Source organism: Mustelus asterias, chromosome 1 (assembly GCF_964213995.1).
Source record: "Mustelus asterias chromosome 1, sMusAst1.hap1.1, whole genome shotgun sequence".
Lineage (NCBI taxonomy): Eukaryota > Metazoa > Chordata > Chondrichthyes > Carcharhiniformes > Triakidae > Mustelus > Mustelus asterias.
Window position 1 is genome coordinate 28,866,210 of NC_135801.1, and position 144,179 is coordinate 29,010,388.

Consider the following 144,179-nt stretch of genomic DNA (forward strand, 5'->3'; position numbering starts at 1 on the left):
CAAATCTGACTGATAAGATGAAAAGAAATCTTAGCTGTAGCTGACATTTGAACTTGCATATCCCTCACATAGTTACATGGTGGGATGGATGTAGCAAGGTAATTTCCTAATGAGAATTTTCCTAATGAGAGTGGAAGTGGACAGGGGTTCAGACTTAGCCACCATTTTTCTGATCCATTTTGACTGGCTACATAAGAGCACTTGAGGAGATGGGAGATCTCTTGCTTCAGGATCTGGAAATTCTATGTTGAGAAGCATACAAATGTCTTTGCTTACTGAGTTATTCGAGTCATAGGGAGTGTTGTTAAGAAAGGTGGAAGCAGTTTGAGAGGGTTACAGTGGATGTTAAGTCAACCAGCCCTCCAAGCTCAAGACTTGTGAAAAAAGTTACATGCTTGGTGGGCAGAAGTGGGATTTCAGATGGCAGTGGGCTACCATTGATGGACGAATTGAATGGTCCCATGCGCTGGTTAGAAAACAGGGACATGGTGGTGGAGTTGCACATTTGGAGAGGGGCGAAAGCCTGGGACAGAGGATGACCAAGATTTGTGCGTGAGGGCTGCTGGAGTTCCTGCACCCCCTGGCCTACAAGGAAATAAAACAAAAAAAGTTTTCAAAAAACCTCCCATTCAGGGCATTTTCTGGTCCTGGTTCCCATTCCAGCCAGATTTGAACTGGCAGAAATCGCAAGGTAACCAGGTGATTTTGACAGCTGCAATTTGAAAATTGAGCAAACTAGAGGCCAGTACCTAACAGTACCAAAACATCCATTCTATGCCAGTAATTTTGATTTTTTTTTTCAGTTTATGAAGCGTGTAAAGCATTACTGGAAGAGACAATGCACTGCATAATCGATTTAAAGTAAACCTGTGAATCATTTTGGTTCAATTATTGTGTGTCTTTCACAGAATAAATGGCGAGTTGAGTTGATGCTGCCGTTGACCAGGAAAAGCATCTGAGAAATTTAAATGCAGGCCCTGCCATCATGTTGACTTGCAGTTCACGAAGGCATTTCCTGATCAAGTTACTTAACAATCCAATGCAAAACCATCTTTTATGCACTTTGCTTGACAGTTGGTGCTTATGCAGCATTTTCAGTATATATTTGCATATTATTGCTCTGTTAGCACTATAGATCACGTACAGAGGCAAGCATCTGGCAACACGGCATTATAAAGTAAAACTATTGATTGTTGGTTACATTAGCACATAATTGATGCAACTTAATGGAGTTCTGTGAAGGAGGGAAGGGATGAAATTCAATACTGAATAGAAAGAATGGTCCAGTAATCATAATAATGTGATTTTTCAAAACAGGTCATACAGTTTGGACAGACTTGGAAGAAGCTATATGTTTATTCCCTAGAAATATGTTCTCTTTTGCACAGAATTAGCAGCGACAAGAGGCTTCAAATGATTCCAGTGTGGAAAATAATTATAGGCCTGAAATCAGCCTAGTCTTCCAGCTCATTTCTGTTCAATGGAAAATGTTATCTCAAAAACCAGTGAACCGTGGCTATAAACAAAGTTATAGCACCAATAGAAAATATTCATTTCAACCTGTGCTTTAATTATGGCGTGTCTCAGAAGGCAGCATAAAAGGCCAACCAGTTTAATTACAGAAGGTGGTGTAAAATGAAACATGGCTGCTGTGCTGAAAGAGAAGAATGTTTGTGCAGATCTCTCCCAGACAATCGGCAAAGTACCAATTTCAAAGTCAGTGAGTCAGTGTTGCAGCTCCAAGTTAATAATGTCTGTAAAGTTAAGGGATGGCAGGGCAGCTAGGCCATGTGGAATGTCCATCCTGTAACATGTGAGAAGTCTTGAATGCTTTCAATGGCTTAGATGGTCATTTGTGGAGAAGTGGCATCAGCTGCAAAAACCTGAGCTCTGGGTTTCAAACTTGAGTGATGGCTGGAGTCACAATGGCTGAGAACTATGTGGATAGCATGTTTAGGGAGGTGGTCACAGCACAGGTTAAGACACTACAGGCAGACGAGGAAGAGGTCACAGCTGGCCAGGTTGGGAGAATCTGGTAGGTAGTGCAGGAGTTCCCTTTGTCCATCTCGTCCATTAACCTGTTTCCTATTTTGGATACCAGCGAGGCCTTTGGTTCCTCAGAAGAATGCAGCCAGAATGAATTTTGTGGCACCAAAAGTAGCTCAGGAGGAGAGGAAGTGGCAGGGAATTCAATAGTTAGGGGAACGAACAGACCTTTTTTGATATGTAGACATGAGTTCTGAATAGTATGTTGCCACCTGGTACCAGGGTCAAGGACATCACTCGGCAGCTGCATCACATTCTTATGGGGTAGAAGGCCAGAAGTTATGGCTGACATTGGTACCGATGACATAAGCAGAAAAAGGGACAAGGTCCTAAAGCAGATTTGAGAGAGTTTTGAAGGGATTAAAAAGCAGGACTTTAAAGGCAGTAATCTTGAGATTACTCCCAGTGTCACATGCTAGTGAGTACAGAAACAGGAAGATAGAGCAAATTAACGTGTGGTTGGAGAGAGTGCAAGAGGGAGGACTTTAGGTTTTACAGTGCCTCAGAAATCTAAACAAGTGACTGGGATACACCTTAACAGGACCTGGACCAACATCCCCACCAGAGATTTACTAGTACTGTTGCAGAGGGTTTAAACTAGTTTGGCGGGGGGGGGGGGGGGGGGGGGGGGTAGATGGGAAACAGAGGGAATTCAGTTAGGAGAGAAACAAAGCTGGTAGTGGTAAGTAGCAAGTCTAATTGAAAGTCAGCAGAAACAAAGGCCAGCATCAAATAGGGCCAAAATTCAGAAAAATGGTAAAAGGCAAAATTAAAGGCACTCTATCTGGATGCACGCAGTGTACACAATGAGGTAGATGAATCAACGACACAAATAGATGTAAAAGGCTATGATCTAATTGCCATTACAGAAGCATGGCTGTAGAGTGACCAAGGCTAGGAACGGAATGTTCAACAGTATTCAACATTTAGGACGGAGAGGCAAAAAAAAGAAAAGGGATGTGGATAGCACTTTTAATAAAGGGTGAGTTCAGTACATTAGTTAGAGAGGATCTTAGACCAGAAGATCAAGACATTGAATCAAGAAACAGGAAGGGGCAGCAAACATTGTTGGAAGTTATTTATAGGCCAGACAGAAGTGGTAATGTAGGGCATAGTAGAAACTAGAAGTGGATATAACAAGGGTAATACAGTAATCATGGGGCACTTCAATCTACATATTGACTGTTCAATCACATTAGCACTTAGGCGGAGAATGAATCCCTGGAATGTATATAAAATGATCCTAGAACAGTTATGTTAAGGAACGAACCAGGAAACAGGCTATTTTAGATCTAGTATTATGAATGAGAAAGGGCTAATTAATCATCTAGTTGTAAAGGAACCTTTTGGGAAGAGTGACCATAATATAGTAAAATTTTACATTAAATTTGTAACTGATACAGTTCAATCCAAAACTAGGGTCTTGAAAGTAAATAAAGGAAATGACAAAGGTTGACAAAGGCAAGTTGGTGGTGGTAGATTGGAAAACATTAAAAGATGTGACAGTAAACGGGCAATAGCCAGCATTTAAATAATTAATACATGGTTTACAACATATTTACATTCGACTCACAAAAACCCAACAGGAAAAGTGATTTAAACATGGTTAACAAGTTAAAGATTGTATTAGATCACAGGAAGTGGCTTATAAAGTTACCAAAAAAGTAGCAAGCCTGAGGATAGGGAACTTTTAAAATTCAGCAAAGGAGCACCAAAAAACTGATACAGAAAGAAAGAGTAAATTAATGAGAAATATAAAAACAGGCTGTAAAGGTTTCTATAGTATGTCAAAAGAAAAACAAATATAAAATGTGTGTTCATTACAGAGATAGGAGAATGTATATTGGGAAATAAGGAAATGGCAGCAAAACTAAACAAATATTGACTGTCTATGGAGGAAGACACCAAAAATCCTCCCAGAAATACTAGAAAATCAAGAGATTAGCACAAAAGGAGAATTAAAAATAAAGTAAAAAATAAGTCCTGGAGAAATTAATGGGGCTGAAAGTTGATAAATCCCCTGGACCTGGCTGATCTCCATCCCAGAGATTGTGGAAGCATTGGTGGTCATCTTCCTAAACTCAAAAGATCTTGGAATGTAATTCCACCATTCAAGGAGGGAGACTGCTAGAGTCTATTATAAAGAATGTGTAACTGAACACTTAGAAAATAATGGTAGGTTTGGGCAGATGGATTTATGAAAGGGAAATAATTTTTGACAAACTTTTTTTTAAAAAAAATGATGTAACTGGTAGATAGATAAGGGGGGAAACCAGAGGATGTGGTGTATCCGGATTTTCAGAAGGCTTTCACTAAGGTACCACACACAAGGTTCGTAAACAAAATTAGAGCACATGGGATTGGGGACATTATGCTGGCATGGATTCAGAATCGGTTAATGGAGGAAAAACGAAGAATAGGAATAAATCGGTCATTATCAGATTGGTAGGCTGTAACTAGTGGGTTACCACAAAGGTCAGAGGTTGGGCCCCTGCTTTTCACAATTTTTAATCAATTAATTTCAAAGCTTCCTGATGATACAAAACTAGGTGGGAATGTGAGTTGTGAGGAGAATGCAATGAATCTTCATAAGGACGTAGACAAGCTGAGTGAGTGTGCAAGAACATGGCAGATGGAATATAATGTGAAAAAATGTGAAGTTGTCCACTTGATAGGAAAAACAAATTCAGAGATTTTTTAAATGGTTAGAGTTTGTAAAGTGTTGATATCCAAAGGAGCCTGGGTGTCCTTGTTCATGAGTCACTGAAAGCTAACAAGCAGGTACAGCAAGCAATTAGGAAGGCGGTTATATGTTGGCCTTTATTTCAACAGGATTTGAGTACAAGAGTAAGGATGTCTTGCTGCAACTGGCGCCTTGGTGAGACTGTACATGGAGTAGAGCATACAATTTTGATCTCCTTACCCAAGGAACGATATACTCGCCATAGAGGAGCTCAACGAATGTTCAACCAGACAGATGTTTCCTCCGGGTGCTCCGGTTTCCTCCCACAGTCTGAAAGACGTGCTGGTTAGGTGCATTGGCCATGCTAAATTCTCCCTCAGTGTACCCGAACAAGCGCCAGAGTATGGTGACTAGGGGACTTTCACAATAACTTCATTGCGGTGTTCATGTAAGACGACTTGTGACTAATAAATAAACTTTTAAAAAAACTTTTCCGGGATAGCAGAATTGTTCCATGAGGAAAGATTGAGCAGACAGGATCTGTATTCTCTAGAGTTTGGAAGAATGAGGGGCAATCTTATTGAGACATGCAAAATTCTTACAGGGCTCAACAGGGTAGATGCAGAAAGGATGGTCTCTAGAACCAGGGGGGACAGAATCAGAATAAGAGATAGGCCATTTAAGACTGAGATGAGGAAGAATTTCTTCAGTGAGAGTGGTGAACCATTGGAATTCTCTATTCTGGAAGGTTGTGTAGGTTCATTCATCAAGCATTGTTCAAGACAGAGATTGATAGATTTCTAGATAGTAATGATATCAAGTGATATGGGCATAGTGTGAGAAAATGGTATTGATGTAGAAGATTAGCCATAATCTCAATTAAATGACGGAACAGGCTGGAGGGGCCGAAAGGCCTACTCCTGCTCCTATTTCCTATGTTCCTGTCATCCCTGTCGTAAGATGGGCTACAATACTCACTGAATTGTTCCAAAAAAATAGAAACTCTGCATTGTAAATGTGTTTTTTCTTTCAGTAGAGTGGATGATTGCGTGCAGTTTTCTCCTTCTGTCCAGTGTATGCTAGTCTCTCTCTAGGCCCATCTGCTCCACATTTACTGATTGCCCTTTTCTCTGACAGGTATATAACTTGTGGTTTCCCCTTCTCTTTGTTCCAGGATGTACTGATGGTTTCCTATCTCTAAAATTCTTTGTCTGTAATTTGTTTCCTGGTTTAAAAATTAACCAGGAAACACGTTAAAGGCAAAGCATTATAGAGGTAACCATTGCTAAATGGCATACAATCATCCACCCTATTGGAAGAAAACGCATGCAATGAAGAGTTAAACTAATATGTTCCCTATGATTAAACCTAATGAAAACAAAGCATCAACAAATTAACCAGCCCTACACAGTACTTTTACCTGGTGTTTTAATTTTTCTATACATTGCTCCTTTCATTTTGAAGGTCAAGCCAATATCCCCACAAATCCTTTCAAAAAAAGGGAAAAATCCAATTTAAAACAGCAACTTCGGTTCAGAAACAAAATGTAGAAGTTGTATTAGTACTGTATCTAGTATAAAAATGAAATTTCCAGGAATGGTTTCAGTAACAAAGAGACATTGGTTAACATATAAAGTTACAAGGAATCACTGGTTACAAATGATTAACAAACATAATTGAACTGGTTTATAAAGCAGCATGGAATCAAAGTGCAGATGCTCTAGTTTTCTAGGCAGTTTGTTTTAAATTAAATCTTAAGTTCAATAATATACAATGAAACATGGGGTTAAGGAGGGTGCAATTTTACCTAAATATTACTTATAATTTACAATACAAGGAGATACAGTACATTGGACAATTCTTCTGAAACTACTGTACACTCAGTTGACTAAACATTATATTGGTCTATATGGTAGGTTTATAGGAGATTACATCATGTAATCTGTTGACTAAACAAAGCAACTTCCTCATCCTGAGATTGAACAGATCTCATAGTCATTTGCTGAGGTGATTGGCTTTCCCATCATTCTGATATTCTTAGCATTTGTAATCCTGGGCATCACTACCCCACTTTTCTCAAAGTACCTCACCAAAGCATTCTCAGTTAGAAAGGAGGCCAAAAACTGCTCAAAGGTGATAGCCCAAACTTTGTCTGTGCTACTACTCCTGGGAAGAGGGGTCTCATTGTTGTTACGCACAAGCACTGTATCTTCTGTGATGTCCTCGCACTGCAGTTTATCATCATCATTAGAGCCAGCACTCAGAACAGAGTACGAGGACATTGACGTATCGTCTTTAGTTTCATCATCTGAAATCAACATTGCTGAAGACATCACATTGTCTTTTGGTGAACTGTCATCCAGTTTAATATCATGCAGCTCACTGGAAGCTAGTTTCTCGTCATCCATTCCATCAGGGATCGGACAGAAAGAATCCCCCTGTCCATAATGCAATGGTTGGTTCTCCTTTTTTGAATGCACTCTGCTGTTACTGTCATGACTTCTGCCTGGTTCCTGTATTGCTTGACTGATGAATTGTTTTCCTACTTCACCAATTTCCAAAAGTAAGCTGGTTACAGCTGCAGTGGAATGGTACAACTCTTGCTCATTCACATCTTCACTGAACATGTTGTACAGGGTTCTGCATAGTTCAATAAATTGCTCCTGCAAAGGGTTAGGAATAAACATTAATTTTTCATCAGTAATTTGGAAAATATTGGCACATTGGCTAGTACTGGTTTTGGTAACAAAGAATTGATACTTACTTGGTTCAGTTTAGGCAGATCTTTAATACTCTCTAACTTAGATTCTCTTTCTTGTGCCCACATCCTGATATAATGCCGATAATCATGTGGGTTTGGTCGCTTTTCAACTGCAGCAAGTAAAATCCAAGTTAATAAAACATATGGTTATAAAATTATTTTTAAAAAACAAGCATTCACCACAATAACTTAGCAATTAAATTTATATCCTTGAGCACATTATATTTTAAAATATATTAACACATCAATATTATTTCAGCTATTTAAAATCAGCTTGTGAAGCATTAAGTTATATAATTTGTCTACCTCTTTCATTCCTCAGGTTTACAGTGACAAAGCCATCTTCTGTTTCATGTTTTGCCTTTGACTCAACATCTATAACAAGAATAAGTCAAGTTACTATAATTGTTACCAATTCAGTTAATCAGATTTGGTTGAAACTGTGATTTAGCGTTTAAAGTTATGGGGTCAAACCTTTTTGGAAAAATAACAGCATGTTAATGACCCATGCCATTAGCAGTGCACAAGTTTTAGAATATCTTCTTATTGTTCCCTTTTTCTCCCCTCACTCTTAAACCAATGTTTCATTCCCTCTCCTCATTTTCTGTTTTATGCCTGACTTGGTCCCACTCTAAGTGTCAGATGCCCTGCTGTCCTCTCTTTGCTGCTCCCAGTTTGCACTTCCAGCAAGTTACAGCACAAAGTATTTGAGCTGAAGGATGCAGGCAAATGTCTACCTAATGGTATAAGCTTCATCCGACGAAGGCGCAGCGTTCCAAAAGCTTGTGATTTCAAATAAACCTGTCGGACTATACCTGGTGCTGTGTGACCTCTCATAATGGTATAAGCTGCAAGATGCCCTGCTCCAGCAAAATTTGATCCATTATGTTCCACAAGGTTCCACTGTCAAATTATAAATTTGAATACTATACATTTGATAAAGGAATTGTAACCTTTTTGTAATCTTCTGTTCTCTAGCGGAATCAACACCTCTCATACATCTTTGGTTACTAAGTATCAATTTCTGCAATCCCTCCCATCAGAAAGCCAGAACTCAGTGTAGAAATAATGGGCAGAATTTCCCCAAAATTGCACCACGTGCTGGATCAGGCATGAAAAGCAGTGTGAAACTTGCTGGTTTCACAGCTGCCTTTTTTAGTCAGATGAAACAACACTCTATGTAATTTCAAAGTGTAGGTGAGGATTACACAGCAAGTTTGTGGTGGTGGTGGTGGGGGGAGATGGGGCTAAGCCTGCCAGCAAAACTGGGATTGAGAGATCAGGACACCATTTCTAAAGCGCGTCTCAATCTCAAAGTGAAGATAACCCCGTCCAGGACATCACGACCCTCAGCAGACAGGGGCAACACCTCCAATCCTCGAACACAACTGTCATGGTCCCACTCCACACAGGTATTATGGTGACTCAACTACCACTCTCCACCCCCCCTCCCCCCGCCAACTGCCCCACCCCATTTTAATTGGCACTGGGGCACCCCCCCCCCCAATTCTCTGTGTCCGCCCTCATAACCGCCATGCAGACACAACAACTCCACAGGGGGCTATGCCAGCATGAAGTGCCATGTCCCTCACCACCCAGGGGCAAGCCTCACCTTCACGCTCCTGGTGTGGCCATCATTCCTGGTTTCCATTTTTGGAAACCAGTAGTGATTCCCACTGCAGTGACATCATGTTGGCGGAGGGGAGCATTCAACACTCCTGGAAGCAGAGATGTTAACTCATATAGTAATACATAAATATAATCAATTTTATGGTAATCAAATTCATGCCCTTTTTGGATGTGAAAGATCTCAAACCGAGATCTTGTCACCTCAAATTCCCTTATAGCCCTCTTGCGAGAGTTAGCGACCATAATGGGATTTGCTCCTGCGGTATACAGGCCCGGAGAATCTCACCCAATATAAGTGCAAGCTACTTTCTCTTATGAACCTTTCTCTTATAAACGCCTAGTCTACCCAATCTCTCCTCAGAGGACTACTTCCTAATTTATGGATTAAGTCTAGTGATCCTTAGTTGCAGTCTCTCTCTAAAGCAAGCATAGTCTTCCTTCAGTAAGGAAACCAAAGTTGTGCACAGGACTCTTGGGCATATATTCCCCAAAGCCCCATAAAATTGCAGTGAGACTGTATTTCCCTTATACACCATTGTCTTTGTCATAAAGGCTGTCATGGCATTTGTTTTCACAATTGTTTGTTTTCTGTACCTGCCATGCTAAGTTTCTGTGATTTTTCAAGGACCCTCTGACTACGAACATTTCCAGTCCTTCACCTTTTAAAAAAATACTCTGTTTTGATATTTTTTTCTTTTACATTTCCCCACATGATACACCATCTGTCACCTTTTACGCTCACTTAACCTACCCATATCCTTTTACAAACTCTGTGTCTTCTTCACAGCTTATTTTCCCAGTTAACTTTGTACTGGCAGCAAACCTAGGGACTTATTCTCAGTCCCTCCATCTAAGACATCAATATAGACTGCAAATATCTGAAACTCAAGCACTCTTCCTGGTCTCACTAATCACTAATAAGACTGCCAACATGAAAATGACTTGTTTATCCAACTGTGTTTTTGGTTATTAATCAATGTTCTAACCATACTAACATATTACCCCAACCTGAGTGTTATGCAACAGTTTAGTGCGGCACCATAGTGAATGCCACTTGAAAATCTAAATATACTTCCCATCCACTCTGTGAGTTACATTCTCAAAGAAAAAAACTCAGATTTGTTGAACATGATTTCCCTTTCATAAAACCAGGCTGACCGCTTAATCATTATTACGATTAAGTACCCTGTTACCATCCCCTTTAAAGGATTTCAGCATTTTTCTGCTGAAATGTCAACTGGCCTGAGGTATTCTGGTTCCCCTCTTCCTCCTTTCTTGGATAGTGGGATTACATTTGCTATCTTCCAATCTATTTGGGACTGTTCCCACTGAGAACATTCCATTGGGAATTTTGGATGATCATACTTGTGCATCCACTATTGCTTTAGCCACCACTTGCAGAATGTAGGATGGATGTCATCAGGTCAATGGAATGACAGTTTTTAATTCCACTATTTTCTCCAGCGCATTTTACTATCTAAGCTTAATTACTTCAAGTTCCTCATTCTCATTACAGCCTTGGTTCCCCTTGTACATTCAACTATAAAGACAAACTAAAAATGTTTATCATTTCTGCCATTTCCTTATATCCATTATAACTTCTCCTGGGTCAGTATGTAAGGGACGCTTGTTCATTTTCATTATGCTCTTCCTTCTTAAATTCTGTTCTCTTCTCTTGTGATGACTTTGGTTTGTTTTTACTTTTCGTTTACTAGGTTAGCTTCACAACTGTGCTCAACAGAAATGGGATTAAAGTATTAGAAAATAGGGGTTGGTTAGATCAGGAACTACTTCAGTCTCTCAGATGCATGGAGTTGGGTTACAGACTTGAAGTTCCCGCAAACATTTATATTTTATTGAATGGCTTAAAAATATCCATAAACAATTGAGATCAATGTCTTATCCTCTTTGATTCTTACACATTGTCCTTAGCCCATTCTCGATGGAAGAGAATCAATTGCACAGATCTGTTTCAGCAACAAGGTGTACTCTAAAACTCTAAAAGACTCCATCTTGCCTAATGTCCAATATCAGGTGGACATTTGTCAGTCAAAACATATACTCCACGGACTACATCTGAAACAGAGGGGTGTGGAATTTCTTCCCAAGCACAACCTTCACTTGTGTTTTATCCACCAGCTTTGTCACATTGTCCTAACCACAAAGCCAAGTCTTCAGGACCATGTTACTCACCTCCAGTAAATAATATTGCTCACCCTATAAATAGGGTGAGCAATAAATAAGTCTCTCCATTTTGCAATCCTGTTCATATAACAATTATATGGCCCTTAATATGTAATCTTTCATCTTGATTTATAAACCTTAGAAATATTTCAATAAAAATGAACACAAAATAAGCATAAAACTTACCATGTACATTTTCAGGCGTTATATCTTCAAAAAAGTACTGTGTAGCTTCAAATGCAGAATCAGGGTCCTCTTGCTCATTGAAAAATGGTTCTAAGGACATAAATGAATAAATAGAATAATCATTTGCATTTGTTCTCAAAAATATTTAAAAGAAAACTTTTGAATCTAAATGTTTCCTTTGTAACAAGTAGAATACTGATAGCCCTCTGACTTATGGTTTTACCTTATTGAAACCTCTTGTCTTGAAAATGTACGTTGTGTAAAAAAAAGTTTTAAAAGGCAATAGGACTGTTTGTATTGGAAAATAGGGTTATAATGACTGGGAAATGGTGTGGAGGTCTATTTCCATATAGATTAAGAGAGCCAGTTTTCCTGTGCGCAGACACCGAAAGATTGTTGCACAGATTCCCTTTTACTGCAGGTAGGAGCTTCCTTTCATTTTACAAGGGGGCAGATAGAGTGCTAAACCATTTTCTGGCTCTCGTCAAATTCTCAATGTGTCTGGAAGTCTATCAGAAAGAAGGCTTCAAATTGTCTGGTCACAGGTAGACCTGTATATTTCTCTAACATGTATTTTTTTATTTTTTTTAAATTTACTGATGGCATTTCTGCTTCCAAGTGCTTTTATGTAGATGTTATTTTTCTCCAAAAGTTAACTTATCGGGATGAGAGTTTGCAACAAAAGATATTCATGCTGATACATTGAGGGAAACTTCCTGCTGGCAACCACATCACTGCACCTGCAGTGTGGATCAACATATCTCACTTTGCTGGACACGGTAGGGGGCCCTCTTCCCAAAGAAGCTCTGCTAATAGATTCCTGATGTAATGACTGTCACAAATGAATGCCTAATGAGCCTTTGTGCTCAACAGTTTGAGAAGCACCCAAATGATACCATTTTATGTGTTACATGGCACTATGTAAAAGAAGCAACGCCGGGATGATCAACAGCCGGCATTGCATTTGACTCTACCAGCTGTGATGTTCCCAGCCATTTCTCAGTGCTTGAGAAACCTATCTGTAAAATGAATGCTGGGTTAGGTTGGTATCAAGTTTTCTCATGTGTCTACCATGCAGTATAGTTACTGCACATTCAAAGACAATAAGGATCAGCCAAAACTTTGCTGAACCTGCTTCAAACATTTGGTAGTGACCTCCGGAACTGCTTTCCAGTTGCACAGAGGCACTTTTATTTACTTGGACATCAGCAGCCACAGAAGAGGCTGAGTATCACTGCAACTTGTCTGCCGACTCAAGCCTGAAATTTTGATTCTAAGTGTAAGTAAATTCAGTGATAATGGAAATAGGAGAAGCAAATTATAAAATGGCCAAAACATTAATATACACAAGCCCATCGTGCAAATTAAAGATTATTGCTACGGTAATTTGAAATTTTCTTCCTCATTGAAGTTTCCTGCCTTGCAGGATGCATCCCTAATTTTATGGTGTTTTCTTCATTGTGGAAACTTTCCATTCTGAAACCACAAACCCAGGTGATATCAGGTAAAAGACTAGTCAGTAATAATTTCCCAATGGAGTATAGAAGATTAGCATTTTATGCACACGGTAGTAAAACAACTTCATTTATTCAATTCACCAAGGGAAAATTATCTTAATATGGTTGTTTAAGAATGAACAGCTTTCTACTCAAACTGTATTCAAGTAACTACTTCAATGGAACGTGATTCCAAAACAAGAAATTCAGGTTCTTACCAGGAAGTACGTGTATTTTATACAGCAGTTTCAGTTTTTCTACAAGATCTGCGTGGCACATTGTACCTATGAAAAAGAATTACAGAACCTGCTTTAAAAGGTCTGAAAAGATTATATACCTTGAAAAAAACAAACACAATAACCACTGTCCAGCTCAGTTTTTGGATTTTCCCCATTCTGATTTGAGGCCTTTTTGTAGTCATAAACTTTTACAATAAGAACATAAGAAGAACATAAGAAATAGGAGCAGGAGTAGGCCATTTAGCCCCTCGAGCCTGCCCCGCCATTCAATAAGATCATGGCTGATCTGACGTGGATCAGTACCACTTACCCGCCTGATCCCCATAACCCTTAATTCCCTTACCGATCAGGAATCCATCCATCCGCGCTTTAAACATATAGAAATAGTTAATTTAAGAAACTCAGGTCTTTAATAAAACATGGCGGTTAAATGAAAATATGAATGATGTACTATTATCCATGAATCATTGGAAGAAATCACTTTGAATCAAACACATGAATAACAGCAGGTATAATAATTGACCTTGGGAGCATAGGATAAATCTATTTGGCAGAACAAGATATAAAAGTCATAATCAATTGGTTTGTGTGTGTTTTAAAAAACTTTAGTGCATTTCAGTTGGACTGCAGCGATATGCTACTCCCAGCTCTATGACAGTAGGAATGCAAGTCAGAATGATCAATTAACAGAAATGCTCACCATGTCAAAGTCCATAGCCATTCCACAGCATCATAAGAGGCTAACCTCCCTCAAGGTGTTAATAGAATCCCTACAGTGCAGAAGGAGGCCATTCGGCCCATTCAAGCCTGCACTGACAACAATCTCACCCAGGCCCTATCCCCGTGTATTTACCCTACTAATTAATCCCCCTGATGCTAAGGGGCAATTTAGCATGGCCAATTAACCTAACCCGCACATCTTTGGAGTGCAAGTAGAAACCAGAACACCTGGAGGAAACCCATGCAGACATGAGGAGAATGTGCAAACTCAACACAGACAGTGGCCTGAGGCCGGAATTGAAACCCGGTCCCTGGCACTGTGAGGCAGCAGTGCTAACCACTGTGCACCATTCTGCCCATGATGTTCTACTACATTGCATATTGTAGCAAGTTGGCATATGAAATAATCATAGATATATGTTCACTTACTGATTTGATTATTTAAAATTTAAATTGTTAATGTGAAAATGTCAACAGGATCCTCTCATTTCTTTTTTGAATTGTTTGATCAATAAGTTGAATGCTACTATATTAAAAAACTTTCCCATTTGCCTATTAATGACAGAAACATAGAAGATAGGAGCAGGAGGAGACCATTTGGCCCTTCGAGCCTGCTCCGCCATTCATTATGATCATGGTTGATTGTCCAACTCAATAGCCTAATCTTGCTTTTTCCCCATAACCTTTGATTCCATTCACCCCAAGCGCTATATCCAGTCGCCTCTTGAATACATTCAATGTTTTGGCATCAACTACTTCTTGTGATAATGAATTCCACAGGCTCACCACTCTTTGGGTGAAGAAATGTCTCCTCACCTCTGTCCTAAATGGTCTACCCTGAATCCTCAGACTGTGACCCCTGATTCTGGACTCCCCCAATCATCTGGAATATCCTACCTGCATCTACCCTGTCTAGTCCTGATAGAATTTTTGTAAGTTTTGTAAGGATGAATGATTCCCCCCTCATTTGTCTGAACTCCAGTGAAAACAATCCTAACCTACTCAATCTCTCCTCATACATCAGTCTCGCCATCCCCGGAATCAGCCTGGTAAACCTTTGCTGCACTCCCTCGAGAGCAAGAACATCCTTCCTCAGAAAAGGAGACCAAAACTGCACACAATACTCTAGATGTGACCTCACCAAGGCCCTGTATAATTGCAACAACACATCCCTGCTCCTGTACTCGAAACCTCTCACAATGAAGTCCGACATGCCATTTGCCTTCTTTACCGCCTGCTGCAGCTGCATGCTTACCTTCAGTGCCTGGTGCACAAGGACACCAGGTCCCGCTGGACACTCCCCTCTCCAATTTACAGCCATTCAGGTAGTAATTTGCCTTCTTGTTTTTGCTTCCAAAATGAATAACCTCACATTTATCCAAATTATACTGCATCTGCCATTGATTTGCCCACTCACCCAACCTGTCCAGATCATTCTGAAGGATCTCTGCAGCCTCGTCACAACTTGGTATCATCTGCAGACTTTAGAGATGTGAGATGATCTGACACAATGTGCCAAATAAAACAAAATTGTGAATGGAAAATAAATTTTTACTTACTTAATCCAGTGACAAATTCTTTGAAGTTTATTAAGGAGTCTCCATTCTGATCGAGTAGTCGGAATAAGCGTGCAGCTAATATATCTGAATGTGCACCACATGACCAGGGGAAAAGAAGTGTAAACAATCCTTTGAACTGTTCAAAGTCAATACGATACTGTTCAAGGTAAGGTAGACTAGGGTCATGGCGTTCTGTAGCATTACTATTTCCACCCCAGTAACAACTGGTGAGATGTTCAGCCTAAATGTGACAAATTTTTAAAAAATTAGCACGTTGACAATTGTCAGGTGGTGAATATAAAAGAAATGAAGTAGTATTTACTTTGCATTATGACAATTATTCAAAATTTCAAAAGAACATGTTTCAAAAGAAAAGTTTTAGTGGCTAACAAAAAGCCAAGTATCACAGAAAAGGCTGGAAATATGCAGCAGGTCAGGCAGCATCTACAGAGAAAGAAGCAGAGTTAACATTTCAAGTTAGTGATCCTTCGTCAGAATTGATGCTGCCAGATGTGGTGAGATTTTCAGGTTCATTTCAAATTTCCAGCATCCACAGTATTTTGTACTTATTTTATTGCTTCCCTTCTCCAAGACTCTACTGCCTGTGTCTTGCAACATGTCCCACTCACCCTTTACCCCTGCACTCGCTCACCAGGGTTCCTGGTTAAGCAATATCTCAATTTCAAATCTTATCCTTATTTCCAAACCCCTCATGGCCTCCCCCTCCTCTATCTCTGCAACTCTCTTCAGCTCTGCAATCCCCTGAGATCTCTGCACTCATCAATCCTGGCCATTTGAGCATTCCTGATTTTAATTGCTCCATCAATGGTAGTTCTACCACTGGAAGTGCTAGGTATTGGATTTGAAACATTGGGTGGGATCTTCTGACCAGTAGGATCATCCAGCCTCACCAATGTCATCCCTATTGTGGGTTTCCTGGTGGCAGGACTGACAAGCCACGCAAAAAACGTCATAGACTTCAGCAGGACCAGATGACTCCACCAATGGCAAGCCATCTCCGCCGCGAGGCTAGAAAATTCCAACCATTAACTCTGTTTTTCTCTCTCCATTGGTGCTGCCAGACCTGCTGAGTGTTTCCATCATTTTTTTTTGTTTTTATTTCATCTGAATACATTGCATTTACATTATGTGTAGAACTATTTATATTACGAGAGCATTTTCATCTGTAAATTTGCTGGTGGTTAAGGAATAATTTCTAGTCAAATCACTCAAAAGCATTTTCTCAATGTAGGAGAGGAGGACAAAGTATTTGATATCAATATGGGGGGAGGGTGTGTGTGTGTGTGAAGAGAACTGGAAGTTTGGTACATAACACTTGGTCAATAACTGCTGCAATTCTAGCAGTCTCTAAAGCAGCCAATCAAGATAGCAATGGGTGGGATCAGGGATTAGCCGAGCAACATGAGCAAAAATCACCAGACATCAGAAACCTGTTTACCTTAAAAAGGACATATAGTTCTTCCAGTTCATCTATAGTGAATGATGTGTCTGTTACAATAGCTCGAACCTAGATATAATAAAGACATTTTTAAAAAGGATATATTTAGAGTAAAAAGCAAATACATTTTGTAGTCTATTTGGAATTCAAATGTGAAACAATCCGAACATGTTCATAACTGCACTCACAACATTACGCTTCGTGGTGTCTTCAAGAGTCTGGATCACTCGTAGTCGCTGCTTAAAACGCATCTGCTCAATCACATCTGCTCTGATGCTACCAAATTTCTGAAAAGATTAAATATGCACTGAATATGCTGTATACTATTAATAAATCTAAAATAACCCTATGTTCTATGGAACTACAAAAAAAATCAAATCTATTTAATCCACTTTCTAAAGTACAGGAAATGGGATCGTTTGCAATCAATCAGTTGTGAGCATTTCAACAGTTGTGATGGAATGACAATTTCTATAAAGAAAATGGAGCAACACAAAGGTTTGATGGATAGAAATCTCTATTTGTCTAAATTTCTATTAACCTACAAAAGATCAGTATAACATCTTACATTCTAAAGAAAATTCTTAAGTCTTAAGACCTTAGTTTATGTTGCAAAGCACCAAGATTTTTGGTGGAGATAGAGTTTATGGACTTCGTACATTCCCTTGTGCTGCATGAAAATCATTTCACCAACTCATGACTTAAGAAAATAAAGTTCAATATAGCTCTCGGCTTTTGGGAGTTTTGAGCTGTCACACATTTTCATTTATATTCTCTGAAGCTCACCTCCAAGTCTTTCAGCAGAGAAATGATTTCTGATTATAGAATCATAGAATCCCTATAGTGCAGAAGGAGGCCATTTGGCCCATCAAGTCTGCACTGACCACAATCCCAACCAGGCCCTATTCCCGTAACCCTACATATTTACCCTGCGAATCCCCTGACACTAGGGTCAATTGAGCATGGCCAATCAACCTAACCCGCACATCTTTGGATTGTGGGAAACTGGAGCACCCAGCAGAAACCCATGCAGATTTGGGGAGAATGTGCAAACTCCACACAGACAGTGACTCAAGGTTGGATTTGAACCCGGGTCCCTCGTGCTGTGAGGCAGCAGTGCTAACCACTGTGCCACCATGCTGCCACGTCATCTCTTCACAAATGTAGTGCACAACAATGTAAGACATACTATTTGTATTCTGCTCACTTTCTCTGCATTTGTTACAGTTTGGTCAGACAGAAAACATTAGAACAGGCTTGCCCAAAGTATGGCCTGGAGCCAGAGATTAAGCCTCTCTGGGGGCAGCACGGTGGCAGAGTGGTTAGCACTGCTTCTCAAGGGTAACTAGGGATGGGCAATAGATGCTGGCCGAGCCAGAACTCCTCATATCCAATGAATACATTTTTAATAAATGATTGTTGGATATCATTTGCAGGCAACATTGGCAATGCTTAACATTGTTTTACAGAGATTTACATTTATGGAGGCTTTTCCAGATCACATGCGACATGAGCTGAAATGCTGCGCATGAAAAATACATACACGGACAGCCTGTTAATCTTTAAAAATTAATGGATGAAAAATTGCATGTGTCGATAACTGGGGTGCACTATCCTCCCTGCTCAATATTTTGATATACACTTCAAGCATTTAATTTTCTGAATTAAGTGCATAAAAATGTAAAATGACATCTTAAATGTTAAAAGGTGCAAGATTATATAAATCCACAGTAGTGGATACTTCACAGCTCATAAGAGGCATTGTTGTCAGATATAGGGAAGTTTAACTCTGAAAATTTAAAGACAAGTTGCTGTTACAATAGAATGCAACCCTTGCAGGTTACCAAAATTATTTTGTTGATAGATTTTACAGCACATCTTTGAGAATGTCTGGACTTTAGGCAAAAAGATTTTCAATTTAATAAACTAAAGTCAGCACTCCCAACCCCACTGGTAAAATACCAGAAATGGCAGGAGGAGGCCCATAAGTGTGCATTAATTGGCTCTTCTGGATCTTAATTAGTCCTGAAGCTGGTGGCCCACCTGATGTTCCTGTTGAAGGCAAAATCTCAGTGGAGATGGGGGCCACGTTTTCCAGCCATTCACACCCTGCAGCCACTGGCAGAGAGAACACAGAATTTGGCACGCAACCAAATTTCCGTTCACTGTAGTGGGATGAGAGAGTCCCGCTAGTGTGAATGACCAGAGAATCTGCCTGGGCAGTCAACAGGCACAGTGCCCCTGCCATGCCACCCAGATTTACGCTCCTAACAGTTCAACCAGGGATGGAATGGGACTACAATTCCACCCAATGCTTCCACAGTATTCTTTTGCATTACATGAATTTTTGCACCAACGTTTTCAAAGCAACCTGCTTATTTTAACATCTTGGACATTGAACAAATGATAAAAGTAAAATGCAGAATATCAGTAGTGGACAAGATAAAATGGCATGCCAAAATTCAATATTTTAGGCCCAGATTCAGGAATCTGGAAAATTACATAAAGACATACATGACAGCATGCAAAACTAAAGTCTGCAGGTAAACAAAGTTACATGACGTGCATTGCATTTTTCTTTCTGCAGTGACTAACTGTATGAAAATGGAAATGACAGATTTGCGCAAGAGAACAATTACTCTCTAAATTCAAATAGTACTGAAATGATTAGCATCAAATGATGAAACTGGCTGCAATTTCAGGATTGTCCAAAATGTTACAATTTTGAATCACTGTAGTCTCCTATATTTCAATAACAGTCATGAGGAATTCCAGGCATACATAAAATACTATGTCATTCAACCCTCAGCAACAGCTATATATAGACTGCAATATCTATTACCTCAGCAAAATGAGGCATGTACAAAGTCATGTAAAGGGACTGAGCTTCCAAAATGGATTCTAAATATGTTACATATTTCAGAATATAAATGTTTTAATAAACTTTTCATCACATCCTTCTTGTAATTATCTCTGACCAATCTTGTAATTTTAATTGTGGGAAAAATGTGAAAAGTCCTTCTGGTGTCTGGTTTGAATATGGTTATTAAATTATCCCACTAATTCAAGCACATCTCACTTAACATTTCTCAGTAAAGGGAAGCAGTGAGGGAGTTAGAACACCAATTCTCGTAAATGTAGCAGGGTTCGATTCCCAGCTTGGGTCACTGTTTGTGTGGAGTTTACATATTCTCCCTTTGTCTACATGGGTTTCCTCCGGTTTCCTCCCACAGTCTGAGGGATGTGCTGGTTAGGTGCATTGGCCATGCTAAATTCTCCCTCAGTATACCCAAACAGGCATTGGAGTGTGGCGACTACAGTGATTCAAAATTGTAACATTTTGGACAATCCTGTAATTGCAGCCAGTTTCATCATTTGATGCAAATCATTTCAGTACTATTTGAATTTAGAGAGTAATTGTTCTCTTGCGCAACTTCATTGCAGTGTTAATGTAAGCCTACTGTGACTAATAAATAAACTTTACAGTCATCAATAATGAGATTGTTTGAAAACCCCTTTCCATATCAAAAAATGATTGTGTAATGATTGGGTTATGGCACAGAATAAGTTTTAAGTGACTTAAACAACAGTTCCTTACATGGCTGAACATCTACATAGACAATACTATCAGAATGGAGTCAAGCTGCTTAATGACCCATCTCCTGAACCATTGACAAAACATCCAGAAATAACCTGTGTACTCAGTAGGGTATGGATCAAACCGTCAGTCTCGATCACTTTGGACAATGGACCCTGGTTGCTAAGGGCTGCCCTAGTCATGTAATCTCATCACTTCAAACAATAGATCTGGAATAAGGGGTCCCCATCTTGCTGTGACTATGGTTGACTCCTAAATTCCTCTGAAATGGCCTAGCAAATCACTCAGTTCAATTAGGGATGGGCAATAAATGCTGGCCAGCCAGCGGACGCCCACATCCCGTGAATGAAAAAAAAGAGGCAGATGCTTCAACATCTCATCTGAAAAGATTGCACTTTCACCATTCAGTCCTTCAGTACTGCAATCGAGTTGATTAAACTCGTGCAGTACTTACATGCAAACGTCATTCCTTGCATCTTAAATCTGCCAATCTGTATTTAGACACTCTGAACTCAGGTTAGCAGTATGTATCCCCGTGGTAAGAGAGAAAGCATGCTGCATCTGGCATTTGGGAAATTTTTATTCTGTGAATTTTCAGAAGCTTGGTTTGGAGATTGTTAAATATGGCTTGCCACACAGTCAGATATTCAGCAATCAAAAATCAATGATGACACATCTGGGGTGGCTGGGAGTTAAAATCCCATTTAATGGACTGATTTAGCATGAACAGAAATCTAGACATTACAACCTCTTAATTAACTCTGATTATCTTCAATTTTTTGTGCGCCACAAAATTAGTAGTGAAATATGGTCATAACAGAAGCAACAGGGAATTAGGCTTTTACATCAAAAGCATCTGATTCTAGTACACCTTGGGTAGGGACTCATCAATTTTTAGTTATGTGAGCCAACGCAGTACAGCTGAGATGAGGATAGAATTTTCATTATATTGCTTCTGGCAATATTTCATTCCTGTCGCATCAAGCTGTCCAAATCATAGGTTCATGGCTTTCACAAGAAATGGTCAAGGCCAAAGCACTGTGTCTCTTAGGCAAAACACAAACATTTGAAGCTTCAGGACTTGGGACAAAAATAAAGAAGTGGGATTAGTTTTGGGTTACTTTAGTAAATAGAACAGATCCTAGTGGGCTGGATGGCTTCCTTTTATGCTATAAACCTCTATGTTAAAGGTTTACATTTCTCTTAGTGTCAGGCGTAGGTTTCCGGTATGCTGCCATTTAATGTGGTGTGGAGATGCCGGCGTTGGACTGGGCTAGGCACAGTACGAAGTCTCACAATACCAGGTTAAAGGAGCAGCACTCCGAAAGCTCGTGACTCCAAATAAACCTGTTGGACTTTAACTTGGTGTTGTGAGATTTAATTTGATGACATTGTTGTGATGATTTTTATCATAAGGATCGTAAAGAATTTTGCAACACACCATCAACTGTCTGCTGGTGATGGTAAAGGATTTTGCAACACCCCATCAACTGTCTGTTAGCTAAAAACACAACCGAGACAGCATATTTTCAGTATGTTGCAATAAAATTTCACTTCACTGTAACACACAATCACATGACTTGACTGAAATGAATTGTAGCACACACGGGCTTACTCCTGATGTTTATTTTAAATTGGCACCAAGGACAACAATAAGGGAATGTCATGGGGGCAATTGCTTGTTTTCTATACTTACTTCCATCCATAAATCAAGAATGGAGTGAAAGGATTGAAGTTAAAAATCTGAGCCAGCTGAATGATTAAAGAACATGATCCATGATCAATTGACGTTACTGAATTATCTAGCCTATCCTCGATTCAGTGTATGTATGATCATAAAACCTTTCTAAAGGTTTTCATTATTTTCTCTTTTTTCTGAACTTGGATTCTCTTAGTTAGACATCAATAACATACAACAAATGTTCTCAACCACCACAGACTGATTTACCCAAATCAGATTTCACATTAGGTATGACTGCATACACAGTGACTCACATCATAGGAGCTCCTGATTAATTTGAAGATGTCAACTTCAGGGTAAGGATCTCCATCGTCACTTAGAAGAGAATGAAGATGAGGGATGGGTGGCAATGTGCTATCCTTGTTCGTCACACTGTCCAAATATCTAGGACCAAAAGAGTTCATGCTGTGAAACTTTTCATCTCATTAAATAACAAAATTAAAGTTCATGTCAGGGGAGATGGACTTCTGCTTCCATAACAATTAACCATCACAGGTCATCTAATAAGGACAGTTTCCTGAAGTTTCAATTTCTTGCAGCCTACTCATATTTAGATACCAATTAACTTTTCTTGTGATATTTGTGCCGTAATTTCTCCCCATATTATTATGAGCAGCTTAACTCTATATAACCTAGGTTAACCAATGCATGTCACATTAGTATTAACGTAGGTAGAAATTACAATAACAGAGCCTAAACAAGTACTACTTTTGCTACCATTAAGAATGATTTGGTACAATCCTTTATTTTGTCAGGTCAAATTGAGCCACAGGAATTAATATGATTATTAGACATGGGGATTAAAGATTACTGAAAATATATCCAATTTGTAACCTAACCCACATAAATCTGCTGGAATCAAATTTTTCAAATGTCATTTACCTACTTTATTGCAGAATTGTTACAACAAATTGATAATAACCAAGAAAGAGCAAATAAAATTAACTCACTTTCCAAGTATAGTCATGGCCTCTCCATCATCCTTACAATTCAACAACTTGCCAATATTAGCATCCAGCACCGCAAGAGCAAGTTGAAAGATCACTTTAATTCCCTCAAAGAAGAAGCAGTCCACAACAACAACTGCACTTTCAAAAGGCATTACACTGAGGAAGAGAGTAAGGAACCAGGAAAGCGAGATGGTGGATATAACACCCAAATACTGCATACAGTCATAAAGCTGTGGCACATAATCCCTGGTAAGCTCCTCAAACACACCTTGATCCACCAATGCTCCTACAGAAAGCAGCAACAGAAGAAATAACATTAAATGTCAGAATAACTGGTTTAAGTTCACATTACAAAGACAAATATTTACAATATATTTTCCAGATATTTTGCATTAATATAACTAGGTTTTTAAATCTAGCTTACTGCCTCTCCCAGGAGAGTACATGCTTCAGGGTGAATAATGAATATAAATATCATCATGCAAAGGTTACCAAAACTATATTGGATAGACTAGATGAGTATTTTCCTGTCCTGATATAAAGTAAAAGGATAAACAACAAAAATATATCTAAAAATAAGCATTGTTCTTCTTGATTATCTCATTCAATTAGCACATTTGTAAATACGACAGACATATGAACAAGCAGCAGGAGTAGGCCATTCAGCCCCTCAAACTTGTTCTGCCATTTAAAGATGATTAACAGGAAAAAATTGGTAAAAGCCAGTAAATGAAAAATTATGCTTGAATATTTTACAAACATTGGAAATTGGCATATCTTAGCAGATAATTCATTCTACTTTTTTTTTTAAACAAATGCTAATCTCAACGTTTTACAATGTGGATCTGATCTTGCAGTATAAAAACACTGCAATTAGGCAGAATTCATCAACAGTAGTGGTTTTCAACTAACAGCAACCAGTTTTCACCCTGAAACGGGTGCTTAAATGTACAAAGCAAAACCATTGTTTTCAGGTCGAAATTGGAAGAGTGTCTGCCACACACACTCTGCCTATTAATACCCAATGATATGCAGCCTTTAAAATTAATTGCTGGAGGCCACTCTGGAATATCGCTAGAAATTTTTTGAAGGATTTTTTGTGGGTCCAGGATTGCTCCTGTTGCAGCCTGAAGTCAGTGGTTGGATAGCCCACAAACCTTTACCTCATGACTCAGTCAGCAACTCACCCATAAAGTTGCTAGACACCTAATAACTTGCCCAAATTATGCCAAAACTGAAAATGTATAGTTCCAGCACTTTCGAAGAAGTCCAATTTAGTTCAAAATACACATCCAAAATTGTGATAAATTAAAAATGACCCTTATATAGAGCTCCTTAGTCTTGCAGCAGCTTCGAGGAGCGGTCCCTCGAGCTGGCCAGAGAGGAGGAAGAGCATGCTTGCGCTGCTAGTGAAGTGTGAGTAGCAGAGAAACAGGAGAACCCTCAACACAAATGGTGTCATTTCTCAAGTCTCAAGAGAGTAAACAATGTTCCCTCCGTGTTCCATGTAATGCACTGATGCCACATGCCTTCTAATGCCATGACCAGAACATCTTTGCACCCCATGAACCATCGAACTCCAGCAGTTCAGAGGGGTCTTCTCCAACCCTACTGTGGAAGATGCATCACAGTTGTCACCCACACCCGGCACCAGCGTATATACTCACACATCGGTGAGTCCAATAAGTAGGCAGGCTTCTCGGTCACTCACTGATGAGAACCTCACAGCTGACGATCCACAGCAGGCAGAGACAGGGATGCCCCAGGGAAGAGTTGCTGGAGCCCAGGACTCTGCTGAGCTCAGGCTGATGATGTGCCCCTGGGCCAGATCAACCCACAGTTACTAGAGCTGCAAAGGCAGAGTCTCGAGTCTCAGGAAAGGATGCAGCAGCCCTCCTTGGACTGCAAGGCCGATTGGAGGAGTCCCATCACCTTCTATCCGAGGAGATGGTGATGACACTGCAGTGCACCGAGGCCAACACTGCAAGGTTGGCATCTGCATTGGAGACCTTGGCGCAGGGCATGCACTCCATGGCAGGAGATGCCCGTACCATGATGCAAGGTTTCAACTGGATGGTGCAGGCAATAGTGGGAATCCACGAGTGTCAGTGCCAGAGGATAGCAAGGCTTATGGATTTCACTCCAGCTGCCCCTCCATTCTATGGAGGAGCACAGAGACCCTGGGAATCCAAAGGGAAGAGGATCAGCAGGACTACAGCCCGGGTTCTCCAGCCAGGGGACCTTGGGTGTCTCCAGCCCATCTGACACCACCTTCCCTGTGAGCAACACATTCCAGCCCCTGACACTGAGGAGGGCAGCAGTCCAACCTCCGCACTGCTCGGAAGCAGGCCTGGACCCTCAAGGTCCTGGCACGCCCAGACTCTCAGACAAAAGGGCGTGGAAGTCAGCAGGCCGCCTCAACTTCAGCTCTATCCTAGGGACACAACGAGACGTGGTGGGAGGATGAGTAAGATTAGGAATCCATAGTGGACACGGATGAATATCAGTACTATTGCAGTAAGGTCACCATTTTGTTTTGAGTGCTTGCCAATAAATTTCACAATTTCATAGAGCCTCCATCCTGTCTTTTCATGTCACCAAGCTTGGGGTACCACCGCGCTCACCCAGCAACTCATCCCTGTGAAGTGTGAGAATGGCAGTGCTATGTCCTTCCAACCCTCTTACCAGCCCCTACTAAGAAAGGGCACTCTCTCAGCTGTGATATGGATATGAACCCAGGAGGGAGGAAACAGGAAACGTTGCCTACGTACTAGCCTTCCAACCACATTAGACAAGGGGTGCTCCCATATGAAGGGTAGAGAAAGCCTGCAAGTAACCCCGCCCGACCCCTCTCCCTAAAATGACAATAACATGGCATCATGCCAGCACCGGCTGAAAATTCTGTGGGGGCTCAGTGTCTGGAGAGAATACTCACTAATGACATACTAATATATCGCAATGAACTTTCTGTGGTCCCGCAGCCTGTTTCAGGCCACTCCATCGGTGAGGTGCCGGAAGATCGGAACTCGGAAACTCGACGGCGTGAATCCCGCCCTCCGAACTTTGAGCACATGCCACCATTTCCACAGACGGAGATTGTGGGCTCAAAATCTCCCCCACTGCTACTGAACTTCAATGAGCCTTCAATGCTAAATTTAGATCTTTTAGTATAACTTTACTTGTGACATAAAGAAAAGGATAAAATGAGAACTGAAAACTGAATCGACAAATATTGCTGTGCTTCTGGGTGTTAACACTTATTTCTACTAGAAAAAAAACTGCATTGTATTTAGCTGTCTATTTAACCCAGAGAATAGGTTCTTTCCCAATGATAGTATAGCCCAAAATGCAGAACCAAACTCAACATAACAAACTGAACTACTGTGGGATTGCACACTGGGAGTCAGTAGGTTAGAGAGCAGAGGACTGCTCTGACGAAGGGTCATCTAGACTCGAAACATTGGCTTTATTCTCTCCCCACAGATGCTGTTAGCCCTGCTGAGATTTTCCAGCATTTTCTGATTTTATTTCAGATTCCAGCATTCACAGTAATTTGCTTTTATATTATATAATAGAGCAGAGGATAATTGGAGATGATGCACATACTTAATCCATGTACAAACATAATCATTTTAAAGTCATTAATTCTGCCCTTATGATTTGTTTATATAATACATACATTGAAAGCTCATATTATTTAGATAGCTTGAGAAGCAGAGAAATAGAACTGGTTGGAGTGTAGTCAGCCCTTCTGCAATATGGGCTGAGGAGCTTGGAAATGCAGAATTGAGGAGCTACAGGGTATAACGACAGTATGAAAAGCTACATATATAGTTTCCATTATAAATGCGGACACAGATTCTTAGAATAGAAAGAATAGATTGAAGAAAATATGTAAAATGTTTAACATATTAACAAATACCAGAAATACTTAATTTGCAACTTAAGGGGAACAATAATTGTTCAGTTCTCTATGAAGCAGATATATTTTGCTCATTTTTGCAACATTATACTGAAACAGTATCAGTCATAAGTGATGTAAATTTTTCAGATTCTCTCTCTAGGCTGGGTGTTGATAAACATTGCTTAAAAAGATCCACAGGAACAATTTTACAGAAACAAATCGCTCCTTAATTTACAAATCAGTTCTAATTTAATATTAACAATTGCGTTATGTGCCATCAAGATTCAAGTTTTACACTTTCAATAACTGAGCAACACTTACCAACCACTCTAGTGTTATAGTAGTCCGGCAGCATCCGTTCACAGAGTGCAACTAGCAACCAGAAAGCTTCTTCCTCTTTTGCATATAATAACAGTACTGATGTGACAATGTTCATTGCCTGTATTTGTAGATAGATACATAATTCAGCAACGAGTTGTACAATCTATCCTGTATTAAAATCTAATCAAGATACTTTGTTATATTAATGGTGAAAATAAACACAAAAAATACTCAACACTGCATTTCTGAGCGCTTTAAAATTAATTTAACAAAATGAGTTACCAATGAATATCATAACAGCAGAGAAGGAAGCCATCATTCAGGCTCTAATAAAACAGCTATCCCCATAGTTCTGACTTGTCCTTTACTTTCAAATTTACCCACTTTACTTCTTAAGGATTCTGCTCCCATCAGTGTTTCTTATTGGGCTTTAAATAATCTACAAACCTTTGCATAAAGAAAAATCTCCTAACCTCTCTCTCCTATATTTAAGAATGTTAAATAGTTTTCCCATTCTGCCTTACTGAAATTTTCATAATTCAGTGCCTTTATCAAATGTCCTTTCAAAAGTTCTTTATTCCAAGAAAAGAGTCCCAGTTTCTCTAGTTGTTTCTCAACCTGTAATCCTCCCATCCCTTGTATTATTCAGTGAGTCTCTTCAACATCAGCTCTGACCTTGACACCCTGTCTACAATAAGGTGGCTTCACCAATAATTTGCAAAGGTTTAACATTACTAATATGCTTTGTGTCATCCACACCTATGTATAAAACTTAGGATTCCTTACTTTTTTTTGTCAGCAGATTTACTAGCCAGTTGTTCTTTCAAGATTCTAAGTGCCCAATGGGTCGGAAAAGGGGAGGTTTTCCTGCCCATTGTTTGGACAAGTTTAGTGAAATGAATTTACGGCACTCTGTGCAGCTTAGAGGCCATCAGGAGATTCACGCCGGTAGGGGGTGGACGGGGCCTACCCGCTCAAGAGGCCGACTGCTGAGGGACTACTGTGTATGTGCCAATCTCCCAGTATATTGGGGACGATAGGTGATACCCGCTGGTGTGGACCTTCACCAGTGGGCTCGGAAACATAAGTGAGCCCAAACGATTGCATCCCGGGTTTACTAAACAGATGGAAATGAGTATTGTAATCAGTCTCGCACCCTTTCCCAATGCGAGGCTGATTGCATCATAAAAAATGGCCTGGGAAGATTACAACCGGCCAGATGCAGGTCATGATTCCTTTTTTTGGCCTCACTCTTAATTTTGCCACCCCGCTATGCTACCTCGACCAGCGTTGTGGGGTGGGAAAAATCGCACCCCTGATCTTTACTCCAGCCCAAAATTTTCTATATCAGGTTTAACTTTTTTGTATTATTAGCCATAGATTTGTCAGATGCTTCCTTAGGTCCCATTGAAAATAAGAAGCCAGGGAGAAAGTAAATGTTAAGGTAAGTCAATGAGACGTGGGAGTTCAGACATGGACAGTGTCGCCCCATGCAGGGATTGGTCTGGGTCTTTAAAATGGTTACGCTGAAATTAGGTGCTTTTATTTCTTCTAACTCTTTTAGAGTAACTATTAGCATATCACAGGCACAACCACCCGAAGTTAGCAATTTAAATTGTTTTGTCGGAAGGTTCCCAGCATAGCACAATTGTCCAGAAGAAGTTAGCACTTCTGCAGAATTGCCAGGTAAACCCTTACCTGGGAACTTCGCAGACGAAGTCCACAGTGCATCTCTGGGGTACCCCACAAATCTGACACTGGGGAGTCAGGAAGTTGCAGGCCATTAATCTCCACATACTGCCTTGATTCAATACCATTTAATTCCTTTGCATTACATAAATCTCAGTTTTGAAATTTTCAACTGATCCAAATTCAAAAGCTTTTTGGTCAATAGCGCAGGGTGGAAGACAAACAAAAATTCCAGATTCCCTCTGCCCTTTTTCCGATTAGCTTCCTGACATTACCCCTGAACACACAAACTCGATGCTTTCTAGTTTTGGACTCCCAACGATGGGAAGTTGTTTCTTGTTTACCATATCAAATAATTTAATCATCTTCAACATCTGAATTAGATTGATCCATCTTCTAGACCAAAATGAACACAAGCCTAATCCATGAAATATATCACAATTTTAATTTTAAGATGAGGTGAATTTAGTCCAGGAGAACATATCTTTTAATATTATGAGCCATTTGATTACAATAATGCATTCCAAGTAAAGAAAATATCTTTTCCTTTTTAATATTATGGCATACCTTTACTGTTTGTACTTCAAGCATACAAACTAATACCACTAGCATGCACAAGCACTTCACTGAGGCAATGTATTTGACAACAACTCCCTGCCTCCAATTAATTAACTGTAACTAAGTACTTATTTAGCAATTGCCACTGAAGCTCACTGAGACATTTTTGTACAAAACGTTGCCTTAATAACTGGAAATCGACCTCACGGAGATTAATCCCAGCAGTTCTGGAAGGACTTCAGATAAAATCTGAACAAATTAGACAACATTTTGGACAGCGAGTTCCCAAAATGATGACATGCCCTTGAACTATTAAGGGAATATTTATTTTGTCCCAATTCATCCAACAAGCTATTATTTTCTCTAAGCTTATTATACCTCATGACAAAAAGTGTTTAAGCACCAGGATTCTATATAAATTGAACACCATCACTGTTTTTCAAGTTCAAGTACATCACTACTGCACTGCAATATATTTACCTGGCAATATCCTATGTTAGGATTTCGGAAAGCATACGCAGTGAGTACCCTACGCAGAGCACCAATTCCCATCTCATTCTGAAATGCTGGATGCTCTGGAAGTGAGCGGTGTAAATCCCGCTCTATTTCTTCCGTGGCCAGGTTATACTTTCCAATGGATTTCTCCACCAAATCAGAATAATATCCAGGGTGGGTGGCCATTTCATTAATGGCACCTGAAGGCAAAAGAATAATTTTAAATTTCACAAAATGAGCAACATTCTGTATTATCTCATAATATTTCTAACCTCAATGCTAGGCTCCAATACAATCTCAATGCTAGGCTCCAATACCTCCACTTAATCTGGCCATTAAACAATAAGAATAAACTAAAGTTTATTTATTAGTCACAAGTAAGGCTTACATTAACACTGCAATGAAGTTATTGTGAAATTCCCCTAGTTGCCACACTCCGGCGCCTGTTCGGGTCAATGCACCTAACCAGCATGTCTTTCAGAATGTGGGAGGAAACCCATGCAGACATGGGGTGAACATGCAAACTCCACACAGACAGTGACCCAAGCTGGGAATCGAACCCGGGTCCCTGGCGCTGCGAAGCAGCAGTGCTAACCACTGTGCTACCCTGCCGCCCTATGGAGGAGGAGGATTGAAAAAGGAAAGACAAGAGCACTCAAGACTCTGCACATTTCCAGTTTGAGATACAATGCCCAAATGCTGTCAATTATTTCTTTTTTCAAACATGGCTAAAGTCAATTTTGTCATTGCCATAACCTAAACCACCATCTCTTGATTACTCTCCTTTAAAGTGAAACGGGGCAATGTCTCGCCAAGAATTTCTTCACAATCATCAATTCCACCAAGGTGATGTTGTTAGCCTGTTTCTCTTGGAACTGGCATGACGTGCTATTACACTGGGCTTTATATAGCATCTCATCCACTGAGATAAACCAGATTTGAATCATATCAGACTACTATATGACTTAAATTCAGTCCACTGAATCAAACTCACATTAGATCCATGTAATAACTTTAAAGTAAGACTTTAATCCTAAATGTCTGTGATTTTGAATTCTGTCCTGCCTATGTAATACATGATATTTTTATGAGCATTTCAATGTATTACAGAATTTTAGGCATACTTAGAATATCTAAGTGTTGGAATAAAAAGATAGCAATAAAATAAACACCAACTAAACACCAACTACGACAGTGACAATGCAGACTTTTCTATTTAATGAAAAACTAGTTTGATAAGTAATCTTAATGCTATTTTTTTAAAAAATCATCACAAGTTTAATGCAGATCTAGTCTTCTGCCTTTGCGCACCTGAAAACAGTAGCCAAAGCTCCCCCCTCATGCTTTCAGGAATGCCTTTCAGCACAAGCTCCTGGGTCTTCTCTGTGCGATACATGCATACTCCACGGCCATATTCTGCAAAGTGGATTTGCCAGGACTGTTCCTTCATTAGTTCTTTTGCCTAATTGTCAAATACAATGTAATATATCAATAATGTACCAAATTCTGGATTCTATGATTGAACATGGAATCCCTACAGTGCAGAAGGAGGCTATTCGGCACGTCAAGTCTGCACCAACCACAATCCCACCAGGCCCTATTCCCAGAACCCCACATATTCACCTGCTAATCCCCCGACACTAAGGTCAATTTAGCATGGCCAATCAGCCTAACTCACACACCTTTGGACTGTGGGAGGGAACCGGAGCACCCGGAGGAAACCGGGAGAATGACACGCAGACACAGGGAGAATGTGCAAATTCAACACAGACAGTGACCCGAGGCTGGAATTGAACCTGGATCCCTGGCGCTGAGAGGCAGCAGTGTGAACCATTGTGCCACCGTGCCACCCATATATGCTTTTGAACTTTCTGAAGTGTGGATTTTCATTTATGAATTACATCAATATCAAAAAGAGACAACTAACACTCCATTATCAGAGCTGTATTTTAAAATAATTGAAAGAAATATTGCCGTAAAGCATAAAATTAGTTGTACAACAGGGTCACCTTTAAAATTCCTTTTCATCAGTCATATCCCTCCCCCAGCATTTTCTTTAAAGGCATCTTGCTGTGAATAACCATGCACATGCTTCACTAGCTAAAATGATCAGTGATAACTCTGCAGTCCTATTTCTAAGTTTAAATTTCAATCTTGTAGAAGGCAGCAGTTTTCCAGTGTAGTGCTGTTCCAGTAGGTTGTTGATAATGTGGTAAGATGCAAGGCTCTACCACAATTCACACAAAGAACCCTCGAGTTAGATGCACTGTTATAATTGAGACACAGAATATAGTTGAGGCATGCCTCTCACAGCTAGGTTTTGAGGGGTGAAGGGGCGTCGGCACTTGAGTTGGGATTGTGTAGGGGTATCCGAAATGAAATTAGGGGAAAAAGTTATGTTCTCTCTCTACAGTTAACATGTTTTTCAACCAGGTTTTTGCTTGTGTAATTACTGGTGTACAATGGTCTATTTCTTCACTCATTATTGTGCACCAGATCAAATCATATCAATCAAAAAAGATTTTGGTGAATTATATTGGCAAAGTATGTATCAAATTAAAACTACAACAATATAAATGTTTATGTTAATAAAGGCTAATTAATTACATGAACACAAAATAAGGAATCTGTACCACTTTAGGATTGAACTCTTCAGGTGATCTGCGACGGTACATAGTCATGAGAGTTTGTGTGGCTATTGGAACACTATTTCCATTTAGATTGAACTGTCGCTCTCCATCTGTGTCAGAGGTAGAACTGAGACTTCTCTGTGGACTACCTGAAATCATACTGCTTTGTCTGGAAAATACCTAGAAGACAAATAGTTGGGAAACTATTGAATGATAAATCATGAAGCTTGGGTAAGCCTTTAATGCTATAAACATATCCAATAATCAATGAACATATCCAATAACATGTTATGTTAAGACAAACTTTTTTGAAGAAACAGTGAACTTGAGTGTTCCAATATCGTTTTGTAAACAAGAACTCCTGGAAGATATGGCAAAACCTGGAGATGTCTAGAGAGGAAAATTTCTCTTCGCTTTCTCATATGCTTAAATAAAGCATCAGCCTCAAATTATCATGATCAGAATTATTTTCCTCTATCAGGTAATTCTTTGCACAATCAAAATATTTATCTAATCAGTTTAAATTACCAATATAACTACTGTATTATTCAGAATTTCAAAAGGCATTGGCAGAATGCAGCAGTATGCTGTTTACCTATAATTAATAACATTCAGTTAAACTAGTGAGTGGTCCCTTCATCTTATCCGACAACATAGCCTATGGCCAAATTCAATGGAGCAGCATTTATCCTGAATTTTCCCTTTTCTTGCACTTAGAGATACTTACAGGCCAGAATTTCACATCGAGAATAATGATGAGATGAACAGCATCACCAATACTATGGAGCAAATTGGACAGCAACTTCCAGAATACACAAAAGCACTGCTAAAGCATGGAGGTCTGGAGCAAGGGCTCTGAATTACCTCACTCCTCCAGAGACTGCACTATAACAGTACTTTGCGAAGTGGTAAAATCATGTCCCATACTTTTGTACAAAGAAATAAATTACTTTAAAACACAATGAAAAGTTTGTGGAATTGTGAATAGTTCCAAAATTTATTCAAAATATTCTTGATTTGAAATTATTCCATATTCTCACTATACTTCAGCCAACAAGAAATTCAAATGATTCAGAATTTAGTATTATAATGAACTCTACTAGTTTTTTAAAACCTGGTTTTCAGATGTTTCTGTTCCACATACCTCATCATCAGAATTAAGACTTCCTACAATTTCTTTCTCAAAACAAATTTTTGAGGTTGTTTGCTGTAGAAAGTCAGAAATTCTTTGCACCAGGAAATCTCGGTCCTTAAGATTGGCAAAAAAGAAAGTCATCCTGTTCTTGGTACTGATAGATAATGGGCTTGGAAGCACACTTGAACTGTCTGCTTTCTCCACTATTGTTACCTAAGAAAAAAATAGATACATATCTTTCAAGGTGCAGTTTGATTTTCACTTATCGACAAGTTTAACCCTTAATCATTAATGAAAAACTAAAAAATGTCCACCATGATACCACATAACAGATGAAGCATGTTGCTCCTCAATGAGTATGATCATAATAATCCTGCTGCTCCCACTTATGGCTCCTGTAGACTCACTTTTTGTTTCTCTACTTGTCTCATTACCATCTCCTTTTACCTTACACCATCAATCCTTTCACCATTTCCCCTCTCCTGCCTTCCACCCTAACAGGGCTCCCTTTCCTAAACTTCCATACTTGCTCAAAACCAGTCACGTATCTAACTTTAAATAAAAGCAAAATATTGTGGATGTTGGAATCTGAAACAAATACACGGAATGCTGGAAAACTTCTGCAGGTCTGGCAGCACCTGTAAGGTGAGAAAACTAAGTTAATGTTTTGAGTCTGACTCTTTGTCAGAACTAAAAGAGAGGGAAAATGTGTTGGATATTATACTGTATGAGGAGTGGAACAACTAGAACAGCGCTTAGTGAGAGGTGGGAGAGATCACAACAAAGATGTAGCAATCCTAAGAACAAGGGACAGATGGCCTGGAGGGGGAGAGGAGGATAAGGCAGGGTTTTTGAGTGGAGACAAAAAATGTACGGGATATTAAAAAAAAGGAATAAGATGGAAGAGAAAGGTCACAGTCTAAAGTTGTTGAATTCAAAATTGAGTCCAGAGGGCTGTAACATGCCCAATTGGAAGATGAGATGCTACTCCTTTAACTTATGTCGGGCTTCACTGGAGCACTGCAGCAGGCCAAGGATGAATATGTGGGCATGAGATATGGTACTGAGTTTAAATGGCAAGCAACAGGAAGGTTGAAGTCAAGCTTGCAGGCTGAACGAAAGTGTTTGGGAAAGCAGTCACCCAATCTGCGTTTAGTCTCCCCAATGTCTAACCAACATCTGTAATCTTTTTCAGTTCTGATGGAAAGTCATTGATGTAAAACATTAATTGTTTCTCACAGATGCTGCCAGACCTGCTGAGTATTTCCAGCAATTTTAGCTTTTATTGCAGATTTCCTGTATTCTCAGTATTTTGCTTTTGTTTTACTGTGTTAGTGCTTGGTTTATGTCAGGAGGACAATGCATACCATTGCCGCTTGCAGTTATTCCGTGCATGATGTGATATTTCCAGATGTTCTACTTATATTGACACACCAAGAGCATACAATGTCAACTATGGGTGTGTCCACCCTGTGTATTCTTTTCTAATTTGGTTAATACACCTTCACTGAGAAAATTCCATATTTAAGACTACTGGTGTCTTGCAGAATTATTTTAGGACAGGTGGTCTTGTTTATAAATTACGCTTCAAGCAGGGTTCATAGCATTCACTGTTGACATTCAAAGATTAAGCAAACAGTAATAAAAAATATGGCAATAATTATGCATACACTTGGCAGCAATTACACCTAAAACTTGAGGATTTGTTGCAGAATCAAACATTAAAAACATTGAACTCAAAACTGTAAAGTTAATCAGACCTCAGTGAATTGAGTACCTTTCTCAAATCCAACTTTTATACCCCTTTTCATAATTAATGAGAGACAGTTTGCATATTCCATAATTAATCCCTTTCTCACATTATTGCGAATGCAATTCCCCAACTTTGTTATAGTTTCATCTTGATTAACAGTCAATCAAATTTTCAGAAGGAAGAGGGTTACACAGAAATGTAAAAAAAATTAACACGGTCTTCTAGGGAGGGCTTTCACTTGTCCACATAAATATTAGGCCTCAGGAATCAACTGAAATTAAAACTTCTTGAATTGATAGTCAAAACAGGTCTTTGTTCATTATGCCCTGCTAGGACATTTTAAAGTTATAATGATGGTGTAACCAAATAGCTCCTATTTCTCTTTAAAGCTGAAAGACATTTAGGAATAGAAGAAGCCATTCTGCTCCTCTCTCTCAAGGCTTGAGTAAACAAAGGAAGTTTGTTTGTGCATTGCTGAATCTGTTGTCAACTACAAGTTCTCTGACTGCCTTTGTCTGGTATTTCTTTTAACGTTTACTGTCTACATTTTTAAAAAATTGCTAAAACAATTTGATACAAAATAAAGCAATTAATGTCTTATGATTAAATTTCCATCCCAACAGAAACTCACTTAATAGGGAAAAGCTAAGAATTATATATAGCAGCACCATCTGATTAACCTTTTTGTTACAAAACAAAATAACATGAATGTATACACTCATTGTTCAATGTGAAAAAAAATATAGCCCACTGGCACTTGGCTTGATTTTCTACCCAGTACTGCAATTTTGCATACAAGTCTCAGAAGCAGTGGAAGTGTCAGATTTAAAGTGTAGCAAGCCATAACAAATCACTTTCTCAATTTATAAATCCATAAATGCTTCTACCAAGGGCAAGTGTGGTCCAGAAATCCTTTAAGTTTTCAAACAGAAAACCAGTTTAAGTAGTCTTAGTTGACACATACCTCTCTTAGAGGAATAATAAGACTGCACAGGTTTTCCTCCTTACTGGTGAAGCAGATGTAATTAGTAGATACGAACATCTGACCCATGACGTGCACTTTACTGAATGGTGTCCAAAGGGTGCAGTCAGTATGCCCATCTAGACGCTCATCTTTCGGTAGTCGGAATAAAGCCCTGTATCGCTCACTTTTTGCTCTAGCGTCAAGGTCCCTTTAGTTTCAGAAAAATAATAAGTTTCATTAGAGGGTCCTGACCTTAAAAATGCACTTAATGAAATGAATTCCAATAAAACCAGTTAAACATCTTCACTGACTTAAGAACATAAGAAATAGGAGCAGGAGTAGGCCATCTAGCCCCTCGAGCCTGCCCCGCCATTCAATAAGATCATGGCTGATTTGAAGTGGATCAGTTCCACTTACCCGCCTGATCCCCATAACCCCTAATTCCCTTACCGATCTATCCGTGATTTAAACATATTCAACGAGGTAGCCTCCACCACTTCAGTGGGCAGAGAATTCCAGAGATTCACCACCCTCTGAGAGAAGAAGTTCCTCCTCATCTCTGTCCTAAACTGACCCCCCTTTATTTTGAGGCTGTGCCCTCTAGTTCTAGCTTCCTTTCTAAGTGGAAGGAATCTCTCCACCTCTACCCTATCCAGTCCCTTCATTATCTTATAGGTCTCTATAAGATCCCCCCTCAGCCTTCTAAATTCCAACGAGTACAAACCCAATCTGCTCAGTCTCTCCTCATAATCAACACCCCTCATCTCTGGTATCAACCTGGTGAACCTTCTCTGCACTCCCTCCAAGACCAATATATCCTTCCGCAAATAAGGGGACCAATACTGCACACAGTATTCCAGCTGCGGCCTCACCAATGCCCTGTACAGATGCAGCAAGACATCTCTGCTTTTATATTCTATCCCCCTTGCGATATAGGCCAACATCCCATTTGCCTTATTGATCACCTGTTGCACCTGCAGACTGGGTTTTTACGTCTCATGCACAAGGACCCCCAGGTCCCTTTGCACAGTAGCATGTTGTAATTTTTTTCCATTTAGATAATAATCCAATTTGCTATTATTTCCTCCAAAGTGAATAACCTCACATTTGTCAACGTTATACTCCATCTGCCAGATCCTCGCCCACTCACTCAGCCTGTCCAAATCTCTCTGCAGACCTTCTACGCCCTCCACACGATTCAGTTTTCCACTTATCTTTGTGTCGTTTGCAAACTTTGTTACCCTACACTCAGTCCCCTCCTCCAGATCGTCTATATAAATGGTAAATAGTTGAGGCCCCAGTACCGATCCCTGCGGCACGCCACTAGTTACCATCTGCCAACCAGAAAAGTACCCATTTATTCCGACTCTCTGCTTCCTGTCGGATAGCCAATCCCCAATCCACACTAACACCCTACCCCCAACTCCGTGTGACCCAATCTTCTTCAGCAACCTTTTGTGAGGCACCTTATCAAACGCCTTTTGGAAATCCAAAAACACTGCATCCACCGGTTCCCCTCCGTCAACCGCACTAGTCACATCTTCATAAAAATCCAACAAGTTCGTCAAGCACAACTTTCCCCTCATGAATCCATGCTGCGTCTGCTTAATTAAACCATTCTTATCCAGATGGCCTGCTATTTCTTCTTTAATGATGGATTCCAGCATTTTCCCAACTACAGACGTTAGGCTAACCGGCCTGTAGTTACCCGCCTTTTGTCTATTTCCTTTTTTAAACAGCGGCGTAACATTAGCCGTTTTCCAATTCGCCGACACTACCCCAGAATCCAACGAATTTTGATAAATAACCACTTCAGGCAGAATTCTATAAATGTGAGAGCTCAATGAAATCTTTTTAATATAAACTGCCAAATTACTAACCGTTTTAATACAGAAACCTTTTGAGGAGACTTCTTCTTTAGTTTTGGAAGTGATCGGTCTTCTTCAAAGCCTTCATTGTCAAGAAGCTGTCTCATGGCAATATTGGCTAGTTGTTCCATTAGTTTAAAGGTTTCGCCAATATTGAGGAAAACAGAAAAAATATGTTCACTGCACCGTGTGCTCACTTTGATCATTTCAGGAAAGAGCAATGTAGTATTCTTCTCTAGCTGGGTGATATCTGCCCATCGGATCACTAGCTTAGCTGGAAAAAGGGGAAACTTGAAATTGCTTTTTCTATCAATGCATTCAACAGAACATCAAACAAATTATATTTCCTAATTATCTTCACAGAGATTAAAAGACAGTTCAGCAAAAACATTCAAACACTTGATTTTGTACATATTTGCAAATTAATTGACAGGTTTCCACAGAAGCCTGCAAATGGAAATGTTATTTTCTTAAAATAAACTGTTTTCTTAACAATGATCCTGTTGCTATATTTTCAATAGGACTCTGCTCATCCTGTGTTTTCTGTAGTCAGTTATTCTTTTACTTAGAAGGCAGTCATACGTATCTAATTGAACATATAGGTTTAAAGTTTTTCCTGGATAACTTTTGCTATCAATTCTGTTCTAAAAATAAATAACTATTATAACTTTAATTTAATGACCTCTTGTTCATTTTTATTTGGTTGAATTAAGAGACACAGGAATGAGCATGGAGAGAATAAATTGAGGGAACTATCTGAGCAGTCACTATGGTGCTGTCGCAATAATGGGATAATGACTCTCGAGTATAAAGTCTTGTCATTTTAACTGTTAATTCAGATCACAAACTGTTTAGCTTCTAACTTGTGTCAGTTACCTTTGAAGTTCATCAGAATGCTTATACAAACATAGCAAAGGTGGGGAGGGCATTTGGCAATTAAGATCCCGCACTGTTCAGCCAATAACTTAAATCAGTTTCCTATATAAGGTTAATCAGCATTCAAGACTGGATTGATGGTGGGGGAGGGGGCTGGAGCGACAAAGTAGAGACATCCAAGTAATTTATATATTAAACATTCAGAGTTGCAAAATGATGCAAACCCCAATGATATAAAATGAACTGGCTACTATATTTTCCAAATTGAAAATAAACAGCAAAAGAATACTGTACCTTCTTTTCCCAGCAAAAATGAGTAAAAACAGAGATGGTTGATGCTGAGATACATCCAACCCTGCCGTGGAACCCGACCTTTCCAATAACTGCAAGAGTAGTAGTTAACCAGCTTTTCTTCTTCAGGCATCCCAAATAGCTTACGAAACTTCAAAATAGCTTCCTTAAATTTATCTGTGTCATCATCTTCCTTTATATCATTATTTTTATTGTACTCTGCAATTATACCCTAAAACAAAGAAATATGAACAGTTTGATGAGTAAAACGCATACAAAATTAAATAGCTACAAATTCACAAAAATAAAAAAGTCATTTATCTTTCCATAATGAAAAGTGAATTAAAAAGAGGGGGAATTCTTTTTAATGACTTTATTTTTGTTAATTTGTCCAAAAAATAACTTAATCCCTAAATTGGGATACAGTATAAAGCAACTGTGGTTCTAAAAAACTTGGTACATTCATTCTTACCTGTATTCTGCCTTCATTATTCTGCTATATTATTCAATTATAAATTCTTCATCTGTTTTTATCTTTTAGTTCAGTGTTATTTTGCTTATGGTTACCTGTATTTTACCCTTGACAAATGTAGTGATATCATTTTCATTCTCGAAGATTGAAAGTGTCTGGAGTAGATTGTGCTCCATCCATTCCCAGTGTTCAGTTATGTCTTTTCTTGAGCCACCTAAGAAAGCAATAGCATTCTAAGTATCAAGCAATTAATTTTATAATCTTTCTATAAAAATCAATATACAAATATGTTATCTTAGCCATTCAAGGTTTATCTAAGAACAGCAAATATATAAAACTAACAATATTCTTGCCCTAAAAAGGATTTTTCTAACGGAAATACAAAAACTGCTAAACATCAGCTACAAATACTTCTTAAATAATTTTTAGAAATAGTTTGACACAAGGTTGTTCGTAGAAATAGTCCATTTCAATCATATTTCATTCGAAAAAGCTTTTAGGTCTAACAGTCTAAGTTTGGTGGCTGGGGCCTGCAATCTATGTATACCCAGTGCTGTATTTATACATAACTATTAATATTTGTCTTCCGTTAATCATGTTATAAGTATTTTATTGTAGAATCTACACACTTTTTTAACATGCTAACATTTCTCTCAGTTCTATCTTCCCATTATTTTGGGCTGCACCTCAACAGAACTAGGATCAATGTCCCTGCAGGGAGGTTTACTACTAATGTGGGGAGGGTTTAAACCAGTGGTGGGCAACTTGTGTCCCATCAGGGTTCTCAGTGAAGTCCACAAGACATTTTGAAAACCGTTGCCCACCAGCAGGGTTGCCACATTCCACTAGTCTCCATCCACATAGTTTTTTCCGCTAAAGTGAAAAGCAATGGCACACGAATGAGGTGTGTGCTGATTGCATACAAGACTGTCAGGGCTGAGCGAAGCCTCTGCATCCAATCAAAGTCTAAATATTTATTTTGTTTTTACAATTTGAAGTTGATGGTAGTTCTATTAATATATAGATGAATGATTAAGCAATTTACATAATCCATTATGAAATATTTAGCATGCATAAAATATATTCAATATATCCATGAGGTCATGGTTGGTGAGCATGCCCGATTTCAATCTTGCAGCTTACTGAGGTATGGCAGGGTCACTCATGCGGCCCTTCACCAGCTGGGGTTGCCCATCACTGGCCTCGACACCTTTGTATGGTTTTTACATCGCTATTTATTTTTCACAGGTCAGCAGTCCCCGGAGACAGCTCCATAGCGGCTGTCCCCAAGAGGGCACATTAGAAACACCAGCCCACATGCATTCTTTTTTCAGTGCTCATCCTCTTCAGCAGTGCTCAGCCTTTTGCAAATTGTTAATTGGGCAACCAGCGTGAAATTGCGCTCTGGGCTAGCTGCGGCTTTCGAGCCTGCCGAGTGCACATGTCCATTGGCAAAAAATTTAAGCCCCTGTCTTGGGTGAGCTACAATTTCCTCTTGCTAAGTACTATACAGCAATTTGTTCGGGCCCCACCCCAGCTTTAAACTCTATCCTTGCCACCGATTTCATACTCCTTTCCAGGAACTATTTTAGTCAAGAATTCTGCCCAATTTAATCATCAGCACCTCTCCATCATAAAGCCCACCTATTTTTAACACTGCAAAATCACTTATCTTTGCTCCAGCTTTAGCCCATCTGCAGCTGAAGCTCTCACCCCCATGCCCATATCATCATGTGTTCCACACTTTAATTCCCTCTTCGGCCACACAACCCCACCCCACCACTTGTTGCCTCCCTTGCTTCCTTCAAATTACAAAAGAATATGACTGTAGAAGCATCCTCAGCCTACAGTGGTCGGATAAAAAGGTGGCATCTAATGCTGTGAATAGCAGCCATTTATGTTTACCACCACCAATGCTGTACCCCAGTTCACAAATTTCCCAAAATTTGGCAGAGTGTCAGGTTCAGACTGAAAACAGGTGTATATCGCTCCAGATGCACAGCCAAATTTTCAATCCTGATTATTTGGCACTCAGTGCACAGAGAATCTGGGGGCGTGTTTTGCACCATCATTCTAGCGGGACCAAGGCCCGATAGAGCTGATAAACACCACCCCCCCCAGCCACCACATGAGCATCAGAGCACCCCCCCCTCCCCCCCCCCACCCTACAATCCCCACGCATAAGGGGAACTGTCTCAAAGGGGCTCCCCAGAGGACCCACCTCTGGCACTCTGGAAGTGCCAACTTGGCACTGTTGCCCTGGCACTGCTGCCCCTGATGAAGGGGCAGTGCTCCGAAAGCTTGTGGCAAATAAACCTGTTGGACTTTAACCTGGTGTTGTGAGACTTCTTACACTGCTGCCCCTGCCAGGTTGTCACTATAACTTGAGTAACTTTGAGATAACTTATACTCAATTTTCATAATCAGCATCCAGGTTACAAAATAAATACTGAAGAGCCGGTGTGCAGCTCTTTGAAAGAAATCAAGTTAACTGAAAACTTTGTAGGTTGAGCAGAAAGTCCTAAAATGGAGGAAGATATTCTAAAATGCCCACAACTCAAGTTAATCTGCTAAAAATTGACTAATAAAGCAAGATAACAGACAACATAATTTGAAAATAAATTTTACATTGAGTAATTGTTATTTCCAACATAAAATATATTTTTCCTAAAGAAACAGCTCATAACAAACATTAGAGCGCACCCTATCAAAAGATATCCTGAGATACTCAAAAGAAAACTGCTGTAGCATGTTTTAAAAATTGCTTTTTTACTGCACATCTTGGATGGACTGAATTCAAACTAAGTCCTCAGAGGAGATAGCTTTCCATTAGACATTTAGAACACAGTGTAATACATAAGCACTTTATAAATGATTTATAGATTTAACCCTAGCGTTAGTACTACTAAGGTTTGAAAGTTAAATTATACCAAATATTGTTCCATCTCTGGCTTCAGATCTAGTGAAAAATTGTTACTTTTTTAAAGAAAAAGGATTAAATATTTATAGGGTTTTTAATATCCAAATTACACAAGAATGAACTGTTCTGTTAGAACTTACCACAGGCAATTGTCCAATAGACTAGGGAGTCAGGAGTCTGGTAAAGGATTCTGTATGGTGCAACTCGAGCACTGGAGTCCAACACAACATCAAGTGTCCCCACAAGCAAGCCTGCAATGAAAGTTCCAAAACAAAAATTATTGGAATATTTACAGCTAGGGAAACAGATCCACAATTATAGTAATTATTCTTGATATTTAGAGATTGTCAAAAGTTCACACTTAAACTTTTCAGAATAGATCAGTCATGTTTTCTAAATGTAAAAACAAATTCTTATTATTTATAATTGGCCAATTAGCAAAAATATTATGGATTACTTAAAAGGTTAAAAATATTATCACTGTAATCTTACATGAATTTAAACAAGTAGAATGTGAAATTCTTGACATAGAATATCTAACTTTCATACTGTACTACGCAGATGGATAAAATGTGCTTGCATCGTAATCTGATGGAATTTAATAGCACCTGAATGCAACCATTATTTAAAAAGATATCCGAAAATGAATCTTCTCAACCTCACTTTTTATTCAAACTTTTCACAAGCTTACTAATTTGCACAAAATTTTCCCCTTTTTGCAGAGGGCAGGAAAAGCGGCATTGGAGCCACTGACCCCAACAGCAGCTTTCTCCGCCATATCCTTAGAAGCTTGAGAGATAAAAAAATCCAAGGGGCAGGCAGGTTCCATGGTACGAGGTGGACTCATCAGCAACTTAGTTTTTTTAAAAAAGATTAGGGGGCCATTTTAATGTTTGGCCCAGTACACAAAAGGAAAAATTGAGCCCCCCAGCATTGCCCAGGTGTGATCCTCTCCCCCTAGTGACCTACTCACCCGAGTTCCTCCAGCAGGTCTGCCAGCCAGGTTCATGCACACTGTGGGAGATTGGCCGTAATTCATGTTGGCATGAATGATAATGTAACGGGGGGATTATCGGACGTGGAGGCTTGGCAATTAGATTCAAATTTATGATAATAGGGTTCTTGACATTGAACATCAGGGATCCATATTGCCACTAGCAAGGGATGGAGACAATTGCTTTTACATTAACATGAAATGCAATTTGGGCCTCTTGGGATTTTCTGCTCCTGTCACCATTTACGCCTTACAAGAAAGAGAGTGAAAAATCTCAGCCGTCGTCTCAATGTGATCCAACAATTGGAAGGGGAAGTCATGGGAAATAATTTCTTCAGTTACGAAAGAGTGTCATATATTGGACTCGAAACGGTAACTCTGTTTCCCTCTCCACAGATGCTACCAGACCTGGTGAGATTTTTCCAGCACTTTGTTTTTATTTCAGATCGCCAGCATCTGCAGTATTTTGCTTTTATTACAACAAATCACTACTTTCCAAAACTCAAAACAGCAGATTCTACTGTGTCTGCCAAAAAATGTACTGAGGCAGACAGATTTCTGTCCTTCTGGAACAGAAACGCAATGCACTTTTAATAGACTGGTAGAAAAAATAATGGTTTGAATTCAAAAATCTGATGGTTAGAATTCTAAAGCCAGCAAATGTATGATAAAGCTTTTTCTAAAAAGAGTTCCTGTAATGTAACAAGGGAACTTTGTAAGGATGGAAAAGATTCCTGGTTGGTCATGTGATGGAAAGAAAATTACAGCCTCTTGCATCACCATCCATAGCTCCAGATTACAACATGCATGTAAAAGTGCAAGGTGCCACAGTAACTCTGATTCCCTGGGTGAACATATCACCATATTTTCTGGACAGAAGTGGTACAGTTATGCTGTATCACTCAAGCAGTAGTGCATCCCATATGCTGGGGACAAAGGACCCGGAAAAAAATGTATTAGTACATGCAACTTTTGAAATATCAAAAAACTTCTTAAAAATAGAATTTTTGCTAAATAGATAGACTTAAATGCTGAGGCACAGATTATGCAAGACCATATGAAATAGGAATGGGAGTGGACAGTTTGTCCCCTTGAACCTGCTCCATCATTCAGTATGATCATAGCTGATCCAACATTCCTCACATTCACTTTCCTGCCCTTTCTCTGTAACCTTTACTTCCCTCACTGATCAAAAATCTATCTACCACAACCTGAAATAGACACAAAGACTCTGCCCCCGCAGTTCTTGTGGCAAAGAGTTCCAAAGACTCTCAACTCTCAAAGAAGAAATTCCTCCTCAACAGTCTTCAATTGGCTCCCCTTTCTTCTGAGATTATGCCCTCTGCTCCTAGACTCTACCTTCTCAGCATTTACCCTGCCAAGCCCCAGAAGAATCCTATATGTTTCAATGAGATCACCTCTCATTTTTCTAAATTCCAATGAGTATAGTCCCAACCTGTTTAACCTTTCCTGTTAAGAAAATCCCTCCATACCAAGGATCATTCCAGTGAACCTTCTCTGTACTGCCTCCAATGAAATAATATCTTTCCTTAAATAAGGAGACCTGCACCGACAGCAATCCCACGCAGGCCCAATCGGCGTAACCCCACATATTTACCCTGCTAATCCTCCTGACGCTGAGGGTCAATTCAGCATGGCAATCAACCTAACCCCTGCGAGTTAAGGGCTAACATTCCAGTAGCCTTCCTGATTATCTGTGTGCTAGGTTTCTGTGTTTCTTGCATAAGTACCCCTATGTCACCTTTGTGCTGCAGCTTTCTGCAGTTTTTCTCTATTTAAATATTATTCTATTCTTCTGGCCTCCCTTCCAAAATTAACAATTTCACATATACTGCATTTGCCAACATTTTGCTCACTTACTTAACCTATCACTATCTCTTTGTTTTCATCTCTCTTGCAACTTGCCTTTCCACCTAATCTTGTGTCATTTGCAAATTTGGGTACAGTATATTTGCTTCCTTCCTCCAAGTCAATAAAATACATTGTAAACAGTTGTGGTCCCACTATTGGTCCCTGTGGAAGCCCACTGGTTACAGGTCACCAATCTAAAAAAATTCCCACTCGCTATTCCCTGCCCATTAGCCAATTCTCTATCCATGCCAATATACTACCTCCAACACCATGGGTTCTTATCTTATGACTTAACCTTTTGTGAGGAACCTTGTCAAACGCCTTCTCCAAGTCTAAATACAACACATCCATTGGTTCACTTCTATCCACTCCGGTTGAGACTTCTTAAAAAAAAATCAAGTAAATCAATCAATCAGACATGATTCCCCTTTCATGAAGCCTTGCTGACTCTGCTTGATTAGATTACGGTTGTCCAAACATGCTGCTATTACTTCCTTAATAATTGATTCCAACATTTTCCAACAATAGATGTTAGGCTAATTGGCCTATAGTTACCCGCTTTTTGCCTCCCTCCCTTTTGAATAGGAGTGTCACACTGGCAGTTTCTAATTCTCTGGTGCTTCTCCAAAATCCAAGAATTTTTGGAAAATTACAACCAATGCATTATTACTATATCTGTAGCTACTTCTTTTAGGATCCTATTCTTTCACCCTATACTGCATAAGTGCATTCATATTATCAAGAAAATATAGAAAGCAGAACTTTGTAATGCAAGCTCAATGGAAGGTCTCCAACACAATAAACTGGTTTCATTAAAGTGTGGAATACTGTATAACATACAGCAGATTGAAACCTGTACAAAATATTCACTTTGCTATGATAGTAAAGCAAAGTATTAATTGGAGAAAGTATGTTATTCCTATTTGTTCATTTTTTTCACCAATGCCTTTTTTTAACCACTCATGTTGCTACATGCCAGGAATGTAAACAGTGTTGTTTGATGTTGTTCCCCACCTCGGCATTTACTCCCTACTTAAAGCCAAATCTTTTCTTTATAAGAGCAATCAGTTCAAACTTGTCTGAATTGAAACCATCCTCTGGATGTTAACATGCAATGAGTGAATCAATTTCATCCATTTCCAGAATGCCAAACTTGGCCTCATTCTACAAAATACGCAATGTAACTTTTTGAGACTGTGAAACTAGCCACTGATGCATCTTAAGTTTTCCTCAGCAATCTCAAGGTGTTGAGCAAGTTGTCTTTCCTTTAACATGAGCAAAGACGGAGTGGGAGGAGGGGGGTAGGGTTGTTTCTTCTAATTTGTACTTCTCAAAATTACAGAAACAGAACTTCACTTACTTCATCTATCATTAGCGATATTCTAGAAGATTCTCATTTCATCCTTGAGCAATAAACTCTCTAGAGACTGATTTTTAAAGAGAAAGGAATTCCCACAGTGCCAATGGGAAGAAAACTGCTGGATAAGATTTCATTTTTTTAAACTTCTCCTGTAACAAACCAACTAAGATAAACATAATTCAAACATTAATTAACAGTCAAAGGACATTTCAGACAGAGTTGAAATTTCACATCTTTGAATAGTTGATATAAAGATACACCTCATTGACTACAAGAACTTACAGTACTTTCTGCACAAATGTGGCACCACAGGCAATCTCACAGACTTTCCAACTCAGTCTGTTTTGTAGGATCTCTTTCCCCTATCCAATTGTTTCGACTCGAGTCACATTCACCAGCAGCCATAATCCATCCAAAGTCCCCATATAGTTAACACTCATAAGATGCATATTTACAAACCCCCTCACCCTCAGTACACAGCAGTTCTGATGACAGAATCTCCAGAGACTCCCTTTTCTGACCTCTAGGGGTTTATGGCAATGCTAAAACTGCAGCAAACGGGTCTTGTCCAATTTATAATCACTTGCCCTTCCGATCATCAGCACTCTGCTCTTTTCAACTGTATAACACAAACAGTAACACAGTATCTGCTTTATTCACAGAGACCTGCTTCAACATCAAGATCTGTTTGAAGATTGACAAACAGAAAGCTTCCATTCGGAGAGAACCTTGCTTGCTCCCTCATTACACAAATTTCCAGTGTGTACTAAACCCACCCAATAAAAAAATGCAGACTGGCCCAACCTCACTACAATTAGCTTTCTATTAACCTTTTGCTTTTTAGCTGTTCACCCCTTGGCAAACTCAAGTCACATAGGCATTTCTTGGAAACTAGTTATGTTATAATCAGGAAACCAATTAACCCTCTTTCAGAATATTATCCAGTTTACCCTGGGCTTAAAGGGAATATTGCACAAAAAAGAAATGCATACTTTCCCCAAAGCACATGGATCATTACAATACGAAGTCCTTTGGTGGTACACTATTTTCACGGCAATTTCAATTTTTGTCCTGATAGCACTGTAACTATTATCTTAATTTCTTTCATTTTCCTCAAACTCAGTGCAATGTCAAAGCATGCCCTTTTACCTCCTCTCTTTTCATCTGTCTAAGGCCCCAAACATGCCTTCCAATTGACAACTATTTGCTTGTACTTCTGTCAATTTAGTATATTATATTTGCTGCTCACAATTTGGTCCCCTCCACATTAGGGAGATGAAACAAATACACCTCCATTCAGTCTTCAGGCAAGACCCAAGCTTCCGGTTGTTTGTCATTTTAATTCACACTCATTTCTGTCTTCAGGCTGCTGCAATGGTCTAATGAAGCTCAACAGAAGCTTGAGATAGAGTACCTCATCTTCTGATTATGCATTTTACAGCCTTCTGGACTCAACAGGCGGGATCGTTCTACCCCGCTGTGCTGGTCGAGTAGCATAGAAGAATGGAAATATGAGGGAGACACGAGAAATCAGGCACTTGTTCTGCTGGCATAATCAGCCTTGCACCTATTTAAATAAATATTAACTCATTTTAAGATCATTAGTGAACCCAGGCTCACTTACCTTTCCGACCACGCTGGTGGAGAACGGGGACCAGATGTGATGACCTTGCTAATGGGACCAGAGGTCATTGAAGCCCCCCCCCCCCCCCCGGTGGTCGGGGACAGGGCAGGCAGTGCCAGCCTGGCACCATGACACTGCCCACTCGACACCAGACAGTGCCAAGGGGGCAGGAGGGGAAGTCCCGTCTATACACAGTATACTGGGAAATCAGGGTGCCTGCATAATAGTGCTCCTAGCAATCTGCAGCCAGCTTCCCGCCTACTCCCCCAACTGGCGTGAATCAGATTAAACCTCGGTATTGCACAGAGTGCTGTAAACTCTCATAATTTAACTCACTGGAAAAACGGGCAAGAAAACTTCCCGTTTTCTTAGCATTAGAATTTCACTTCGCATTTTTCTGAGAAAATTCCACCCAACATTATATTTTAGCAATTTCAGACTATGAACACTGTCCTCCATTTTGATTTTGTTTTTGTCATGTGCCAGTTCGTTTTTCACATTTTTAATTTCAGGCAGTGTTGTTTTTCTGTTCAATCTGCACAGTGCTTTGTCTCTTTATTATAATTATTACTCCATTTGCTTTCTGTTCCATAACATTTTGGGGATTTAATCTCTCCCACCCTCTAACCTATCCCAGACTTTCTCTTAAATTCTCTCTCTCCCTCCCCTTCGATAGCATACAATTCATCACATTTTTCCTCTTCTTCAGTCCTGAAGAGCCATATTTGACTCAAAATATTAACTCTTACAATCCACAGATGGTGGGGGAAGAGAAACAAAATTAAATCTATCTATAAACACGGCCAGTCTTGTTGATTATTTCCAGCACTTTGTGTACACACTTAAGAATAGATAAGACAAATCATATATGGACTAGTCTGTTAACTGTTATTGACAGGATTTGCAGTAATATCCTGAAAAAAAATAAAATGGCACAAAATACCACATCCAGCCAAAAACAGTGACAAGTCAATAAAATAAGGTCAAAGTGATGCAGTCAAACAAATCTCGTACATCAACATGTTAAAGTTAAATCCAAATAATTTGATACGCAAGGTATGCTAAAATATGTTAATATTTTTAATACAAATAAGATTGATAGAAAACTGTCTTAGATTCTTTCAATGACTAACTGATTTGCATGCTTAAGAAGCATATTTCTTATTTCCCAAAAGATGTTAGTTTTTTTTAAAGTTTATTTATTAGTCATGAGTAGGCTTACATTAACACTGCAACAAAGTTACTGTGAAAATCCCCTAGTCGCCACACTCTGACATCTGTTCAGGTAAACTGAGGGAGAAATTTCAGAGAACACATGTTACAAGTAATTTGAACCACTGATGGACTCCCGAGTGGCCCAGGCAGCTGAACTATTGTTTCAGAACACCAGTGATTTGCCCCATAACATTCCTGGTGGCAGCATGGCTTGCATTTCAGGCTTGCTGGATACACATGGTCAGGTGATGGGGGGGGGAAATCATGAGCCAGATAGAGAACGGAGAGCTCCCATTTGAACTTCAGGCTTTCATAGTGCCAATACCAGCAAGCCTAGAGAACCAACTTTTTCAGCCATAATATCATAACAGGCAACTCCATAGCATTCTTAGTGTATTATACCAAGAACATGCAATGCAAGGTTCTTATCCTGGTCTTTAAGAACATAAGAACAAGAGTTACCCGTTAAGTCTCAAATCTATTTCACCATTCAATGAAATCATGTTGAACTTCATTTTAACTTTATTCACAAGCTTTGGCTTCATATCTCCTACTATCCCTGGCTAGCAAAATCTATGGATCTCAGATTTAATCGAGTGAATGTGTCATGGAAAAGAGTTCCACACTTCAATCACCCTTTATCTGAAGAAATGGTTCTAAGATTCTCTCCTAAATGGCCTGGCTCAATTTTAAGGTTAGGCCCCCTTTCCCCATCAACAGAAAAAGTTTCTATTGATCCCATTAATTCCTTTCAAACTCCGAAAAAATTCAATCAAATCATGCATTAACCTTCCAAATGCCTGGGAATACAAGGCTAATTTATTCAAACAGTTCTCATAATCTAAGCCTTGAAGCCCTGGTAACATTCTGATGAATCTGTGCTGCACTAGAGTAAATTGTACTCCAAATATGCCAAAATAACATTCATGAATTTCCACATTGGAATGATTTCAAGAGACAAAAGACAGTAAAACCTTTCCCACTGTCATTGCAGAATATTGATCCTGCCAAATAGTCAATTGACTTGGCCATACAGCTTTTCTATCAAGGAATCCCTTAGAAATAGATCACATCCAATCTCAGTTTCCAGCACATGGCTTCAGACAATTCCATACCATTTCTTTTTAACCAAATCAAGAATGTTTTGAATGGCAAATTGTGTATGCTGCAGCAGTCTTCAATCTCTGCTGGATAAATATTTTACTGAAGGAACAATTCCAAAAGATCTAGCACAAGACGTTAGCTTCATTTCAGGGCAATTGAAGACTTGCAATATAAATTTTGAAACTTAGCATAAAAATATGTCCCAAAGGCTTCTGGTACAGCAGAGCACAAGGTGATGATTCTGGGAATAGGCTTTAAGATGAAGAATGCAATAGAGATAATGCAATGTCAAACATTCTGTGGTTAAGATGCACTCACTCATACATGCACTGTTCTTAACTGAAGAAATGCTACCTCCGTGTACAAATCAAAAAGCATATGGATAAGTTGTCCAACTCCATAGGCACTGTTATAAAAATCTTACACTCTGTACACCTGCATAATTTGGACCCGAGGGTAAAAGTGAACAGGTGATCTGAAAGAATACGAGTGCAATATGCAGGCATAACATTAGCATCTGGAGACAAGTGCTATTGGTAAAAGGCAGGCTAGAACGTCACTCTGGGGCTCCACTTACACTTTATCACAGCTGAGTCAATATGGAAGTTATTGTACAACTACAAAGACTCAAAATGTGAAAACAAAATCTCAATCTTATAAATCAGTGCATGGAGAGATAAAGACAGAAAATGCTGGAAATACTCAGCCGGTCTGACAACCTCTGAGGAGTGAGACAGTTAACGTTTCAGGTTGACAACCTTTCATTAGATCTGATGAAAGATCATAGATCTGACACATTAACTCTTTTCTCTCCACAGATACTGCTGGGTCTACTATTTCCAGCACCCTTTGTCTTTGTTTTAGATTTCCAAGTATACTTAAATTAAGCAGGTTGGGTATTAAGTCAGTCACAAGTCTAGGACAAGAGAGGCAAATTCTCATGTGCATCATTTGGATATAAATCTGGCCAAATGAATTATCCATCTGCATGAGAACCAGCTGAATTTTAATTTAACCAACTTTAACAGGGTGAAAATTTAGCAAGCTCGACAGCATGTGGCTGATCCACCCCATCATCCAAGTGAAGACAATAAAAATGTGCCCCAAAATTATTTAAAATGCAGCCCAGAGAGGTGCTGTTAGGATAGCAGAAAGTAAACACCTTGCCTTCACAATGCTGACCATGAAACTGTTCTCTTTAGCTTGGAGCCAATTTTTCAACTGCCTCAAATATAAAGTTTAGGTTTTGTATGTGTTGGGCAGATGAAGTTAACTCTCGTCAAATTCAATGAACAAATTAAAGAAGTTCCAAGCTGGAGAACGCTCCACACACTGTACATCTCATCTGAAGAGTGCTTGAGCTACACAGCTAATATGTTAATTCTATAGCACATGGAAGGTAGCAAAGCTACATCTCAATTTCAGAATCCCTCCAAAAATGATTTCATAATTTATGCATATTTCATATACATACACACATGAATTAGGAGCACTCAGCTAGTCAGCCACTCAAGCCTGCTCCACCATTTGATAAAATCACATCTGATCTGATTGTAGCCTAACTCTACTTTCCTCTCCACCCCCTATACCCTGGTCAATCAAGAATCTATCTAACTCAGCCTTAAAAAGATTCATTGACGATCACCATCACTGCTCTCTGGGGAAGAGAATTACACAGGCTAACAATCCAGAGAAAAAAAGTACCTTCATCTCTGTGTTAAATGAGAGATCCTTTATTTTTAAACTGTGTACCTTAGTTCCAGTCTCTCTCATAGGGTGGATGCTGAGAGGATGTTTCCCTTCTCAAGTTATCTCAAGATCTTATATGTTTCAAGAAGATCAGCTCTCATTCTTCTAAACTCCAATGGATACAGGCCCAACCTTCACTCCTAAGAAAACCTTTTACCCAGGAATCAGTTGAGTGAATTTTCTCTGAACTGCTTCTAAGTAAATTATATGCTTCCTTGAAGAGACCAAGAGTGCACACTCCAAACATGGTCTCAGCAATGCCCTATACAACTGTAGCAAAACTTCCTTATTTTTATATTCTATTGTCCTTGCAATAAACAACAACATTCCATTTGTTTTCCTAATCACTTGCTGTATCTGCATACTTTTGGTAATTTGCATCAAGACATGATATGTTCTACGTTTCCTTAGAAAGATTTGTATTTCCTTAGTGCGGAAATATTCCTGAACCTTATGCTAAACACATCTGTTGAAACAAACTTGCTTAAATTAGAAATGATACCAATTCACAGGAGTTTTTTGCACTATAGGCCTGTTAAAATTTACAGTTAGTTAAACCGCTTTTAAAATATTACAGGTGTGGAATTTTCTTGCCAACTATTCCATATAAATTCATATGTCCACATTTGTAACAGAACCAGCCTATGTAAATGTACCATATTGCAACTACAGCGGCCATTAGTGGCACTACTTGATGGCCAACTAATGGAAAGATAAAGACTTTCTTTAAAATCTTGATTTTAAATCAGGACTGAATTACAAGTAGATACCTGATTCCAATTACCCTTGCCCCATAACTCAGCTTCACTGTAAAATCAATGCAAAATTAAAATACTGGAAATCTGAAATGAGAGATAATTCTAGAAATATTCAGCAGGTCAGGCAGCATCTATGGAGAAAATCAGACTTAACTGGACCATAACTTCTGCTGACTGACAATCAGTGGTGGATTGCCACTCTGTACCGACTTATCAGCGCTTAAATTCTAAAGCGCCTGTCTTGCCCGACCTTTTTGACTCAGGCCAGGTGAGAATCAAGAACTGAAGCACATCCCCAGCTTCAGTAGTGAAGTGTAAAAGGATCAGAAGGAAGGAGGGAATGTCCCTTTTTTACCGTGAAGCAGGTGAGTTTAAAGGTCCCATTGAAAGGGAGAAGATAAGTTTCTACAGTAAGTGAATGGAATGGGGGGAGGGGGGGGGGTCCTGTGCATAAGGGTGAGGGTTGCCCAATGCAGAAGTTAGAAGTGCTCTTTTTCCTTCTAATTCTTTCAGAGTAACTATATGAGTGCAACACTGCCAGAACCATCTGAAGTTAGTGATTTAAATCGCTTTGTCAAACGGCAGCACAATTGTCCAGGGAAGTTAGCCCTTCTGGACAATTGTTGGGAAAACCCTTACCTGGGAACTGCTGAGAGGGATTCCCCAGTGCATGTTTTGGGTAGCCCCAAATCCAATGCTGGGGAGGTAGGGAGTTGCAGGCCACTGTTTCACATCCAAAGAAGGGTTAATTGTTTCACTCCACACAGCTACCTGACCCGCTGAATATTTCCAGCATTTTCTTTTTATCATCACCAGAAGACTACATTTGGCCTCGATTTCCCATGTGCAACATCACAGAAGATTGCCTATTTAATTAAACTTGTTATATTAAAAAAATAAACAAAATGTATACTTGTCTCTTTGGCTGGTAGAACAAATGTCTTTGAAGATTAATCATATGATGTTATTTGGAAATTTTAAACATATTCTTTTCAGGTGCTCAGCACAATGAAGCTACATCACTAAGTCAATGCTATAAAGATCACCTGTCACTTTCCTAGCTCAGTAAGGTTCAAGCTTGAGTCTCAAAAACCGAAGCTACAATGCCAGCACAATCAATGGGAAATACTGTAAACCAATGACCCCATTGTCCTGTGCTCCTGGATTTTTCTTTATTGTTGTTACTCCAATAGTTTACTAAGGCTATAGAGCTCTAACATCAAAAATTACCAATCTTTTGTTTGTGTCACAAATGTGTACATCATATGGCTCCACAGGTCACATAAGAACTTAAATCTATGCTTCATTTACAACGAAAACAATAGGGGGTTCCAAACCTTCACACTCAAACAGGATAATGAACTAGTAATTAATCACAAGTTGCCTGGTACCCAAAGTTAAATTGTCAAAGCTTGGTGGGGGTACAAATAGCTTGCAATATATAGTTTGGACACCCTGATGCAGAATATCCACTGACAGCATGCAGCATACCCTCATTGAGTGCTTTCCTTGGGTTGGATGGCTTTGGATTGACTTCGAAAGCAATTTACAGTCAATAAAATTAATTCAGCTACTCTCAAGACTGCAAGATCAATGATGTCATTGATGCCTAGAGAGAGAGAGAGAGAGAGACCCATGGTGATAGATTTCTGTGATGGTGAAAGGTTTACACTTATTTTAAAACAGAAACATATTACACATTGTAAAGATTTTGAATATATTGCACCTCCTGCTCAATGTCTTATAACTTGAAATTGTGTAGTGCCTTTATGTAAACAAATAAAACTGTTTGTTATCTTCTAGATAATATTGTTTGTTTTACAGGCTGTTTCCAGGCTTATAGAGACTGACTTCAGTGATGTGGCACTCAAAGATATGTAGTCTGGAGCTGCTCCATTGATTTTCACTGGAGCTGACACTGACAGCTCAAAGCTGATCCGGAGCTGGCTGACCTCAGAAAAACAATGTCTGCCTCCATGAGTTTAATTAAAAACCATCTGTAAAACAGTCAATATAATTTCCCAGCACATGATCATTTTTCTCTTGCAGGAAGATATGTATTTTTGAACAGAAAAACACATTATCCCTGCCTCTTTTAATGTATTTTCTCAGAAAAGAGCAGGTGGAGCCTTACTTTGTATCTGGCCGTACTATGCCTGAACTAGTACTGACACAAGATACCAGAGGCAAAAGATGTTAAGCATCAGCAAGTGCATCAGTATCTTTAAATAAGTCATCCAGAAAGTATTGGTTCACGATGCAGAGCGATGCCAACAGCCTGTGTTCAATCCCTGTACCGGCTTGAGATTATTCATGAAGGCCCACCTTCTCAACCATGCCCCTTGCCTGAGGTGTGGTGATCCTCATGTTAAATCATCACCAGTCAGCTCTCCCCCTCAAAAGGGGAGAGCAGCGTGTGGTCATCTGGGACTATGGCAACTTTACCTGAATTTTGATTCAGAATTTACATCAGGAGATAAAAAAAGTCTTAATCATTTCTATTTTCTCACATCATTAAGCATTGTATTAACATGAAACAACCTTTCTGTATTTTAATAACATTATGAAATGCTTTGATGAAAAATAAACATTAAATCGAGATTCACTGTTGCTCTAGCTCCATATTCGTTGGTTCGGAGACTGAAATAGCTTTGGTCACATGACAAGATCACACAGGAAGCAAAGCTTTTTGCCTGGAAGCCCATGGATGAGAACCTGCAGTACTGAGAAGAGTCTTACAGTCTGTAATAAAGCTGCGTAAAGCCATACTTAAGATATTTGCAGCACTTACCAATGAAAAACGGTACTATCAATAGCCTGTAGAGGACTTATAAGTAGCACTGAACCCCCATACTGCTTACAATCTTAAAAATTGAGTTCTATTGCTAAAACATATAAACAAAATAACTGTGCAACAGAATGGACTATCTAGATGAAGTGACACAATATTGTGTAACTGATGACACACTGGGCGCATGATAGTGCCAATATCTCATCAAAGAAATATGGGGATTGTAACTAACAAACTGTTTGCACTATTTGTTTCCAGTGAAGATAAAGTGATCTGTTTCTGTTAAAGAAAAATTCTTGGGAGACCATTTGCAGTGGTTCTATTATCTCCCACATTTAAATGACATTAAATGAAATCCAAAATGTGGATATTTTACTGATCACAGAACACACAGTGATTAGATGATCATAGTATCTGATTACACAATGACATTGACCATCTCTAACTTCAACAACTAAAGAAAGTCTTGTGTGACTTACAATAAACAGATCTCAACTGCGGGTGCTGAACTGATACGATTTTGGTGAAAAATGCTGAACAAAACTTTACGTGCCTACTCCAGGTTTAGTCGTGTGCATCAATACTGTAGTAAACTCACGTCGCCCAGTCAAAAATGGATGAAAGATGCATGTGAAAGCCAGGCGTTATGTTTACACATTCTGCTCCTCACAGGCAAACCACAGCAACAAAGGATGAACAACAACACAGTACTCACTTGGAACACGTTTGCACTGTCAACTTGGGCATCAATTAAATCACACACAGGTATAGATAAAGGCAAAATACTGCAGATGCTAGAATCTAAAAAACAGAAAGTGCTGGAAAATCTCAGCAGGTCAGACAACACCTCTGCAGAGAGAATAGAGCCAATGTTTCGAGTCAGGATGACCCTTCAAGGGTTTGTCAGCTGCTGAGATGTTCCAGTATTTTCAGATATAGAGGGGCAGCACGGTGGCACAGTGGTTAGTACTGTTTCCTCATAGCGTCAGGGTCCCTGGTTAAATTCCCAGCTTGGGTCACTGTCGGTGCAGAGTCTGCACCTTCTCCCAGTGTCTGCATGGGTTTTCTCCTGGGGATCCAGTTTCCTCCCACAGTCCGAAAGACGTGTTGGTTAGGGACATTGGCGGTGCTAACATTCTCCCTCAGTGTACCCGAACAGGCGCGGGAATGTGGCGACTACGGGATGTTCACAGTAACATCATTGCAGTGTTAATGTAAACCTACTTGCGACACTGATTTAAAAGAGGTTCAGTTGGCATCCTTACCGGCCAGCCCTCCGCCCCCTTCTCCATGCCCTTTCCTCCTCTGCAGCACGAAGTACGGGTTGGCTCGCTCGGTCACCCACAGCGCGTTGGCCAGCAGCACTTCTTCGGGATTGACCCACATCCCCGGTGGCGGCTGCGGCGACACAGAGATAGAGAGTCGGCAGGGCGCTCGAGCCGGATCAATCTCAGCGGCGGCTCGCGGGCAGGGAGCGAGGGAGCTCGAGCGCCGCGTCACCCAACTGCCTACCCGAGCAGCGAGAACCGCAGCATCCTCGACAACAGCCGCGGCGGCGGCGGCGGTGGAGCTTTCTTCACACGGCGAGAGAGAGGTAGGGCTAGAGCCGTCCTTCCTTCACCTGTAACTAACACAACCCCTCCTCCTCCCCGATTGAAACGTAAAAGTGTCGCCCGTCGTCAGATTTTAAAAAAAATTAGACGTCGTTCTCCACAGCAGCCTTAAGACACCTTGATGGCCCAGCCCGATTCAAACACACGTTATTGCAGCGAGAATATCCGCGGCAGCGTCTTATTATCCTGTCACAAATGTTAAACGCCTTAATACAATAAATAAATAGAGCGGTCGGGGGGGAGGCAGTTGGAACCCAGCGGCCGTTTAAACGGGGCAAATGTGGCGCGAGCTCCCTCTCCCCCCCGGGCGGCACCGTCTCGCGCTGCTGCTGCCGTTGTTGTTGTTGTAATGGAGCCAGCCGCTGCTTCACCCTCCCCTCAGCCAGAAAATGTCAACAGTGGCGGCTCCCGTCACCGTCACGTTGCGTTATCAGTGAGCACCACCCCCGTTGACTCTCACCATTACGTCTGACAACAGCCAAACCTCCCTCCCACCTTCCTTCCTTCCTTCCCTCCTCTCCCCGTCTGCTATTGTTCTGAAAGTTCCTATTTGGACGGCAGGGCGACGCGCCTCTCTGTGTTCCCCCCATCCCCATCATTAACCCAAAGGTACTGAAGCGCCACGGCGTTAAACGTTTCCTTTACTGCATTGAAGCAGCAGCTCACAATGTTACTTGATGTGTTGTAAAGAAGCTGAACATTTTTTGCTTTATGTGCGATGGTCACCTTGGAATGACTGTTCTCGCAGATTTATGAATAAAGTATATTTTTTTGGGGGGGAAAAAAAGATTAACCCAGTCCCACCAAAGTGAAGCCAAATAAGAAAGTGCTGCAAATGTGTGAGGCGACCGAAATCCAGCACACGAGTGAAACTGTAGTCCTGTCAGCATCTGGAGAGAGACATAGAACGTTTAATCTTGTGTGAGTGGAAACCAGTGTTTTATTTACCTGAGATGACAACGTGGCATTTATATTAAAGCTTTTTTGAGGATAGATCACAAAACCAGTTGGCAGAATCAATCTTTTTGGCAAAAGTGCTGGGAATTACTATTATTTATTTTTATTAGTGTCACAATTAGGCTTACATTAACACTGTAATGAAATTACTGTGAAAATCCCCTAGTCGCCACACTCCAGCGTCTGTTTGGGTACACTGAGGGAGAATTTAGCATGGCCAATGCACCTAACCAGCACATCTTTCGGACAGTGGGAGGAAATCAGAGTACCCGGAGGAAACCCATACAGACATGGGGAGAACATGCAAACTCCACACGGACAGTGACCCAAACTGGGAATCGAACCCAGCTCCCTCGCACTGTGAGGCAGCAGTGCTAACCACTGTGCCACCGTGCCGCCTCTATCATGCACATAAAGAACCTGAATATTTTTTGCTTTTTGTGCGATGGTCATCTTGGAATGATTGTAGTGTTCTCGCAGATTTATGAATAAAATATATTTGTGGGAAAAGAAAAGATTAACCCAGTCTCATAAAAGCGAAGCAATATAAGAAAGTGCCGCAAATGTGTGAGGCAACCGAAATCCAGCACACGAGTGAAACATGCACTGTAGTCCTGTCAGCATCTGGATAGAGACAAAGAAAGTTTAATGTTGTGATGTGGGTGGAAACCATTGATTCATTTACCTGAGTGACAATGTGGTGTTTATATTAAAGTTTTTTTGAGGGTAGGTCACAAAACCAGTTGGCAGAACGTATCCTCAAGTTTACAATTGCAATTGTGGATTAAGTACACTTGTATGCATGGTTTTAGAAGGAAACTTAATGATCAAGTGGCCCTTCTTCAGCATACCTCATCTTTCAGCCTTGGGTCATGTTGAGTTTGTCTCTCAGGCAATATGTTCAGGAGACTGACTGACTACAATAAATCCAAAGATGTCTGTTTAAGTCACAATTAAATGTCAACTATCAAGTTCAATTTTCGTACCCAAAAATACTGGCACAAAATGGTACTCCTTGACTTTTCATTATCAACGTGTACCTTTACACCTCAGAATGCATAACTGCCCATTAAAAAAATCTTTACTGAGAGACTGTTTATCTAGGAATCAGTGGTACAGTACCAACACATTGCATAAGCCCAATTTTATAATTCACCAATCTCAAAAGCAAAAAAACTATTTGCAGTTGCTGTCTCGTCTTCACAGTATTATAGCAGAACACTAGTTTAGCGGTGAAGCCATTTGTGTGTAGATCTGCAAATTTATTGATATCTGAACAATGAGGTTATACATTTTCAACAAATTTGATTGAAATTTTCGAGGAGGTGACCAGGCATGTAGATGAGGACAGTGCAGTTGATGTGATCTATATGGACTTCAGCAAGGCTTTTGACAAAGTCCTGCAGGGGAGACTGATCAAGAAGGTAAGAGCCCATGGGATCCAGGGCAATTTGGCAAATTGGAACCAAAAATGGCTTAGTGGCAGGAGGCAAAGGGTAGTGGTGGTAGATTGTTTTTGTGACTGGAAGCCTGTGTCCAGTGGTGCACTGCAGGGCTCGGTGCTGGGTCCCTTGCTGTTTATAGTGCACATTAATGATCTAGATGTCAATGTGGGGGTATAATCAATAAGTTTGTAGATGACGCAAAAATTGGTGTAATAAGTAGCAAGGAGGAAAGCGTTAGATTACAGGATGATGTAGACCAGCTGGTCAGTTGGTGGCAAATGGAAATTAACCTTGAAAAGTATGAGGTGATGCATTTTGGGAAGACTAATAAGCCAAGAGAGTTTACAATGAATGTAGGAAGCTAGGAAGTACAAAGGACCAGAGCTACCTTGGGTTGCATGTCCAATGATCCCTGAAGGCAACAGAACGGGGTAGATAAAATGGTTAAGAAGGCATATGGATACTTGCCTTTATTAGTCAAGGCATAGAATATAAGAGCAGGGATGGGGTGTCTAAAAACTCCATTAGGTTACAGCTAGAGTGCTGTGTTCTGTTCTGGTCACCACACTATAGGAAGGATGCAATTGCACTAGAAAGGGTGCAGAGGAGATTCACTAAGATGTTGAAAGCAAATTACTGCGGATGCTGGAATCTGAAACCAAAAGAGAAAGTGCTGAAAAATCTCAGCAGGTCTGGCAGCATCTGTTAGGAGAGAAAAGAGCTGACGTTTCGAGTTTAGATGAGCTTTGACAAAGGGTTATCTGGACTCCTTACAGATGCTGCCAGATCTGCTGAGATTTTCCAGCATTTGCTCTTTTGGTTTCACCAAGATGTTGTTTGGGCTGGAGTATTTCAGTTATGAAGAGGGGCTGGAGAGGCTGGGGTTGATTTCCTTAGAGCAGAGGAGGCTTGTTGGGTGGGTGGGTGGGCCTCATTAACATGTACAACCTTTTGAGGGATATAGATAGGAAGAAACTTTTCCCCTTAGTAGAGGGGTCAATAACCAGGGGGCATAGATTTAAGGTGAGAAGCAGAAGATTTAGGGGGGAATTTGAGGGAAAATGTTTTCGCCCAGAGGATGATGGGAAACTGAAATTCACTTCGTGAAAGGCTGGTAGAGCTGGGAACCCGCACAACATTTAGGAAGCATTTAGATGAGTGCTTGAAATGCCATAGCATACAAGGCTACAGAACAAATGCTGGAAAATGGAATTAGAACAGATAGGTGTTTGTTGTTTGGCACAGACACAATGGGCTGTGCTGTAAAAGGGACTCTTAGCACAACTGTACTGGGATCTTCTTTCACAAAAGCATATTCTTAATTAAGCATTGCTTATAAATGGTTCCGTTCACCTCATTGGAAGTCATCAATCATGCACTTAGAACTGGTCCTAGATCTTTCTAATTTATTTCTTTAAACATTTACCCTACTAACCACAACTTACAAAATGTCAAACTAGAGAGGACAGAGGTAATTATTATAATTAATTGTTTACTAGTTCATGGAGCTGTCCTCTTCTGAATTCACTATCTCATAAGAGAGACATTGGCTTGGATTTTCCTTGGTAAAATCACCTTTTTCCAGCCAATATTGTGACTAAACAAAGGAAAAAGGGGCATTTTAAGATGTAAATGTGTACCTTGCCAATGAAAAGACACTAAAAAGAGTCTGTCAAAACAGTATTCTGGAGAACCCAACTGCCCGCTACACGTAAAACTGTGTCCACTCTGCACATTGGCTTTGCAACTCTGGGAAAGGAATAAAACTTTTTTTAAAAATTGTGCTCCTGAAAAACAATGTGATCGACAAAAGCTTGCTAAAACAATAAAAATTTTGCTATAGGAATACATGTGAAAAGTTTACTTGTGTTTTTGCCCTAGACAGTGCACTGCTCACTGCCATTTTCACTGTTTATTGCAACTGCGATGTGGAGATGCCGGCGTTGGACTGGGGTAAACACAGTAAGAAGTCTCACAACACCAGGTTAAAGTCCAACAGGTTTATTTGGTAGCAAAAGCCACTAGCTTTTGGAGTGCTGCTCCTTCATCAGGTGAGTTAAATATTGCAACTGCACCAGACAAAATCTGAAACAACACAGCACATAGGATCTGCCAGAAATCATCTTATCTGATCCTGTCTGCTGCAGGAGTCACAATGAGATACCAGCCCGAGCCTGAGTACATGCACTGTGCTGAAGCCAAGGCCTTTGTCTAGGGAGACAACCTGGAAGTGGTGGCCTGGTTGAGCGAGCTGGAGCCTGGCTATACATGGTGAAAGATTGCCATGTTGATGGACCTGCTTTAAGTGTTGGGGTTAGTGCCAGCATCTGAAGGCTACTTGGTAACATGGTGGAGCAATTAGCCACCTTTCAAAGCTCCATTTGGGTAGTGTTGGCGCACTCCTTGATGCATGCTTAGTGCTCACATGCTAACCTGTTTCCTGGCGCATGAACAGTGAAACTTAACAACAATGTTCGCATGTGGGGTCATCACGTTAAAGCAAAAATGCATTTAATCATTAATAACACTATTTGGGTAACTTCTCTACTCTTCAAGCCACACTAAAATGAAAACGCCTTATCAGAACACACTTTTAATGTGGAATATCTGTAGTATGATACAGAAGTCAGATTTATTGTACTAACTGTCTTGCATTATCTGTATTCTGAAGATTTTTTCTACAATATAAATTGCTGTTTACAAGCTAAACAAAACATTGTCTTATCTGTTGTTAGTTTAGTCCCATTAGTTGTTTCATAACATAAAATATCCACCAGGGTAGACAACTTTTTTGACAGTTTTGAGCGATTGCATGATTTGTGAGATCAGCCTGAACTAATTCTGAACTGAAGTCCTATGATGTCAATAACACTTCAATACAACTTTTACCCACAATAGTATAAGTAGCAGTTAGCACTGGGCCCAATCAGTACTATTAGGTAGAACAGACAGTGCTTTCTTGAGCTCACAACTCCTTGGAGGTTTAGAAGCAGAATAGATATTCCAATGGAAATGTCATTTAAAAAAAATCCAGCTAGGTAAATTTCACACAGGTAGATCATTGGTACCTGTGTGAAATTTACCTAGCTGGATTTTTTTCTGGCATTTCCATGGAAATATCTATTCTTCTGCTTCTAAACCTTCAAGGAGTTGTGAGCTCAAGATAGCAGTTGTCCTGAGCATTCAATGTGGTTGGAGGAAGAGGACCTTAAGAAGAAACAACATGTTTGGGAACCTCAAGAAGGTGCATCTGGGATCTGAGGAAACAACACATGAGGAAGACTGTTAGCAGGTATTTATATGTTATGTAGGGTCAGTTAGCTCCAGTTTTCCAAGGAGCATTGCATCAGGAGGCTATGGACATATGAGTTGGATTGTCTTAAGATTGTGTATTTGTTTTTGTCACCATTTTCTGTCATTAGAATGTAACAATCAGGATCATAAGTCCATTATTTTAATCATGAATTATTAACCCAAGCTAAGTTCTAGAATTTTTTTGTACTAGTCAGTATATTTCTGCTATGCTAGTTGCATGCATTATGGGATAATACTCTCAGATTGCTGGCTGCATATTTTCCTGATCTTTAATATAGAATATAGAACAGTACAGCACAGTACAGGCCCTTCGGCCCACGATGTTGTGCCGAGCTTTGTCCAAAACCAATAATTGTTACTAATTTTAAGTAATATGCTGATTGAATGTTTTAACTTAACACCAGTGATAAATTAAGTTGCAGTGTTTATGCCCAGACAGTGCCTGTAGCTAGGTGAAAAGTACATGCATCTGGTATCACAGAACTGTTTGATGACCACTAATGTCTGGTAGTTGAATAGCTGCTCCAGTGCTTTTCTTTAAACATTGGCTGGGATTAAATGGAGAACTGATGGGAACACTGCATCACCCTTCTCCAACAGGCTCAATGCTATTACATTCCAATCAACATCGGGCTTCCTACCTGATTAAACCCCCTGTGAGGTAGGAATTCTACCCCCAGAGCTGCTGGCCAGTCAGAGTCCAGCAGTTCTCCAGTACTGGCAGGGCCACCAGGAATGATGGCCATTGCAAGTACTACAATGGGGCATGCAGGAGGGATTGACCATGGATCCCAAGGTAAATGTGAGTGTGGATAGGGTAGGAGTCATGGGGAGGGAGTCACCAGCAAGGCAGAGGGCCCCAATTCCCAATGCTGGGTCTCTCGATTTGGCACAACTTGCGGTGAATGAGGGATCCTCATCCCATCAACCCCATGCATAGGCTGGTTGCTGGATGGCCTCCCTGGATGAATCCAAAGGCATGGCCTCTAAGCTGGAAGGCCACTCTCTACCTCTCTCATCTTGTACTTGGTCAGGAGGAGTCTGAGCGCGACAAGATCTTCGCCTCGCATCCTCCCGACCAATCACATGCCCCCTCCCCCCACCACCACCAAACTCGCCTGGTGCAAGTGGATATTTACAATATTAATAGTTCATTAAGATGTGGCTGCTAAATTAATTGCTTTCAACTGAAGTAAATTCAAATTTCAATATATATGATATATTTTAAATGCCTCATTATGGTGATACACTAACTCAGTGGTTCCCAAAGGGTGCGGCGCGCCACACTGGTGCGGCGAGAGAGGATGGCAAGTGTGGCGGGAAGATTCAAGGACAATCAAAGAAACATTTAAACATGGTTTAAACAAGCATTGTTTTATACTTTCTGGATGTCCCATGTTCATATTATAAAGTGGTTGTGTTCTATGTTATGATCAAGCACTGCTAGGAGTTGTTTTTTTTTGTTTTTGAATGTATTTCTTATCAATAAAAAATTCGGTGTGGCGCGAGCAAATTTTTATTCCGAAAGTGCGGCCCAGTGAAAAAAGTTTGGGAACCACTGCACTAACCAAACACACAGTAATTAGAGGGAATTTTCCATTTTTGAAATATTGCTAGCCTTCAGAGTTGCTTGTGGCGTGAACGTTCCTTTCCATTTGAAGGTTTGGCATTGAGAAGCTCCATCCCAAAAGGAAAGAAGGGCTAAATTTCTGCATAAGCATTCAGAAGCCTTCAAACATAACAGAACTGGAAAACAAATTCTCAATTCCTAGCAAACAACTAATGATATCCATGTTCCTGTACAGTTCTGCCTCTTGGAACAGGCACATCTCTCATCTTATCATCCATAATGCCATTGACTTGCTAACTTTAGAACTGCTCTTCCATTTTTGCTACTTGAAAGGCCAATGGGGAACAATATGTACAGTAAGAAATTGGAGCATAAATTATAAATGTAAACATTATTAAATGAGCCAAATTAGTCAAATGGCTACCCTCAAAACAATCTTTTTGTATATCTGCCTTTAGGTAGTCTAGGATTAAGCAATCCAAAGATTGGAGAACAGAGAGAAGGATTGAAATTATAGATTCATTGTGAAAAGTTAGTTGTAGAACTGGCTTTCAGGAGTCAGGTCTTGGATAAAAGTTAAACAACTTCTTGATTGAAATGTTTGGACACAATCTTATCACCTTGTTGCACCTATTGTTCAGTGTGGCGAGCTGGGAAAATAGCTAGAAATCCAATTCGCGCCCAGCGCAAAACAATTTGCTATCTCCCCAGCCCCTTTTTAATTGTGCAAACTGCTTCACGCCCATTTTAGCATGAATTTGAATGGATTTCAATATTGTTAGTGAGTTCAGCATGCAATCTTCCCCCCTCCCAAATGCTTCCCATCTCTTCAACATGGTGTCAGACCGGCATAAATCACTACTGCTCTATGAAAGTGTGGTTCAGGCGCAGCAATAGCGAAGGAGAGCTAGGAGGTGAGTACCATTGAGCATCAATCCCTGAGGTGCAAGGGGGTGTCTCAGCCACTTCCATGGTGCTGGACAGAGTAGGGGGCTTTCATAGGTGCAGGGATTTGGGGGGCTTGTGCCGGTATGGGGGTTCTCATGTTGGGGGTTGCCACTGGCTTGGGGCTCATTTCCCTTGGCCACTGAATGACCCCGAAGGGGTTGCATATGAGGTCAACTCCCAACCCCACTGACGTCGCTATGGTTATCCTGTCATCTGCCTGCTGGACAGGCTGTGTGGCTGACTACTGGCATTCCATCCCAGGCCCAATAACAGTAACAAGAACCAGGTCTGATAGCTGTCTCCCCAATCAAGTGAGCTTGACAGGTGTTAACATGGCTCCTCTCACTGCTTGGGATGAGCGCTTGAAGTACCACGGCAGTCAGGGCTCAGGCACAGGTCCTGGGAACTGGGGATCGTAGACTTGGTGGGATAAAAGGCCTCTCTCGCACAGTTTGATGCTCTGAGCCTCTATGCATACAGTCGGGATAAAATCATCCCTGTGGGAGATGTATCATAGACAGATTAGTCACAGCTGTGGGGTGCAATAATTTTCAAGTGATTTTCTCATTGACAATTAACAGAACCCTAACTAGTGCATGCCTTCACCCTGGCTCTCTTGGTGACCCTACAACTTCTTAACCTTACATTACTGCTACGTCTATGTGTTCCCCACCAGGATGCACATCAGAGGTGGAGGCGGCAGCTGTGTTCTGCGCTCCGTGGCCTGTGATAGCTTTGGTGGGCTTCCCCTGGGGGCCCGGGACATGAGGGGCCTGGCCGACTTTCAGGTATCAGAGATATAGCCAGGCCACCCTGTTCATCCTGCTGCCTGTGAGATGGATCGGTGTCAGGAAGGGGGGATTTGGCAGTGTTGGGGACGGCCAGGGACTCTTGTGTGGAAGGCCTCGGCATGGGCTCAAGCCCCTCTTCCGTCCTTGGGGTGTTCGTTGGCCCTGGGACACTCCATTGGACAGAGAGGCAGCTGGATTGAGTTCCAAAGGCCTCTGCATCACCTGGCTCTGCCAGTTCTGGAGGCCCAGGATCTGCCCCATGGTGGGTGAGCCCTCAACGGTGGTCCTCTGAGACTGGACCAAGCTCTGGATCCCCTCAGCGAGTGCCCTCTGAGACTGGGCCAAACTCTTGAGGCCCACAGCAAGCGCCCTCTGAGACTGGGCCTTGCTCGAGGTTAGCAGTCATGGCCCACTGTGTCTTGAGCATGCTTTCGAGGCCCTCAGTCATGGTCTCACCGACTTTGCCATGCCTTGGACCCGGTCACCCATGGCGACCATTTCCTGCCCCAGGCTTTCCACCACGACCTCGCAGGAGATGGTGCCACAATGCCGGCACCATCTCCTGTGACTGAAGGCTGTGGGACTCCTCCAAACAACCTTGGGTTTGCTAAAATGTTGCTGACAGACCCTCCTGCAATCCCGGCTCTGCTTCTGCACCTCGATTAGCTCTGGAAGAACTGATCCCAGCGGCCTGGCACCTAGTAAGGGGCCAGCTGCTCCCTTGGTTCCGAGAGACTTCCATGCACTCAAGTCCTCAGACATTCCTGCCTCCACCTGATTTGCATAAACTGCTGTGTGGTGCTCACCTGAAAGTATCCCAGAAGCCTCACCACAAATGTGTCCTACCGTGATGACCGTATCTGTGCTGCTGATTGGCGCACATGATGCTTGTGTCAACTGTTGGGTGCTTTTCTCTGAGGTGACGATGGAGGTCTCCACGGGGACAGCAGGGAGCAGCGCCGGCTTCTGATGGCCCTTCATCGGGGTCATCTCCTGCAAAACAATACACATAAGTGCAAGGGAGGGACAAGCATCTGGGCCGATTGCAATTTACTTGAGATAGGGCATATGATTCAAGATTTTGTGGCTCCTCACTTCTGTGGCACACCCAGACCTAACTCAGTCACAAGCTCTATCCTCAGTCTCCCCTGACAGCTCCACTGTTTGCTCCTCGAACATGGTGAGGATATGCAGCTCGGGAACCCCACCTCTGGTCTTCACCCACTCCTGGTGATTATGGGCCATCTTCTCCTGTAGGGACAGAAGGTAGGATTGAAAACCTGATAGCTGGAAGGGCACAGGGTGTCGGGGATGGGTGCAATTGGGTGGCATATGTTGGCACCATATCTTGGCAGGCAAGGTTATGTGTCGGGGGGTGTGGCAGAGGGGTTGGAGGAAGATGTTAGGGGGTTGGGTGGAGGCCGCAGGGTGTCAGGGAGTGAACCAACATGGACATTCCCAGCGTGACAGACAGGACTGATGCCAGGATGAGATGGACGCTTACCCTTGTTGCCCGAATGAGGTAATTCATTTTCTTTCAGCACCAGTCCTCCGTGCCAGTGTGCGGGCACTGACAGTCACTGCAACCACTTCCCAAGCCACATTACTGGCCCGACCCCAGGCCGAAGACTGTCTCTGGGGAAAAAGATGGACCTCCTCTCCACGACATCCAGTAGCCGTCTCAGCTCCCCCTCCGTAAATCGTGGAGTGGCTCTACAAGGTGCCATCTCCCTGACGTGACTGACTGTGTGTGCATTGTTAGTGTTTAAATGGAGCTTCCCTTACTTAATGGCACACAGCTGTTGCCACTTTGTGCGAGTCACGCGCCTGGAGTCTCCATGATGCCGTGATTTGCATGGAGGCTCTTTCATTGCACTAAATGTTGAAAGATTGCAATGCGGAGCACATTGAAATTATTGGCACGTAAGACACCTGTTTTCTCCCACACTTAATTTTTTTAGGAAAATTCCACCCTTGATCATAGGAAGCTGCTGCATTAGTTTGTGTAAATACATCTCACCATGTAGTGCTGAGTACAACTCGATTGTTTAACTTTCAGGATCTTAACTTATATTACTTCATTAAATGTAGACAAATGAAAATTCCTTGGTGCTCATCTTTGCAGTTTCACTAATTATTTCATTCTTAAAATAAGATGGACAGATACTCACTGGTGAGCCAGTACTTGCTGGTGCAGGTTATCTTACATCCTGTCAGAATTCTTTCTGTGACTTTCAGCTCAAATTTATTTTGCATGAAGTCAACATGAACACTTGTGCCGAGGGCAACAAGGTATCTGGGGCCTTAGTTAACATAAGGACCAAAGTGTATCTCTTTAACCAATGAGATTTAATGGGGACAATTTTCCAGCCTTGCCGTGCCTGGTGCAGATCACGCCGATCCTGGAAAGTTGTGTGCAGGCCTAAAAACGAGTCTCACGCTCATGCCAAACTGTTTGCAATCATAGCGGTTCCTTTCTACCGGCGCAAACTGGATTGGGCAGGAGGCCGATTAGTATTTAAAGTAGCATTTCAATATGTTTTGCCCATTCGTGCCGGATTCTCCCAGCTCTCAAGATCTTCCGACCTTCGGGCGTGGCATAAGCTCAGTGGAAATCACTACTGGTTTCCGGACCAGCCATGATGGCCATGCTGGTGGGCTCGGAGGCCATTGAAGCCTCCAGGTGGTCGGGGACATTGCTGGACAATGCCAGTTGGGTACTGCCAGTGTGCCAGAGGCAGTGCCAAAGAGAAGGGGCCTGAGTGAGGGTGTGGTCTGAGCAGGGGCTATGATAGGGGAGCATGTCAGGGTCATGAAGGGGGGGCATTTCGGGACCTTTTGTGAGGGCCCCAATGCCCCAATGCTGACATTCTGTGTCGGGGAGGGGGTTGGGAAATATGTTGCTGATGAGGGAGGAAGTCCTGATGTCATGGGGGGGAGGGAGGGAGTCTCCTCTCAGTGCACTGCAAGATGAGGGTGCCCTTTCAAAATGGCGCCCAATCGCTTTTGCAACCAGGCTCACTGATGTGTTTAGGCCCCATCCCTCCCAGAACTGGCATGCAGTTGCGGTCCATTCCATGTCAAACAGACTGCTGAGGATCTCTCCAGTTTTCCTGCCATTCTGAGATTTTTTGGGAAAATCGCAGCCAATGATTCAGAAAGAAACAGAGGAAGAATGGAGAACAAGGATGAAGTGGAAAGGGTTAATTAGTATCCAATCAGGTGCCAGATGGGTACTGCCAGAGGCAATGCCAAGAAGGAGGGGCCTGGGCGATGGTGCGGTCTGAGCAGGGGCTATGATGGGGGAGCATGTTGGGGAAGTAAAAATAAAGAGAAGCAAATAAAGATTGGATGAAGAGAGAGAGAAAAAATGACAGAAAGGAAAAGTAAGAAAAATGTAAATTGACCAGGAGATTCACAGCATACCTGCTGGCCAATTTGTTCATTAGTAATGGTATGCATCATTAATATGCCATTCATTTTCCAGCAAGTTCTAGTCTACTATATTTTCTAATTTTGTGTTAAGATTAACCACAGTTGTGAAGCTGTCTCCGCGCTGCTTAATTTGATCATGTATTTTTTGTTATTGGTAAAGACAGCCCAGACAGTGGAGGCTCCAAAAGAAGGTAGGTAGCTGAAATGAGTTGTTCGTGGTTTAAAGTTTACCTTTGGTGGTCGCTCGCAGTGAAACTTGTTTATCTCCATAGTGGGGAAAGGAAATTTACAAGCTGAGGTCAGAAACCAGACATGAAATGTACTCTCGCCTAGCCATAACCTCAATACAGTAGTCAATGTTATTTGCATTTTGGTATTTTAATCAGCTTTTATATCGCGTATAGGAAAGGAAGCTGACATTAAGAACTATGTAAACAAGCCTATTTTGAGACACAAGCGTGATGATTATTTTTTCCAGTGATCGACTATTATTAAAAAATATAACTGACTGCTTTATTCATTTGTGAGTGCTTGTTTTTAAGTGAGTATAAAGCAGTTCAGAATATGTCTAGAAGCATGACCTTTCAAGTTTCCTAGTGCTACTGACGATGACTCTTCTCATTTCTTAGAATGAATCATAGATTGGTTATATCATAAAATGAAACCATTCAGCCCATTGAGCCTATGCCACTTCTCTGCAAGAGCAATTTAGCTAGTCCAATTCCCCTGTTCTTTACCTAGAGTCCTCTTCAGATACTAATCCAATTCCCCTCTGAAGGTCACAATGAGTCTTCCTCCACCAGCCTTTTGGGTATCGCTGCATTAAAATTATTTTCTTCATGTTGCCTTTGATTCTTTTGCCAATCATTTTAAATTGATGTCCTTTGGTTTTGAACCCTTCTGCCACAGGGATCTGTTTCTCTCTATCTACTTTGTCTAGATCCCTGATGTGTCCGAACACCTCCATCAAATCTCCTCTTAATCTTTTCTTCCCTAAGAAGAACAATCCTAGCTTCTGCAACTTATACTCGTAACTGAATTTCCTCATTCCCAGAACGTTCTTATAAATCTTTTCTGATCACTCTAAAGCCTTCATATCCTTGCTAAAGTGCAGTGTCCAGAACTGGACACAATACACCAACTATGGCCAAACCAGTGTTTTATAAAGGTTCGTCATAATGTCCTTGCTTTTGATCGCTATGACCCTCCTCATAAAGTCCAGGATCCTATATGCTTTTTTTAAAACCATTTTGTCAATCTGCCCTGTCACTTTCAAAGATTTATACACTTGCACCTAATCACACCCATTATTTTGTTGCAATTCTACAGAGTGTTGGTGAGGCCTGACCTGGAATACTGCGTACAGTTTTAGTCCCCTTACCTTAAAAAGGATATGATAATATTGGAGGCAGTCCAAAAGAGATTCACTAGGTTAATTCCTGGAATGAGAGGGTTGTTGTATCTAGAGAGAATAAATAGTCTGGGATTATATTCCTTGGAGTTTAGAAGAGTGAGGGGTAACCTTATTCAAACATATAAAATCCTGAGGGGATTTGAGTTGCATAGAAATTTATTCTTGTAGAGGTTGGTGAATCTCTGGAATTCACTGCCCTAAAGGGTAGTGGAGGCTAGATCATTAAAGTGGAGGCGGATAAATATTTGATAGATCAAGGAATAGCGGGCTATGGGGAAATAGAAACATAGAAACACAGAAGATAGGAGCAGCTGGAGCCATTTGGCCCTTCGAACCTGCTCCGCCATTCATAATGATCATGGCTGATCAACCAACTCAATAGTCTAATCCTGCTTTTTCCCCATAACCTTTGATCCCATTCACCCCAAGAGCTATTTCCAGCCACCTCTTGAATGCATTCAATGTTTTGGCATCACCTACTTCCTGTGGTATTGAATTCCACAGGCTCACCACTCTTTGGGTGAAGAAATGTCTCCTCATCTCCATCCTAAATGGTCTACTCTGAATCCTCAGACTGTGACCCCTGGTTCTGGACTCCCCATCATCAGGAATATCCTCCCTGCATCTCCATAAGAACCCCCCTCATTCATCTGAACTCCAGCGAAAACAATCCTAACCTAGTCAATCTCTCCTTATACATCAGTCCCGCCATCCCCGGAATCAGCCTGGTAAACCTTCGCTGCACTCACTCGAGAGCAAGAACATCCTTCCTCAGAAATGGAGGCCAAAACTGCGCACAATACTCTAGGTGTGGCCTCACCAAGGCCCTGTATAATTGCAACAACACATCCCTGCTCCTGTATTCAAAACCTCTTGCAATGAAGGACAACATGCCATTTGCCTTCTTTACCGCCTGCTGCACCTGCATGCTTACCTTCAGTGACTGGTGCACAAGGACACTTAGGTCCCACTACACATTCGCCTCTCCCAATTTACAGCCAAATGGCACAGAAAAGGAGTTGAGGCCAGCATAGATCAGCCATGATTATATTGAATGGCAGGGCAGGCTTGAAGGGCCTGGTGGCTTACTTGTATTTCTTGTGTATTGTCTTTCCTCATTCTTCCTACTAAAATTTATCACTTTGCCCTTCTCTGCATGAAATTTCATCTGCTATGTGCCCATCCATTCCACCAGTCTGATTTGAAGTCCATTACAATATTCCTTACATCACTATTCTTACAAGTTTAATGTCACTTATACATTTTGAAATTATGCTCTGTCCACTCAATATATATCAAAAAAGCAGCAAACTAGTACCGACCCCTGGTGAACCCAACTGTATACTTCCCTCCAGCCCAAAGAACAATAATTTACCACATCTTTCTGTTTTCTTTCCTTTAGCCAATTTTGGATCCATGTAACAAAAAAAGAAAATGCTGGAAAATCTCAGCAGGTCTGACAACACCTGTGGAGAGAGAATAGAATCAACGTTTCGAGTCTGGATGACCCTTTGTCAGAGCATCCAGGTCAGGTCATCCAGACTCGAAACGTTGGCTCTATTCTCTCTCCACAGATGCTGTCAGACCTGCTGAGATTTTCCAGCACTTTCTGTTTTTGTTTCAGATTCCAGCACCCACAGTATTTTGCTTTTATCTTTGGATCCATGCAGTCACTGTCCCTTTTATTCCACAGGCTTCAATTTTGACTAGTCTCCTTGGCCTAATGTGTCTTTCTCAGAAATGTAGGTAGAAAGTTCAAAGGGCACAATCTTACCGGCTATTCACGCCCAGCTACCACAGCAAGAATTTGGCGTGAGCCAAAACTCCGTTCACTGCAGCGGGACAAGAAAATCCCACAATCCTGCTGACGTGAACAGCTGGAATAATTCCCCCCAAAGTCCCAATTAAGATTTGAAATGACTGAAGTTATTGTAATTTTGCTTTTTAAATAATTTACACAATTTAAAAAAAATTGTAGTTCCTGGCTGGTTTTATCATAAGATATTGTATCATAGACAAACATAAGAGGGTTAATAAAAATGCAGACTGAAATTTTCCTTCCCTTCCCACCGACAGGATCTTCAGGTCCTGCCGATGGTCACTCCCCACCTACCCCCCCTTTCCCCCATGTGACAGTTTTCCCGGTGACTGACATTGCAAGCCACGGAAAAATCTATTGACATTGGCAAGACCGGGAGATACCACCGCAGGTTAATGATAGGCCACCTCTGCTGCCACAAAACACGCCACGGGGAGTGGGGGCGAAAAATCCCACTCTTAGACTGGAATTTGGCAGGCAGACTTGATCTGCGTGCCAGAACAATCCCAATGCTGAAACAGTAAGACTCAGGGCTCACCTAATATTGGGCCTCCAGTCTTACATGAAACCAGAGAGATGCAAGATGTCATTGGAGTGTTCCACAGGGATCGGTGCTGGGATCACTGGTGTTTACCATTTACATAACTTATTTGGATTTGTGAATTATTAGAAGTACAATATGAAAATTTGCAGCTATCAAATTAGGGGTATACAAAGGAAAACTGCAAAATGAGCATATGAATGATAATTCATTTTCAATATACATAAGTATGAAGTTGCATTTTGATAGGAGGAAATATTAGTTTACCTTCTCCTTGGAAAATAAGGGTCTAAATGGGCTAGGGGTACAAAAGTATATGGGAGTACAAATTGACCAATCATTAAAATCTCCAGGTACTGCTGTGGGAGGCAAGGGAGGAGATTGCAGGGGTTCTGACCCAAATTTTCAATTCCTCTCTGGCCACGGGGGAGGTGCAGATGACTGGGGAACAGCTAATATGGTTCCACTATTAAGAAGGGTTGTAGAAATAAACCAGCAAACTACAGAGCAGTGAGTCTCACATCAGTAGTAGGAAAACTATTAGAGAAACTTCTGAAGGAGAGCATCTATCTCCGGTTAGAGAGGCAAAGCATGATCAGGGATAGTCAGCATAGCTTTGTCAGAGGGAGGTCATGCCGAACAAATATGATTGAAGTTTATGAGGAGGTGACAGGTGTGTGGTCGAGGGTAGTTTATATGGATTTCAGCAAAGCATTAATTGTGCTAAATTGGGGGAAGGCTAATTACAACAGGATTTGGAGGCTGTTGTTTGGGAGAGGCTGTTTGAGGGTAAATCCACATCAGGCATGTGGGAGTCTTTTAAGGAGCAGGTGATCAGAATGCAGGACAGGCATGTGCCTGTGAAAAGAAAGAGCAGGAAAGGCAGAATTCGGGAACCGTTGATGACCAGGGAAATTGTGAGTCCAGTCAAAAAAAAAGGATGCATACATGAGGTCCAGGCAACCAAAAACAGATGAAGCACTTGAAGAATACAGGGCAAGTAGAAAAGAACTCAAACAGGGAGTTAGGAGGGCAAAAAGGTGTCATGAAATGACCTTGGCAGGCAAGATTAAGGAGAATCCCAAGGCATTTTATACATATATTAAGAACAAGAGGATAGCTAGGGAAAGAGTTGGTCCACTCAAGAACAAAGGAGGGAAATTATGCGTAGAACTAAAGGAAGTGGGTGAGATCCTTAATGAGTACTTTGCATCGGTATTCACAAAGGAGAGGGACATGTTGATTGATGGTGTCTCGGAGGGATATGTAAACCCTCTAGAGCAAGTCATCATTACAAGGGAGGGAGTGTTAGGTGTATTAAAAAGCATTAAGGTAGACAAATCCCCAGGGCCAGATGGCATCTATCCCAGTGTAGTGAGGGAGACAAGAGAGGAAATTGCTGGGCCTCTAACAGAAATCTTTGTTTCCTCGTTGTCCACAGGTGAAGTCCCAGTGGATTGGAGAATAGCCAATGTTGTCCCATTATTTGAGAAGGGTAGCAAGGATAACCCAGGTAATTATAGGCCAGTGAGCTAGACGTCAGTGATAGTGAAATTGTTGGTGAAGATTCTTAGGGATAGGATCTATAGACATTTGAAACTGAATGGTCTTGCTAGCGACAGACAGCATGGTTTTGTACGAGGAGGTCATGTCTCACTAATTTGAGTTTTTTGAGAAGGTGACAAAAACGATTGACGAGGGGAGGGCCGTGGATGTTGTCTACATGGATTTTAATAAAGCATTTGACAAGGTCCCTCATGGCAAGCTGGTGCAAAAGCTTAAATCACACAGGATCAAGGGTGAACTAGCTAGATGGATTCAGAACTGGCATGGCCATAGAAGACAGAGGACAATGGTGGAAGGGTGTTTTTCTGAATAGAGGTCTGTAACTAGTGGTGATCTGCAGGAATCAGTGATGGGACCTCTGTTGTTTGTAATATATATATAAATGACTTGGAAAAAAACGTAGCTGGTCTGATTAGTAAGTTTGCGGATGATACTAAGATTGCTGGAGTTGCAGATAGTGATGAAGATTGTCAGAGAATACAGCAGAATATGGATAGGCTGGAAAATTGGGCGGAGAAATGGCAAATGGAATTTAATCTGGACAATCACGAGGTGATGCATTTTGGTAGATCCAATTCAGGTGGGAGCCATAAAATAAATAGCAGGACCCATCAAGAGCAAAGTCACACAGAGAGATTTGGGAGTACGGGTCCACAGATCCTTAAAAGTGGCAGCACAGGTGGAAAAGGTGGTGAAGAAAGCATATGGCATGCTTGCCTTCATCGATCGGGATGTGGAGATGCTGGCATTGGACTGGGTGGGCACAGTACGAAGTCTCACAACACCAGGTTAAAGTCCAACAGGTTTATTTGGAATCGCGAGCTTTCAGAGCACTACTCCTTCATCAGGTGAGTGGAGAGGTGAGTTCACAAACACGGCATATATAGACACAATTGCAAGATAATGGTTGGAATGCGAGTCTTTACAGGCAATCAAGGTCATCGACCGGGTCATCGAGTATAAAAGTTGGCAAATTATGTTACAGTTATATAAAACGTTGGTTAGGCCACATTTGGAATACTGTATCCAATTCTGATTGCCATACTACCAAAAGGATGTGAAGGCTTTAGAGGGAGTACAGAAAAGGTTTACCTGGATGTTGCCTGATATTAGCTATGAGAGATTGAATAAACTGGGATTGTTCTCCCTGGAAAGACGGAGGCTGAGGGGTGACCTGATAGATGTTTATAAAATTATATAAGGTGAACAGTTGGAAGCTTTTTCCCAGGGCAGAAATGACAATTACAAGGGGGCACAAGTTCAAGGTAAGGGGAGGAAAGGTTCAGTAGAGTTGTGCGGGCAAAGTTTTTTACACAGAGGGTGGTGGGGGCCTGGAATGCACTGCCAAATGAAGTGGTTGAGGCAAACACGTTAGTGACATGTAAGACTTATCTGGATAGACACGTGAACAGGCGGGGAATAGAGGGATACAGGTGTTTGGTCTAAATAGGACAACGTGATTGGCGCAGGCTTGGTGGGCCGAAGGGCCTGTTCCTTGTTCTTTGTTCTTTGACAAGGTCCCACATAGGAGACTTCTAAAGAAGGTAAATTCACTTGGGATATAGGTTAATTTGATAAAGTGGATTTAAAATTGTCTCAAATGTAGGAGACAGAAGGCTGCTTTAGTGACTGGAAGCCAGTGTCCAGTGGCGTACCACAGGGATCTGTGTTGAGCCCCCTATTATTCATCATTTATATAAATGATATTGATGACTATGTGGGGGGTAGGATTAGTAAGTTTGCGGATGGCACAAAGATTGGATGGGTGGTTAACAGTGAGACCGAGTGTCTTGGACTACAAGCAGATATGGACAGATAAGTGGCAGGTAGAACTTAACCCTGAAAAGTGTGAGGTGATACACTTTGGAAGGAGTAGCTTGACAAGAAAGTACTCAATCAATGGTAGGGCACTAGGAATTTCTTTGAAACAAACAGACCTTGGCATGTTTGTCCACACATCTCTGAAGGCAGAAGGGGATGTTAGTACGGTGGTGAAAAGGGCATATGGAACACTTGCCTTTATCAATTGAGGCATAGATTACAAAAGCAGGAAAGTCATTTTGGAGTTGTATAGAGCTTTGGTGAGGCCATACTCGGGTACTGTGTGCAGTTCTGGTCGCCACATTATCGGAAGGGTGTGATTGCACTGGAGGGGGTGCAGAGGAGATTCACTAGGATGTTGCTTGTGAATTATTTAAGTTATGAAGAGAGGTTGCGTAGGCTTGTGTTATTTTTGTTGGAGCAGAGAAGACTGAGGGGCAACCTGATTGAGGTGCACAAGATTATGAGAGACATGGACAGAGTGGTTAAGAGCAGTTGTTCTCCTTAGCTAAAGGGTCAGTCATGAGGAGACGTAGGTTCAAAATGAGGGGCAGGAGGTTTAAGGGGGGTGTGAGGAAAAACCTTTTTACCCAGAGGGTGGTGACAGTCTGGAATGCACTGCCTGGGAGGGTGGTAGAGGCGATTTGCCTCACATCCTTTAGAAGGTATCTGGATGAGCACTTGGCACATCATAACATTCAGGGCTATGGGCCAAGTGCTGGCAGAATGGATCAGGTGGAAGGTCAGGTGTTTCTAATGTGTCGGTGCAGACTCGATGGGCCGAAGGGCCTCTTCTGCGCTGAATGATTCTATGAAAAGTAGTAATGCAGTTTAACAATCATAAAACATGCAAACAACTCTAAAGGAATAAAATTCAAAAGCAGAGGAAGAAGCTAAGTTAAACTCATATAGAACTTTGGTTAAACCACATTCACCATTACAAAAATGATATAAAATCACTGGAAAAAGAATATAGAATCACTGGAAAAAGTGCAAAATTGATTTACATGATGATTGTGTAATTAACTCAGATGGTTAAAATATCAGGAAAAGCTGAGCAGGCTTGTGCTCTTTTCTCTTGGAAAGAAAAGAATGAGAGGTGACCTGATAAAGTTTTTTAATGTTATGAAAGGGTTTAATAGGGTAGACACTATTTAGTGGTGGTGATATGGGCCAAGAACCAGTTTGAGCCCCATATTGCCTTTCCTCAGAAGGCCTGAGGCTATTCTGAGGTGTTCAGGCAGTTACAAGAGACTTCCAACTAAATTAAGTCCCAGTAGGGTGGAAATACCATCCTGAGAGTTGTGGCCAATCAGAGTCCAGCAGCTTTGCAGTACCGGCTGTGCACCAGAGCAGTAGCCACTGCTGGTATTGCACTGGGCCTACCCAGAGGATTGCTGATGATCCTCTGAAAATAGATAAGTAGGAGGAATGGGATTCCCAAAGGGTATTGCTGAGGTGGCAGGTCGACATCAAGGGAAGGAGGATGTCTTCCTTCAGGCCCTCTTTCCTGATATTGGCTCCCTTCATTGGGCACAGAGTGCCTTTGGACGAGGGATGCCCCCACCTCCAAAAAACCCAACAGTATTTGCTGGGCGGCCTCCCCGGATGACGGGTTCCCCACCCTCTGCTAAAGGGCCCAAATAGCCTCCAGGCAAGAAGGCTGCCAACAAGCCTTCCCACCCAGATATAATTGGAGGGAGAGCAGTGGGATCTCCACCCCTTATGCTTCCACTCGATAACACTTTCCCACTGCCTCTGAACTTGCCTCAGGGGCTTTAAATTCCTCCTCAAGAAGATATTTCCACTTGTGGAAAGACCAAAATTAGGGCAGTAAATGCAAGATTGCCACTAATAAAATCAGTAAGGAATTCAGGAGAAAGCTTTTTACTTAGAGTGGTGAATGTGGAACTTGCTATTAGAAGCAGTGGTTGAGGCAAATAGCATAAATGAATTTAAGGGAGAGTTAGGTAAGTATATGATGATGAAAGAAATAGATATGATGATAAGATGAGATGATTTCAGCAAAAGGCTACTAGAAATAGAATCAAAAGAGCTAAGATGAACTACGAAAGGAAACTAGCAGAAAACAAACACAGATACCAAAAGCTTCTATAAGTATACAAAGTAAGAAGTCTCACAACACCAGGTTAAAGTCCAACTGATTTATTTGGTATCACGAGTTTTCGGAGTGCTGCTCCTTCATCAGGCGAGTCTTTCTTGCATCTTGTATCAAATTGAAAGAAAATGCATACAAAGTGGCAAAGATTAGTGGGAAACTAGAGGATTGGGAAATCTTTAAAGATCAACAGAAAGCCACGAAAAAAGCTATAAAGAAAAGTAAGATGGATTATGAAAGTAAACTAGCTCAGAATATAAAAACAGATAGCAAAAGTTTCTACAAATATATAAAACGAAAAAGAGTGGCTAAAGTAAACATTGGTCCTTTAGAGGATGAGAAGGGCGATGTAATAACTGGAAAGAGAAAATGGCTGAGGCATTGAACAATTACTTTGTGTCAGTCTTCACAGTGGACGACACAAATAACATGCCAAAAATTGATGACAGGAAGGCTATGGCAGGTGAGGACCTAGAAACTATCATTGTCACGAAAGAGATAGTGTTCGGCAAGCTAATGGGGCTAAAGGTAGACAAATCTCCTGGCCCTGATGGAATACATCCCAGGGTACTAAAAGAGATGGCGGGGGAAATAGCAAATGCACTAGTGGTAATTTACCAAAATTCGCTGGACTCTGGGTGGTTCCCGCAGATTGGAAAACAGCAGATGTGACGCCACTATTTTAAAAAGGAGGTAGACAAAAGGCGGGTAACTATAGGCTGGTTAGCTTAACTTCTGTAGTAGGGAAAATGCTTGAATCTATCATCAAGGAAGAAATAGCAAGATATCTGGATATAAATTGTCCCTTTGGTAAGACGCAGCATGGGTCCATGAAGGGGAGGTCATGTTTGACTAATTTGGTGGAATTCTTTGAGAACATTACATGCGCAGTGGACAATGGGGAACCTGTGCATGTGGTGTATCTGGATTTCCAGAAGGCATTTGACATGGTGCCGCACCAAAGACTGCTGCATAAGATAAAGGTGCACGGTGTTAAGGGTAATGTATCAGCATGGATAGAGGATTGGTTAACTAACAGAAAGCAAAGAGTGGGGGTAAATAGGTGTTTTTCTGGTTGGCAATCAGTGACTAGTGATGTGCCTCAGGGATCAGTGTTGGGACCGCAATTGTTTACAATTTACATAGATTATTTGGAGTTGGGGACCAAGTGTAGTGTGTTAAAATTCGCAGATGACACTAAGATGAGTGGCAGGGCAGAGTGTGCAGAGGACACTGAAAGTCTGCAACGGGATGTAGATAGTCTAAGTGAGTGGGCGAGGGTCTGGCAAATGGAGTACAATGTTGGTAAATGTGAGGTCATCCACTTTGGTAGGAATAACTGCAAAATGGACTATTATTTAAATGGTAAAAAATTGCAGCATGCTGCTGTGCAGAGGGACCTGTGTGTTCTTGTGCAAGAATCATAAGGAGTTGGTTTGCAGGTGCAGCAGATAATTAAGAAGGCAAATGGAATTTTGTTCTTCATTGCTAGAGGGATGGAGTTTAAAAACAGCGAGGTTGTGTTGCAGCTGTATAAGGTGCTGGTGAGGCCACACCTGGAGTACTGTGTACAGTTTTGGCCTCCTTACTTGAGAAAGGATATACTGGCACTGGAGGGGGTGCAGAGGGGATTTGCTAGGTTGATTCCTGAGTTGAGAGGGTTGGCTTATGAGGAGAGACTCAGTAGACATGTGTGAGAGAGCACGCGTGTGTGAGAGAGAGCGCGTGAGTGTGAGAGAGAGAGCGCGTGAGTGTGAGAGAGAGAGCGCGTGAGTGTGAGAGAGAGAGAGTGTGCGTGGGAGAGAGAGTGTGCGTGGGAGAGAGAGTGTGCGTGGGAGAGAGAGTGTGCGTGGGAGAGAGAGTGTGCGTGGGAGAGAGAGTGTGTGTGAGGGAGAGCGTGTGTGAGGGAGAGCGTGTGTGAGGGAGAGCGTGTGTGAGGGAGAGCGTGTGTGAGGGAGAGCGTGTGTGAGGGAGAGCGTGTGTGAGGGAGGGCGTGTGTGAGGGAGGGCGTGTGTGAGGGAGGGCGTGTGTGAGGGAGGGCGTGTGTGAGGGAGAGCGTGTGAGGGAGAGCGTGTGTGAGGGAGGGCATGTGTGAGAGAACGCATGTGTGAGAGAACGTGTGTGTGAGAGAGAGAATGTGTGTGCGTGTCTGACAGTGTGTCCGTGTGTGGGAGACTGTGCATGTGTGAGAGAGTGTATGCATGTGTGAGAGAGTGGATGTGAGAGAGAGAGAGAGTGTGTTTGTGTGTGTGAGAGAGATGTGTGTGTGAGAGAAATGTGTGTGGATGTCTGACAGTGTGTCCATGTGTGAAAGAGTGTGTGTGAGAGAGTGTGTATGAGAGAGAGGGCGTGCGAGAGAGAGTGTGTGCATGTGTGAGAGAGAGAGAGTGTGTGTGTGAGAGTGTGTGTGAGAAAAAGTGCATGTGTGTGCGAGAGTGTGTTTGAGAGAGAAATTGAGTGTGTGTGTGTGAGAGTGTGTGTGTGTGTGAGAGTGTGTGTGTGAGAGTGTGTGTGTGAGAGTGTGTGTGTGTGAGAGTGTGTGTGTGTGAGAGTGTGTGTGTGTGAGAGTGTGTGTGTGAGAGTGTGTATGCATGTGTGAGAGAGAGAGAGAGTGTGTGAAAGAGAGATGTGTGTGAAAGAGAGAGGGCGGCACGGTAGCACAGTGGTTAGCACTGCTGCTTCACAGCTCCAGGGACCTGGGTTTGATTCCCGGCTGGGTCACTGTCTGGGTGGAGTTTGCACATTCTCCTCGTGTTTGTGTGGGTTTCCTCCGGGTGCTCCGGTTTCCTCCCACAGTCCAAAAATGTGAGGGTTAGGTTGATTGGCCATGCTAAAAATTGCCCTTAGTGTCCTGAAATGCGTAGGTTAGAGGGATTAGTGGGTAAATATGTACGGATATGGGGGTAGGGCCTGGGTGGGATTGTGGTCGGTGCAGACTCGATGGGCTGAATGGCCTCTTTCTGTACTGTAGTGTTTCTATGTTTCTATGTTTCTAGACTGGGGCTATACTCATTGGAATTCAGAAGAATGAGGGGAGATCTTATAGAAACATATAAGATTATGAAGGGAATAGATAAGATAGAAGAAGGGAAGTTGTTTCCACTGACGGATGAAACTAGAACTAGGGGGCATAGCCTCAAAATATGGGGGAGCAGATTTAGGACTGAGTTGAGGAGGAACTTCTTCACACAAAGGGTTTTGAATCTGTGGAATTCCATGCCTAGTGAAGCAGTTGAGGCTACCTTATTGAATGTTTTTAAGGCAAGGATAGATAAATTTTTGAACAGTAAAGGAATTAAGGGTTATGGTGAGTGGGTGGGTAAGTGGAGCTGAGTCCACAAAAAGATCAGTCATGATCTTATTGAATGGTGGAGCAGGCTCGAGGGGCCAGGTGGCCTACTCCTGCTCCTAGTTCTTCTGTTCTTATGTTCTTTTTTTTGTAGAAACTTGATGTCTGTGTCGATATGCGTGATCTTCTTAGTGATCCTCTCCATTTTAAGCCGGCGGTTTGCAGTGTTGGTGGCAGCATGATGTGGAGATGCCAGCGTTGGACTGAGGTGGGCACAGTAAGAAGTCTTACAACACCAGGTTAAAGTCCAACAGGTTTATTTGGTATCACAAGCTTTCGGAGCACTGCTCCTTCATCAGGTTAGTCAGGTGACAAACTCCGGCATCTCCACATCATAAGTATACAAAGAGAAAGAGAATAGCTAAAGTAAATGTTGGCCCTTTCAAGGACAATCCTGGTGCGGTATTAATGAGGAACACAGAGATGGCGGAGACACTAAACCAATATTTTGCCTCTGTCTTCATGGCAGAGAATAATGAAGATTTTCCAAAAGTTGTCGTTAATGCAGAGGGATTTGGTGCAATAATCATCACTAGGGAGAAGGTATTGAATAAACTAATGGGATTAAAAGCAGATAAGTCTCCAGGACCTGATGGCCTGCACCCTAGTGTATTAAAGAAGTTGACAGCAGAGATAGTGGATGCATTGGTTGTGATATTTCAAAATTCCTTAGATTCTGGTAAACTCCCAGTGGATTGGAAACATGCTAATGTGACACCATTATTCAAAAAGGGAGAGAGGAAAAAAATAGGAAACTATAGGCCGGTTAGCTTGAGCTCTGTGGTGGGGAAGTTGCTGGAGTCAATCATTAAGGAGGAGATGAACGAGCATTGGGAAAGGAAAAGCTCAATCCATTATTGTCAGCATGGTTTTATGAAGGATAAGTCATGCTTGACAAGCTTGCTTGAGTTCTTTGAGGACATAACCAGCAAGGTGGATAGTGGGGAACCTGTGGATGAGGTATATCTGGACTTCCAGAAGGTGTTTGACAAGGTGCCGCATAAAAGACTGATCCAGAAGTTGAGATCACAGGGGATTGGGGGTAGAGTATTGGATTGGATTGAGGATTGGTTGATTGACAAAAAGCAAAGATAAATGGTCCTTCTCTGGCTGGCAAATGTAGCTGGTGGGATGCTGCAGAGGTCAGCTCTCAGACCTCAACTGTTTACAATCTATATAAATGATCTGCAAGCAGGAACTGAGTGTAACATAGCAAAATTTGTGGATGATACTAAAATAGTTGGGAAAGCAGGCAGTGAAGAGAATATAAAGATTTTACAGAATGACGTAGATAGGCTAGGAAAATTGGCCAAAATTTGGCAGATGGAGTTTAATATGAATAAGTGTGAAGTTGTCCAATTTGGCAGAAAAATGGAAAGGCAAATTATTACCTAAATGGAAAACAAATTCAAAATGCATCCGGGCAGAAGGATCTGGGTGTCTATGTTCATGAATCGCAGAAAGTTGGTATGCTGCTGCAGCATGTAATAAAAAAGGCAAATGGGATGTTGGCATTTATTGCAAAGGGACTGGTGTACAAGAGCAGAGAAGTGTTGTTGCAATTATATAGGGTGTTGGTGAGACCACATCTGGGGTATTATGTTCAGTTTTGGATTCCTTATTTGAGGAAGGATGTGGTGGCATTGGAGGCAGTTCAGAAGAGGTTCACCAGATTGATTCCGGGGATGAAAGGGTTAAAGTATGAGGAGAGATTAAACAGTTTGGGCTTATAGTCGCTGGAGTTTAGAAGGATGAGAGGGGATCTGATTGAGGTATATAAAATTTTAAAAGGGATTGATAAAGTAAATGTAGACCAAATGTTTCCTGTTATGGGGCAATCTCGAACAAGGGGTCACAGGTATAGGTTGAGAGGTGATAGATTTAAAACTGAGATGAGGAGGAAGTACTTCTCACAGAGAGTGGTGAATTTGTGGAACTCGCTGCCCCATAACACGGTGGAGTCTGAATCGTTGAATGGTTTCAAGAAGGAGCTAGATATATTTCTAATAGAAAAAGGGATATGGGGAACAGTGGGGAGGTGGATTTGAAACCAGGGAGAGATCAGCCATGATCTGATTGAATGGCGGAACAGGTTTGAAGGGCTGAACTTGTCTACTTCTGCTCCTAATTCCTATGTTCCTATGAAGTAAGATGGAAAGAGGAGGCTCATGTGCAGCATAAACACCCAGCATAGATCTGTTGAGCCAAATGGCCTGTTTCTGTAAAGTCCTATGCAATCAATTAATCCCATTCAACTGTTCTTTCTCCATAACCATGCAAACTTTTCCTTTTCAATTATATATCTAATTCACTTTCAAACATACGGATATGTTTCCACCACCCTTTCCGATAATGTATTCCTAGCAATTCACAGTGTTAAAAAATATTCTCCCCATCTGCCATCAGGTCCTTTTAGTAAGAAGTCTCACAACACCAGGTTAAAGTCCAACAGGTTTATTTGGTAGCAAATACCATAAGCTTTCGGAGCAATGCTCCTTCGTCAGATGGAGTGGTCTCTGTTCTCAAACAGGGCACAGACACAGAAATCAAATTACAGAATACTGATTAGAATGCAAATCTCTACAGCCAGCCAAAGATCGCGCATATCGACACAGACATGTATTTGCTACCAAATAAACCTGTTGGACTTTAACCTGGTGTTGTGAGACTTCTTACTGTGCTTACCCCAGTCCAACGCCGGCATCTCCACATCATGACTACCATCGACGCCACAAACTGCCGGCTCCAAGTGGAGAGGATCTCCAAGAAGATCGCGCATATCGACACAGACATCAAGTTTCTACAAACATGCAAGATGGCTGGCTGTAGAGATTTGCATTCTAATCAGTATTCTGTAATTTGATTTCTGTGTCTGTGCCCTGTTTGAGAACAGAGACCACTCCATCTGACGAAGGAGCATTGCTCCGAAAGCTTATGGTATTTGCTACCAAATAAACCTGTTGGACTTTAACCTGGTGTTGTGAGACTTCTTACTGTGCTTACCCCAGTCCAATGCCGGCATCTCCACATCAGGTTCTTTTGCCACGCTACAGGAGAAATTTGAGAGAAAATGTTTAGTCAGGATATCTATCAGCACAAATTTTACATGATCATATTGCTTAACTCACAACTCCCTCTTCCAATGTTTGCCATTTCAATTCACTACCTTGCTCTTGTATGGACATTTCTGTCTTCAGTCTGCTGCAATGTTCCATTGACACCCAATGAGGAACAGAGTCTCAACCTCCAATTAGGTACTTTACAGCCTGCTGGACTCAACATTAAATTCACAACTTCAGACCATGAACTCTATCTGCCATTTGGTATTTGTCCCTAAGTGCCAGTCTGTTTTGTGTTCTCATGTGTTGTTTTCAGACAGACTGACCTTTATTCTGTCATTTTGCTTTCAGCACTGACAGTTATTCTGTTATTAACACCTACCCAGAACCAATGCTTTGTTCGTTTACTGCTACCGTTCCCACATTCTTTGCCTTTTGTTCCATGACATCTTTGTAATTTAATCCTCCCTGCTCTCTAAACTATCCTTGAACTTCCCTTTTTGTTTCACCTGACCTTGCCCCCACTTTTTCAACAGTATAAAACCCATCATATTTCTATCTCTCTTCGATTCCAGAGAAGTCATATTGAACTCGAAGCATTAACTCTGTTTCTTTGTTCATGGATGCTGCAAGAACCGCTGAGTTTTTCCAGCATTTTTGTTTTTATTTCAGATCTCCAACATCCGCAGTATTTTGTTTTTAATTATATTTACATAGCACCTTTAATACAATAAAACACCCAAGATGCCTCAAAGGAGCAGAATACAGCACACTATGACCCCGAGTCATGTGAGATATTAGATGAGATGACCAAAAGCTTGGTCAGAGAGGAAGGTTTTGAGGAATGCCTGAAAGAAGAAGATTGAGGGAGAGAGACAATTAAATGTAAGGATAGAATTCCATAGTTTAGGGTCTAAACAAGTGAAAGGATGTCACCAATGGTGGAACAAATGAAATTATGGATGCTGAAGAAGCCAGAAGATTGCTGATATCTCAGACGTTATGGCATTGGAAGAGATTATACAGATAGGGAGAGACAAGGCCCTGGAGGAGGGAATTGGATGAGAATTTTAAAATCAAGCTTTTGTCTGACCAGAAGCCAATGTATGTCAGTGAGCGAAGTTGTGATATGTGATTGGGACTTAGTGCATGTTAGGACACAGGCAGTAGAGTTTTGGATAACCTTAAGTTTACAAGAGTGTAGGACATGGGACACCAGGGAGGCGTGCATTGGAGTAGTTGAATCTGGGGGTAACAAAGGCATGAATGAGGATTTCAGATACAGATGAGTGGAGGCAGCAGTGGAGTTAGGTAATATTACAGAGGAAGAAATAGATGATCTTCATGATGGCGCAAATATGTTGTCAGAAGTTCATATTGGGATCAAATGTGACATCAAGGTGATGAACCTTAGTGATTTAGTTTCAGACAGTTGCCAGGGAGAAGAGTGAGGTGGTAGCTAGGGAATGGAGTTTTACTTCAGTCTTCCCAATATTTAATTTGAGGAAATTTCTGCTCATGCAGCACTGGATATCAGCTTTAAGTTTGATAATTTAGCAACAGTGAAGGTGTCGAGAGAGGTGATAGTGAAGTAGAGCTGGGTGTCATCAATGTATATTTGAAAACTAACTTTGTGCTTTCAGATGAAAAATAAGAAGAGACCAAGGATAGATCCCTGGCAGATACCAGAGGTAATGGTGTAGCAGCATGCTCTGCCATTTGGTAATATCATGACTGATCTTATTGTGGCCTCAACACCACTTTCCTGCCTACCCCCAATATCTTTTGACTCCATTGTTCATCGAGAATCTATCTATCTCTGCTTTAAAAATATGCAATGATCCTGCCTCCACAAATCTCTGGGGAAGAGGATTCTAACGACTCACAACCCCTGAAATAAAAAAATTCTCATCTGTCTCAAATCGGAGACCTGTTGTTATGTGTCACGTAGTTTTAGCCTCTCCCACAAGGGGAAAAATAATTTCCACATCTGCCTTGTGTAGTCCCCCTCAGGACCTTATATGGTTCAAAAAGATCACCACTCATTCTTTTAAGCTCCAGTGGATACTCCTACCTGTCCAACATCAGAAGCATAAACAACTGAAAAACCTTGCACTAAATCTTTGAGCAATATCTGGGCCTATTCCTACACTAGATGGAATGCAATGGTTCAAGAAGGCAGTTCACTTTCTCCAGCTTTGCCATCAAGGTGCTCATCCCTCAAAATAATTTTGAAAAGACTTACGTGGTTTCTGCCAGCCTAAGTAGCAACTGCCACTAAACAATAATTGAAAAATAGTTTATTTCAGCCAAGCGACTGCCCAGATTATTGAAATGAGGGCCGGCCCAATTCTAGTAATTTCCGGACCTACTAGGTCGGGTGTGCGCAAATAAAAGGACCATAACCAATTTTTACCATGTGCCTTTAGTTTAGTAAAATGCCTGAAAAACAGAATTAGGCTTGGCCACAATTTTCTCCACAATGTTATCCACAGGCATTGGTGGGGCAGGAATTTTCCTGCTCAAGTAGTCCACTTGTTGAAATAAAAAGCTTCTGCAAGGTAGATATTAGTGTAGTATTAAACTGTTCAGGGCTGAAAGGGTTAATATGTGGAACTGCAGAAGTACCATCACAGGATGATGTGAGAGAGTCATATGACCAAGAGTCTAGCAGGAGAATGCTCGTAACTTAGACTGAGTAACACTAATCTATAAATTAAGTTCCTCTAATAAACCAGTTAATGTTCAGACATATCTGTCTCTGCTATTGTTCCTTAGTCAACCAACACATATCATGGTCGCAGCAGTGAAGGACCCTGAAATCTCTAAAAATTAACTTTAAAAAGTCTGCAAGTCTGACCTGAAAAATGATGCCAAAGCTGAAGACGCCAATAAGACAGTTGAAAATTGCCAAAACAGCTTCATGGACGATGTGGAGGCTGAGAGGCAGAGAAAAAAAATCCACTGTTCAACATAGAGGTCTGTGAAAAATCCTGATCCAGCAGCAGAAGTAAAGAACCTAATGATGCTCAAGGAAGGGTGAGCAAACCTTGGAAAGGGCACAAAATCTTTAAGTTGATGGAGCAGTATGCGGGCTGCAGTGAGCAAATTCTATTTTTAGTGAGCATAGGTTTTGATACATCTCACAGCCTGGGACAGAGGTCAATGGCATTACATGTGGTGACCACATGGCAGCATTTGAAAATAAATCAGCTACTCAAACATGATTCCCCAGTGGGAAGAAAGCAGTATACAGAACTGAAAAGTTACTTCCAGCATTATTTTTTAAAGTCTGCAACGTTTATAAACGATTACCAAAAAGGGACAGCAATTGAAGTGGGTATCAAAGAAAGGCTGACCTGTGTGGGAAAACTCCAGTACTGCAACAGAGGTTTTTAAAAATCCAAGCAGGCCTTCTAAGAGCTGAAAACAGCTATGGATTCCAAATTCACCTTGCATGGGCACATGGAAGGATCAGATCAGGTATACAATTGGACAGTGTGGAGTAAGAGTTTTCTAAAATTCATAATTGCACCTGGATTGAACAGTAATTCAGAGGCTGAACAAGCACTACATTGTTGTACTCTATTTGTGCAATTGCTGATAATGAGATAATAAGACAGGCATTAATGAAACATCAGACAAATTTGAAGAAGTCATTAAAGCCTTTGATAATTATTTTAATTTACAGAGTACCAAGAAATTAGAAAGAGCCAAGTTTGAAAAAAAGGTCCAGAAACCTGGTGAATCAATGATCTGTGTCAACTGGTTAAAGGTTATGAATATGGTGATATTAAATGTGAGCAGATACAAGACTGCATCATAGTCCATGTTAGTGATGACTCCCTATCTGACGTACTGCAATCCAAAGATGACTTAACTTTGGAGAAGGCCATATAGTTAGTCAAACAATCAGAGATTCATCAACAAAATAGAACCATTCTAATAGTAGAAGCATAGAAAATCGAGCAGGAGTAGGCCATTTAGCTCTTCAAGCCTACACCAGTATTCAACATGATCATGGCTGAGCTTCTATCTCAATGTTATACTCCAGTGCTCTCACAATACCCCTTGACACTTTTGGAGTCTAAAAATCTATTTCCTTCTTAAATATATTCAGTGATTTGACCTCCACAGCCTTCTGTGTTAGAGAATTCCACAGGTTCACCACCGTCTGAATGAAGACATTTCTGCTCATCTTAGTTCTAAATGGCCTGCCCTGTATCCTGTGACCTCTTTGTTCTAGACCCTTCAGCCAGAGGAAATAATATCCTTGCATCTTGTCTGTCCAGTCCTGTCAGAATTTTATATGTTTCAACTAGATCCCCTTTCATTCTTCTAAATTCCAGTGAATACAGGCCCCAGTCAACCCAATCTCTCCTCATATGATAATCCTGCCATCCCAGGAGTCAATCAGTTGAATCTTCACTGCACTCCCTCTATGGCAAGTACAAACTTTCTTAGACAAGAAGACCAAAACTCCACACAATACTCCAGTTCTCATCTCACCAAAGCACTGTATAACTGCAGTAAGACATCCATGTTCCTGTTCTTAAGTCCCCTGGCAATGAAGGCCAACATACATTTGTTTCCTAACTGCTTGCTGTACCTGCATGCTTGCTTTCAGTGACTGGGACTCTTAGGTGGCTTTGTAGGTCAGCATTTCCCAATTTATTACTATTTAAATAATATTCTGCCATTCTGTTTCTCTATCCGAAGTGGATAACTTCACATTTATCCACTACTGCATCTGCCATATTTTTGCCCACTCACTCAACTTTTCTAAATCACCTTGAAGCCTCTTAACATCCTCTTTACCACTCACCTTCTCACCAAGTTTTGTGTCATCAGCAAACTTGGAAATATTACTTTTGGTTCCCTCATCCATATCTTTGATGTATATTGTGAATAGCTGGAGCCCAAGCACTGATCCCTGTAGGTAGTAATTGCCTGCCACTTCAAAAAAGACCCATTTATTCCTACTCTCTATTTCCTGTCTGTTAACCAATTCTCAATCCATGCCAATAAATCATCCCCAATCCCATGCACTTCAATTTTGCACACTAACCTTTTAGGTGGGACTTTATCAAAAGCTCTCTGAAAATTCAAATACACCACATCGACTGGTTCACCCTTATTCTATTTGTTACATCTTTAAGATATTCCAGTAGGTTTGTCAAACATGATTTACCTTTCATAAATCCATGTTGACTTTGTCTAATCCCATTGATATTTATTAAGTGCCATGTTATTGCATCCTTTATAACATTCTCTTAGTATTTTCCCTACTACTGATGTTAGGCTAACTGGTTAGTATATCCCCGTTTTCCCCCTCCCTCCCTCCTTTTATAAATAGCAGGGTTACATTTGCCACCCTGTAATCTGCCGAGACTATTCCAGAATCTGCAGAATTTTGGAAGATGATAATCAACATATCCACTATTTCCATGCCTCCCTCCTTTAGTACACTGGGATGTCAGTTATCAGGCCCTGGAGATTTATTGGTTTTCAGTCCTATTAATTACTGTAGTACCCTTACCGTTGTTACAGTAGTTCAGAAACCCCAATGATGCCACAACTTATTAAATAAAAGAATGCCAAAGACACTCCAGAGCCAAATACACCTTCCACAATAAAAGTTCAAGACACCATTAAACCATGGCCACCACTGTGGTGCCTAAAAGCCCCACACGTGCAAACAGTGTCCTACAAGCATGGCTGAATGCTTTTATCGTGAAAGGTTTCGACACTTTGGAAAGATGTGCAAGACAAAAACCTCTTAATTCACAGGGGGTAATGAGAGAATCTTCGCACACAAGGCCGTTACTGAAATTGATGAATCTCAACAAGGAGGTACAACAACATTCCCTTGGTGAAATCAAGATCCAAGATACGTATTCTGGAATGTGGACATTTGTGTCAATGGACACATCATTCATTTAAAATTGGACACAGTCATGCTGATAAAGACAAAGATAAAGCAACAATGGTTGAGGACAACTGAAATCCAATTATATGGTCCATGACGGATAAACTACAAGTTGTAGGCATTTTAAAGTAATGCTCCAATACAGAAACAAACATACTGGAAACACCATCGCCTGGAATGGCAAATAGCATGGGAGTCCCAAAACAGCTTTAACACTGGTGGGATTTCCCGATCGTTTGTCCCTACCCCCATCCAGCCAATGACTTTAAAAGTTGGGATCCCTATTTGCCTACACATGTGACCCCGTTTGCCAGAGGCCATAAAGCCTGTTATGGTCATGAGGGCCAAAACAGGACTTGCACTGGTGTCAAGTCAGCATAAAGCACTACTAGTTTTCGGAAACAAAAAACAGTTGTGATGGCCATGTTGGGGACATAGAAGCCCCAGGGGTTGAGGGCCAAGGCTGGGCATTGCCCCAGGCACTTTGGCAGTGTATCTGGCAGTGCCCGGGTGGCTCTGGCAGGGGGCTAACCCTCCTCTAAAGGATTTCTCCTTATATGTGGTGAGGAAGGTGTGGGGGGGGGGGGGGGGGGAGAAAAGCCCCAATGACAGCAGGTGATAAAATACGCTGATACAATGCCCCATTCATTTGACAGTGGCGACTCCTTTGTAAGTACATCCACACCTATTCATCCACCAAAACTTGTGGCACAGGACGCAAGCCGTCAAGATAGTCCAGAACCAGAGACAGAACTGAACCAGGCAATATCCACTGCTCCTACAGTGGAGGACACTGACCATACTGCTACACAAGGTTACTGGAATGTGAGGGAATGCAAGATATTGGTCAAATGCCTCCCTCAGTTTCCTGTTCTGCCTAAACAATTAGTTCCAGAGACAGCAGTCTAGGATTTCCCAAGACTTCATGAACAGAGGCTACAAGAAATCATCACTTTAGAATGGAAGAAAGGCTGACAAAACCATCAAAAGGAACAAGGATCAACTCAATAGATGAGGATAGGGAATATACCAAATGAAAAGAAAGGGGTTAACTCATCAAATCTAATCATGAGAGAGAAACATCAGATTAAGTGATATAAGAACAAGGAGAGGAAAATGAGGATCAAGTTTAGATCCAACTAAAATAACCATCCATGATACACTTGGGAGAACCAGATTTTAAGAGTCTAACTGACAATGCACTAGATGCTGTAACTTTTGCCAAAGGCCAACCAAACCAAAGCAACGAAGTGCAAAGGGAGGCTACCAATCTTCTAAGCCTCACAAGAGAGAACTCCAAACCAATTAAACCTATGAAGTTCGAGACTTGGGGATAGTATAGAAATACAAATGTAAAATATATTTAGAAAAGTCTTTGGGGAAGATGGGTGTTCAGGACTGGAGAAAGTGGTAAGAGAGAGTCACATGGCCAAGAGTGAAAAAGAATGCTCACAACTTAGATTGAGTAACGCCTAGTCTGGTATATCTGTTATTCATTATGTTCCTCCAATAAACCAGCTACTGTTCAGACTTATCTATGCCTCTGCAATCGTTTCTTAGTCAGTAACAACAAACTTACAACAATTAGCTTTTGCAATACGGGTTGGTACATATGTCTAATGTCAGCATTGGGTATTATGTATAGGGAGGAAGAGTATAATTTTTCTTTCAACCTGTATTATTTATTAGCTGTTATGAGTTGTTAAAAATTTCTGTGAGAGGTACATTTTATTTCATTCAGTCAGATTTATGGTTTAGAAATTTTAACTATAGAGGATTTTCATTTTTATCATTGAACACGGGTTGCCTGGTGACCAGAGATCAGGGCATCCACTCAATTTACTCAGCAAGGGGTGTAAATGATTTTGATGGTCAGGTCTATGATTTTCCATTGATAATAGGGCAGCTGACCATTTTGGGGATTGGAAGGTCTGGAGGTCACCCAGAAGAGTGCAGACCTGCAGCAAGGGATTAGTGGGTTAGGTCAATTTGGGGCTAAAGGGGGATTGAAACAGGAAGCATTTTTGAATGGAGAGGGAGAATAATGTCCTTGTGGCTGCCCAACATAGCATAAAATGTTAGTTGATACTTGACAGATCTGCTTCGAGTAAATGCTGTCGGTGATGCAGGTTCTGGTGTTCCCTGCTTGCTCTTTATACAAATTATACTTCCCCATTCAAAAATGCAAAACCCATTTTTAAGTCTGCACCGGATCGATGCAATCCACGGACGGCTTGCCGAGGTGGAAATATCACTCCCCAAGTCTATAAATTCAATCAGGTCTCCACTTCCTCGGACTCATCAAAGCACATGCACATTAACATAGCTCCCTTCATTTTAAAACTGGGAACTCCAATCCTGATGTCTCTGCTGCATCACTTTTTTCAGCTTGATAGATTTCAATCTCATTAGTGAGTTTGACACGTGATCATTCCCCCTCCCAGAATGTTCCCACCTTTCCGGTGGGAGGTCACACCAGCACGAATCATTACTGGTCTCCACTAGCAGAGACCTGGTGCAATGGTCATGCTGGGGAGCTCGGAGACCATTGAAGCCCCCAGGTGGTGGGGGCATAGCCAGGCAGTGTCCACCAGGCAGTGCCCACCCGGCAGGTTGTGTAGGGATGGATCATGAAGGGGGTCATGATGGAGGGGGGGGTGGGCATGTGATAATGGGGACCCATTGGGAGGGCCCCGATGCCAGCGACCCATATTGTGATGGGGGGGTAGAGCGAGGGGTGGTCCCAATGTCCGTGGTGGAGGAGAGAGTCTCCTAGGGCACTGAGAGGTTGGGGCGCCCTTGCGTAACCAAAGCTCAAGCACTCCGAAGCTGGGTTCACTGGCATGTTTAGGCCATGGTCACGCTCCAAAAAAGTTACTGGGTGCGGGATGATTGTGGTGCGAAGCTCACCTGAGGAACCGACGTGGATCACTCCATTATTGTCACCGTTGTGACAAGTTTTTGTTGGGGAAAATTGGATTTGATAAAAAGATATCAACTAAAGAATTAACACTGTTTTTCTGTCTCAACAGGTGCTACCTAACCTGCTGAGTATTTCCAGTATTTTAATGACTGGGCACATAAATAATTTTTCTCTGCATCCTGCCCAGTCCTTGCTAGCTCCACAACCCAGCTGCTGGAATGAAAGCAGAGACTCACAGGACTGGTTCCCTGAAAGTCAGGTAAATTTGGCAAGCTGTATGGCAAGTATCCAATTTACTATCACCCGTTTTGCCACCCCGGCTAAAGCTGAAAGATTCACCCATAATCTAACGGGCTTGATAGTCACAGCCAGAGAGGCAAATGGGGTAAAACAATTATTTTGTCTAGCTACAGGGTGTAGTCTGCAAACACCAAATCTTTCCTAGTTTGGTTTCTCAAAGACACCACAGCATAGTGAGTGTGCAGAATAGATATTTGATTGTATGACACTGATGGAGCACTGCTTTACAATGCATCTAAACAGGTTTGGGATCATTTGATTTAATGCCTCATGCCAAAATAAGAAGTACTCCAATTCCCCACCACTAGTACTGACAACCCTCACCTTAATGAGCACAGAAAGTAGAATGATGTATTTTTTTTTCTGTTGTTAAAGTATTTTTAAACATAAATACTTTAAGAGCATAAATCAGTACATTTCTGTGTTTGTCACATCAGCAGCAATTTGGTAGAACATATCCCCCACTTTTTATAGAAGCCATTCAATGTTGATCCTTTTAATAACAACAGGGTATCAGTGCCAGTGGATTACTGGAGCAACCACAAAAAAGTCTCTACCATCTACCTGATACGTTTGCAAAGGAAATGGCACAATTAACATACTCCTGCTATTTTAGGCATGATGTTTTGAAAATTTAGGCAAAATTGATTGCACAAATATTTCACATTTCTTATTCACCATGTTGTAGTTCATGATGAGTGGTTAACACAATAAATCCACTTCATGCTAATGCTTTGAACATCTCAGAGCTCTCAGAGCTCTCTATAGTTCACTCGACAATGGATTTAAATCTCACATGATAATGATATTTATGAATTATTCACTGTCCTTGATAAAACTCTGCCCTGGTACTCCATCAACAGATGCCTTTCATTCTGCATTCTTAATATATCCTTCATCAAAATGAGTCATTTTTTTTTATAAAGGCCAAATCAAAGGAAAAAATAAATCAGTAGTCATTGTGTTTAATTTAACAGAATGAGACTACAGCATACACTTAACCGTTAAAATGCAAAATGTGTGAAGATATATAAAAATCTTAATATTTGATGCAGATTTCACCCTGTCAGACACACTGTTAGATTTTTGAAAGTGAAGATTCATACAAAATATAATTATTAATTCATGAAACATTTACCTCATGGATTTCATCATCCTTCGCTGTCTATCATACTCTGGGCTTAAACTGCTTGGAGTTTAGAGTGGGTTATTGTTGAATAGTGTTTAGTCAAATTACTAATTTAGTTTGAGTTTCTTGCTTTACCAAGTTGTAGATTATTTTACTGTACTTACATTATTAAACTATATTTGTAATGAAGTATGTGGCCATACTGGCAGGTAGATAGGTACTTAATCAAATGTTTCATGTTCTATAATAATTGATAGTTATGAGAAAACATGATTAATAAAATTAGCACAGGTTTTATTCTACATATGTTTGATACAATCATAATATAATTTAATGTTTATCCCATAAGTGTTAATGAGTGTAATTAAAGTTGCATTAAGAATACATGGTACTTGCAGATGCATATATTGATCTTTTGACACCATTTGATATGTATATATGGGTGATATTACTCAGTGATAGAATTGAAGGGCGGAATTTTCCAACTGCATTTGTCCCGAAACAGGAAAATCCCACCCGAGGTCAATGGACATTGTCAAGGTCCGCCCCTTGCCGGCTACAACTCCCATGGCGGGCAGAATGGGAAAATTCACCCCAAAATCTTTCCCCAGCTAGGAGTTAAGTTAGAATGGAGTTTGGATGATGCATAATCCCTCTTGAACTTTATGGAAGTGTTAGAGCACTGGATTTATAAGCAGAATGCAGTCTTTCAGAGGACAAAGAATCAGTAAAAAGTTAAATGATTATTGGGCAAGCTAACACAAACAGCTTACACATATGCGAATACAGTAAGTGAATCAAAACAAATAATTATGATTTACAACATATATGCTGATATTTTCAATGTATTTCAATGTAAATGTACACTTTAATCAAGCAAAGATAGCGAAAGGCATGGCAGTCAAAATTAGTAGTTTAAAGCCAAAGGTCTGGGAACAGACTAGTCAGCAAGTCATATTGGGTGGCATCCCTAAGAGGGGACGCATTATGCAACATTATGAATAATTCTGTCCTTTGCCCAGAGACAGAATAGATATGAACCTGGACGCAGGAACACATGTCTATTCAACTTGGCAGTGAGCCAGTGGGAACGTCCATTGCAGTAGCGTCAGCCGTTACCAAGCGACAGTTAGTTAGTGCCAAGGGGAGTCTATGTTCGGAATCAGTTGGATGAATAAGATATCATCATGCTATTAAGTATCTTATGATTGGCTGAGGTATCCAACAGAAATTTGTATTGATACATGACTGTTAAATGGAATTGATTTTAAGCTAATGAATGGCGGAATTATTGATTATGGAAAAGTATAATTGATCTGTATTTGACTCTGTAATCTAGTTCTTTCAGAGAGGTTCTGTCGCTCTGTCCTTAGAGTTATTTAACCCTTTGTCAGACTCCTGTCAGCTGTACGTTTGTGTTGTATTGTCTTATGTTTTATGTTGAATAAATTATGTTTTTTATACAGAGATATTTGCCTTGTGAGTTTTGAATTGTCTTAGTTTAGGACACAATTGGCCACCTCTTGAAATTTCCCCACAACACCATCAATTGATGGTTATCAAGCTCCTTTAGCTATGGATCTCATTGGGTGTGATAGATAGTGTCAGAAAGAAAGAGCCACATCTCCTGCTTCCATAGTTACAAATAAGTAGAATGTGCAAGTTTATGAGGAGAAGGTGGGAGAATGGCACTAAGCGAATTGCTCACGAGCCGGTGTAGACATGATGGCCTCATTCTGTGCTGTAACAATTCTGTGAGTTGGGTGGAACTGCATTAAGCCTCAAAAATGTGTCTCCCGAAGTAAACCCACCTTCAATCTGTCCGTTTCCAGCATTAACTGAGGCCAAAGTTGGGTAGGTAGCCAAACCACTCCAAGGAGACAAATTGAAACTTTAAATATGATAATGGGGTGATTATGAAGGTTTCAATTTTAACTGCTGTCAGCCAGTTTTCCTGAGTATCAAGCATCATCAAGGCGGGAACTTGATGGGTGGGAACTTGGTGGGTTGAGGAAGTAAGTGCCTTCACACCTACTTGCAGGATCCGAATGACTGCCCAAGAATCCTGCCGATTTGTTCTTCTCACAACGACCCTTGCCCCCACCTGATCACCACAAGGCCTCTGACCTTCCCTGCAACCACAAGGCCTATAGAATCCATTGAATCCCTACAGTGCAGAAGGAGGCCATTCGGCCCATTGAGTCTGCACCAGTTCTCCAAAAAGCATCTTACCCAGACCCCCAACACCAACCTTCCCCCCCCACCCCAATACCTGTAATTCCACACATTTACCATGGCTAATCCACCTAATCTGCACACCTATGGACTGTGGGAGGGATCCGGAGCACCTGGAGAAAAACCTTGTAGACACAGGGAGAACCTGCAAACTCCACACAGTCACCCAAAGCCAGAATTGAACCCAAGTTCCTGAAGCTATGAGGCAGCAGTGCTGGCACTTGCTGCGCACTTCCACCATGCTGCCCATTGGACTGGATAAGTATCTCTCCTGTAGTTACCCAGACCTGCTAATATCCCATAGACCTTCCTACTGTTTATTCCAGTTGTTTGGCACTGCTCCCTTTTTAATGATTTGAAACCAAAGGAAAGAAGCAGAAACAGCAGTCATGATAAGCAGTAAATACTTAATCAGGGTAGGTAATGAAATGGACCAAACTGCAATCCCAGAACTGGCTTGGAAATCAATGATGTACAAAAACACAGATCCAAAAGACCCAAATATCTGCTCCTTTAAATCCAACTTCCAGTCATGTCTGTCAGCTAGTGAAGCCAATCCTGCTATCTTTTGCTCAGCGATTTGTCACTACATGGATGTTCTGATCCATTACTTAATGTTGAATCAGTGTACTAATAACAGCATAGAATCCCAGTTTGCATCTAGTGATGTTTCCAGCAGGTGTGCTTGCTATCTGTGTCAGCTGGCCCTGGAGCTAAAATGGCATTGCTCTCCCTCCCCATCTCTGCTCAACAGGTTGAAATAACACTGGAGCCCAAGAATCAGTGCAGCATCAGAAATCCACATAGAGGTCAAACATTGTCCTGAGCAGTAGGTTGGATGAAGTACAGCATATTATGATTTTAAATTACAGCACAACAGATTGGACAAGCATTTCCTGTTCCTCCCGCCATGAGAATCGGAGCGGGCGAGAGGCAGACAATAGGAAGGTCCGTTGACCTCAGGCGGGATTTTCTGGTCTTGGGTCGAGCGAGGCTGTAAATCCCCCCAATTAAATTTCGTAGAATTACTTAAACAGAAGTTGCACTGCTTGCATTAAGCTCTGTCATCAACCTCTGCTCTGTGATTTCGTAAGAACTGTGGAATAAAGTAGTTTATGATTCAAACCAAACTTTGCTTCACTGAATGTTAACTCAACAAATTTGAAGTGATTGTTTCTGTTCATAAGACACAGATGTCAAGCCTATAACATTAAAGAATTTCTTTGTATGATCTTCCTCAAATTCCATGCTTCCAAGCCTGTGCTAACAGATAAATAGCATACAAAGCAGGCAACCTGTCCAATGGGGTGGCTAATGGCAGTGAACCTAAATAGATATTTGACAGAGCCAGAATTGTAACGCAGACACTCAGATTGAATAAACTAAAAAGGAATTGTACTATAATAATTTTTTGGCTGGATGGTTTCCTGTGGGGAGAAGACATTTACACCTCTTTAATAGCAACACACTCAGATGCTGGGCCCAGAAATAAATGTTAGCATGCTTGAAATCAATTGTTAACACCAGTGGGAGATGAGCGATTAAACCGCATTGGAAGCTTAATAGATCTGGTGCTGAGAACGTAGAAAATTAAAATACAGATCCTTTGGAGAGCTGGTGGAGAAAGCACATTGTTGTTCAAAAGTTTAGAATAATATGATGCAAATTTCTTGTAGAAACAATGTAAGGCATATAGAGCATTGAAAAAAAGATCTGTCGGCAGCCAGAATGATGTCTCTTGTTCAGACGAGCTGAGTGTAATTTGGTAGCATCAATCACAATGGTTTGACCCTCAGTAAATATATGTCACTCTAAGGAAAAGACTGAAGTCGATTAGGGGCAGACAATGGCAAACAGAAAGATTCTGGCGCCATGACTTACAAAAGCAAAGGTGGAAAGAATTAAATTCAAGCAAAATTAATGGAGCATCTGATACATTTTTTGCATCTTTAAAGGTGAAGGTCACCTGTTGAGCAGTGAACATGGACTCCTGTTGAATCTAGAAATACATTTCGAGCTGCACAAATTTTAATCGTAGGGCCCGATATTACCATTTTGATTCTAAGTGCTGAATCTGGGCGTGATTCAGATCTGACTTGTAAACCCTGTGCCCCCATATGCACTCAGCCTGAAAAAAAGTCACATATCTGAATCGCGCTGTGGGCGGGGCTTATCGCACTTGAAACGCTGCTGCTCCGATCGGAGCCTTCAACTGCACATGCACAGTAAAAAAAAATTTGAAAAATGCTCCCCTGCCACATTGCTCCTGGGCCGCATTAAGCTTCCCCCTGGCCCCCACAGGCATTGCCCCACCCCCACAACATTACTGTCCCCCTTATCCATCCACCCCCGCCCACTACCCAGACCGATCGCAACCCCCCCCCGCCCTACTTCCCCCCGCCCCCCCATCGATCGCCCACAGAGTGGCAGTGGATCCCCCTTCCCCCTCACTGATCGCACGCAGTGGCAGCGGACCCACTTTCCCCCCTGCCCTCCACCCCCCACCAGAGATCCATCTGACCTCCTCCGTCCTCCTAATCCCACCAGAGAATGATCTGACCCTCCTCCCCCTCCCCCCCCCCCCCCCCCCCCCAGCAGAGAAGGATCTGGCCCTCCTCCTCCCCCCCACCAGAGATACATCTGACCCCCCTGCTCCCCTCCCACCAGAGAACGATCTTATCCTCCTCCTCCTCCACCCCCACCAGAAATACATCTGACCCACCTCCTTCCCCCCCCGCCCCACCAGAGAACAATCTGGCCTCCTTCCCTCCATCCACCCCTCCCCCTTCCACCAGAGAACGATCTGGCCTCCCTCCCCACCCCACCACCGATCTGAGTTAGAGAGCTGCCGGAAGCTCTGAACTTCTCTCTTCTGAAGCTTGAGCGCCCGAAACAGACTTTTGCTGAGCATTTCTGTTTCGCGCCGTATCTGGACGGGCGGACGCGATGGTAAAGGGGGAAATGCAGGTAAGTTTGGGCATGCAGCCCATTAAGTCAATTTAAATGCATGCAAATGCATTTAAATTGATGTCGTGCCCGTTTCAGGCATGGTCCCGATCACGTCCATTTTCGGGCCTTGGTAAAGGGGGAATCAGTACGGGCACGGATCGTGGTATTCTCCTCATGCCCGACTTTACCAAGTTTTTGCGCCCAAAAACGTGCGCAACGCAATGGTAAAATCGGGCCCGTAGTGAACATTGAACTCATATCCTTAGCTTCATATCCGAGTGTAATACTTAGATGTATTGTGAACATGTTGGCAGCACCTGAATACAATAAAACACGTATAACCATCTTTATAAGTTTGCATACACATCAGATGTTGCAGAAGATTTACAAGGGTCACTCAAGTGGTTGAACAAGTTTTCTCATCTATGGAAAATACAAAAATATTAAACTGGCTAATCCTGTTTCATTCTAGGTCATTCTTGTCATACCTTACAGGGGAAAGAAATAATGAAGAGTTAACCAAAGCATTATGTTTATGACGGTGTCAATAGGGCAGTTTTGCTTTCTTGACCATCCACCAAACCTTTTGCTCAACACCGTAATGGGGGTTGATTCAGGATGCGTCTCTTTGGAAACTCACATGAGTTTTAAACACTCAAGATTTTACAGCCCACCATGGCATTTCTTCCCTCAGCAGATGTGATGGGCCATTTAAACTGCTGTTTACTTTGGTGGGACCATAATAGGACTTTTAGATCATCATTGATCTAAATACTGTGGCTGACTATTCATCACACTGGAAGTAGATTTTTGCCATAGAGCTGGATGAGGAAACTGAGGCTTGGGAATGACAGCTGCCAGATTGAATTATCTGATGACCCATATGCAGTCGTATTATGTTCAAGGTTTAAAAGCTAACATCATTATCTGGCAAGCATTAAGGGAATGGTTAGTTCAGTTGGCTCAAGTGTGGTGCTTAATGACACTGAGAGCGTAGATTCAAACCCTGAAATGACTGAGGTAATTCTTGGGCTTGCTCTGCTCCTTGCCCCAGTGTTATATCATAACATAAAAATGTGAGGAGAGTCATGGTTAGCACCCTTGGACAACAATGATGTTTTGTGGAGAGAAAAAGAGAAGGCAAGCAGTTACTTTTAAAGTTCTTACACCTCCAACAGCTGGAAGGAACCATGCTTCAATGGCTTATGGTGTACTAGTGTCATGGTCAGGACAAAGACGTCAATACACTCAATTTATCATGAATTATGGTGCTCGCTGTGTTACTTGTGCAGTTTCCGGAACCTATTGTCCACTTTAAAAGGGCTGAAACTCGCATTTATTGATTGCCTAATGAATATTAGTAACAATCCTAGTTGGGGAGGAGAAGGGAAAGTAGGGGTCAAGCTACAATTAGTCCCTCCTGGTTCCTGTTATCTTTGAAAATTTAATGGGGAGTATTATCCTAACCTGGCAAATAGTGGGTAGCTTACTGGTAGAGGTAATATGAAAATAAAACTGCTAATACACCAAATCTGAAATAGAAACAAAAACTGCTGGAAATATGCAATGGATTTGTTAATATCTGAAAAAATTCCACTTTTTGTCTTTCATTTGCTGATGGACTTGTGCTTACCAGTGTGCAATGTTGCTAAATTTGATGGCTTTAGTAGGTTAAACTCCAGTAATAGCCATTCTCACACCCACAAGGTCCCCAACCTTTGAAATAGTTGCTAACAAATACTACAGGGAATTTAGGTGAAAGTTCTTTTCCCAGAGTGTGATGAGAAAGTGGAACTTGAATTGACAGGGAGAATTTGAGGTAAATAATACTGATACATTGAAGGGGAAGCTAGAGAAGGAAACACATGAGGGAGAAACAATAGAAAGTTATGCTGTTAAGGGTGAGATGATAGAGTCGGAAAAGGTGCATGTTGAGCATAAACATTGGTATGAATTTGTTCAGCTTAGGTTCAGGTTGGCAAGTGCCAAAGCTCTCTGGAGGTAAATGGGATATGTCCCAATGGGGAGTCTGTGTGCACTCCATATCAGGTAAACAGAAGCTGAATACTTCAGTAGCTTGGTTTAGAGAGACTTAAGCATGATGATAGATTTCCACGCATCAGACTCCAGGGAAACCAAGCAAAATGTGATTTGTTCTGTCCATGCTATAAAAAGTTACCTCCTCTGAACTAGCTTGTGTTTTCTTTCAATTTCCAGCCATTTTTCTTGAAGCTGATGACTTATATTAGGTACCATGTGTCTATTCTTGGGTGTTAGCACAGAATTGTAATTGTTTGTCAATCTTTAACTTGTAAGGGTAGTCAAAACGTATCCATGAATGCATGATCCCCTGCACTCAGCTAAATGGTTAGGGATTCGGGAGGACCTCATTGTTTGGGGGAAGTCTAGAAGACAGGAGATCTAAACTTTACTTTTGGGGCTCAGAGGAGCAGTCTTGTTTATCCTGCGGCGGGGACGGTTACAATAGGCCCTTAGGCCCTTTACTCTCTGGTCCTCATTCTCACACTGTAAGTTTATACATTAAAACATTTTTTTTCATGTTAAGTTTATTTTATGGTCATCCATTTCTCTACTGTTGAGTTAAAACAATGCATTGCCTTGGGCTGTGACCAGGAGTTTGAAATAAGACTATATTGCTCATGTGGAGAAGACACTGATACAGACTAGGTGTAGAAATTTGATAGTTTTTTAAGACATTGAGCGGCCTCCAAAGTCTTCAGTATGGTAGCAGGAAGCACTCACTCTTTGTAAGTCAGAAGTGCACTGTTTACAATATCGGTAAAACCCAGAGTTAGTATACATGCAACATCTGAAACAGGAATGAGCTTCTTTAAGTATGAAAATAAAGGGCCAAAAGTCTGTTTCAGACCCCACACTATAAGATTTTTTTGCTTTGACATAGCCAGTATCCTCTCATCTGTACAGAAAATCCAGGGCTACATGTGGCTTTACAGGCAGACTTGAAAGGGACCATCTATCCAGCTGCAACCAATAAGGCAAGCTTTTAAAATATACTGACCTGAGCATGGAATTATGTTGGTCAACTAATGGCTTCCATCAGCTACAAACCTCTCCAACTCAGCTATTAACTCTCACCCTAGCTGTCAATGATCCCACAAGCTTTTGATACCCCTGATATAGCTACTGATTGCACCCCCACCCCCTTTTTTATTTAACCAAGGCCATTGCTAGCATTATAGCCGCTCTATATTTAATCACACTTTGTCAGGCAAGCTGCCTTCCTCTCTGCAGCTTACCTGCATCATGGAAATTAGACTTAAGATCCATGATCGTGGGTCCCTTGCACCCCAATGTTCAGGTATTACATTGAACATAGAACATTACAGCGCAGTACAGGCCCTTCAGCCCTTGATGGTGCGCCGACCTGTGAAACCAATCTAAAGCCCATCTAACCGACACTATTCCAATATCATCCATATGTTTATCCAATGACCAGTTAAATGCCCTTAATGTTGGCGAGTCCACTACTGCTGCAGGCAGGGCATTCCAAGCCCTTACCACTCTCTGAGTGAAGAACCTACCTCTGACATCTGTCAAAGAACAAAGAACAACACAGCACAGGAACAGGCCCTTCGGCCCTCCAAGCCTGCGCCGCTCAAGTGCCCAACTAGACCATTAGTTTGTATCCCTCTATTCCCAGTCTGTTCATGTTTTATGCAGCAACTCATCAACTCTAGGAGTGGGCCTTGATCGCTAGGCGAGTTTTTACATAGGGCAGTGTAAGGTGCCCTCAGTATTGATTAGGATCAACCTCATCCACTCCAGCAGGCTTTTTTCAATCCAATATGGCACCGGCACTTGCTAATAATAAGTGATATAAGTCCATGGAGATTCTCTAAGATCAATTATAACATTGACTGGAGTTTCAACACTGGTTAGATTAATTTTTCTTCAGTTTAACATTAGGGAAGTTTACTCAAGACCTCAAATTGCAGGAAATAATGCCTTTTGTACGTGTAGCCACTATTAAGCAATGGAAGCAACACTGCTTTGCACCAACACTACAGTTATAATGTAAAAAACAGCCTTGCTCAATTTCTGCTTATTTCCTTTGTCCTTATTTACCCACAAGTATTCTCAAAACTCCTACCGAGAAAAGACAATACATAAAATGTAAGCTACGTATTCTATTTATGTTACACAACAGGAAAAAATGTATTACATTTAAATGGTTAAGGACCCTGCAACAAACATCAAACTTAAGACTAATCTTTTAATGTGTTTATTAGACATCATACATAGCATTTGATCTATCTTGCATAATCAAGCAATACTTGTACTGCATCAATTCTAAAACAGCTTCAATATTTAAATATATTTTATATAAAAAGCATACCCGTTAGAATCCAAGGCCAAGGGCAATGTAATCAGGCAGATTCAACCACCATTTGTTACTGATAACACCAAAATTCATAGGGTATTGAGAGGTACTTTATTTTGTGTGAGAATAGGAAATGCTTACAACACTAGGAAGCTATCTACATAAGCAGCTACATGCAGCACTGAAATGGTTAGATAAGATGAAGCCCACCATCAAAAAAGTTTCAAAATGTTGCCAATGAGGTTCTGTTTGCCAGGGAAAATAACATAAAATAAAACTTTACATTTAAATAAGATTTTCTAGTTTTCAGGCCATAATCCTCAGGCCACTAAGGACCAAGGTCATGGAATCTCTTAACATAGGGCCCGATTTTACCATTTTGATTCTAAGTGCTGAATCTGGGCGTAGTACAGATCCGACCTTGAAATCCGCTTTCAGGCGGGCCCATACGCTTTCAGCCGGCTCCAGTCCGATCCACGCTGTGGGCGGGGCTTAGCGCTGCCGGAACGATCGGAGCTCTGAACTGCACATGTGCAGTTCGAAAAAAATTTGAAAAAGCACGCCCGGGTCGGGAAAAACAAAACAGAAAGCGGAGAGAGCGGCTCTCTGACACAGATCATCCTCTGGCGGGCTGGGCGGGGGGGAGGAGGGAGGCAGGTCAAATGTACCTCTGGGGGGCGGGAAAGGGAGGCGGGTCAGAGCATCCTCTGGGGGGGGGGGAGGAGGAGGAGGCGGGTCAGATGTATCTCTGTGGGGGGGGGCGGGCGAGAGGGCTGATCATTGTCTGGTGGTGGGGGGGAGGCCCGATCGCTCACTGGTGGGGGGGTGGGGGGGTCCGCTGCCACTTTGCGGGCGATCGGTGGGGAGGGAGGGGGCAAGGGTGTCCGCTGCCACTCTGCGGGCGATTCCTCCTCCCCACCGGAGGAACGAATCCCTCCTCCCGGAGAGGCAGCACGTCCCCCCGCCCCCCCCACCCCGCCCCCCCCCCCCCCCCCCCCCCCCGCCCCCGCCCCCCCCCGCCCCCCCCCCCCCCCCCCCCCCCCCCCCCCCCGCCCCCCCCCCCCCCCCCCCCCCCCCCCCCCCCCCCGCCCCCCCCCCTCCCCCCCCCCCCCCCCCCCGCCCCCCCCCCCCCCCCCCCCCCCCCCCCCCCCCCCCCCCCGCCCCCCCCCCCCCCCGCTGAACCTCAGATTCTGCGGCGCCATGTGAGGGCTCGGCAAGTCCGACCCCTTGGTCGAACCGGTCCAACTCCTCCACGCCAACCCTCAGTATGCCTATGTGGCATATCCTGACGGGCGGGAGGACACTGTCTCCATTAGAGACCTGGCGCCCGCAGGGGACGTAGCAACTCCTGTCGCTCCTATTCCCCCAGTCACGAATCCACTACTCCTCATTACTTCCCCAGACGTGGCGCGGTCAGCACCGGGACCAGTGCATAACACTTTTACTCCCATGTACAGCTTGCCTGAGACTCGGAGATCGGCGCCACCATCATCATCACCACCACCACTACCACCAAACGTTCCAGGATCCCCTGCACCATCGCCTCACCAGGGCCGGCCGGGCCGGGAGTCCTTGAGGGGACAGCCAGACGTTGCTTTGGAAAGAGCGCCACCACAAGCACCTGCTCCGGTTTCGCAACCGGTGTTGAGGAGATCGGCACCTGCTCCGGTTTCACAACCGGTGTTGAGGAGATCGCAGCGTCGGTGCGGTCCTCCAGACCGTCTGGACTTGTGAATCCTGTGATTTTTCTGTTATTGTCGTTTATATGACCTGTTTTTCGTCCACCCCGCCACCTTTTGTTCTTAAAGGAGGGGTGAATGTGGTGAACCATCGTTGGTTCACCACTGGGGTTTGTTACTATGTTACTGTTGGGCTAGGGTGTTGTTACTGTGGGGGTTGTACTATGTTGTTGGGTTAGGGTGTTTACCTGTTATAAGAGTTATCATGGCACATTCCAGTGGGGTCCCGCCTCCGGTGACGAGGTATAAGACCCCCTGCTCCGGCAGGACCCCTTCAGTCTGAACTGGTGTATTCGTGTTAGTAGTTCCATTGTTACTTTATTAAAGCCTTCAATACCGAAGCCTTGGTTCCATGAGCTTATTGACGCGCATCAGGGAGCTCATTAACTCTCCCAGAGTGCAGGACATTCAAGAAAACAGAGGAAAGCCCACAGAGTTTAAGGGGGGAAATCATGGCAGTTTTTTAAAAAAGGGGAAATTCTAAAAGTTAAGAAAAGGCCCATGATTGTGGAGATCTCGGTAAAAGCATGGGAAAATCAAAAAGACTGAAACCAACAACAGGACAGCCTGAGCAAAAAAATAGTTACCGCACAGAAGTCTTAAAGGGATGAAAACATTTAAAGCTGTATGCCTTAAAGGGACAACAACATTTAAAGCTTTAGCTACAAAGAAAACAGCCATAGACAGAAAGTTACATGAGATCCCAGAGGGAGAACAACTCTCCATAAAGTGCCAAAGGCAACAAGAGACTTCTAAGGAAGGGCAACAAAAGACCCCAGAGTGAAGGATCCAAAAGACCCGAGAGAGAGGGAGCTAAAAGATCCCAGAACAAGGGAAACAATATTCAAGTAAACCACCGTGCCAGTGCAATGAAATATACATGCCGAAGAGTTTAGGGAAGAACAAAAAAATGGCTGAGAAGCAGCCAACAGGCTCAAAAAAAGACCAGAATTTTCTGGCTATTCCTGCCATCGGGATCTTCAAGACCTGCTGATGGCTAACCCCCGCTTTTGGTTTCCCAATGGCAAGGGGTGCATACAACAGGAAACCCTGTTGACAACAGCGGGACCAGAAGGTCCTGCCAACAGCCAGTGGTTGGCCACCTCCACCATGTCAAAACATGCCATGAGAAGTGCAGAAAATCCTGCCCAGAGTTTCTTAAAGATGCTGACATTACCCAAACTGCAACAGCAGATAGCACTGAGGAATGAGCAGATGGTTGTGAATGAAGGAAAGCTACCCAAGGTATCTCAAAAGAAACAAAAAGTAAAGGAAGCAGTTCTACAGAAAAATGTTCACATCAGAGCTCAACTGGAAGATTTGAAGTGTAAGAAATAGTGATTTCCATATGGTAATCAGTCCCACACTGATTTCCGCATGGGGCTGATTATGCAGAATAAAGGGCCTAGGAGACTCAAGTTCGACAGGACACCCGACTCCCATTAGAGGCCCCCCGCTGATGTCTCCCGGCCTGCTGCGCTATTCGAGCAGTGCAGCAGGCCAGGAGAATCCTGGCTATTGTCTTTATAATGGCAACTTCAGGCCATTTCGAGCGCACATGGATCAGAATGAGAAACATATGCCCTTCGAACATCCCGGCATAATCTAGATGTACTTTTAACAGACCTCTTCTGGCCATTCCCATCGGTGTAATGGAGCTAATGGCAGTAGGTTCTGTACTTTTGCACAAGACAAGCACATTCCCATCTTCTCTTTGATTTCAGCATCAAGCCTCCGTCACCAGAATTAGCTTCTGGCTGTCTCCTTCATCTTTGCAATGCCACAGTGGCTTTCATGTAATTGGTTTAATACACATTTCCTTAATAATGGTGAAACCATGACACATTCCCCAGTGGAAACAACATGCCTGTACACGGATAGTTTGAGTCTTCGGGTGGAAAATGGCTTTAACTCGGGGTTTGCTCCGGAGGTCTTGCCACAGATCACAATATCCATGACTTCTGACAGTACTGGATCATTTCTGGTATGCTTCTTAACATGTCCTGCGGTTACAGGAGTGTTATCTACTGGCTTACAATAGAAAATGTTTCCACACAAACTGTTTATTGACAAATCATTGGATAACAATAGTGAGGAGAGTCGATCAGCATTCCTATGCAGGTTTGACTGACAATACTTCATTGTGAATGTGTGTGCTGACAATAGCAATGTCCATCTCTGCATCCTGCTCGCTTCCAGTGATGGAATCCCAATATGTGGCCCAAATATTGTTGTCAGAGGATGATGGTCCGTCAATAGAATAAATTGCTTCCCATTCAGGAATTGGTAAAATAGTTTAATTCCCAAAATGATTCCGAAGGCTTCTTTCTCTATCCGTGCATAATTGATTTCTGCTTGATTCAAGGACCTTGAAGTGAAAGCTTTATGTGGGAAACCACCTCCCCCACCCCATAAGGTGATGCATCACATGCCAGTTGCAAGGGTAAATTTGGATCAAAATGTGTCAGGACTTCTGACTTTAGTAGTGAATCCTCAGCTTGTATGAAGGGTTTCTCACAATGATCTAATCACTTCAATTTTCTGTTTTGACACATTAAGTTAGAAACATAGAGAAGAAACATAGAAAAACTACAGCACAAAACAGGCCCTTCGGCCCCACAAGTTGTGCCGAACATATCCCTACCTTTTAGGCCTACCTATAACCCTCCATCCTATTAGGTCCCATGTACTCATCCAGGAGTCTCTTAAAAGAGCCTATTGAGCTTGCCTCCACCACCACTGACGGCAGCCGATTCCACTCGCCCACCTCCCTCTGAGTGAAAAAATTTTCCCTAACATTTCCCCTGTACCTACCCCCCAGCACCTTAAACCTGTGTCCTCTCGTAGCAGCCATTTCCACCCTGGGAAAAAGCCTCTGAGAGTCCACCCGATCTATGCCTCTCAACATCTTATATATCTCTATTAGGTCTCCTCTCATCCTACGTCTCTCCAAGGAGAAAAGACCGAGCTCCCTCAGCCTATCCTCATAAGGCATGCCACTCAATCCAGGCAACATCCTTGTAAATCTCCTCTGCACCCTTTCAATCTTTTCCACATCCTTCCTGTAATGAGGTGACCAGAACTGAGCACAGTACTCCAGGTGGGGTCTGACGAGGGTCTTATATAGCTGCATCATTATCCCCGGACTCCTAAACTCAATCCCTCGATTGATAAAGGCCAGCACACCATACGCCTTCTTAACCACCTCCTCCACCTGCGGGGCCGATTTTAGAGTCCTATGGACCCAGACCCCAAGGTCCTTCTGATCCTCTGCAGTACTAAGAGTCTTTCCCCTTTTATTGTACTCCTTCATCCCATTTGACCTGCCAAAATGGACCACTACGCATTTATCTGTTTAGTTGTGTAAGGGTTTAAGAATAGTAGCCAGATTAGGGACACACCTTCTGTAATAATTCAATAAGCACAAAAAAGATCAAAGTTGATTGACATTTTGAGGTGCAGGTGCCTCTGTAATGGCTTTGACTTTCGAAGGTGACTTGTGCAGTCCCATTGTGTCTATGACATGAACCAGATTTGTCTTCCTGAACACTTAATCTGTAATCTTCTAATTTTTGGAGTGTGGCATCTAGTTTGTGCAGGTGTTCTTCCTCATTCTTTCCAATAACTAAAATATCATCTAAGTAATACTGGACTCCTTTTATTTGCTTAAAAGTTGATCTATCGCACATTGGAACAACGCAAGTGCGGACGTGATGCTAAATGGTAGTCTTTTATATTGGAATAACCCGTTGTGTGTCATGATCGTCAAAATACTTGACTGAGGTCAATTTTACTGATGTGTTGGCCTCCAGTCAATCCAGCGAATAAATCATTGATTAAAGGCAGAGGGTTCTGCTCTGCACAGAGCACAGGATTGATAGTGACTTTAAAATCACCACAAATACATACCAATCCATCTTTCTTCATCACGGATACAATCGGCGTGGCCTGATCACTCATGGTAACAGGTTTGAGGACTCCCGTTTTGACCATCCGCTCTAATTCTGCCTCTAACTTAGGTCTGATTGCGTACAGCACTGACCTAGCCTTTAAGCATCTTACCTGACTTTTGTTCTTAACCTTTAACTTAACTGAGATATCCTTCATGTTTTCCAGCTCAACATTGAAGACAATGGCATGTTTCTTCACGATCTTCGGTAGACCTGCTTCGAGATCTGTCATGCGACATACCTCAGCCCAATTTAATCTGATCTTTTCTAGCCAGGTTCTTCCCATTAGGGCTGGATATTTGTTTTTAACAATGTACAAGGACAAGTCTGCAGCCAGTCCATTCAACTGCATGGTTACATCAATATGGGCCCTCAATGGACCCACTTCTCCAGTATAGGTTTTTAATACTATCTTCGAGGGTTTCAAGGCAATATGTCAAAGTTTATCATGGTAAAAAGTTTCTGATACCACCGAAACTGCGGCTCCAGTGTTCACCTCTATTTTCACCAGCTATCTGTCCAGTAAAGGAGTGGCCCGATAATGGTTTGTTGACCCAGCAATAGCCAATACACTAATGGGGAGCCAGCAGCCCTGCTGGAATGAAAGGGGGGGGGGCAAGGAGGCCCTCCAGGAAATCGGGGGTAAGGGGGGGAGCCCAGGCATTGCCAGCCTGGCCCCCTGGCACTGCCCAAGGGGCAAAGTGGCAATGACCAGGGGGCATCTTGGCACTGTCCAACGGGCATTGGGCAGTGCCAAGGGGGTGGAGCCTCTGGGGGGAGATCAATGGGGGTGGGGGGTCCCACTGCCACTCTGCACTTGGGCTTGGTGACAGAGGGAGGGGAGCCAGCGATCGGGGCTGGATATTGGGGTGGGGGAGTCGGGTCTGCCAGTGAGGTGGGGGGGGGGGGGCGGGGGGAAATCGGGACTGTCAGTGGGGGAGGAAGATCGAGGCGGGCCCGGGAGATGGGAGGGTCGAGACAGGTCTGGACACGTCCGGGAGGCCAACAATTGGATGGTGGGGAGTGATGGCCAGCGATGGAGGATTGCTGTGCTGGTCAGTGATCGGGAGGCTGGCAATGTGCATTTGCCAATCTCGGCCCTGACAGATCAGCGCATGCGCAGTGGCTCACTCTGCACTATGCTGCTGGCCTCTTCAGCATGAATAGGCCTCGCCTACAGCTTTTTGATGAGATTCACACTAATGCACTCTGCCGTGCACAGAGTGTGGGAGATTCATTTTGAAACACCCGCTGAAAATCCAGCGGGATTTATTCCAGTGTTTACGCAAATTCGGCACTTCGAATATTTTTGGGAGAATCCCACACCATGTCTATGTATGATTTTTGGCTGACATCTAATGAGTTGTTGTGCTTGAACCCAACTGTTGAGCTTCTTTGGCTACTATTTCTATGGATACTGCAACTTCCAAAGCTTTCTTTAGGGTTAGGTTGCTTTCTGTGAACAACTGCTTTTGAATGGCCTTTTCCTCAAGCCATAGACTAATCCATCTCTAAAGTTGTAATTCAAGACATCCCAAATTCACAGTGTTCAGCTGGTCTCTTCAAGATGGTTCCAAACTGTGTGATGGACTCACCTTGTTTGTTACACTTATGGAACCAAAACCTTTTGGTGATGACTAAAGGGTTCGGTGAATAGTAGCCATTCACTATTTCTGCGAATTCATTGTAGATTTTTGTGCCTAGCCTTTCTGGCTGTACCAGACTTCTCAGGAGGTTAAGTGTTTTCCCCCCATTATGCTCAGGAAAGTTGGGACTACTATATCTGCCCCTATCTTGTTCACTTGGACAAAATCGTCGAATTTCTCTGTATATGAGGGGGGGGGGGACACTGTATTCTCATCAAATGGTCCCATGGCACCAAAGAGTCCCACCATTTGTATTATGGAAAGGGCCTGCATGTCCACAACATGCAGCGTAACTTTTAGCACTACTTTGCTTCCTTACTCCCCAAAGCAGGTAAACCTGAGCTCAGCTGGTTTCCTTTAGTGTTTTACAACACCCCGGGCTTTAAATTTGTTGTTGCAGGATACCTGTAACATCCCCACTTCTGAACTTATGATGGAGGAAATGTCATTGATGAAGCAGCTGAATATGATTGGATCTGTGGCAAGGGCCTATAAAGTGCAGTGTCCCTCTGAGAGCTCCATTGCAGTGTAGTAGACATGGAGGTGGGGCAAGGCAGGATATGCGTCCTTCATAAGGCGTTAGCTGCTGTATGGAAGTTAAAAGGCTCAATGTGAACGTTAGTGGAAGGACGAATGGATGAATATTAGTGAATGGGTAGGGTGGTAGGATGTATAGATGGTTGAAAATAGTGGGTAAGTGGGTATAGTGGGTGAGGTGGCAGGAGGGTGAGGTGGTAGTTGTGTAGGATGGGAGGTTAATGAAGTGGTAGGTGAGTAAGGTGGCAAGTGGGTGAGGTGATAGCTGGGTAGGGTGGCAACACTGTGAGGTGGCAAGTGGGTAGGTGAGTGAGTAGTTAGGGTAGGTAGATGGGTGAATGTGTAGGTGGGTCAGGAGATAGTTAGGTCAGGCAGGGTGGTGAGCAGAGTCAGGTTGTGCTGATGCTAGTGTGGTCAGGAGGGGTAGTTGGTCAGGTCATGGTTGGGGAGGAGTTGCCTGGTTGGGGGTGTGGTGGGGGATAATCAGTGAGTCAGGGAGGGTGGTCGGGTAAGTTGGGGAATATGTTATGGGGGAGGCGATGGGGGAGGGAGTTGGGTAGCCCGAGGTTCAAAAGGTGTCAGGGTGGATAATTTTGAGTGATTGGGGGAGCCAATTATGTCATTGCCCAGGGGTTAGACGAGAATTTTTCTGCTTAACATTTCTTGGGTACTGATCCAGCTAAGTATGTCAGAACTGGCCATAGTCTCTGAATCTAACTTAGAGTTGGACATTTTGCAGAGGGACCGAGTGAGCAGGGAAATTACCCATCGGAAGTTGAAATTTCCAGACGATCCAGAGACTGGAAGATTTGGGCCAATATATTCTTAGTTTATATTTGTACAGTATCCAATAAATTATGGAAGAAATAAAATTGTAGACTGAAATATAGAGTAGTAGCGGGCCATTTGACTCATACTGTCTACACCAGCTTTTTGCTGATGTGGCATGGTATTTGTGCATAGCGGTAGCAATGTTCCTACATTCCACCAAATAACCCAGCCATTGTCTTCAGATGAAAGCAAAATTGAACAGAAAAATTGTCAAAATGTTTATTATATATATGCCAGACCAAGGACATAAGGAAATATCGAGCGGTCATTTAACAAACAAATGTTCACATAATGTCCTAACCTTGACAGAGCCCTGCTTCTGCCACAACCAATTTATTTTATAATTTCATCTAAGGAAAAGGCACCTTTTACTATAAGGAGAAATTCAATTTTAACATGACATTGAGTGTGAGCAGGACAGAGAACAAGAACATCCCTTTAAACACTCGTTTCAAGTGATTCCCAATTTGATCATTTAGAAAGCTAGCAGTAGATATTTGCTAGGACTTTCCTTGGGGCATCTCCCATTCTGCTGTTGTAAAGTCATCAAAAGTCCACATGAGGTTACTGACAAAGTTTTACAGACAGAGCTGGAGAAACCCTGGGTAATTCCTGGCATGTATGTTTTGCTGAGTTTCATGCTACCTGTAAAGGATTTTTAATTGGATTTTACTTACCAAGTGTTCAGATATAAAGGAAATATATATAAATATAGTAACATAAACTTAATTATTCAGAAAGAGTAAGTCTAAATAGGAAATACACTTTATTTGTTCAAAAGTTAATCGATTTCACATGAAAGATTTTTTAAAATCTTGAATTAAAAATGTAAGAGATAATTAATTATGTGACTAATGATTTCATCATTACTAAATTCAGATTGAGAGAATCAAAATATGGATCTTCCCAGGGCTGTCAGCACAAGGATGACTGCATTCTTCTCACTGCCCAGTTCAACTTGAAACTGGCCTATCTTTATCCAATATAAAAGCAAAACACTGCAGATGATCGAAAGCTGAAATAAAAACAGAAAATGCTGAGCAGGCAGCATCTGTGAAGAGCAACAGAGTTATCTGTTTCAAGTCGACTATGAGTCTTCTTCTGAACACTCATATTCAACTCAAAATGTTAACTCTGTTTCTCTCTTCACAAATGCTGCCAGATTTGCTGAGTATTTCCAGCATTTTCTGTTTTTATTTCATATTTCCAGCATCTGCAGCACTTTGCCTCTATTATGGAAATGTAATGAACAAGTGAAAGGGGAAGAAAAAAAGGGCTGGAGGGCAGGAGAAATTAAATATAGAAGTTTTGGTGGTACAAAAGCCAAAGAGAGTGGTAATGGTATAAGAAGTAAAAAATGTGTTTGGATGAGGTATGAATGACTGTGTGGCAGCTTGTCCAATACCAAAATGAAGGGACAGAGGAAGGAAATAGAAAAATTGAACCAACAAAAAAAAACATGAAACAAAATGGAGGCAAAGGTTATGATCAGAAATTGTTGAATTCATTATTGAGTCCAGAAGGCTGTAGAGTGCTGAGTGGAATGATGAAGTGCTGAGTGGAATGATGAAGTGCTGTTCCTTAAGCTTGGATTGAACTTCATTGGAACGCTGTAGCAGGCCAATGACAGAAAGGTCAGAGTGGGAGCAAGGTAGAAAATTGAAATGACAAGCTTCATGATCAGAACCATGGTTGAGGACTCAACAGAGGCCCCTTGCAAAGTGGTTACCAAGTCTAGGTTTGATCTCCCCAGTGAAGAGGAGACTAAATCATGAGCAGTGAATATGGTATAATCAATTGAAATAAGTTGAATATGGTATAATAAATTGAAATAAGTCCAATTGTCATTTGGCCTTTGGCATTTGGGGCCTTGGATGCCGAGAAGGGATGAGGCAGCAGGGCAGGTGTTGTTTCTCTTGCACTTGCATGTAAGGATGGGGGAAAGGAAGGTGTGTTGGGGGTGACTGAGGAGTGGTCTGGGGTATCATGGAGGGAGCTATCCCTTTGGAATGCTAAAAGGGGAGGGCAGTGTAAAAGTGGCATCACTTTGGTGCTGACGAAAATGATGGAGGATGATCTGTTGGATACAGAACCTAGTGCAGTGGAAAGTGCTTTTCTTTTACCCTGACCTTGCTGCCACCCAGCACTATCCTGAGAGTAGCAGGAGAGATGTGGAATCTGGTGTCAGGCAAAGCCAGCATTCAGTACCCATCTAAATTACCAACATGGGAGCCAAGGATTTGAGAAACATGAGATGACATGGTTACATCAGCAGCCAGCTTAGCAAGGACAAGGACACCACTTTGCTGAAAGTTCCTAAACCCCAGTGGAATAGAGAAATATATTCTCAAGTTCATGCTTGCTAGAGGAGACTCAGGGGGAATTGGCATTGGCATGAATGGCAGATTGTAAATTGGTTCCCACTATAATACACAGTTCCTTGATTGTCCCCATATCTGCCCAACACAATCAACCTACTGAATTAAAAAAATACATTATTGGTTTAAAAAAAGTGTGTTCTACTCTAAAAAGAGTAAGTGGCTCTCTTATTTGCATTTTTTTCCATGTCAGTATCTTCAATATTCACAGTTACAGCCTCGACACTTCCCTGCTCGATCCCAGTCTAGTGACCTCTGAACATAGTTGTATGAAATCATTGTCCGAAACCTGAGGTCCTTCCCTCTGTTGGGCAACAAATCATAGCATTTCTGAAGTCCAGCAAAAACTTTGGCTAGGACTGTTAATTTTGCTAAAAATAGTAACATGGCCTTAGAGTAATTGAACAATAATGAAGAGCAGGTCTTTTTCCCACAAGAAGATAAGAAAAAATTACCTGGTCAGTAGTGTCACGGACAGATTGTACATGTTCTCTCACTGCCTGTGATCAGTATGTTTTGTACGGAAAAAGGTGTGTGTTTTCTTACCCTTGGGATTTGTATTCCAATTGAATAATTCAGCAGCAAGTATTTGTGAGTTAAAAGAATAAAGAAGGTAATTTATTTTCACACACTTACCAAATTAAACACAATATCACACAGGTTCAGTCTTACTCACGCACCGGCACACATTGGATACAGTGATACAGACTGAATACAGATAAAGCCCCTTTTGTGCCTCTGCCCAATTAAATCCAGGGCGAAAAGGCTTGTAGATGACCTTCTGGCCCAGATACTAACTGAGCCCCTCAAGTAGGCAATCAATGCCCATTTATGGGCCTCATTCCACTCCAGCTGATGTTCAACCAGTTGCCATGCAGGAAGCCTGAAAATCAAATGATTGTTGGATCTCCTTCAGGACTCTCTGGGTGGGATGGGAGTAGAGGGGATCCAGCATTCAAAAGCAATCAGGGTCTAATTGATAGATTTGGATTTGGAATCAGGAAAAGGGGACCCACTGAGAGTCACTCTTGCACTTTGTTCTGATCCCTGGAATCCCCCAAAACAGACTCCCTTCCCCATGATGTCCATCCCACCCTCAATCACTTTTGACCTAAGGTCCCTCATTGATCTGGGCCTCTTGTGAGTTCATTGCTGGAAATGGAGAGATGTTGTCTGATTGGTCAGCAGCTTTCAAGAGAGGGATCTCTGCCCGCCGGGGACCTTGATACCAGGGAAGGCTACTGGCCACCTAAGTGCCTGATCAGGATGAAACCCCCATTTTCTGGATTAAGCTCACAGAATCAAAACCAAGTGCCACTACGGTGGCACAGTGGTTAGCACTTCTGCCTCACAGCACCAGGGACCTGGGTTCAATTCCAGCCTTAGGTGACTGTGTGGAGTTTGCACGTTCTCCCTGTGCCTGCATGGGTTTCCTCCAGGTAATTTGGTTTTCTCCCACAATTAAAAGGTTTACAGGTTAGGTTTATTGGCCATGCTAAATTGCCCCTTAGTGTCTAAATCTGTGTGGGTTAGGTGGATTAGCCCTCGTAAATGCACAGGGTTATGGGGATAAGGCTGAAGGGTAGGCCTGAGTAAGATGCCCTTCGGAGAGTCAGTGAAGACTTAATGGGCCGAATGGCCTCCTTCTGCACTCTAAGGATCATATTCTATTCATTCCAGGGTTCAAGTGGGGACTTGTATGGCATCTTTCAGTCATCTGTCCACAAGTGCATCCAGGAGGTGACGGATGCCCTGTATGCCCACATATCCCACTATATCCATTTCAACCTGGGCCAGGCCCAACAAGATACCCGGGCTTCAGGTTTCATTGCCACCAGCGAGGACCTCAGCAGGTAGCCTTTGTCCCCGTTGAGCCATCCCGACAACCTAGGGTGGTCCTCAAAGACCCCAGGGATATCCAAGTGCCCTCTGGGGGCTGTACTGCAGAGCACTGCCAGGGCAGTCCAGGCAGTGGAACCACATCTTGAGCAGGTCAATGACCACTCAATGATAGATTGGGTGGCAACGTAGGCCTCATTATAGTGAATCTTCGCCTCGGTCTCTGGCTTCCACACTGGCGTCACCAGCCAGTACCTTAGCGGGTAGCCTATGTCCCCATCGAGCCATCCCGACAGCCTAGGGTGGTCCTCAAAGACCCTAGGGATATCCAAGTGCCCCAGTATGTAGCTGTCATACACACTCCCTGGATAGAATGCACACACCTGCATGATGTTGAGTAGGTGGTTGCATACAATTTGGACATTCAGGGAGTGGAACCCTTTGTGGTTGATGAAGGGCATTCCCTGATGCTGCAGGGCTCGTAAAGCAACATGCAAGCTATCAAAACCCCTGCATTTGAGGCGTACCAGCAGTGTGATGGTCTGCTGTGCGCACAACAACCTGGCACTGCAGCAGGGGAACATCCTGGAGGAGGAGGAGGAGGACCAAGCATATTTCTCGAAGTAGGAAGTCATAGAGTCATAAAGGTTTAAAGCATAGAAACAGGCCCTTCAGCCCAACTTGTCCATGCCGCCCAGTTTTTACCATTAAGCTAGTCCCAAATGCCTGCATTTGGCCTATATCGCTCTATACCAATCTTATCCATGTAACTGTCTAGATACTTTTTAAAAGACAAAATTGTACCCACCTCTACTACAGCTCCTGACAGCTCGTTCCAGCTCACCACCCTCTGTGAAAAAATTGCCCCTCTGGACCCTTTTGTATCTCTCCCCTCTCACATTAAACCTATGCCCTCTAGTTTTAGCCTCTCCTACTTTTGGGAAAATATATCTATCTGATCTATGCCCCTCATTAATTTATAGACCTCGATAAGATCATCCCCAAGCCTCCTACACTCCAGGGAAAAAATTCCCAGTCTATTCAGCCTCTCCTATAACTCAAACCATCAAGTCGTGGTAGCATCCTACTAAATCTTTTCTGCACTCTTTCTAATTTAATAATATCCTTTCTAATAATAGGGTGGCCAGAACTGCACACAGTATTCTAAGTGTGGCTTTACCAATGTCTTGCACAAATTCAACAAGACGCCCCAACTCCTGTATTCAACGTTCTGACCAATGAAACCAAGCATGCCGAATGCCTTCTTCACCACCCTGTCCACCCTGCCCGTTTTGAGCAAAAGGTCAGCGAGAGCATGCCCTCCACCTTGGAAGCCCTGGATGAACCTGTATCTGGGGTAACCACTGCCGATGTCAGAGCATCTTTCTCGAAGGTCAACTCACGGAAAGCGACTGGCCCGGATGGGGTACCCGGACGAGCACTCAGATCCTGCGTGGATCAACTGATGGGGGGGTATTCACAGACATCTTCAACCTCTCTTTACAACAATCTGAGGTCCCTATCTGCTTTAAGAAGATAACCATCATCCCGATACCTAAGAAAAACCAAGCAGCGTGCCTTAATGACTATCGTCTGGTGGCTCTGACATCCATCATTATGAAATGCTTCGAAAGGCCAGTCATGGCATGAATCATTTCCAACCTCCCGGACTATCTGGAATCACTGTAGTTTGCCTACCGCTGCAACAGGTCCACAGCAGACGCCATCTCCCTGGCCCTGCACTCAACCCTGGAACACCTAGATAACAAAGACACCTATGTCAGACTCCTGTTTATTGACTACAGCTCAGCCTTCAACACCATTATTTCCACAAAACTCATCTCCAAGCTCTGTGGCCTGGGCCTCAGCACCTCCCTCTGCGACTGGATCCTGAACTTCCTAACTCACAGACCACAATCAGTAAGGATAGGCAACAACACCTCCTCCACGATCATTCTCAACACCAGTGCCCCACAAGGCTGTGCTCTCAGCCCCCTACTATACTCCTTATACACTTATGACTGTGTGGCTAAATTCCCCTCCAATTCGATTTTCAAGTTTGCTGATGACACCACCGCAGTGGGTCGGACCTCAAACATGATGAGACAGAGTACAGGAATGAGATAGGGAATCTGGTGAACTGGTGCGGCAACAATAATCTCTCCCTCAATGTCAACAAAACAAAGGAGATTGTCATCGACTTCAGGAAGCATAAAGGAGAACATGCCCCTGTCTACATCAATGGAGACAAAGTAGAAAGGGGCGAGAGCTTCAAGTTTTTAGGTGTCAGATCACCAACAACCTGTCCTGGTCCCCGCATGCAGACACTATAGTTAAGAAAGCCCACCAATGCTTCTAATTTGTCAGAAGACTAAGGAAATTTGGCATTTAGCTAAGACTCTCACCAACTTTTACAGATGCACCATAGAAAGCATTTTTCCGGTTGTATCACAGCTTGGTATGGCTCCTGCTCTGCACAAGACTGCAAGAAACTACAAAGGGTCGTGAATGTAGCCCAATCACGCAAACCAGCCTCCCATCCATTGACTCTGTCTACACTTCCCACTGCCTGGGCAGAGCAGCCAGCATAATTAAGGACCCCATGCACCCCATTCTCTCTTCCACCTTCTTCTATTGGGAAAAAGATACAGAAGTCTGAGGTCACCTACCAACCAACTCAAGAACAGCTTCTTCCCTGCTGGTGTCAGACTTTTGAATGGACTTAACCTTGCATTAAGTTGATCTTTCTCTACACCCTAGCTATGACTACACTAACACTACATTCTGCACTCTCTCATTTCCTTCTCTATGAATGGTATGCTTTGTCTGTATAGCGCACAAGAAACAATACTTTTCACTGTATGTCAATACATGTGACAATAAATCAAACCAAATCAAATCAAATCAAAACCTGTGACTCCACTTTCAAGGAGCTATGAACCTGTGCCCCTAGATCTCTTTGTTCTGTAACTCTCCCCAACGCCCTACCATTAACTGAGTAAGTCCTGCCCTAGTTCAGTCTACAAAAATGCATCACCTCGCATTTATCTAAATTAAACTCCATCTACCATTCAGCAGCCCACTGGTCCAATTGATCAAGATCCCATTGCAATCTTAGATAACTTTCTTCACTGTCCACTATGCCACCAATCTTGGTATCATCTGCAAACTTACTAACCAAGCCTCCTAAATTCCCATCCAAATCATTAATATAAATGACAAATAACAGTGGACCCAGCACCGATCCCTGAGGCACACCACTGGTAACAGGCTTCCAGTTTGAAATTCAACCCTCTACAACCACCCTCTGTCTTCTGTCATCCAGCCAATTTTGTATCCAATTGGCTACCTCACCCTGGATCCCGTGAGATTTAACCTCATGCAACAACCTACCATACGGTAATAAGCAAATTACTGTGGATATTACAGAGAAGGAGGTGCTGGAAGTCTTAAAGTGCATCAAGGTAGATAAATCTGCGAGACCTAATATCAAGACATTATGGGAGGCTAGGGAGAAAATAGCAGGTCCCTGAGCAAAGATATTTGAATCTTCGACAGCCACAGGTGAGGCGCCTGAAGATTGGAGTGTGGCAAATGTTGTGCCTTTGTTTAAGAAGGACTACATGGAAAAGCCTGTGAACTACAGGCCAGTGTGTCTAACGTCTGTAGTGGGTAAGTTGTTAGAAGGTATTTTGAGAGACAGATTTTTGAGAAATCTGAAACCAAAAGAGAAAATGCTGGAAAATTTCGAGTCATCTGGACTCGACACTTCAGGTCTTTCTCTCCTTACAAATGCTGCCAGACCTGCTGAGATTTTCCAGCATTTTCTCTCTTTGGGTTGGGAACCTACTATGCAGTACTTTGTCAAAGGCCTTGCTGAAGTTCATGTAAACAACGTCGACTGCGCTGCCCTCATCTACCTTCTTGGTTACCCCTTCAAAAAATTCAATCAAATTCGAGAGACACAGTTTTCCACTCACAAAGCCATGCTTACTGTCTCTAATCAGTCCTTGCCTCTCTAAATGCCCGTAGATCCTGTCTCTCAAAATACCTTCTAACAACTTACCCACTGCAGACGTTAGGCACACCGGCCTGTAGTTCACAGGCTTTTCCATGTAGTCCTTCTTAAACAAAGGCACAACATTTGCCACACTCCAATCTTCAGGCGCCTCACCTGTGGCTGTCGAAGATTCAAATATCTTTGCTCAGGGACCTGCTATTTCCTTCCTAGCCTCCCATAATGTCTTGATATTAGGTCTCGTGGATTTATCTACCTTGATGCACTTTAAGCCTTCCAGCACCTCCTTCTCTGTAATATGTACACTCCTCAAGACATCACTATTTATTTCCCCAAGTTCCCTAACATCCATGCCTTTTGTCAACAGTAAATACTGATGAGAAATATTCATTTAGGATCTCATACATTTCTTGCACATAGATGGCCTTGTTGATCCTTAAGAGGACCTATTCTCTCCCTAGTTACTCTTTTGCTCTTTATGTATTTGTAGAAGCTCTTTGGATTCTCCTTTGCCTTATCTGCCAAGCAATCTTGCGTTCCCTTTTTGCCCTCCCGATTTCGCTTTTAACTCTACTCCAACACCTTCTATACTCTTCAAGGGATCCACTTGATCCCAGCTGCCTATGCATGTCATATGCCTCCTTCTTCTTGACCAGAGCCTCAATATGCCGAGTCATCCAGGGCTCCCTACTTCTACCAGCCTTGCCCTTCACTTTAAAAGGAATGTGCTTACCCTGAACCGTGGTTAACACACTTTTGAAATCCTCCCAGTAACCAGGTATCCCTTTGCCTGCCAACAGACTCCCCCAATCAACTTTTAAAAGTTTCTATCTAATATCGTCAAAATTTGCCTTGTCCCAGTTTAAAATTTTAACTTTTGGGCCAGACCTATCATTCTCAATAGCTATCTTAAAACTAATGGAATTATGATCACTGGTCCCAAAGTAATCCCTCTTCTGTCACCTGCCCTTCCTTATTGGACCAGGAAGAAGAGGAAGGTGAGGCCGAAGAGCACCCAGAGGATGGGTGACCAGTGGAATTGAGGGTCCAGCATGCCAGGAAGACCAGGCGGGCCCTCCTTGTCCCCAAGATTCTCCAATTAGGAGGCGTGGTGTCTGGCAGCTACAATCCCCCCCACCCCCACAGAGAGCTGTCAACCCCTACCCCTTCCAGAACTTTTTCCACACTCCCTAACGTAGCGCACCCCTTCCTCCCTCCGAGGATCTCATTGAGTGGGTGGTGAGGCTACCATTCCAGATTGTCAGTCCATGTGGGTCCCAGTGGGCTTCACTGTTGGGATTGCTCGGGTGCCAGTAGATGACCCAGGGAATTACAGACCAGACCAGTCTCACGTCAGTGATAGGGAAACTATTGGAGAAAATTCTGAAGGAGAGCATTAATTTCTACTTGGAAAGGAATGGGTTGATTAGGGATAGTCAGCATTGCTTTGTCAGAAGGAGATCACGTCTAACAAATGTTATAAAATTTCTTGAAAATGTGACGGGTGTGTGGATAAGTGAAATGCAGTTGATGTAGTTCATATAGATTTCAGCAAAGCCTTTGACAGGGTCCCACATGGGAGACTGATCGAGAAGGTTGATGCACATGAAATACAGGGAAATTTAGCGAGATAGATCTGAAACTATCTTAGTAGCAAGATACAGGTAGAAGGCTATTTGAATGACCGGAGACTGGTGTCCAGTGGCCTGCCACAAGTTGCAGTGCTGGGTCCCTTATCATTATAGATCTGAATGATATAGATGATCATGTGGGTGTGGGTGTGGGTGGGGGGAGAATGAAAAGTAAGTTTGCAGATAACACCAAGATTGGTAGGGTGGTTAATAGTGAAGAAGAAGGTTGTAGGTTACAGGAAGTTATAGATGGATTGGTCAGATGGGCAGAGCAGTGGCAAATAGTATTTAACCCTGAAAAGTGCAAGGTGATGCACTTTGGAAGAAGTAACAAGACAAGGGCATATTTAATGTATTGCAGGACACTAGGAAGCTCAGAGGAATAAATTGATCTTGGGGTACTTATTCAAAGATCCCTGAAGGCGGCAGAGCAGGTGAATAGGGTAGATAAGGCATATATGACACTTGCTTTTATCAGTTGTGGCATGGAGCATAAGAGCAAGGAGGTTACGTTGGAGCTGTTCAGAACGTTAGTTAGGCTAGAGTGCAGTTCTGGTCAGGATGTGATTGCAGCAGAAGGGGTGCAGAGGAGATTCATAAGAACATAAGAACATAAGAAATAGGAGCAGGAGTAGGCCATCTAGCCCCTCGAGCCTGCCCCGCCATTCAATAAGATCATGGCTGATCTGACGTGGATCAGTACCACTTACCCGCCTGATCCCCATAACCCTTAATTCCCTTACCGATCAGGAATCCATCCATCCGCGCTTTAAACATATTCAGCGAGGTAGCCTCCACCACCTCAGTGGGCAGAGAATTCCAGAGATTCACCACCCTCTGGGAGAAGAAGTTCCTCCTCAACTCTGTCTTAAACCGACCCCCCTTTATTTTGAGGCTGTGTCCTCTAGTTTTAACTTCCTTACTAAGTGGAAAGAATCTCTCCGCCTCCACCCTATCCAGCCCCCGCATTATCTTATAAGTCTCCATAAGATCCCCCCTCATCCTTCTAAACTCCAACGAGTACAAACCCAATCTCCTCAGCCTCTCCTCATAATCCAAACCCCTCATCTCCGGTATCAACCTGGTGAACCTTCTCTGCACTCCCTCCAATGCCAATATATCCTTCCTCATATAAGGGGACCAATACTGCACACAGTATTCCAGCTGCGGCCTCACCAATGCCCTGTACAGGTGCATCAAGACATCCCTGCTTTTATATTCTATCCCCTTCGCAATATAGGCCAACATCCCATTTGCCTTCTTGATCACCTGTTGTACCTGCAGACTGGGCTTTTGCGTCTCATGCACAAGGACCCCCAGGTCCCTTTGCACGGTAGCATGTTTTAATTTGTTTCCATTGAGATAGTAATCCCATTTGTTATTATTTCCTCCAAAGTGTATAACCTCGCATTTCTCAACGTTATACTCCATTTGCCATATCCTCGCCCACTCACTCAGCCTGTCCAAATCTCTCTGCAGATCTTCTCCGTCCTCCACACGATTCACTTTTCCACTTATCTTTGTGTCGTCTGCAAACTTCGTTACCCTACACTCCGTCCCCTCCTCCAGATCATCTATATAAATGGTAAATAGTTGCGGCCCGAGTACCGATCCCTGCGGCACGCCACTAGTTACCTTCCTCCAACCGGAAAAACACCCATTTATTCCGACTCTTTGCTTCCTGTCGGATAGCCAGTCCCCAATCCACTTTAACACACTACCCCCAACTCCGTGTGCCCTAATCTTCTTCAGTAGCCTTTTATGGGGCACCTTATCAAACGCCTTTTGGAAATCCAAAAACACCGCATCCACCGGTTCTCCTCCATCAACCGCCCTAGTCACATCTTCATAAAAATCCAACATGTTCGTCAAGCACGACTTTCCCCTCATGAATCCATGCTGCGTCTGATTGATCGAACCATTTCTATCCAGATGCCCTGCTATCTCCTCTTTAATAATGGATTCCAGCATTTTCCCTACTACAGACGTTAAGCTGACCGGCCTATAGTTACCCGCCTTTTGTCTCCTTCCTTTTTTAAACAGCGGCGTAACATTAGCCGTTTTCCAATCAACCGGCACTACCCCAGAATGCAACGAGTTTTGATAAATAATCACTAACGCATCCACTATTACCTCTGACATTTCTTTCAATACCCTGGGATGCATTCCATCCGGACCCGGGGACTTATCCACCTTCAGTCCCATTAGTCTACCCAGCACTGCCTCTCTGGTAACATTAATTGTATTAAGTATTTCTCCTGCTGCCAACCCTCTATCGTTAATATTTGGCAAACTATTTGTGTCCTCCACCGTGAAGACCGACACAAAAAACTTATTTAAAGACTCAGCCATATCCTCATTTCCCACTATTAACTCCCCCCTCTCGTCCTCCAAGGGTCCAACATTCACTCTAGCCACTCTATTCCTTTTTATATATTTATAAAAACTTTTACTATCATTTTTTATATTAATTGCTAGCCTAGCTTCATAGTCTATCCTTCCTTTCTTTATCGCTTTCTTAGTCTCTCTTTGTTGTTTCTTAAATTTTTCCCAATCACTTGTATCTCCACTATTTTTGGCCACTCTGTACGCAGCTGTTTTTATTTTAATACTCTCCTTTATTTCCTTCGTTATCCACGGCTGGTTCTCCCTTTTCTTACAATCCTTGTTTTTTGCTGGAATATATTTTTGCTGAGAACTGAAAAGGATCTCCTTAAAAATCCTCCACTGTTCCTCAGCTATCCTACCTGCCAGCCTGCTCTCCCAGTCTACCTTAGCCAATTCATCCCTCATCCTATCATATTTCCCTCTGTTCAAACAGAGGACACTGGTTTGGGACCAAACTTTCTCCTCTTCCATCTGAATCAGAAATTCGACCATATTGTGGTCACTAGACCCAAGAGGGTCCTTCACAATAAGATCCTTAATTCTACCTACCTCGTTACACAATACCAGATCCAAAATAGCTCGTTCCCTCGTCGGTTCCGTAACATGCTGTTCAAGGAAACTATCCCGGCAGCATTCTAAGAACTCTTCCTCCATTCCACCCTTACCGACTTGAGTCTGCCAGTCAATGTGCATGTTGAAGTCCCCCATGATTATTGCCGTTCCGTTTTTACACGCATCCCTTATCTGCTTGTTTATAACCCTCCCTACCTCAACATTATTATTTGGGGGCCTATATACCACACCTACTAGTGTCTTTCTCCCTCTACTATTCCTCATCTCTACCCATAATGATTCCACGTTTTGTTCCTCAGAGCCTATGTCATCCCTCAGTACTACCCTGATATTATCTCTTATTAATAGCGCGACCCCACCACCTTTTCCTTCCTGTCTATTCTTCCTAAACGCCTGATACCCCTGGATATTCATCTCCCAGTCCTGGTCACCTTTCAGCCACGTTTCTGTAATGGCCACTAGATCGTACCCACTCGTGCTGATTTGCACCATCAACTCATTTACCTTGTTCCGAATGCTTCGTGCATTCAGGCAAAGTGTCCTTATTCCAGCTTTTATCTGGACCCGCTTTGATGAGTCGCGAACACCCTCTCCCTCTACTCCCTTATCTAAATTACCGCCTTCATTCACTTGCACCCTCTCCTCTACCATTAATTTTGTAATTCCCCTTACCCCTGCATCCTCCACCCCATCAATTAGTTCCTTGATCCTAGTCAACTCTTCTAGCTCCCCTTCCCCCAACCTATCTAGTTTAAATTCTCCCCAGTAACCTTAGCCAACCTACCGGCCAGGATATTGGTCCCCGTGTGATTCAAGTTCCACCCGTTTTTTGTATACAGATCACCCCTGCCCCTAAAGAGGTCCCAATGGTCCAGGAACCTGAATCCCTGCCCCCTGCACCAGTCCCTCAGCCACACATTCATCTTCCACCTCACTCCATTCACCAGGGTGCTGCCTGGGATGGAGTATTTGAGCTATACGAAGGGTCTAGATAGGCTTAGATTGTTTTCTTTATGGGGGTCAACCATGATGGGGCATCGTTTTAGGGTGAGGGGCAGGAGATTCAGAGGGGATTTGAGAACAAACATTTTCACTCAGAGGGTGGTGAGAATCTGAAAGGCACTGCCTGGGAAGATCATGGAGTGGTAGATATTGTCAGTGCAGACTCGATGGGCCAAAGGGTCTTTTCTGCACTGTATAACTCTGGGTACGAAACTGCGGGAAATGGTCAAAGGCATAGGAGTCATGGCTTTGAGGTGCAATAGTCTATATGCTGATGATTTACAGTGCCAATAACCCTATCCCTAACTGTGGTGTTTGCCTTCACCCAAACCCTCTTGGTACTGCCAAATCTTCTTAATTTTGTGTGGCTTGGCGCTACGTCTAGGTGACTCCCCCAAGATGCACATCAGGGGTGGAGATGTTCTGTTGTGTTCCTCGCCCGGCGAGTGCCATCTTGAGGGCTGGAACCTAGGGGGCCCCAGCAGATGCAGCTGTGCCACCCTGTTTAGCCCACTGCCCATGAGATGCATCAGAAAGGGGGATTCGGAGGGCTGGAGACTGCCAGAGTCTCCTGGATGGGAGGCTCGGGGATGGCCTCGCTCCTCCCACAGGGTGCCCGTGGGCCCCACGGATACACCTAGTGACAGAGGGGCAGCTGGAGTGAGTTATAGTATCCTTTACACCATCTGCCGGCCAGTCCTGGAGGCCCAACATTGCCTGAAAAATGTTGTGCGAGCCTCAGGCATAGCTCTCTGAGTCGGGCCAAGCTCTGGAGCCCCTCTAAAGTTGCCCGCTGTGTCTCGAGCATGCTCCCTAGGCCCTCAGCCATGGTCCTCAGTGACGCATATGCCTTGATCCCTGTCACCCATGGCCACCATTTCCTGCCCCAGGATTTCCACTACGGTCTCCACTCTTGCAGTATTGGCTTGGGTGCCACGCAATGCTGGCACAATCTAATACGCCTGAAGATTTGGGACTCCTCCAAGCGGCCTAGCAGCTGCTGGAATGTTGCTGATACCCCTCCTGCAGTGAAAAGCACCAACTAGACATCACAGGCATCAACCTCACCATCCATCAGCGCAGAGACACACATCTCGGTGGAGGGCATTAGCAGATAGGCGTCAGGGTCACTTTCTGGTGAGGACCACACAGCTGCTGATGCACATCAGGTAGAAGCAGGAAAATCCAAGGGATCAGGCAGGCAGCGGGTCTGCCGGATCCAAGGAAACAGCTGGTCCACAGCCAGATGCTGAGCTGCTGGAAACAGTTCTCACAAAGCTGCTGGAGAAGCAGAGCCGGGATTGCAGGAGTGGGTAGCCTGATGCAGCGAGGTCAGAGAATCACATTGCATGATTCCGGTAAAATCCCCCCACCTTGCTTTCACCTTCATGGAAATCATTCAGTCAGCTGCTGAGAAAGCAGACAAGGTTTTGTGTCGAATAGCTGACAATGGTGTAGCAGGTGCATGCGACTGAAAACAAATTATAACTAATACGATGCTATAGTTACCGAATAATTGCTGAGTATGAAAACATCTGCTGTCTGTTATAGAAGGAGGAAACCTGACCAGTGGCATAATTTCAACATGATTATGAGCAAAGACATCTGCTTCATGTAGGACATTTAAACAAAGGCAGGATATTGGAAATGAAACCTAAACTCGCGTATTAATTTACAATTGCTTTGTGTATGCTATTATTTTTAAATGCTATAAAAGTCTACATCCTGCAGCATATTAACAGACGTTGACTGTTTCAGCTCACAGACACTGGTTATCTACCTCAATCAGGAAATGAAGCCACAAGTCCAAGCCTTCAACATATGAAAATACGCACCCCATTATTTGAGCAGGTGCATCACATGAAGAATGAGAAACAAGATAAAATACTTGTGCTCGAACATGTGTGGAATTGAAATCGCACGTGTAATTTTAATTGTAAGCAAATTTCTGTCATTGTCCTGATGCATGCAAATCAATATAGGGTCATAAATTTCTCGGTTACATAATCATCAATGCAATGTACATAGAAAGATTCATGTGAATTTGTTGAATGGAAGATGATCATGTGGGAGGTCTGTTGGTGCACGTGGGTAGTGCCTTGCCTCTGAGCCCCAGCTTCCCACAAGACTTGATGGCCAAGGAAAGTGCTTTCATAATGCAGCCAAATAATTTGGGTTATCAGCCTGCAACTCCTTTCAACGCACACCAACGGAAAGTAGCAAGAATGGGAAAAATTCCTGGTCAGCCATGCGATGGACAAAATGTTGGGGCATCACTACCCTTAGCCCCAAACTACAAGCTGCATGTTACCACAGCAACTTTGACTGCCTGGATAAACCGTGACACCCCACCACCACCAAGGTAATTGCCCAATAAGGCACAGTGTGCTACAGGGTGAATTTATGGAGCTAGTACTCCCGGCATGGGATTCTATGGGAAAGATGATAAGTCAGTCAGAGAGGGAGATCAGTACACCTGACTCCAGGCCCTCTAAATCTTTCCATTATTCATTCTAATTGTTGAAATTGAGGACCATGATAAAGTAGACACATTGTACAACTAGACTTAGCAATCAATCTGTCCTCTTGTCAAATGAGAATCCATACTGGTACTACTGACTTAAACATTTACCCTAGGTATACAAAATTATGACGGACATCAATAAGGTATATAGGAATAAACTTTTCCCCTTAGTAGAGGGGTCAATAACCGGGGATATAGATTTACAGCAATTTGTAGGAGATTTAGAGCAGATTTGAGAACAAACACTTTCATCCAGAGGGTGGTGGGAGTCTGGAACTCACTGCCTCAAAGGGTGGTAGAGGCGGGAACCATCGGAACATTTAAGAAGCATTTAGATGAGCACTTGAAATGCCATAGCATACAAGACTACGGACAAAGTGCTGGAAAATTGGATTAGAATAGATAGGTACTTGATGGCTGGCGCAGACATGATGGGCCAAAGGTCCTCTTTCTGTGCTGTTAATCCCTATGATTCTATGACTCTAGATAATGGTTGCAGCAATAAATTATTGATCCAAAGGATATAGGCATGACTCATTGGGGGATAAATTGAATGATTTCTGAAAACAGGCAGGGGGATTGCTGGCTACTTGCAATATTGACCATAGTTTTACCAGGTGTTTGGCAGGCTGGCCCACTGGCAAAATAGCATGGAAAGGTAGCAGGGACACAACTGATGTCTTCCCAGTGCCACGTCACTTTGCCAGCAGTGGGAAAGATGGCAGACGAGCCTCCTGCCTGAAGCCCAATAGAACAGCCGATTCAGGTCCACTTACCACTTCTATGGGCATTTTACTTGCATTGGGTTGGCCCACTGCCACATGGGGAGACCTTCTAGTGAAGCCTGGAAGTCTCCCAGTGGGCTCCATTGGGCACTTTATGGCCCACAGACGGGACCCTGGTGGCAATGGTCACCCCATGACAACAACATCTTCTGCACACTGAGAATCACTGGGACCTGCCTGCCACCCAATCCCACTTACCACTGTTTGAGGGTACTTGTCCATTCAGGTGCCCTGTCCCTACAGCTGCAGCCTTAGCACTGGCCATGACACAGCTAAAGCTTCTGAGCTGTTGGCCTGTCCTCGTGAATTCAGCCCATCAAATTTCATGCTGATATGTGCAGCCAATGAACACTGTGTTTTGTTATAGCTGCATGCAATCATTTAAAATAGCAGACACCATGGGCCCGATTTTACCATTTTCATTCTAAGCGCTGAATCTGGGCGCAACTCAGATCCGAATTGGAAACCTGTTCTCAGGCGCCCCTATATGCACTTAGCCTGAAAAAAAAATTGCGCGTCTGAATCGCGCTGTGGGCGGGGCTTATCACGCCTGAAACGCTGCAGCTCCGATTGGAGCTTCAAACTGCACATGCGCAGTGAAAAACATTTTGAAAAACGCGTCCCTGTCTCATCGCTCCCGGGCCTGCAAAAAGTGGATAAAGCAGCCTGAGAGCAAAAAGCGGGAGCGATGGCCCCCACAGACATCCTCCCACCCTCACAACATAACTGTCCCCCTTATCAACCCACCTCCCCCTACCCAGACCAATCGCAACCCTCTGCCCCCCTTCCCCCCTCCGCCGATCGCCCGCAGCCCCACCCACCAGAGATCCATCTGGCCTCCTTCCCTCCCCCAACCAGAGAATGATCGGGCCTCCCTCCTCACCCCCCCCCCCCCCCCCCCCACCGGGGATACATCTGACCCCCCCGCCCCCCCCCCCCCCCCAACCCCGGCCAGAAAACCATCTGGCCTCCCTCTCCTCCCACCAGAGAGCAATCTGGCCTCCCCCCTCCCCTTCAACCCCCTCCTCCACCAGAGAGCGATTGGGCCTCACTCTTCCCTCCCCCCCACCTCCGATCAGAGATACATCTGACCCGCCTTCCCCCCCCACCCCCCCTCTCCACCAGAGAGCGATCCGGCCTCCCTCCTCCCCGCCCCCCACCCTCACCTCACCAGAGAATGATCTGGCCCTCCCTCCCCCCCACCAGAGATATATCTGACCCGCCTCCCTCCCCCCTCCATCCCACCAGAGAACGATCGGTCCTGTCTCCCTCACCAGGGAATGATCTGGCCCATCCCCTCCCCCTCACCCCCCCCAACACTGATGTGAGTCAGAGAGCTGTTGGAAGCTCTGAACTTACCTCTTCAGACCTGGAGCGCCCGAAACAGACCTTTGCTGAGCATGTCTGTTTCGCGCTGAATCTGGATGCACGAACGTGATGGTAAAGAGGGAAATGCTGGTAAAGTTGGGCGGGCAGCCCATTAATTCAATTTAAATGCATGCAAATGCATTTAAATCGCCGTTGTGCCCGTTTCGGGCGCGGTTCGGATTGTGGCCATTTTCGGGCCTTGGTAAAGTGGGCATCTGCGTGGACATGGGCGCAGATCATGCTAATCGCCTCACGCCCGACTTTACCAAGTTTTCGTGCAATGGTACAATTGGGTTCCATAAATTCGATATGCTGCTTGCAATGCAGCAAACGGGCATGAGTTAATAATCTGGAACATCAGACCACTAACAGCATGCCAGCCCAGACTATTGCAGCACAAGCCAAGATGGTGAAGTCTGAACCTGGACCCTCTAGGCCCAGAGCTGCTTGAGGTTGCTCTCCAAATCCATGTGCAGTCTCCTCAGTTGAAGGTCAGTGGCCTTACACCGCTCATGCTGCAACCACTGGGAAAGCACCTCTGTAAGAGCATTATGATAGGCAAAATACCTCAGATGACATGAGCTAGGGGTGATTTGTTTAATCTCGTGTACATTATATAATGATTAAGTTTATAAAATTGAATTTAAATTTACATTTTCTAATGTTTTGTATTTCAGTTTGATAAAAAAGAGGACATTGTGATGATCAGTGAAAGAGGACAGGTATGAATTGTGGGACTATTAACAAATGGGAAGTTGGTTGCAGTTACTAATATCTCTCATGAATAATCTATTCACACAAACTCCAGGCAAAAAGGTGCTTTCTGTGTTGGAGTCTTTCTTCCTCTTCAAGATACACTTCTTCCTCTTTGTACTCCTAGTTCTCCATCAGCCTGGCCTCCTCCCCTATTCCTTCCCAACCTGACTTCCCAGTCTCCCACTTTACCTCCTATATGCAGATATTCCACCACATCCAGGTACCATCTTCCTGCCTTATCCTGATACTTAGTACTAATTCAGTACATGGCTACAAGTATAATATATACAATATATATGTATATATTATTTATATATATTATATATACATATAAATAACAGAGAGAGTCTAAAAGACTAAAATGCAAACAGAAGGACACAGCAAGTGACAGAATAGAAGAAATGAGAAAATAAAAAGCAACATTAACTACATTAATGTTGAAATTAGAAAATCTTGTGCTTTTATTTTGTTTCACTGATTATATAACGCATTATATAATAAGAATATAAAATTTTGATATATAATTGTCCAGTCAGTGTTCTGACACTTGAGATTATAACAATGTTTATCCTGACTCCCAGAGACAACACCCTGGGGATCTCTCCTACTTATTTGTGGTATGTTTTGTGATGCATAAAATTTTAATTATTGCTCGCACTATTGTCATCGGGCTGACATGTGTGTTTCCGCGTGTGTGCACATTACTTCCAAATTTGTGCCAGTAAACCCAAACGAAGGTGGGAACATGGGTAAAATATAGAAATGAATGCACTGAAAATGTTAAATTATTGAACTTTATAAAATATGCACACTGAAAAATGAAAAGATAAAATATCTGGTAGCATAAAATGGAGCTTTTTCTGATGACGTAGAATAGTTGACCATTTTGAAGTGTTCTGCCAACCTAAGCACTCTGGTCTATGATGGAGTAAAATGCATTGCCATAGATAGAATTAGCATTCTATAATGGACAAAAGATAACTTGTGTAGATTGTTTGTTTTGGACACCAGTGGGAAATTAATGGAGTTCATCACCCACCTAAATCTAGAAGCCACCCAATTTAGTTACTTTTTTTATTCTTTAATGGCAAGGCCTGTATTTGTTGCCCATCCTAATTGCCCTTGGGAAGGTGGTTGTGAGCCACCTTCTCAAATCACTGCAGTCCAGCTGGTATAGCTTCCCCCAAATTGCTGTTAGGAAGATGACTCCAGGATTTTGACCCAGCAACAGTGAATGACTGGTGATATAGTTCCAATTCAGGATGGTGTATGGGTTGGAGGGACACTTGCATGTGGTGGTGTTCTCTTGCATCTGCTGCCCTTGTTCTTCGAGATGGTGGAGGCCGCAAGCTTGGAAGGTGATATCAAAGGAGCCTTGGTGAGTTGGTATACTGCATCTTAAAGATGATACACACTGCTGCCACTGTGCATTGCTGGTGCAGAGAGAATGTTTAAGGCAGTCGATGGGTGCCAATCAAGTGGACTGCTTTGTCCTGAATTGTGTCAAGCTTCTTCAGTGCATTCAACCAGGCTAGTGAGTTTTCCTCACAATCCTGACACATGCCTTGTACGTGGTGGACAGGTTTTGGGAAGTCAGGAGGTAAGTAGGCCTCAGAATTCCCAGCCTGTGACCTGCACTTGTAGCTAGAGTATTTATAGAGTTAATCCAGTTAGGTTTCTGGTCAACGGCAACCCAAGGATGTTTGTAGTTAGAGGAAATGGAAATTTGGTGGATTATGTAACAGGTGGGTGATTCACTCCACCAGTCAACATCCAAGTGCCATAGGTAAACAGTATCTCCTCTCAAATACACTGGTAGGTTTTTGCATGTGTCATATGCTTAGCTGAATTAAAGCAATACATTCCAGCATTCCAGTGGCCAAAGTGAGCATAGTATTACATAACATAAAAAGTGCCCAGCTCGGCCTCATATTATTGAACTGTAATATTAAGACATATTCCTGTGGTCTGTGAGAATGGCTATGTTATCTCTCTCTCACACTGAGGACAGAGTAAACAAACCCTGCTGCAGACAATCCCACCCCCACCCCCCACCTGAGCTGGAGAGGCCAAGGGGCTTTGAAGGTGCTGATAGCCTGCCCGCCTCGAGTGTACGATGAAAGTGAAAGTCTGGCCACATACCTCGAGGGGCCTGCAGTGCCTGAAACTATTATTGCTGCTTTGATGAACCGCATGATGTGACCATTCATTGGCAGAGCACATGCAGCTCTCTGTTAGGCAGGAGTCAGACATATCGCTGAGGTTAGGAGCAGCATCGCTTCATCCTTGCTACATGTTATCATCATTCTCCTGCAGAGTCAAGCTAATGGCTGCAGCCCCCTGCCATTGAAGATGTGCTACATCATTAGTTTGACCTTACATCAGTTGTGGGAGACCTCACCACCTGCTACCCCTGCTCATCCTCGAAAAGAGAGGCGATCAGGGCATCCATTGCCCCCTCACTGGTCCGTAACAATCTGCAAAGACGAAACCCCTGGAGATCAGTGGGGTCTTAGCATGCCTGTCCATCAGAGTAGTGGAACCGGGACCTACCAGTTGCCTGGATGACATAATTAAATACCAGCCAACCATGTGACATGCCGCACACTCACATTGCCTTGAGGTCACCAGTCACTAGAAAATGAAGTGTGTGATGATAGCTTTAAGTATTCTTACCTTCATGCACTTATCAATTTCTTTTTATCTCGCTAAGGACCTCCACATCTCTATCAGGAGGTGGCCATGGTCACCCTGATTGGTTTGTGGATGAGCAGGAAACACCCATGGAGCTGTCAGGTAAATAATTTCAATATTTTAATTGGCAATTAATTGTGAATTTAACTCAAAATTCTGGCTTTACCAGCCAGCATGCAGGTTTCCTGAGCTGTGTGGAACTTGCCAGGGTCAGCCAGGCATGAGGACAATGGAGAACTAAATGTAATTGACAGGCCAGAAAAACCCTTGCAGTCAAACTGAACAGCTATTAGGCTGCCTGTGTAAAAAGTTTGTGTTCACAGCACTTCCCCAGGAGCAACATCTCATCTCTTCACAGGTGATTTTCAAATTTTTGGAAGTCATTTCACCTAACTTGGACTTTATTCATCTTCTTTTCACCTTTGAAGCAATCAGCCTTCACAGCAGCAAGGGGCAGTTAATACTGTTCTACCTTGCACCTCCACTCAGAAACTAGGGGGGACGGGGGGTGGGGGCGCGATTCTCCCAAAAGTGCTGAATTGTTGGGAAAACTGTTCGAGATCATGACTGTTTTTTCAGTGCAGCTTCAGACCTGAATCTCCCCACTCTGTGCATTGCAGAGGTCACAATCGTGAATATCATTAAAGACCCGGGGGGGCGAGGCCTATTCGCGTCGGAGTCTGACAGCTCCGGAACTCTGCGCAGTGGCTCCAATCTGTCAGTCTTTCCATTTGCTGGCCCGTTCAATCGCTGGCCAGCCTGGGACCCCTGCAGTGCTGCCCCTCCAGCATCCCCCATGGCCCCATCGTGGCCCCCACAACAATTCCCGGGCCAGCCCTGCTCCCCCCCCCCCCCCCCCCCCCCGCCACCACCCCCCCCCCCCCCCCCCCGCCACCACCCCCCCCCCCACAGCAGTGGCGATTCCTCCCACCCCCCCTCACCCCGGCAGTACCCCCCCTTCTGCTGACCCCCTCCTGGGTCAAATCTCCACTGGGAGGCTGGCCCCCCACGGCACACCACACTTTCCCAGCCTACCCCAATCACTGCCCTCCCTCCAGCCCAGACCGATCCCAATGCAGAGTGGCAGTGGGACCCCCCCAACCCCAGCGATCGCCTCTAGGCCCCACCCATAATAGGCCCTGCCTCCTTGGCACTGCCAAATGCCCGGTGGCCAGTGCCAAGGTGCCCCTAGGCATGGGCACTTTGCCCCTTGGGCAGTGCCAGGGGCACAGGCTGGCATTGCCAGGGTGCCCAAGTCCAGGGGACACCACCCACCCCGCTGCCCAACCGCCTGGGGGGCCTCAATTGCCCCCCCTTCATTCCAGCGGGGTCTCCCATTAGTTCCCCGAATGTGTGGAGCTACTCTAAACCCCGCTGGAATGAAGCACTCCTGGTGGGGTGGGAACTTGCCGGGCCCAATAATCACATGCAAAATATATTTAAAATGTATTTTAAAAAGATTCAAATGACTTACCTCTCTTCCCGCTGGTTTCCAAGCACAGTCTCGACTGCGACTGTTCTCCGGCTCTGGGAGACGCGCATGCGTTCCTGACGCATGCATGAATCCCGCGAAATGGCCAACATGCGATTCTCCGGACCGGACCCACCAGAAAAGTTACATGTCGCGATGGGAGAATCGGGCCCAAGAGGAGTAGCAACACCAACACCAGGAGTAACATCAGGTGATGGACAGAGAAATCCAACTGGAAAGAGGTGATACCCCTCAACATTGGACCAACAAAGGATCAGCTTTCTCAATATATCTGAGCACCAGTGTCTCATGCGGCTCAGGCTTTCGAAGCAGTTCATTGTTGACATTTGCAGCCTTGTGGAGCGTGATCATCTTCATTGTGGAGCAGGTTGACATATATTGCCAGTGGCCACCAAGGTGTCGATCACCAGAGGACCATCCCTTGTTTTCTGTCTCTCCCTGAAGTTGTGCATTCTCCTCTCCTGCAAGGAGAGAAAGCAGAGGGTTCGGGGTATGAGAAATGGATTGTGTGAAGAGGAAGGGATGACACCAATGGTGGAAGGTGATACTGAGGGATGGCCCTGAGATGTTATTATAAGTGTAAATGTTAGCTGCTCAGATGGGGATATATGGAAGGGCCTGGAGAAAGAGGAATGAGTGGAGCTGCAAGGCATGTTGCTCCGATGTGTAATGTACTGGAGAATACCTGGGAAGTCAGAGTGTGGGGTCTGGCACCTGAAAATGAGGTGCCTCTCACATTTCCTGCCCTCAAGAGGTAATTGAATCAATCAGGGCACTGTATCCAGGTTTGAGGCATTGCACTCCAGCTGCTCATTTCCTTGGCCATTTCCAGCCACACCTCTTATGTTTGAAAGGTTGGCATCTTCCTCCTATCTATGGGAGGCAGCCCTTCACTTCAGTCCCTCGATCCACAACAGGATCTCCAGGGATGTCAGAGATCTGATGTTTCAGGAATCAATGTAGAGTCCAGCTGCTCCAACCCCTGCCGTTCCCCCTTGAACTAGAAATCCTTCCTTTGACAAATACTAGTTACAATCAGGCTCACCATCTGACATTGGTTGGGACACCCAGAAACAGAATGCTAATGCTTAGGGCCAAGTTAGAGTCATGGCAAAGCCTGCTTCAATGACATAGGGTTCCTGACTCGCTGCTAACCTTCTATTGCATGTTGGTCTGATAAGTTAAGATCATAGGTCTGTGCTTCCTCATTGGTGGTGTGGGTTTCCTCTCTCTCTTTCTCCACCTGGCTGTGTTGAGCTGGGCCAGGCAGGTATCTTGGGTATCTGGAAGCATTAAAGAGAAAAAATTTGATTAGGGAGAGAAGGGGGCAGGTAGGAAAGCAAGGGGTCGATCTGCAGCTTTCAATTTATAGTAGATCTCAGCATCACAGAATCTGTACAGTGCAGAAGGAGGCCATCCAGCCCTTTAAGTCAGCACTGACTCCCCAAAAGAGCATCCCACCCAGAACCCCCCCAATCCCCATAACCCCGCGCATTTACCATGGCTAATACTTATACATTTTTGGACACTAAGGGGCAATTTAGCATGGCCAATCCACCAAACCTGCACATCTTTGACTGTGTGAGGAAACTGGTGCACTTAGAATAAACCCATGCAGACATGGGAAGAATGTGCAAACTCCACAGACAGTCAACCAAGGCTGGAATTGAACCGAGGTCCCTGATTCGGTGAGGCAGCAGTGCTAACCACTGTGTCACCCCAGAATGAGGGCGAATATGGCATTGAGAAAACTGTAAGCCACCATCATTCTCGATGATCTCAGTAATGCAGTAATATCAAGGGTTCTATTGCTGCCATACCTATCTCTTCTATTGGGTTGACTGGATGTAGTTACTCTCCCGTTAATCCTCAGTTACTTCCTCCTGTTCCGGGCACATTTCTCCTGTAAAAGAGAGAGCAGAATGTCCGTCATTGTGCAGCACTGTGTATGGATGGGCCGGCCACTGCTGAATAGCTGGAGATCTGAGGAGACAGTGAGAGGTGAGTGTGAGGCTGGCACCATTGATGGTGTTTTTGAATGAGGTGGTGTAAATGAATGTTAAACGCAAATCCTTGATGCTACTGAGTGAAGGGGTATGGTGTATTAAGTAGTGAGAAAGGCCTGTTGTTTGGTGTATGATATGATGATATGAAGATGCTTTCAATGACATGGCCACACCTATTAGAATATTAAATTATTTTCCTGCATTGCTTCCAGCTCCTTAGAACTCTAGGCATTGACTTGCCTGGTCAATTGCTCTTACTGTTTTCTGAGGAAAGGACTTATGGTCACCTGAAAAAACATGGGTTCTCTCTCTCTCTTTCTCCCCTTCTGATGCGCGACAATCGAGCACGAGGCACAAGGCTTCAGTAATTGAAGGCTTTTATTGACAAACAATGGAACTATTTAAACACGAGTACACCATTCCAGACTGGAGGGGTCCCGCCTGAGCAGAGGGTCTTATACCTCTCCCAGGAGGCGGGGCCCGACTGGGATGTGCCATAACAGCATCCACCACAGGTATATTAATCCCACAGTGTAAACACCCTAGCCCAACAACAACATTATAACAACCCCACAGTGTCAACACCCTAACCCAACAGCAACATTAGAATAACCCCACAGTGGTAACCAACGATGGTTCACCACATTCACCCCTCCTTTGAAAACAAAGGCCGGCGGGGTGCGAAAACAGACTACATATATACAAAAAAAAATCTACAAGTCCAGACGGTCTGGAGGACCGCACCGTCGTTGTGACCTCCTCAATACCGGTTGTGACACCGGAGCAGGTGCTTGCGGTGGCGTTCTCTCCAAAACAGCGTCCGGCTGTCCCCTCGAGGACTCACGGGCCGGTTGACCCTGGTGAAGCGGTGGTGCAGGGGATCCCGGTACCTTCTGTGGTGGCGCCGATCTCCGAGTCTCAGGCAAGCTGTACATGGGAGTATAACTGTTATGCACTGGTCCCGGTGCTGACCGCGCCACGTCCGGGGAAGAAATAAGCGATAGGGGATTCGTGACAGGGGGTATGGGAGCGACAGGAGTTGCTACGTCCCCTGCGGGCGCCAGGTCTCGGATCGAGACTGTGTCCTCTCGCCCGTCAGGATATGCCACATAGGCATACTGAGGGTTGGCGTGGAGGAGGTGGACCGGTTCGACCAAGGGGTCGGACTTGCGGGCCCTTACATGTCGCCGCAGAAGGACGGGTCCTGGGTACGTCAACCAGGCTGGTAAAGATATCCCCGAGGACGACTTCCGAGGGAATGAGAACATCCTCTCGTGGGGAGTAGCATTGGTTGCCGTTCACAGGAGGGAGCGAATGGAGTGAAGCGCATTAGGGAGGACCTCCTGCCAATGGGAGACTGGAAGGCCTTTGGACTTCAGCGCCAATAGGACAGCCTTCCAGACTGTAGCATTCTCTCTCTCCACCTGTCCGTTGCCCCTAGGGTTGTAACTCGTGGTTCTACTAGAGGCAATCCCGTATGAGAGCAGGAATTGCCTCAAGTCGTTACTCATGAACGACGAGCCCCTGTCGCTATGTATATAGCAGGGGTACCCGAACAGGGTAAAAAGATCACGGAATGCCTTGATCACCGTGGCAGTCGACGTGTCCACACAGGGGACAACAAACGGGAACCGGGAGTACTCATCTATGATGTTAAGAAAGTACACGTTCCGGTCTGTTGAGGGAAGGGGGCCCTTAAAATCCACACTCAGCCTCTCGAAGGGGCGAGTGGCCTTGACCAATTGTGCCCGGTCAGGTCGGTAAAAGTGCGGTTTGCATTCCGTGCAAATCCGACAGCTTCTTGTTACTGACCTGACATCCTCCACCGAGTAGGGCAGGTTGCGGGCTTTGATGAAGTGGTAGAGCCGAGTGACCCCAGGATGGCACAGATCATTATGGAGGGCGTTCAAGCGGTCCTCCTGCATGGTAGCGCATGTTCCGCGCGAGAGGGCATCCGAGGGCTCATTGAGTTTCCCTGGACGATACATAATATCGTAATTATAGGTGGAGAGCTCAATTCTCCACCGCAAGATCTTGTCATTCTTGATCTTGCCCCTCTGCGTATTATTGAACATAAACGCCACGGATCGCTGATCCGTGATCAGGGTGAACCGCTTCCCCGCCAGGTAATGGCGCCAGTGTCTGACGGCCTCCACAATAGCCTGGGCCTCCTTCTCCACCGCTGAATGCCGAATTTCAGGACCTTGAAGGGTGCGGGAAAAAAACGCGACGGGCCTGCCTGCCTGGTTTAGTGTGGCGGCCAGGGCGAAATCAGATGCATCACTTTCCACCTGAAAAGGGATGGATTCATCCACCGCGTGCATCGTGGCTTTCACAATGTCGCTTTTCAATGCCTTGAAGGCCAATTGGGCCTCTGGCGTGAGTGGAAAAGTCGTGGACTTGATGAGCGGACGGGCTTTGTCCGCGTAGTTGGGGACCCACTGCGCATAATAAGAGAAGAAGCCGAGGCATCTCCTCAGTGCTTTTGCGCTAGCGGGCAAGGGAAGTTCAGTAAGGGGGCGCATATGGTCTGGATCAGGGCCAATGACCCCGTTTTCCACCACGTATCCCAGGATAGCTAACCTGCGCGTACGGAATACACACTTCTCCCTGTTGTAGGTCAGATTCAGGCGAGACGCAGTGCGCAAAAAGTTCTGGAGGTTTGTGTCATGGTCCTGCTGGTCATGGCCGCAGATGGTGACATTATCCAGGTACGGGAAGGTAGCCCGCAACCCGTTCTGGTCCACCATTCGGTCCATAGCACGCTGGAAGACCGAGACCCCATTGGTGACACCAAATGGAACCCTAAGAAACTGATACAGACGACCATCCGCCTCAAAAGCCGTGTATTGTCGGTCCTCTGGGCGGATGGGGAGTTGGTGGTAGGCGGACTTAAGGTCTATGGTGGAGAACACCCGGTACTGCGCAATCTGATTGACCATATCAGATATGCGCGGGAGAGGATACGCATCCAGCTGCGTATAACGATTAATGGTCTGACTGTAGTCGATGACCATCCGGGGTTTGTTCCCGCTCTTAACCACCACGACCTGTGCTCTCCACGGACTAACGCTGGACTGTATGATCCCTTCTTTGAGGAGCCGCTGAACCTCAGATCTGATGAAGATCCGGTCTTCAGCACTGTAACGCCTACTTTTAGTAGCGATGGGCTTGCAGCCTGGTACCAGATTCTTAAATAAAGAGGGTGTGGTGATCTTTAGTGTGGAAAGATTGCATGCGGGGCGCTTTGGACGATTTGGAGGCTGCGGCTGATTCCCTACTGCCAGCGAAGGGAGTGGCCCACCGTACTGTAGGATCACACTCTTCATGTGGACCATAAAGTTTAGTCCGAGGAGAATTGGCGCGCAAAGATGCGGCAACACAAGGAGCCTGTATCGCTCGTAAATTGTGCCCTGCACTTCCAGAGTTACCACACAACGTCCTTGGATCGGTACAGACCGGGACCGTGATGCCATAGAAATTGTCTGTTTGGCAGGTAGAACCCGGAGTCCACACCTCTTTGCAGTGTCAGGGTGAATAAAACTCTCAGTGCTCCCGCTGTCAAACAGACAATACACAGTACGACCATTTACCTTAATGTTCATCATTGAACAGTCAAGCCTGTGATGCTTAGCCTGGTCCAGGGTGATCGACGCCACCGTTGGCCCTTGGACGTCACTGCAGGCAGCCGAGGTTGATGCTGAGGACCCCTGCTGGTCGCTCCTGGTCGTCGTCGACCAAGATGGCCGCCCCCATGAATCGCACATGGGTGAGGGCGCCAAGCGTAGCGACTCCTGGTGGTCATCCTCCTCCTCCGCCAGCCACAATGGCGTCGTCC

At 43.0% G+C, this 144,179-nt stretch overlaps 1 protein-coding gene across 1 annotated transcript; it reads right to left on the minus strand.

Annotated features, from left to right (window-relative positions):
- Positions 1-4,847: 4,847 nt before the first annotated feature.
- On the minus strand, positions 4,848-58,677 carry tbc1d9 (TBC1 domain family, member 9 (with GRAM domain)). Its single transcript, XM_078210634.1, has 21 exons — positions 57,860-58,677; positions 43,268-43,378; positions 40,303-40,421; positions 39,739-39,967; positions 38,581-38,842; positions 36,701-36,908; positions 33,993-34,196; positions 32,852-33,028; positions 31,530-31,680; positions 30,204-30,418; positions 27,477-27,594; positions 23,252-23,537; positions 22,556-22,685; positions 17,151-17,249; positions 16,963-17,031; positions 15,504-15,744; positions 13,204-13,269; positions 11,490-11,579; positions 7,797-7,865; positions 7,494-7,600; positions 4,848-7,392 (listed from the first exon to the last, which is right to left on the minus strand). Exons 1-21 carry the CDS (start codon positions 57,978-57,980, stop codon positions 6,697-6,699), a joined length of 3,768 nt encoding a protein of 1,255 aa, XP_078066760.1. The 5' UTR covers positions 57,981-58,677; the 3' UTR covers positions 4,848-6,696.
- Positions 58,678-144,179: the final 85,502 nt, after the last annotated feature.

Excerpts from the sequence above, each read along its gene's own strand:
- tbc1d9 (XM_078210634.1), bottom strand. The coding sequence starts at position 57,980 with ATGTGGGTCAATCCCGAAGAAGTGCTGCTGGCCAACGCGCTGTGGGTG. Across the intron at positions 38,843-39,738 it reads ATTTTTGCTGGGAAAAGAAG|CTAAGCTAGTGATCCGATGG; the intron begins GTACAGTATTCT and ends CCCTTTTTCCAG. Across the intron at positions 11,580-13,203 it reads TAAAATACACGTACTTCCTG|AACCATTTTTCAATGAGCAA; the intron begins GTAAGAACCTGA and ends TTATGTCCTTAG.